At 41.4% G+C, this 112,822-nt stretch overlaps 5 protein-coding genes and 1 non-coding gene across 14 annotated transcripts; 1 reads left to right on the forward strand and 5 right to left on the reverse strand.

Annotated features, from left to right (window-relative positions):
* Positions 1-4,592: 4,592 nt before the first annotated feature.
* LOC106567206 (ras-related protein O-Krev) lies at positions 4,593-14,533 on the reverse strand. 3 transcript variants are annotated; one of them, XM_014136226.3, is made up of 9 exons: positions 14,384-14,530; positions 11,303-11,449; positions 7,642-7,730; positions 6,764-6,832; positions 6,623-6,679; positions 6,384-6,524; positions 5,799-5,942; positions 5,519-5,634; positions 4,593-5,336 (listed from the first exon to the last, which is right to left on the reverse strand). In XM_014136226.3, the coding sequence occupies exons 3-8, from the start codon at positions 7,696-7,698 to the stop codon at positions 5,548-5,550; spliced, it is 555 nt and encodes a 184-aa protein (XP_013991701.1). In that variant the 5' UTR covers positions 7,699-7,730; positions 11,303-11,449; positions 14,384-14,530; the 3' UTR covers positions 4,593-5,336; positions 5,519-5,547. The 3 variants fall into 3 exon arrangements, with proteins under 3 accessions (XP_013991701.1, XP_013991700.1, XP_013991703.1); XM_014136225.3 differs by lacking the exon at positions 11,303-11,449 and having other exon boundaries at positions 14,384-14,533; XM_014136228.3 differs by lacking the exons at positions 7,642-7,730; positions 11,303-11,449 and having other exon boundaries at positions 14,384-14,492.
* Positions 14,534-24,754: 10,221 nt separating this feature from the next.
* Positions 24,755-67,644, reverse strand: kdm5bb (lysine demethylase 5Bb). Of its 4 annotated transcripts, none has more exons than XM_014136224.3 (28): positions 67,293-67,644; positions 61,887-61,964; positions 60,130-60,252; positions 56,588-56,758; positions 55,267-55,323; positions 54,863-55,003; positions 54,459-54,558; positions 54,095-54,195; positions 51,982-52,140; positions 45,950-46,069; positions 45,680-45,838; positions 45,319-45,500; positions 44,941-45,103; positions 44,709-44,828; positions 44,414-44,608; positions 43,879-44,060; positions 42,438-42,562; positions 40,644-40,794; positions 40,328-40,442; positions 38,278-38,633; positions 36,883-37,021; positions 36,560-36,739; positions 36,289-36,438; positions 35,650-36,099; positions 35,434-35,518; positions 35,038-35,246; positions 28,631-28,894; positions 24,755-28,394 (listed from the first exon to the last, which is right to left on the reverse strand). In XM_014136224.3, exons 1-28 carry the CDS (start codon positions 67,443-67,445, stop codon positions 28,266-28,268), a joined length of 4,557 nt encoding a protein of 1,518 aa, XP_013991699.1. In that variant the 5' UTR covers positions 67,446-67,644; the 3' UTR covers positions 24,755-28,265. The 4 variants fall into 4 exon arrangements, with proteins under 4 accessions (XP_013991699.1, XP_013991698.1, XP_013991697.1 ...); XM_014136223.3 differs by having other exon boundaries at positions 54,095-54,210; XM_014136222.3 differs by having other exon boundaries at positions 54,803-55,003.
* A 920-nt stretch (positions 67,645-68,564) lies between these two features.
* tuba5 (tubulin alpha 5) lies at positions 68,565-73,841 on the reverse strand. 2 transcript variants are annotated; one of them, XM_014136219.3, is made up of 5 exons: positions 73,640-73,841; positions 71,260-71,485; positions 70,292-70,440; positions 69,473-70,153; positions 68,565-69,360 (listed from the first exon to the last, which is right to left on the reverse strand). In XM_014136219.3, the coding sequence occupies exons 1-5, from the start codon at positions 73,640-73,642 to the stop codon at positions 69,064-69,066; spliced, it is 1,356 nt and encodes a 451-aa protein (XP_013991694.1). In that variant the 5' UTR covers positions 73,643-73,841; the 3' UTR covers positions 68,565-69,063. The 2 variants fall into 2 exon arrangements, with proteins under 2 accessions (XP_013991694.1, XP_013991695.1); XM_014136220.3 differs by lacking the exon at positions 73,640-73,841 and adding an exon at positions 73,057-73,164 and having other exon boundaries at positions 70,336-70,440.
* A 695-nt stretch (positions 73,842-74,536) lies between these two features.
* klhl12 (kelch-like family member 12) lies at positions 74,537-90,323 on the reverse strand. 3 transcript variants are annotated; one of them, XM_014136217.3, is made up of 12 exons: positions 90,046-90,323; positions 86,511-86,750; positions 85,619-85,772; positions 82,508-82,725; positions 77,915-78,064; positions 77,513-77,627; positions 77,279-77,385; positions 77,005-77,200; positions 76,667-76,825; positions 76,456-76,554; positions 76,146-76,332; positions 74,537-75,657 (listed from the first exon to the last, which is right to left on the reverse strand). In XM_014136217.3, exons 2-12 carry the CDS (start codon positions 86,691-86,693, stop codon positions 75,531-75,533), a joined length of 1,695 nt encoding a protein of 564 aa, XP_013991692.1. In that variant the 5' UTR covers positions 86,694-86,750; positions 90,046-90,323; the 3' UTR covers positions 74,537-75,530. The 3 variants fall into 3 exon arrangements, with proteins under 3 accessions (XP_013991692.1, XP_045549184.1, XP_082816182.1); XM_045693228.2 differs by lacking the exon at positions 90,046-90,323 and adding an exon at positions 87,916-88,008; XM_082960056.1 differs by having other exon boundaries at positions 75,542-76,033.
* Positions 90,324-92,560: 2,237 nt separating this feature from the next.
* trnav-uac (transfer RNA valine (anticodon UAC)) lies at positions 92,561-92,636 on the reverse strand. The gene has a single exon. It is a non-coding gene; the product is annotated as a tRNA-Val (tRNA).
* Positions 92,637-93,770: 1,134 nt separating this feature from the next.
* Positions 93,771-106,073, forward strand: ptpn1 (protein tyrosine phosphatase non-receptor type 1). The gene is made up of 9 exons (XM_014136214.3): positions 93,771-94,052; positions 95,019-95,109; positions 96,386-96,486; positions 97,582-97,680; positions 99,163-99,300; positions 102,572-102,781; positions 102,966-103,127; positions 103,432-103,589; positions 103,728-106,073. Exons 1-9 carry the CDS (start codon positions 93,996-93,998, stop codon positions 104,035-104,037), a joined length of 1,326 nt encoding a protein of 441 aa, XP_013991689.1. The 5' UTR covers positions 93,771-93,995; the 3' UTR covers positions 104,038-106,073.
* Positions 106,074-112,822: the final 6,749 nt, after the last annotated feature.

A 112,822-nucleotide genomic window follows, 5' to 3' on the forward strand; every position in this document is an offset into this window, starting at 1 on the left:
GCAAATTGACCGCAAGAATCCCAAACATATGTAATGTTTAGTTTGACTAAAATATAATAATTTCAAGCATTGCTTACATTTGTATACGATCACCTGTCTCTCTATTGTGAGCGGGAATAATTAAAATCACTTGGAGCTGATTTCCTGGTGTTTTTACTGTCTTTTATGTCCAACAATGGTCATTGAAAAAAATATATATAAATTTGGTAGGGGGGGGGGGTCTCAAAACACTTGGGTGGCGAAATGAAATCACCAGCGCGCCACCAGTTGGGGAAACCTAACATAGCAGATGTTAAAATGTCATTTTACAAGTGCATTCAGTACTTTGCTTCATACGAGTAGGCCTAATTTGTTTCCTCTCTGAAGGCCTACATGATCCATGTTCCACAAAGATACTGTACTGGAAACATGTCTTAATAGACGACCTATTAAATACCAAGAAAGGCATACTATGATGGTGTGACACCCATAGGCCTATCAAACCTGTCTAAAAGCAAGCCCCTATGTAATCATATATATTTTTAAATGTAACCTTTATTTAACTAGACAAGTCTGTTAAGAACAAATTCTTATTTACAATGACGGCCTACCCCGGCCTAACCCGGACGACGCTGGGCCAATTGTGCGCCGCCCTATGGGACTCCCAATCACGTCCGGATGTGATACAGCCTGGATTCAAACCAAGGACTGTAGTGCATTAGACCACTGCACCACTTGGGAGCCCATGCCTCCTGCCTCCTGGCAGGGGCGGACTTAGTGATTTGGAGGCCCCAGGCAGAGGCCAGGCAGAGGTGGCTTTCTCATTCACCCTCTGAATGGCACACATACACAATCCATGTCTCAATTGTTTCAAGGCTTAAAAATCCTTCTTTAACCTGTCTCCCCCAATTAATCTACATTGATTTAAGTGGATTTAACAGGTGACATCAATAAGGGATCTTAGCTTTCACTTGGATTCACCTAGTCAGTCTATGTCAAGGAAAGAGTAAGTGTTCCTAATGTTTTGTGCACTCAGTGTATGTAGCCCAAGTATCTGATGCTGTACATGTCCTCTGCTTCGACAACATGGCAGTATTATCAGCAGCACTTGTTTTTTTATTAAAGAAATGTGTAATTTTTCTGTTCAAATTAAATCTAATTAAAGAGTCTCATTGCTGCAACTTAATTTCAATCAAAGTCACTATTACAATCCTATCGCGTGAAACAATGCACACAAACTCTTCAGGGTGGAATAATCTATTATTATAAACCAGTCTGTGGGTGATTAATAAACTTTGAACTCAGAGCAAGGCTTCAATCGCAGAGGGACATCAGGGAATGCTGTGTCTCTTTTTACTGAGACGTGGCTTACGTACACTCAATTCTGCTATTCTGGTAAATCAGGGTGAGGTATGTTTTCTCAAACAATTCCTGGTGTATCAAAGTTAAAAACATTGCAACTGCTGTTCGCCCAGCCTGGAGTTTCTTGATGCTAAAATGCAGAACCCACTATATGCAGAGGGAATAAATGTGTTATTATCATAACTGTGTACATACCGCTACAGGCAAACATCAAGGTGGCACTCAGTGAACTTTACAAGATCATTAGCCAGCAATAATCCTCTCACCTGGAAGCAGTCTTTATTGTCACGGGTGACTTTAACCAAGCCCGTCTTAAACACATTTTCCCAACATGTATCCTGACCCAGAAGAGGACCCAGTATGCTTGACCGTGTGTACACCAACATCTGTGATGCGTATAAAGCCATCCCCCACCCCACTACGGCCAATCAGATCACATCTCTCTGTTCCTACTTCCCGCCTACAAAAAGCAACACAGAGAATAGTGAAGCGCTAAAGAGGAGACAGACTTAATGCTGCAGGATTGTTTTGAGAATACTGATTGGAAAATGTTTAAAGATTCATCCACCCAGGACTAATCCATCAACATTGAGGAATATACATCGTCAGTCACAGGCTTCATTAGAAAATGTCTTGATGTAACAATCAGGACACACCCCAACCAAAAACCTTGGATAAACGGAGATATCTGTACAACGTTGAAAGCCCGTACTGCAGCATTTAATGTCAGCAGAATCAATCCCGATGATTCTGTGGCGCGCAACGCATACAAGGCAAGCAGCTACAAGCCCCGCAACTCTGTTAGGGAATCAAACTTCAATTGATGTTCGACAACTGAGACTTGCGTCACGTGGCAAGGACTACAGACTATTCCAGACTTCAAAGTCCCGTGTGGCTCAGTTGGTAGAGCATGGAACTTGCAATGCCAGGATTGTGGGTTCGATTCCCACGGGGACCAGTACAAAAATAAATGCACTCCCTACTGTAAATTGCTCAGGATAAGAGCATCTGCTGAATGATGTAAAGGCAAATCCAGCTGTGCCTACTGAAACCTCCCTCCCAGACATGCTTAACACATTCTAAGCTTGCTTTGAGGCAGACAATACTGAGCCATCCAGAAATGCTCTGGATGACCAGGTGCTTTCACTCCCTGAGGCTGACACAAGGAACTCTCTAAAAAAAATGAATACTCACAAAGAGGGATGTTATCTCTGGCTGCTTCCTCAGAGTGTGTGCTGACCAGCTGGTGGGTGTCTTCTTGGACATCTTCAATCTGTCCCAGGCTGTAGTCCCCACCTGCGTTAAGGAGCCCACCATTGTCCCAGTGCCCAAGAAAAACAAGTTGACATGACTATTGCCGCATTGCTCTCACCTTGGTCATCATGAAGTGATTCGAGAGGCTGGTCAAGGCCAGCATGCCAGGCACACTGGACCCACTCCAATTTGCCTACAGCTCCACGGAAGATGTAATTACCATCAGTATTCACACATCTGGACAAGAAGAACACCTATGTGAGAATGCTGTTCATTGACTACAGTTCAGCATTCAACACTATTGTTGCCACCAAGCTCAGAGCCCTGAGTCTGGACACCTCCCTCTGCAACTGGATCCTGAACGGGCAGACCACAGGCTGAGGTTTGTGAACACTCTTAACACAGGGTCCCCCCAGGGGTGTGTCCTCAGTCCTCTACTCCCTATTCACCCACGACTGTGTGGCTTTGCACGACACCAAACCCATCATCAAGTTTGCTGATGACACAACGGTTGTAGGCCTGTTAACCAACGAGTCAGCCTATAGCGAGGGGGTAAGTGAACTGGCATTGTAGAATCATGACAACCTCTCCCTCAACGGCAGAAAACCAAGGAGTTGATAGTTGATTTCAAAAAGCAGAGGAGGGAACATGCCCCATTCCACATCAACGGGACTGCAGCAGAGTCACAAATTCCTCGGAGTCCACATCACCAGAACTTGTCATGGACCAACACCACCACCACTCGCCAAGAGGGGACAGCAGCGTCTCTACTTCCTAAGGTAGCTGAAGAAATTTGGCATGCCGCCCCTGGTCCTCTTCAAATACTACCGCTGCACAATCAAGAGCATCCTGACTGGTTGCATCACAGGCTGGTATGGGAATTGCTCCGTCAATTTTGATGTCCTATTAAAACGTTAAACTTGTTTTTACTATTATGAGAAAATATAATCACAGTTTAATATGAAATATATGTAGAAAAAAAGTGAACTATTCTGAATTATTATTCGGCTGATTGGATTAATTTACTTCTTTGGCGGCCTTTTTTGTCAACATTGTGGCCTCATTAACCTGGGCACAATGGCCAGGTAAAACACCCTTCCTCACCATTTCCTTTGCAGCTTCCCACAGATTTAGCTGCTTTTGAAACGAGAATAAGAGTGCTCAGCTGAGCAACCCACGGCAGCGGGTCGTTTGTTTTGGGGGGGGGGGGGGGTATTTGATTAACGTTTATTGAAAAAGTACGGATTTCTGCTAACAAAGGCATTCAACCACAGAGGACAAACATAGGTACAAGGTAAGAGTTTCATAATTAAACATTTTTTAAGTATTGAGCTTGGGCAAATTGATGTAGTCGGAGCTGAATTCCATAAAGCCTGGTCTCTGCTCAACTCCATTGGTTGAGTTCATCAGTAACTTCCTTCACCATGGAGTTGAGTTGTCAGCTAGGTCTGACATTCACGTGACATGGCCGCGTAAGGCGAACCCTGTTGCCGTTGCGGAACAATAACAGTGACCTGTCTGCCTTTCCGCTCAGCAAGCCTGGCACACACCCTGCGCCTCCTTGGGTGGTTCCGGATAAGCCAAGTAGTTGGCCTTTTGCTGTGGCCACGTCTCATGAAGAGCCACTGCTGTTGCATTTCTCCAATTCCTGCACGTGAACATCTCGAGCTTGGCTGCTGCGTCGGTCATTTTCTAGGATAAGCTTTCGGCTTTTAAATCATTTGAAATTAAATAATTAAAAAAAGGAAACTAAAATCAGGCTTGAAATAATGGGCCTGAATTAGACAGAGGAACTGTGACGATTGGAGGCAGCAGTTGGCGCATCAGTAACGATGCGACATGGCTGTATTTCAGAAAATCGAGCTGTCTCATTCTAATTCTATGCCAACAATTATTTAATGTTCCCGCAAAACACTAGAGATTTGCAACAGGCAAACATTCTTCACAACTATTGATTATCATCATGTATACAGAAAATAAAATCCATTGACAAAAGATAATGAAAATGTACAATTGTTTTATCATTGATAAAAGCTGGAAAATCATTTGCGACAAGGTAACAAGACACAACAGAGTTGGTTTAGTACAACATATTTTCAACCTCAAGACAGAAATCAAGTCTCCTCATTTCCCAAATTCTATAAACACACATTTTCCACAGCTTCATTATTCAAAAAAACAAAACAAGAATTAGAATATATTATGGGAAAGATGAAAGCCTTGCAGCTTCCCATATAAAACAAAGTCACTTAGTAAATATGTTATTTGACAACTTCTTAAAAGTAATAGGAGAAAGAAAACATGGAAGTTGATGCATTACTGTTGACACAATTAGTGCAGATGGGTAAGGTAATGAAAAAGCCCAATAATTACCATGATTTCTTTTGCAAACATTTTGTCATTTGAAATGAGCCAAAGAACGGAAATCAAACAACCTAATTGTCCAAATCCACAATAAATTGCTTGGTAGTCTTTTTTGTTTTAAATTGTAATTTATAAAACAGGGGAAAGGGAAAACTTTTCATCACAAGGCTGTCCCATTGACAAAATGAAAAAGAGAGAAAAAGGTCTGCATTTCTTAACCATTACGAAGCAAAGAGTATCCATGAAGAATCCTCCATTATTAGAGTGGTGAAGTAGAGAATTACTTTTCTGCTATTGTCAAACATCTCCATTCGTTGTTGAAAGGGCTTGAAATGCTGAAACGTTCCAACTGGGCACCAGTATTGTATTGCAGCTTCCTACAGGTAGAGACAGAGGACATGTTAGTCCACAGGTACTTTTTTCATTCCTTTTTTCAGTTTATTCTGATAGAAAACAAATATATCAATGCAAGTACATTAGCTGGTGCCATACTCACGGGATGATGATAAAATTAGACAGATGCCATATCACCCATTGGATCCCATCTTAGCCCACTCACCTGGCTCAGAGCTGCTGTAAGGGGGAGCTTCAGAGCAGTGTGCAATTTGACTTCTTTTCCTTCTTCTTTTCTATCGGTGTTTTCCTATTGATCTGTCTGACCAGGTCATAGAAAATCTAAAGCAGACAAAAGGAGCCAGTAGTTAGAGATGCATCTGTTATAAGCTCCAGATAATCACACTTGTTTACTTGACGAGATGTATATTCTTATTGCAATTCTCATCAACGTAACATACATTCATTCAGTTCAGGTGACTGGAAGTGAAAGCGGTGGGGCTTACCTCATTAACGTTGATCTTTGATTTAGCTGAGGACTCTAGAAAGGCACAGTTGTTCCACTGTCTGGCCAGGTTCTGACCCTGCTCCTTGCCCACCACACGCTCATCCTCCAGGTCACACTTGTTGCCCACCAGGATCATGGGGACCTGATACAAAATAACGAGAAATAGACAGAAGACAATGAGAGACTATAGCCCTTTACCCTGTTACTTTCCAAAGAAAAAATAAAGGCTATATAAGTCTCCATAATGTGACAACAAATCAATAATGTACTAACTCTGCATGTGGTAGAAATAAGAGCTAAACTGAAACCTGCAAACATCTCTCATGACATTTCTATTTCGTTATTGCTATGCTCTTCCAGCACAGAGAATACCCTATTGAGAGAACCTATGGCTCTCAGAGCAGTAGGATTACAAGATAAGAGCCAACAGACTCCTTAATTGAGAACACCATTAAAATTGCATATAAATCATAAACGTATCATAGATTTCACAACAGCTGTAATAAATGCATTGACGACAAGGCCCAAGTGTTGGAAGCACGTCAATGACAGTGACTGAGCCCTGATAAGCTACAATACTCACGTCCTCAGTGTCCTTTACTCTCAGGATCTGTTCCCGAAGGTCCTGTAGATCATTAAACGTGGACTGTGCCGTGATGGAGTATACAAGAGCGAAGCCTTGACCGTTCTTCATGTACAAGTCCCTCATCGCCGTGAACTGCTCCTGTAGAACAGCAGAGGAAAGACTCCATGACACGCTGGTCATATTTACTGTTAACGTACAATCTGTCACCATGGCTAACATGGACACGTTCTACCTACTGTTCCAGCTGTGTCAAGGATTTCAAGCATGCACTGCTGCCCATCCACTTCAACTTGCTGTGGGAGAGAGGGAGTAAAGTTGAGTAACATTTTGACATCAGTGGTAGCACTTGAAAACTTGGTAACTATAGGGCAGCATACCTTTCTGTAGGAGTCTTCTATTGTGGGGTCATATTTTTCCACAAAAATACCCTGTACAAATTGGACAGTCTGGAAGAGAAAAGGCAAAGGGGAGGAGAACATGAATGTAGAGAGTGACACATACATTCTCCAAATCAAAAAACAGCCACTCAATCAGGGCTCTAAACATTTTCATTGGTAGCACAACATGCGTTTCAAAAATATTGACAAGTCATATAGGCCCAATAAAGGCTGTATCTAAATCAATTAAAAAATCATATTTTCTGGTGCTCCAATTGATTTAGATACAGCCTTTATTGGGCCTATATGACTTGTCAATATTTTTGAAGCACATGTTGTACCCTGGAAATTAATCTGTTTATTCTAAAAGTTAAAATGTTGATACAAATACCTGTCATTGAAATGACAAGTTAATTTGTGGAATATTAGGTGAGCTAACATTGTGAAAAACACAGTTTCCTATTGAGCTGCATAATGCGGTAACATGACTGAACAAGTTGTTAACGGCCCGCGACATGGTTGATGAATGGAAAATATGACCCGCCAATGGAGATGCATCCAGCTGCAGCGCCAATAGAAGGGAGAAAAAACGTAGTGCCGGTAATATGGTCACAACTTTAACAGTTTGGGCTACAGACAAGCTGTTTTTTCTCTAGGGCACTCGGAAACAGCGCTACGTGAAGCTTAATCATTACAACAATTATTACCTGGCTGATTTTTTTGTTCTAGGTGCACTGGTGCTCCCAAATGTACATTCCAAGTCACACAGCAAAATATTTTAGGGCATATGCGACCAGAATGGTCGCCCTTTAAAGCCCTGCACTCAACGCACCCAGAATGACTCATAACAGAAACCTAAGCATGGCGGTACTACTAACCAGTGCAGATTTGCCTACACCTCCTGAGCCTAACACCACTAGCTTGTATTCACGCATGGTGGGGTTACTTCACTCGACGGCACAAAAGTCTGCAAGAGATGAGACAAGAGAGAGAACATTGGTTAGGGCTACTTACGTCACCATTTATATAATTTTACACATTGCCGGCCACAGATGAGGAGAACCCAATAATTCCCTTCAGTTTTCATCAGCTCTAGACGCCACACTGTGGGCGGTTCCCTTGGCTCGTCCATTATCTAACTACTTTAGTTATACACAGCCAATCCTAAACATAACTGCCTTGTTGCGGTAACCCCCTTTGACAATACATATACAGAAAGTGAAACTCCACTCTGCCAAAAGAAGGATATATCTCTTTCTGACTCACTATCCAGGGACATCCGTCGACATGACAAGGCCTTCTTTTCAAAAGAAGGAAACAAATAGAGCCAAGATAACCCAGAGATGTATGTCCCCCTTATAAAATGACACCCTATGACACTTGAGTGACAGTGAACTGATGCTAATTGTCAAACTGCTCAGTCTCTATGGAGACTGTAGGCAATAGCCATGGTGCCACAAATAGCTTCATCTAATTAGCATGCACAGGAGAAGGCCATGTGGGGTGAGGCGTCGCCACCTCTATCAGCTTGGCAAGGTGAGAAGTAAGGCTTGTTAAATTAGCACAACATTATAAAAAAGCTCATCAGTCAGTCAGGTTTTTATGACTGTTGATATTACAAAGCCATCCAGTAACTGTTTCCTGTTCTGTCTTGGAGCCAGCCATGGAAACGTGAGGCACCTGCCAAGAGACACTTTTCTCTACAGAATATTATCCCCATGATACCTTTGTTATTGTTTTGTTTTGTCTGTATTCCAACGGGACCACGTTGGAAACAAGTGGGATCACTTTAACGTGTTGTCATTGCATCTTTTCCTCCAATAAACCAATGTCTCTTTATGTCCAATAGGAATTACTACCAGGCATAGGCGAAAACTCCTCCATGAGAAAATACATTTTATCTGCTGTGCAGAGAAACAATCCAAACACACTATCATTATCTAGCTATGCAAACCTAACAAATTCCAAGCGGCAGCAGCATGACAGGCCTACAACGGAGAGCTGGGCAGTATGTGGGATGTTACAAAGGTCCATTCAAATCCTCAGACCATTGCAATACACCCCTTCCTCTGTGAAAATTATATGCATATAGACAACAGAACAGAGATCATAGTAAGAGAATGACCATTGCTCTGCTTAAATAATGACCAGACCAAGAAAGGACACTTCTGTGTTTGTTTCTGATCTTAGCCCATTTTTAGAAAGCAGAAGTTAAACCTACAGATGCAATAAGAATACGAAACAAAATGTGTGTCACAAAGGTTTCAGAAAGACATTACACTAATCTGATGTGGCAATGGCCTTTAGTTGACTGATTACAGGTGACACATCTGGAGTAGCGCTTAAGCAAATACAGTGAGCTCAAAAAGAGTATTGGGACAGTCACACATTTGTTGATGTTTTGGCTCTGTACTCCAGCACTTCGGATTTGAAATGATACAATGGACTATGAGGTTAAAGTGCACACTGTCAGCTTTAATTTGAAGGTATTTTCATCCATATCAGGTGAACTGTTTAGAAATTGTACATAGTCCCCTAAAATGCAGGGACTAAAAGTATTGGGATAAAATCACTTATATGTGTATTAAAGTAGTAAAAAGTTAAGTATTTGGTCCCATATTCATAGAACGGAATGATTACATCAAGCTTGTGACTCTACACATTTGTTGGATGCATTTGCTGTTTGTTTAGGTTGTGTTTCAGATTATTTAGTGCCCAATAGAAACGAATGATAAATAATGTAGTGTCATTTTGGAGTCACTTTTATTTTAAATAAGAATAGAATAGGTTTCTAAACATATCTACATTAATGTGGACGCTACCATGATCACGGATAATCCTGAATGAATCGTGAATAAGGATGAGTGAGAAAGTTAGATGTACAAATATCATACCCCCCAAAAAATGCTAGCCTCCCCTTTTATTGTAATGGTAAGAGGTTTGCATATCTTGGGGATATGATATTTGTGCATCTAACTTTAACCTGTCTCCTCCCCTTCATCTACACTGATTGAAGTGGATTTAACAGGTGACTTCAATAAGGGATTTTGTCATGGAAAGAGCAGGTGTTCCTAATGTTTTGTACACTCAGTGTATGTGAATTTGTCCCAATACTTTCCCCTAAAATGTGGGGACCATGTACAAAAAGTGCTGTAATTTCTCAAACTTTTCACCCGATAGGGATGAAAATACCATCAAATTAAAGGAGAAGTTATTTTTTACAACCAAATCTCTACTTTCTATGTCAATGGCATGTCCAGAAGGGTCCAGACAATTGTATTGTGATTTCACGTTTTTGAACTCACTTCCTCATCCTCGTTGTGTAGTATAGTGGCCCCTAAAATGACATGAACAAAAGCTCCAAAAAACACCCAAATACATCCTTTTAGAAACAGCAAAGCTCTCAGTATAGTGATGCAAGTCTTTAGATGTTGTACACATGAAATTGTGTCAATCCAAACTTTATCCGCAACGTTATATTCCATTTTGTTGCGACTCGAGCAATACCCCTCCGTCCATTTTACAGGTAACTGACAAAATAAAGGAAACACTTGAGTAAATGAGGGATACAAAGTATATTAAAAGCATGGGGTGCTTCCACACAGGAAGTTCCAGACACTTGTAGAATCTATGCCAAGGCACATTGAAGCTGTTCTGGCGGCCCAACGCCCTATTAAGGCACTATATGTTGAGGTTTCCTTTATTTTGGCAGTTACCTGTAGCAGCAGGCTACACAGTAAATGGAACCGCTCGAGACGGCTCGAATCGTGCAAAAGGGAATATAACATTGTGGATAAAGTTCGGAATGACAACTTCATGTGTACAACATCTAAAGACCTGCATCACTATACTAAGAGCTTTGCCGTTTCTAAAAGGACGTTTTTTGCGTATGTTTTTATATTTTGTTCATGTTTCTTCAGGGCCCCCATACTATACAATGAGGATGAGGAAGTGATTTGGTGTTTGGGGTAAGTTTCTCTAAAACATGTAATCACAAAAAAGGTGTCTGGACCCTTCTACAGTATAACATTCCATTTACACCAAAAATAGAGATTTGGTTGTAAAATATTCATCTCCTCCTTTAAAGCGGATAGTCTGCAATTTAACCTCATAGTCATTGTACCATTTCAAATACAAAGTGCTAAAGTGCTGAAGAACAGTGCCAAAATAACAACAAAGTGTCCCTGTCCCCAATACTTTAGCAGATCACTGTAAATGCCTGTAGAACTTCACATGGTCAATCCCAATGTTAGTATCCTGCAAAACACAGCTGATATGGTGAGTGTTTCCATGTTGACAGGAACTTGGCACATCCACCATGCCCACTGCACACCAGCACAGTGAGCACACTAGCCTCTAGATATGTTATAAGTCAGTGACGGTTCAGACCCAGTATTCTCTTAACATAAGCCTACATGTTATTTTATTTTTTACTAATGCTCTGAGTGGTGCGTTCCCAGTCAGCATAGAATAGCCTAGTTTCTGCACTGAAACTCGTTTTATAGAAAAAAAAACACCCACTCTAAGGACATAACCTACTGTGCGCAAGGCTGGAAGCGACAACTCCCCACTACATCTAGTGAGGGAAGGCTAGCAGTTCCCAGGACACACTGACGTCTGTGGGCAGGTGTGGATGCTGTGTTGGGAGCCAAAGGAGCTAGGCTACTCCAAAGAATCCCCACAAAACTAGGGAAAAGACAGAAGAAATATATAAATTGCATTTCACTTTTTGTGAATAATCTCAGGGCTGCACTTTGAGAGTTGGGAGTGTGACACACATTGCCAAACGGTAGGTGTACATTAGCCTAAATCATCTACTCATCGGTGAGTACGTTTACATGCAAACTAATAATTCAATATTAAACTGATTATGACAGAATGCATAATGCATATGGCATTAGTCACGTAAACACCTTACTCTGATTATCTTAATTGGCATAATGTCGTAATCGAGGTAAGCATACGCCGAATTAAAACACCTGGTTTTCTGAGCCATCTTTCAAATGACTAGGACATGTAAACAGCTTCATCATCGCTCCAGCGGGATATTTGATTTGCGCATTTGCCAGTGTGTGGTAGCGCAAGCATCCCTCTTATGCGCGAGTGAAGTGAGTTCTGAAAAACTGAAAGTATGCATGAAATATTTTTCACATACAAACTTTATGTCAGAACTCAGAATCAAAAAGTCTTCGCAAAAATAAGTCAGTGGTAGAACGTTTATTTTCATTGGGTATTTTCTGCATTGATCAAAAGTCCCATCAGTAGCCTGACTTCAGATGTGTCCATGTAAACAGGAATATTACCTAACCGGACTATCCACAATAATCACATTATTGTGTGCATGCTACCGTGCTGTGTTGGGGAAGCTTCTCTGAAAATGGAGTTTACCAAGCTACCAATTACTTCACATTGGAAGAAGTTACGCTAGACTAAAGCTACCCGTAAGAAAAATATAGTTTACATAACTAAAGTTACTTTGATGAAGTAGTTCATCCAAACTAGATTGTGAAAATGTATCATCAGTAAATCTGTATTGTCAGAATACAAATTGCAAGAACAAATCACTTTGGGGTCATATGTTAACAGAATGTTTAACGGATTAACGGAATTTAGCCTATTAATTAAACCCCAAAACAGTTTCAAGTGAGAATTAGACAAGTCCGATGCCGAAAAATAAAATAAAATAAAAAGTTGTGTAGTTCCAGTAGTTAGCCTAGCTACACAGCATAAAAGTAATTAACTACTGAAAACACGACCTAGATTTTAATTTAGTTCAACTACCACCAAGTTACTGGAAAATGTAATGAATTACTAGCTAGTTGAACTACTGTACTTGTACACTGAATGTACAAAACATTAGGAACTCCTGCTCTTTCCATGACAGACTGACCAGGTGAATCCAGGTGAAAGCTATGATCCCTTATTGATGTCACTTGTTAAATCCACTTCAATTGGCGTAGATTAAGGGGAGGAGACAGGTTAAGGAAGGATTTTTAAGCCTTGAGACGGATTGTGTACGTCTGCCATTCAGAGGGTGAATGGGCAAGACAAAAGATGTATGTACTGTCTGAATAAATTGTCAAACGACCTAAAGAAAAGTTGGGAAAAAATATGAGCATACTTTACATTTCAAAGTCATCGAATTTTGAGTGTTTATTTAATGTTCAAAGCATTCTGAATTCATCTAACATGTTCATAGGCCCAAGCCATGTCAAAAGACATAGAATTGCAGGAAATTTGCTTTAAAATAGCACAAGTACCTTCCCCAGACTCCCATCTAGGTCAAATCACCTGTGCATAACAGAAGGGGGCCACCAGAAGTGTTGCCAATTAAAAATACTGTCTGATCCAATCGTAATGAAGCCGGTTAAAACAGTGTACAGTAAGTGTGTATTTTGCATTTGAGAATCGATTCACGTTTAGCTGGAGTAATTTGGCTCTGAAAATAACATGCAAGGACCTTAGTTGGACCGGTACAGTTAGGCTCCTTTAAGAGTACATATTGGGCTACACTCAGTCTTAAACTTGACAGATATGGTGTAAAAATCCTGACTTGAATGCATACAAAAGAAACACCTGATGAGAAATTGCTTTTATTGCACATGGGTGTGCGCTCCTGAATGTCAAATCACGTGTCAAATCTTAATTCTCAAAAGACAACACTAGCCACCCTTGCTTACATAACTAGTTTGCTAAATGCAACCTTTATTTATACTAGGCAAGTCAGTTAAGAACAAATTCTTATTTACAATGACGGCCCACCGGGGAACAGTGGGTTAACTGCCTTATCTGGGGCAGAACGACAGATTTTACCTTGTCAGCTCGGGGATTCGATTCAGCAACCTTTCAGTAACTGGGCCAACGCTCTAACCACCATCTGCCGCCCCTCAATCTATCCATCTAGATCAGCGTTTCCCAAACTCGGCGGTCCTCGGGACCCCACGTTTAGATTTTTGCCCCAACACTACAATGCGGATTCAAATAATCAAAACTTGATGATTCGTTGATTATTTGAATCAGCTGTGTAACGTTACTACTGTACTTAGGTCAGAAACCAGAACGTGCACCGAGTTTGGGAACCCCTGACTAGTTGGCTAACTAACTAGCTAATAGGAAACAGATAACTTGCAACTATGTGTCTGACATCACTTCGACAAAATAACGTTTCAATGTAACGTTAAAACTAAGAGGAAGGGATCAGCTGTACCTAGCCAGTCAAGTTAGCTGGCGAAGTTTGCTAGTTAAGCTAACGTCCCCTCCGGTCCGATTCAAAGTTATAGCTAACAACTAACGTTATGTAGTTAGGTGAGCCAACCGGGTAGTGCCTGGCTAAATTCTTAATAGTTAGTCAATTAATGTCCAACTAGCCAACATGGCTAGCTAGCTAACTAAGGCGTGTGAACCACTGGTGTTAACTAGGTACAGACAACTCCCTTCGGCTTGTTGTGTTAGCTAGCTGCTTCGCTAACGTTAGCCTCCCTTAGACGTTCCATCCGGCCTGGACGTTAGCTGTCCTACTTGGCCATCCGACACGTTTCTAACATTTTCACGACCTATATACATGTTCGAGTATTGATTATCCCCAAACTGTTGCTATGACCAGAGATAATCGTTACTCACCGTGTTTTGTCTCCCCGCCACCTCACTGGAGTAGCTGACTTCAATGAACCTCCGCGAACGTCAATCCCTAGCTAGCTAACCTCTCCCACCATAAATGGCAACGGACGGTGCACACTAGCTACTGTAGTTTCAAGGCGGCCTGATGTTGTAGTCCATAAAACCATAATGGATCATCTGAGTATCATGGCAACCATGCACTCACTGAAAGTGCAAATGTTATTAAATAAGAGATTACAATTTTATTTCCACGGTCTTCGCATTATAAACTGAGGACTGACAAAAGCTATAAAGTAGGCCTACTGCCATACAAAATCTGTTTGGATAATGTGGGCATGCAGAATACTGTAGTCTGGTATGCAATTAGAAAGCATACATTCCACTTGAATTCCCAGAAATAAGTCAGCTCTACTTTTTCAAACATATCAGAGGAAACAGTCAAACAGATGCAAGGAAACAGCAAGGGTCTTCAACTTCAAGTCCCCCACACACACACACACACACACACACACACACACACACACACCACACACACACACACACACACACACACACACACACACACACAATAGCAATATTTATTGCCAACCCAAAGCTTCTAGATACTGTACATATGTACACTAATGCTCTCTATAAACTAAAGAGTGTCAGGAGGGAGTAGAGAGCATTGTCGTCTATTTTCAGTTGGGGTTCTCCTAAATGTGCGGTGCAGTACAAGTCACTGTCTTCCTGGGGAAGAATGTTGGAGCTTTACATAATTATCTCATCATACACATGACAAGTGTCCTCTTCACCCTGAGAGAGAGGAAGAGAACAGAGGATTGGGTAGAGTTTATTTGTTGACCGAGTTGGTGCAGAATGAAGGCTGTCTGATGAGCACATGCAAAATCTTATTCAAACTATGATAAAGCATAAACAAAGATCCAATTCACCTGTGCAATGGCTACAGGATCTGATACTTTAGATGCTGGAAATGCTGAGGGACACAAATTAGAGGCTTCAACATATCATAAACAAATAATATTATCGTAACTGCATTATATGTAGGTACGATATCAAAGAAAGGGAACTTGGTCTTACTCAGTAAGCACGACATTGATCGTTTTCTGAAGAATACACAAAGTGCAACCACAGTGCAACACATCAACAGTCCGACAGCTCCCACAACAACATGGACACTTACAAAACCTAAAGGAAAGAAAGAGAATAATTCAACAAACTCTCAATCAAACCAGTTTTCCAGTGTTTTTAGAACAAAATAGAGTAGCTTAAAGCTAAATTACCTGTGCTGTCAATCAGAATCGATGAGGATGTTGGCGTGACATCCCAATCTGCAACAGGTAACTTTTTGCATGGCACCATTAAAGTGACAAAACAAAAGCATGCAGAAGATAAATGAAAGATTTATTAGAAAATAAAATAATTGTACAATAGGAGCTTATTCTTTAAGCTATTTAAAGTTATATCAACCTGCGTAAATGTGGGGACCTCTGGGTACACATATCTGTTTGTTTCAGTGGTGTCCTTCCTATCAGGTGTAAACAGTGAAGTGACCAATGGAGCTGTGGGTAGAAATAGTAGAGGGTAGACCGAGTATGATTTTTGTGCATTCAAAGACAATCAAAGGGGATCAAAGCAAAACAATATGCATACCTTTACTCACAGAGACATCTACTTTTGTTAAAACATCTCTTCCCCACTGATCAAGTCCACAATAGTAAAGTCCAGAGTCCTGTAATTTCAGGTTTTTGATGGTGGCAATGAAAGTATGTCCATGGACGTTGTCATACATAGAAAATCTTCCTACTGTGACAAATGTGTCCACTTTCACACTTCTGATGAGAATGTCACTGTAGGAACAAGGGTGGCGACACAAATATTTGGCCTTATATTGATATCCATCTGGATATGAACACTTAATGTCTAAAGATCCACCTTCACTTCCATGCTCTCCAATTTTGCTCCTTTTTGCATAACAGCTTAAAACTTGATAAAAGAGAAAACAATGTTATTCTTTATCATAATAACAAATAATAGCTGAAACGTGAAATGAACAAAAACTTTGTGGAATTGTTTGGCAGAAGTTTATTCTATACAATTTGCAGTATGCAGGAGTCTCTTTCACAAAGAAAATCAACAACAAAAATGGTCTGTGTTAAACTCACCTGGCAAGTAAACGAGAATCATCAGATAGATTTTCATGTTTTAATTTTTTTTAAATCTTATTTCACCACAGATCCCTTTTTCTCTCAAATGATCCTACTGTCACCATATCAGTCTCTACCCAGCAGCATCACTTGCAGCGGCTTAGGGCTGTTTTTGCTGTATTACAGGAAGTGAAAAAATAAACTGATTGCAATGTTTCAGGAAGGAAGTGCTACAGACAAGTGCTACTTTTGTTAAATCAAAAGCCTATGAGGCAGACGGAGACATCGAAGACAGACGAAACATCCCATAATTGTTAATCTGGAGGAATTAAATGACCTGGTTATTAGCTATTAGATGCACTCTCGAAACCAGACATATGAATGTGTTTTGTTTGGTTCTGTAAATACATTTCAGAATTTGCACTTGAATACATCAGGTAACACCTGTGGCCTGACATGTCAACCTCAGTGCTGTACTGTCCTCTACTAGTAGTTAAAAATCTTTACTTGTCTTGGTATATTTTCATGTCATAAAACATCTGTGTGATACAGTATGTACCCCTCATGAGTCAATTCTAAACAACACAACATTTTCAAAAGCATTCTCAAAATATATTCCCCTCCCTCTCAGGACACAATCTATCACAGTGAAATGTTTGTAAAGGTCAAGGGGTCTCCTGCCAGCTATAGGGAAGACCCTCATACTTTCATGTTGTAAGCAACTGCCAACCCTATAGACAACTAATAGCGATTGACTGCTATTATATTACACATTGACCAGATTAAGAACCTATGCACACTTTAGATACGAGTTGTGTGTTGCATACTAGTTATGTGTTTGGTTAAATGTTTTATTTAGCTATACTGAACAAAAATATAAACGCAACATGTAAAGTGTTGGTCTAATGTTTCATGAGCTGAAATAAAAGATCCCAGAAATTTTTCCATATGCACAAAAAGCATATTTCTCTCAAACGTTGTCCAGAAATTAGTTTATATCACTGTTAGTGAGCCTTTCTCATTTGCCAAGATAATCCATCCACCTGACAGATGTGGCATATCAAGAAGCTGATTAAACAGCATGATAATTACACAGGTGCACCTTGTGCTGGGGACAATAAAAGGACACTCTAAAATGTGCAGTTTTGTCACACAACTCTCTCAACACCTGTCCTCTCCTGAGACCATAGGGGAGTTGCAGCGATGGGACAAGACTGTAACTTCCAATTGGATATCACGAAATTAAGGAGAAAAAGGGGTAAAAAAAAAATACAATTAAAGTAAATTGTTGCATGTTGCGTTTATAGTTTTGTTCAGTATATAATATCCTTTAATCGTGACACTGGAAAATTGTCTTAAAAAAAACATTAAAAAAATGTCTTTGTTCTTTCCTCTTATGGCTACTTAACTGTCTAAAAATACAAAAAATATGATGACTTGCAATGTGTAAGCCTTTCCTTCCAGTTGTTCTCCCCTTTGAACTTTTCTGTTTCCGCTGTGCAACTCCCCCATTCTCCCCACCTCTTTGCTGGACAAAGCCTCACATGAAAGAGCAGAACATCCAACTGACCATCATCCAGTAATTCAAAAGAACAAAGGAATTATTCTTACATCATACTGTGTCTTCAATGCAATGACCAAATATGAACATCTAAGGAGAAAAGGAGGGAGAGATTCAACTGAGGGAGACGGAAGTCAACAGGCAGTGTAGCCTAAGGTGGTTTCACCAACACCACCTTCTGACTCACAGTACCCACTGCATTAGATATCTCTCCATATCTCAGCAGCAACAACAGAAGCAAGGCTTCGCCCCAGGTACTACTGTAAGACAAATGCAGTTCTGTTTCTGTATCAAGTCCAACCTCTTCTTCCTGTGATCCCCTGCCCGTTCCTGAAGAAGCTTCGGAACATCAACCAGCAAGAGGGTAAAAGATTTAGATTAGATTTATTCACCTATATTCTTCCTGGCTGTAAATTCAAGGGAAATGCTGGCTTTATACACAGCTCAAAAAATTAAAGGGAACACTTAAACAACACAATGTAACTCCAAGTCAATCACACTTCTGTGAAATCAAACTGTCCACTTAGGAAGCAACACTGATTGACAATAAATTTCACATGCTGTTGTGCAAATGGAATAGACAACAGATGGAAATTATAGGCAATTAGCAAGACACCCCCAATAAAGGAGTGGTTCTGCAGGTAGGGACCACAGACCACTTCTCAGTTCCTATGCTTCCTGGCTGATGTTTTGGTCACTTTTGAATGCTGGCGGTGCTTTCACTCTAGTGGTAGCATGAGACGGAGTCTACAACCCACACAAGTGGCTCAGGTAGTGCAGCTCATCCAGGATGGCACATTAATGCGAGCTGTGGAAAGAAGGTTTGCTGTGTCTGTCAGCGTAGTGTCCAGAGCAGGGAGGCGCTACCAGGAGACAGGCCAGTACATCAGGAGACGTGGAGGAGGCCGTAGGAGGGCAACAACCCAGCAGCAGGACCGCTACCTCCGCCTTTGTGCAAGGAGGAGCAGGAGAAGCACTGCCAGAGCCCTGCAAAATGACCTCAAGCAGGCCACAAATGTGCATGTGTCTGCTCAAACGGTCAGAAACAGACTCCATGAGGGTGGTATGAGGGCCCGACGTCCACAGGTGGGGGTTGTGCTTACAGCCCAACACCGTGCAGGACGTTTGGCATTTGCCAGAGAACACCAAGATTGGCAAATTCGCCACTGGCGCCCTGTGCTCTTCACAGATGAAAGCAGGTTCACACTGAGCACGTGACAGACGTGACAGAGTCGGGAGACGCTGTGGAGAACGTTCTGCTGTCTGCAACATCCTCCAGCATGACTGGTTTGGCGGTGGGTCAGTCATGGTGTGGGATGGCATTTCTTTGGGGGGCCGCACAGCCCTCCATGTGCTCGCCAGAGGTAGCCTGACTGCCATTAGGTACCGAGATGAGATCCTCGACCCCTTGTGAGACCATATGCTGGTGCGGTTGGCCCTGGGTTCCTCCTAATGCAAGACAATGCTAGACCTCATGTGGCTGGAGTGTGTCAGCAGTTCCTGCAAGAGGAAGGCATTGATGCTATGGACTGGCCCGCCCGTTCCCCAGACCTGAATCCAATTGAGCACATCTGGGACATCATGTCTCGCTTCATCTACCAACGCCACGTTGCACCACAGACTGTCCAGGAGTTGGCGGATGCTTTAGTCCAGGTCTGGGAGGAGATCCCTCAGGAGACCATCCGCCACTTCATCAGGAGCATGCCCAGGCGTTGTAGGGAGGTCATACAGGCACGTGGAGGTCATACAGGCACATTTCTGTGAGGCAGGCATAAGAGCTTTCCTTAGGCCCTCCAACACTGGGACAGGGGGAGGAGGTGGATGTGCTGCTGGTCCAGATCGGCCAGCCTTAGGAGCCTGAGGTGGAGGTGGTGGAGACCTAGGACGAGATCCAGCATCCCCAGCCTTAGGAGGAGGTGATGTAGACCCTGGTCCAGATCTACCACCCCAAGCCTTAGGGTTCAGCTTACCCACAGCCTTGGGGCTCGCCATCTCCCCAGCTTTGCCGCTCACCTTGTAGAAGGGTTCAGGTGAGGGTTTAGGAGGGGACAAAATAGGAGATGTTTTCAGAAGGTTTCCTGTCCTCTTAGTCTCACCAACAGACTTGGGTTGAGGTTGAGATAACTTCCCCAAAGGCAAGGTGTTCTTTTTTGTGTTGGTCTGTGGTTGCGGTGTCTGGCATGATGACTGGAATGGTTGAGGCTGCTGGGATGAATGGGCTTGCAGCTGCACCTGTTTCTTCTCCTCCAGTCGACGTTGCAAGTCCATGTTCCGACTCAGGATGTCGGTCATGGTCATCCTTGGGCCGGCCAGCTCAAAGCCGTAGCCCAGCTTCATCAACCTGGTGTTGTTTCTCAACGCATTGGCCATCTCCATCTCTGTCTTGCCTCCACAGATGTGCCGCTGGTTGTGGAAGCGCAGTTCAGTGACGGTTATATTTTTCTCTAAGGCGTGTACCATGGCCAAAATTCCCTTGCCAGTGAGGTAGTTGGAGTCAAGGATTACGCTGGTCAGAGACGTGTTGTTCCGCACAGTGCCGGCAATGGCATAAGCCACATGGTCATCAGCCCGGGTGTTGGCTAAAGCAAACGTCTTGACGTGTGTTGTGTTGTTGTGCTTCTGCAAATTGGATGAGAGTGTGGGTCTTGATGACATCTGAGTTGTTGACATTGAGCTCCGTCATTAAAGGGTCATCTTTTCTGACCTGCTCAAGAAGCTCATCAAACATGAGCTCCTTGACTTCACCAGCCAGGCGTTCATCCCTACTGCTGTTCTCTAGGATTACATTGTTGACTTCACTGTATTTATTAGGATTCCTTTCTGTCTCCTTTTCACTGTCTTTCTGTGTCTTATCCTGGACACTACTTCGTTTCCTGTGTGATTGGGTGTTTTCTCTCTCTTTGTCCTTCTCATTATTCCTCTTTTTCTTCATCTCAGTACCTCTGAGTTCTTTTTGCTTTTCCTCTACTTTAGAGAACATTCCTCTTATCTTGCTATCCTTCATTTTTTGAGATTTCTCTTTATCTTTCTCCTTACTATCGTCTTTCTCAGCTTGCCCTCGAAGCTTTGAAATCAGGTCCTTGGTTTTAGAGTCTGTCTTTGTTCTGTTTTTTTTCTCCTTTTCTTTCAAATCCTCTATTTTTGTTTGCAATTTTGAGATAAGGTGAAGTGTTTTGTTACTACACTTATCCTTTTTGTCTTTTACTTCAACCTGTAGTTCACTGCTATTTTCAACAATCCAATCTTCCTTTTTTTCACTGTCTTTATCTCCTCCTAACCTACTATGTGGTCTTTCCTCATTTTCCTCTCTACTCCCTCCCTCACCCTTCAAGTTCTTGCTCTCTGGTTTTTCCTCTTTGTCCTTGGATAGGACTTCTTTGTCCTTGGATATGTCCTCCTTAGTGGTCTCCACAGCAGAGAAGTTTAGGTCCATGACATCCTGGTCATCCGGGTCATCTGACTTGAAGTAGAAGAAACTATCACAGCTCTTCCCCATCTTCTTCAGGCGTTCCCATTTCACTCTGTCAGCTGTTGGCTCCTTAAGTATGAAGTATTTAAGAAAAGATAGTTGCATGAATCATACAAGTATGAAATGCAGTATTAGATTAAATTTAATACACAATGTACTGTATATTCATTTTTATATATTTAAAAAAATATTTTGTGAATGCTTCTGGAATGTCAATAAGTCAGGAAACAGCCTATGTAAAACCTATGGAACATTGCCCCTACGAGCACCCTCTGTAAAACTGTATATCTTGCATATAGCAAACAGGGTTTTTTCATCCCCTACAGGGCGATGCGTCGGTAGGGATCTGCGAGCCACTGTGTAAGTAACTCTGGCAGATGTTTCCTTAAAAGGCAGTATGGGTCAGAGCGTTCTGCTCTGGAATTTCATTTGTCTTAGAATTGGAACCAGCATGCCAGCATTAACCAGACTCTTTATTCCATGAGCCTGTATTTTACCTTGTTCATCAAACCTTCTCCAGATCTCAAGGGGCTTTGTGAAAACAAGATGACATACAAAATATCTACAGCCAACACCCTACAGATGGCCAAGTACAGCTTTGTGGGATGGAAATTAAGTATTGATAACTATACTACTGCTACATAATTGGTTGACATTTGAATACAATGTGAATCATATATCCTGCTATTTATACATGTTCTCTTTATGGCTCAGGGGCTCATTTGTTTACGATTTAAAAAAAAATGGGGCTGCCTAGCAACTCCTCAGACCTATGATGCCCCAGTGTGTAGGTGACATTTTGCCTGTTCACAAGACTTCTCTATAGTCTCTGTACACGCAGCTGTTTCAACATAGCTCATGATTCCTTACTTGCAACCTGTTGGAGCCTTTATCTAAAAGCTGAGTGTCAACATACTCTGGGTCTCTAAAGATAAGCTCACTGTCTAAGCTTCTCTTTATTAATCATTAGGATATTATTGTATCATCTGAAAAAAATCAACTTAATGTACAAAATAGGACACTGGTATTGTCACAGTCAAGATCTGAGACGTGTGTAATATCTCATATTTATATTTTATACCAATACAATTGCTCAGAGAAAGATTCTGTTTAACAAGTCATTTTTTTCTCATAAAAAAAGGTAGGGTTCAAAATGACTGTTTTCAATACCTTTCACCTTGCGAGGATAACGGCACTGAGCCTTTAAAAAATGTTTTATGAGTTGGGAGGGATTTTAGACCATTCCTCCATACAGAATCCTTCCAGATCCTTGATATCATTAGTCTGCACTTATAGACTGCGCTCTTCAATTCAAACCACATATTTTCAATGGTGTTCAAGTTCTGAGACTGATAACTGGCCACAAAATCAACATTTTGCAATGGCTAACAATTTCTGAGGATTTTGATGTGTGCTTGGGTTATTGTCTTGCTGGAGGATCTACTTGCGGACAAATTTCTGTGTCCTGGCAGAGGCAACCAGGTTTTTGGCAAAAATGTCCTGGTACTGGGCAAAGTTCATGATGCTGTTGACCTTAACAAGGACCAGTGGATTCCAAATAGCCCCATGACATCAAAGACCCACCACCATATTTTACATTAGGTATGGGGTTCTTTTCTGCTTATGCACTCTCATTTTGACACCAAACCCACCACTGGTGTGCTTGGCCAATAATCTGGAAGGATTCTGTATGGAGGAATGGCCTAAGATCCCTCCCAATGTGTTCTCAAACTCATTTTAGCAAAAGGCTCAGTGCAGTTACCTTCACAAGGTGAGGTATTGAAAACAGGGATGTCAATAATTTTGACCCCTACCTTTTTGAGAAAAATGAAATATTTCTTGTTAAACAAAATGTTCTTCTCTAAGCAATTTAATTAGTATAAAATATAATTCCCCCATTTTTGGGGGTTGCGTACAATACAGCTCAGTATTTCAATTAAGTATTTTATAGTCATTTTTGCTAATTTTTAGCAAGGGTGTCATTCATTTTGGGACCCCACTGTACGTCTGTATTCCTATTTCTGTCAAACTCCTAACAATTATTGATTTATTTCCAATAGAGACACTAACAGCAGTTATATTTGAAGTTAGTGGGTGAAATATTGCCCACAAAAGTATTCATCATCCCTGGTCTTGAATCCTGCAATCACTACACCATGTCTGGAATCCAGGGTTGACAGCATGAGGGTCCTGATATACTTGGGCACTTGAATAAGGTGTCAAATTGGTAGGCCAACTTAAAGTACTCAATTGACAGCTGTTCATACATCTAGGATACACTATTCCTACTGTAATAACACCATTTCAGAAGTCAACCAGCAAAAACAACTATTGTATTTTTTATTGGTTACAAGCTGTCCTTCACACAAAACTAATGACATTGGCATCATACCTCAAAGGACAGCTCCCTTTGAATGAGTTTCTTGGTTTCGCGCTCACAGTAGCCAAGCATCGCCCCCCTATTGTATTTTATTGACGGCTGCTTGTCTGTCTGGTTCCTCTGCCGGAGCCCGACTGGCACAGCTGGATCCGGGTCAATAACGGTCAGTTCGCACTGCAGCTCTTCCACCTCGGCGGGTGTCAGAGCGGCTAACAGTTTGTCAATATCGGAGTCCTCCTCGCTGTCCACAGAGCGTTGATTCTGCACTTTCCACATTATTTCCCACAAAAATGTCCTGTTACGCAAACCGGTGTGTAATTGGTACGTCCGGTCTCCAAAAGTCCTTTGATAATAATAGTTCTATTGGAACACTAATCTCAGGTTCATTGACCTCTCCAGTCTCTCTTTGAAATGGTCTTTCGGTGCAATTGAAATAGGTCAGTACCCTCTCCTTGTCCAAACTATCTGGAGGACTGCCTGGGCCGCCTCTCGAATAACTGTTTAGCTCAATGCCCAATTTAAGATCAGCGCACTGGAGCTGGACTGGAGCCATTAGACAACACAAGTTGCAAATTGATAGCTATTAAATCATTTATATTCTGTATGGGGCTATTATAAGTTTGTGCATAATGTCATCAAGAGAGAATTATACTTTTGTAGCCTATTGTGGCCATTTAATTCAAGGTTCTTTTGACTAAACACCAATAATCCTTATGCATTCATCACGCAATAAACCTGCTTATAGGATAGTGGGACGACACACTAGTGTTGATATTACGACATCTAGTGGACCAAATTAAAAGATGAAAACCGTTCCTTTGATATTAGGAGAAAATGTTTTTATTCCACAATATAAACTGCAATGTCTCAAACTACCTCTCTCCATTCCTTCCCAAAGTAACCCACCCAAGCACATACACCACATGACCAAAAGTATGGACAACTGCTCGTCAAACATCTCATTCCAAAATCATGGGCATTAACATGGAGTTGGTCCCCCCCTTGCTGCTATAACAGCCTCCACTCTTCTGGGAAGGCTTTCCACTAGGATGTTGGAACATTGCTGTGGGGACTTGCTTCCATTCAGCCACAAGAGCATTAGTGAGATCGGGCACTGATGTCGGCCGATTAAGCCTGGTTCGTAGTTAGTGTACCAATTCATCCAAAAGGTGTTCGATGGGGTTGAGGTCAGGGCTCTGTGCAGGCCAGTCAAGTTCTTCCACACGATCTCGACAAACCATTTCAGTATGGACCTCGCTTTGTGCATGGGTGCATTGTCATGCTGAAACAGGAAATGACCTTCCCCAAACTGTTGCCACAAAGTTGAAAGCACAGAATTGTCCAGAATGTCATTGTATGCTATAGTGTTAAGATTTTCCTTCACTGGAACTAAGGGGCCTAGCACGAACCATGAAAAACAACCCTAGACCATTATTCCTCCTCCACCAAAATTGACAGTTGGCACTATGCATTCGGGATTGGTAGCGTTCTCCTGGCATCCGCCAAACCCAGATTTGTCAGTCAGACTGCCAGATGGTGAAGCGTGATTCATCACTCCAGAGAATGTGTTTCCACTGCTCCAGAGTCCAATGGCAGAGAGCTTCACACCACTCCAGCTGACGCTTAGCATAGTGCATGGTGATCTTAGGTTTGTGTGTGGCTGCTCGGCCATGGAGACCCATTTCATGAAGCTCCCAACCAACAGTTATTGTGTGCTGACGTTGCTTCCAGAGGCAGTTTTGAACCCTGTCGCGAATGTCGCAACCGAGTACCGACAATTTTGACATACTATGCGCTTCAGCGGTACCTTTCTGTGAGCTTGTGTGGTCTACCACTTTGCGGCTGATCCGTTGTTGTTCCTAGATGTTTCCACTTCACAAGAACAGCACTTACAGTTGACCGGGGCAGCTCTAGCAGGGTAGACATTTTACATACTGACTTGTTGGAAAGGTGGCACGTTGAAAGTCACTGAGCTCTTCACTAAGGCCATTCGACTGCCAAAGTTTGTCTATGGAAATTGCATGGCTGTGTGCTCGATTTTATATAGCTGTCAGGAACGGGTGTGGCTGAAATAGCCTAATCCACTAATTTGAAGCCGTCCACATACTTCTGTATATAAAGAGCCTTCGGAAAGTATTCAGACCCCTTGACTTTTTCCATGTTTTGTTAGCCTTATAAAAAAATATATATATATAATAAATAAAAATTCTACACACAATACTTCATCAATGACAAAGAAAAATCTGGATTTTATCAATTTTTGCTAATTTATTAAATAGAAAAACTGAAATATCACATTTATATAAGTATTCAGACCCTTTACTCAGTACTTTGTTGAAGCACCTTTGGCAGCAATTACAGCCTCGAGCCGCCTTGGGTATGACGCTACAAGCCTGACACACCTGTATTTGGGGAGTTTCTCCCATTCTTCTCTGCAGGTCCTATCAAGAGCTGTCAGGTTGGATGGGGAGCGTTTCTGCACAGGTATTTTCAGGTCTCTCCAGAGATGTTAGATCGGGTTCAAGTCCGGGCCACTCAAGGACAATCAGAGACTTGTCCCGAAGCCTCTCCTGCATTGAACCTTAGCCCCAGTCTGAGCTCCTGAGCACTCTGGAGCAGGTTTTCATCAAGGATCTCTGTACTTTGCTCCGTTCATCTTTCCCTCAATCCTGACTAGTCTCCCAGTCCCTGCCGGTGAAAACCATCCCCACAGCATGATGCTGCCACCACCATGCTTCACCGTAGGGATACTGCCAGGTTTCCTCCAGATGTGACGCTTGGCATTCAGGCCAAAGGGTTAAACTTGGTTTCATTAGACCAGAGAATCTTGTTTCTCATGGTCAGAGTTTTTAAGTGCCTTTTAACAAACTCCAAGCGGGCTGTCATGTGCCTTTTACTGAGGAGTGGCTTCCATCTGGTCACTCTACCATAAAAGGTCTGATTTGGTGGAGTGCTTTAAAGATGGTTGTCATTCTGGAAGCTTCTCCCATCACCACAGAGGAGCTCTGTCAGAGTGACCATCAGGTAACAACTGGTCACCTCCCTAACCAAGATCCTTCTCCTCCACTTGCTTAGTTCGGCCGGGCGGCCAGCTCTAGGTAGAGTCTTGGTGGTTCCAAACTTCTTCCATTTAAGAATGATGGAGGCCACTGTGTTCTTGGGGACCTTCAAATGCTGCATACATTCTTTGGTACCCTTCCCCAGATCTGCGCCGCCACAATCCTGTCTCGGAGCTCTACGGACAATTCCTTCGACCTCATGGTTTGGTTTTTGCTCTGACATGCACTGTCAACTGTGGAACCTTAGACAGGTGTGTGCCTTTCCAAATCATGTCCAATCAATTGAATTTACCACAGGTGGACTCCAATCAAGTTGTAGAAAAATCAAGGATGATCAATGGAAACAGGATGCACCTGAGCTCAGTTTCAAGTCTCATAGCAAAGGGTCTGAATACTTGTGCATTTTTAATACATTTGCTAAAATTTCCCAAAACAGGTTTTTGCTTTGTCATTATGGGGTATTGTGTGTAGATTTGAGGATTTGTATTTATTTAACCCATTTTAGAATAAGGCTATATTGTAGCAAAATGTTGAAGTCAAAAGGTCTGAATACTTTCCAAAGGCACGTATGTGGCAGTTGATCCAGTTCCTTCTGTCTGCTAAATTGCTAGTCTACAACTGTAACTTACCCCAGTCGATACGCTTCCTGTTCTGTACATCAAACCATTGCTGAAGCATCAACACGTAGTTCAGAGGAGACCAATCCATTGAATTCAATTGAGACAAACATTATTGCTCAGATAAATAAACTTAGTCTACCAAAAATGATATAAGTCAGAGAAGTTTGATGCAAGTACTAAGCACTGGGTTTCCCAAAAAATACAGTTCTCTCTATCACATGATTTATTATGGGGAAGGAGGGGACCTTAACCAACACCATCTGTCTCTGGTTTTGCATGCAAGGAAGTTCAATATACTGTAATATACCCTTGGATCTTTACAGAGTGCCTTATTGTTTGACTCCTTTGCACCATCCATTATATGGAAACCCATGCAGCACTGACTCCACATCATGTCACAACCACAAACAGTTCAAAGGAGGAAAGAAAAAGATGTAAAAAATACAAAAAAAGTAACAAACAGTATCGTTCTGGACAACAACCCAATAAAGAGGAGGAGATAGCACCGTTGTCACAAAGGGGATGAGGACAAGGAGGGCTAGGTCTGTGACATCCTGACTTGTGTGGCCAAGTTGCTAACGGAGTAGGCCGAAAACCGTCAGACTTCCAGCTTTCCTTCCAAAACGCCATCCATTCTCTCCTCAAATCCTCAGCGGCCATCGCTTATTGTACAGCTGACACACACATAGTCCTCTTTCTCAGCCAACTCGGCTGTCACACCCACACAGACCTGGTGGAACCACTGGTTACAGCTGCCGTCACACTGGACCCAGTCCACCTGAAATAAGTCAAAAACACCAAATAAAGAAAACTCAAGTGACATAAGCCAGACAAGGAACTGAACATTCAGTCAATTTTACAATTTCTACTACAAACAAACTGCTAGGCATTCTGTCCCTCTGTCCTTTATTTGAACTCCAACACTAGCAGTCAGTCAATCAGGTTTTCGCAATTAATAAAATATTGCTTATCTTATTTCATATTTTCTTATTATCAGTGAGTGATTTATTTTACCTCATCTCCTTCTGGCTGCTGGCATCCCTCTGCTGGACACATGGCCATCTCCTCTTCAGAGTCGTCTGACTGGGAGAAGTCGGAACGAGGAGATGAGGAGGTCGAGGCTGCCCTGCGTTCCAGGTTCTTCTCCTTGTTCATTTTCTGTCTCTTGTTTTGGAGCTTCTTAGCCTTGTCCCTGCGCTCTGTCTCCAGAGCCTCCCTCTCCAGGCGTCGCTTGGCCTTCTTCTCTGCTCCGTTAACTACTTCCTTTTTCAGGCCATCCTGAAGAGATAGAAAACGTAACATCTTAAAGTAAACTGGATTTCTTATTTTCATCAGTGATGAAATGGTAACAGTGATAAACCAAATGCTTTTATAGACCAATCATAAAAAAAACATACCATTGAATTGAATGTATTTGTACGAAAGGCTGTGGAGAAATGGTAGTCATCATAGTCGAATAGATAGAAGTTAGTCATATCAGAGCTGTAGCTCCGCCCACCAGTGAAATGGAGAAAAACACGCTGGGCAATTCCAGCTCAGAGAAGTCAAGTGAGAGAAAGTTCCAGCCATCCTGTGGTTTTCCACTAGTTAGCTTTCATTGTGTTAGCCAAGGCCAGTGTGCATCCTTGTTGATATGCAAGTACATATTTAATATCCTTCAGGTGTTTGTCTAAAGACGCACTTGGGGACAATATTGTCATTTTATGGATATGCTAATTAGGCATTTCTATTGCGAGCCATCAAGAGCTAGCAACTGTAACGCAGCTTGCTAGCTCCGTCTCTCCGATCATATTATTTCTGACATTTAGCCTAGAATTTGTATTGTGTAATGTCCCCCAGTTCCTTTTTACATACCCTGTATAGATGTATAGAAGATGGCACCGACAGACATGGAAGCTCTGCTTCTAGCTCCTAAGCAACTTTTCAGTATTTAGTTTTTTTTGTGTTATTTCTTACATTATTAGCCCAGAACGTTTTTTTTTTTATTACATACAGCCGGAAATAACTCTTGGATATCATAGCGGCGGTAACTCACCAGCATTACAACCAGGAACACGACTTTTCCCGAATTTGGATCCTTTGTTCGTACCTCGCAAGGCAGTTTAATTTATTCCTGATGCTGCTCCAAGATGCCACCGGAGGAGGAGAGGTATTCTGAGTGGACTTATTTTCCGACTCAGGAGGCGTGCACACCATCCACCACCACTTCCGAGTATATTACTCGATAATGTTCAGTCCCTGGACAAAAAAGTAGACGAGCACTGGGCAAGGATCTCCTTTCAGAGAGACATCAGGGACGGAATCATGGCTCTCTCTGGATATACTGTCCCCGTCCATTCAGCCAACTGGGTTCTCAGTACACAGTGCAGATATGAATAAAGAACTCTCTGGGAAGAAGAAAGGCGGAGGGCAATTGAACTTATTCCAGAGGCTGCTCCAAGATGCCGCCGGCAGAGAAGAGGTATTCGGAGTGGACTTCGAGTCCATCCACTACTTCAGAGTATTTTACTCGCTAATGTTCAGTCCTTGGACAATAAAGTAGACGAGCTTAGGGCGAGGATCTCCTTCCAGAGAGACATCAGGAACTGTAACATACTCTGTTTCACAGAATCATGGCTCTCTCCAGATATACTATCCCCGTCCATACAGCCAGCTGGGTTCTCAGTACATTGCGCAGGCAGGAATAAAGAACTGTCTGGGAAGAAGGCAGGCGGTGGATGTTTCATGATTAACTACACATGGTGTGATTGTGATAACGTACAGGAACTCAAGTCCTTTTGTTCACCCAATCTAGAATATCTCAAATGTCGACCGTATTAACTCCCGCGATAATTCTCTTTGGTTATAGTAAGAGCTGTGTATATTCCTCTCAAGCCGATACCAGGACAGCCGTCAAGGAACTACACTGGACTTTGTGAAAACTGGAAACCACATATCCTGAGGCCGCACTTATTGTAGGTGGGGATTTAAAACAAACCAAACTTGAGAAAACACCCTACCGAAATTCCATCAACACATTGCCTGTAGTACTCGTGCTACAAAATCTTTCGACCATTGTTACTCCCCCTTCTGGGATGGCTTCAAGGCCCTCCACCACTCTCCCTTCGGCAAATCAGATCGACTCGATTTTGCACCTACCTTCCTATATGCAGAAAGTCAAAATAGGAAGTACCCGTGCTAAGGTCTATTCAACGCTGGTCTGACCAATCGGAATCCATGGTTCAAGATTGTTTTGATCACGGGGACATGTTCCGGGTTGCCTCTGAGAATAACATTGACGTATACACGGACACGGTGACTGAGTTCATCAGGAAGTGTATAGGGGATGTTGTTCCCACTGACTAACACCTACCCAAACCATAAAACGCAGATAGATGGCAGCATTCGCGCAAAACAGAAAGCATGAACCACCACTTAACCACGGCAAGGTGACTGGGAATATGCACAAATATAAACAGTGTAATTATTCCCTCCATAAGGCAATCAAACAGGCAAAACATGGAGCCGCAATTCAACAGCTCAGACCCGAGACGTATGTGGCAGGGTCTACAAACAACCACAGATTACAAAGGGAAAACCAGCCACGTCGCAGAGACGGAAGTCTTGCTCCTGGATTAGCTAAACACAGTCGTCCGCTTTAAGGATAACACAGTGCCACTGACGCGGCCTGCTCCCAAAGACTGTGGGCTCTCGTTCTCTGTGGCCGATGTGAGTAAGACATTTAAGAGTGTTAACCCTCGCAAGGCTGCCGGCCCAGATGGCATACCTAGCCGCGTCCTCTGAGCATGCGCAGACCAGCTGGCTGGAGTGTTTAAAGACATATTCAATCTCTCCTTATCCCAGTCTGCTGTCTCCACTTGCTTCAAGATGTCCACTATGGTTCCTGTACCCAAGAAATGGTAACTGAAGTAAATTACTATCGCACCGTAGCACTCACTTCTGTCATCATGAAGTGCTTTGAGAGGCTAGTTAAGGATCATGTCACCTCCATCTTACCTGATACCCTAGACCCACTCCAGTTTGCATACCGCCCCAATAGATCCACAGATGATGCAATCACCATTGCACTGCACACTGTCCTATCCCATCTGGACAAGAGGAATACCTATGTAAGTACGTTGTTCATTGACCATAGCTCAGCCTTCAACACCATAGTACCCTCCAAGCTCATCATTAAGCTTGGGGCCCTGGGTCTGAATCTGCCCTGTGCAACTGGGTCCTGGACTTCCTGACAGGCTGCCCCAGGTGGTGAAGGTCGGAAACAACATCTCCACTACGCTGATCCTCAACACAGGGGCCCCACAAAGGTGCGTGCTCAGCCCCTTTCTGTACTCCTTGTTCACCTATGGCTGTGTGGCCATGCACACCTCCAACTCTAGGCCAGCATCCCGGAGTCGCCTCTTCACTGTTGACGTTGAGACTGGTGTTTTGCGGGTACTACTTAATGAAGCTGCCAGTTGAGGACTTGAGGCGTCTAGTTTGAGAAACAGACGCTCTAATGTAGTTGTCCTCTTGCTCAGTTGTGCACCGGGGCCTCCCACTCCTCTTTCTATTCTGGTTAGAGCCAGTTTGCTCTGTTCTATGAAGGGAGTAGTACATAGCATTGTATGAGATCTTCAGTTTCTTGGCAATTTCTAGCATGGAATAGCCTTAATTTCTCAGAACAAGAATAGACTGACGAGTTTCAGAAGAAAGTGCTTTGTTTCTGGCCATTTTGAGCCTGTAATCGAACCCTCAAATGCTGATGCTCCAGATACTCAACTAGTCTAAAGAAGGCCAGTTTTATTGCTTCTTTAAATCAGAACAGTTTTCACCGGTGCTAACATAATTGCAAAAGGTTTTTCTAATGATCAATTAGCCTTTTAAAATGATAAACTTGGATTAGCTAACACAATGTGCCATTGGAATAGAGGAGTGATGGTTGCTGATAATGGGCCTCTGTACACCTTTGTAGATATTCCAACACTGAATGGACTTCTTATTTACAACATTAACAAGGTCTACACTGTATTTCTGATCAATTTTATGTTTTTTTAATGGACAAAAAAAAAGTGTTTTTCTTTCAAAAACAAGGACATTTCTAAGTGACCCCAACGTTTTGACGGTAGTGTACACACACACAGTATTCTAGTCAATGCCACTCCGACATTGCTCATCCTAATATTTATACATTTCTTACATTATTTTACTTTTAGATGTGTGTATTGTTGTGAATTGTTAGATACGACTCCACTGTTGGAGATAGGACCACAAGCATTTCACCTGCAATAACATCTGCTAAATATGTGTATGTGACCAATAACATTGGATTTGATTTTAATGTGGGTATCTTTCATTGTGAACCTTGTTGAGGTATTTCAAGTCCATTGTGCAGTTGTAGCCCTGTACTGAAGAGTACGGTGCTATGCTTTGTAGAACAGCGGCACCCCTTTGATCTCTAATTAGTGGGGTCATGTTGCATGGCTCTGTATTGCCTTGTATAGCATTATTACATGCATATTGTTTATATACTGCTCAAAAAAATAAAGGGAACACTTAAACAACACAATGTAACTCCAAGTCAATCACACTTCTGTGAAAACAAACTGTCCACTTAGGAAGCAACACTGATTGACAATACATTTCACATGCTGTTGTGCAAATGGAATAGACAACAGGTGGAAATTATAGGCAATTAGCAAGACACCCCCAATAAAGGAGTGGTTCTGCAGGTGGTAACCACAGACCACTTCTCAGTTCCTATGCTTCCTGGCTGATGTTTTGGTCACTTTTGAATGCTGGCGGTGCTTTCACTCTAGTGGTAGCATGAGACGGAGTCTACAACCCACACAAGTGGCTCAGGTAGTGCAGCTCATCCAGGATGGCACAGCAATGCAAGCTGTGGCAAGAAGGTTTGCTGTGTCTGTCAGCGTAGTGTCCAGAGCATGGAGGCGCTACCAGGAGACAGGCCAGTACATCAGGAGACGTGGAGGAGGCCGTAGGAGGGCAACAACCCGGCAGCAGGACCGCTACCTCCGCCTCTGTGCAAGGAGGAGCACTGCCAGAGCCCTGCAAAATGACCTCCAGCAGGCCACAAATGTGCATGTGTCTGCTCAAACGGTCAGAAACAGACTCCATGAGGGTGGTATGAGGGCCTGACATCCACAGGTGGGGTTGTGCTTACAGCCCAACACCGTGCAGGACGTTTGGCATTTGCCAGAGAACACCAAGATTGGCAAATTCGCCACTGGCGCCCTGTGCTCTTCACAGATGAAAGCAGGTTCACACTAAGCACATGTGACAGACGTGACAGAGTCTGGAGACGCCGTGGAGAACGTTCTGCTGCCTGCAACATCCTCCAGCATGACCGGTTTGGCGGTGGGTCAGTCATGGTGTGGGGTGGCATTTCTTTGGGGGGCCGCACAGCCCTCCATGTGCTCGCCAGAGGTAGCCTGACTGCCATTAGGTACCGAGATGAGATCCTCAGACCCCTTGTGAGACCATATGCTGGTGTGGTTGGCCCTGGGTTCCTCCTAATGCAAGACAATGCTAGACCTCATGTGGCTGGAGTGTGTCAGCAGTTCCTGAAAGAGGAAGGCATTGATGCTATGGACTGGCCCGCCCGTTCCCCAGACCTGAATCCAATTGAGCACATCTGGGACATCATGTCTCGCTCCATCCACCAACGCCACGTTGCACCACAGACTGTCCAGGAGTTGGCGGATGCTTTAGTCCAGGTCTGGGAGGAGATCCCTCAGGAGACCATCCGCCACCTTGTCAGGAGCATGCCCAGGCATTGTAGGGAGGTCATACAGGCACGTGGAGGCCACACACACTTCTGAGCCTCATTTTGACTTGTTTTAAGGACATTACATTAAAGTTGAATCAGCCTGTAGTGTGGTTTTCCACTTTAATTTTGAGTGTGACTCCAAATCCAGACCTCCATGCGTTGATAAATTGGATTTCCATTGATTATTTTTGTGTGATTTTGTTGTCAGCACATTCAACTATGTAAAGAAAAAAGTATTTAATAAGATTATTTCATTCATTCAGATCTAGGATGTGTTATTTTAGTGTTCCCTTTATTTTTTTGAGCAGTGTAGTATAGTGAACTAGAGATTGTATTATGTATACACTCTACATCTGTCATTCAATATCGCATCTTTATTTCTCTCTTTACTTGCAGACCACATACACACTTCCTTAATGCAAGTTGCCATACCACTAAGTGCCTTGGCCCATCCATGCTACATACACTGTGCTGTTCCGTGCCCGTACTGTGAATCTTCAGCGTCATTAAACCACCTAGACCGCACTCCTCCGTCTTGTCATCTGTGCCCTTATCAGCACACGAGAGCAAACAAAGTAAAACCTAAAGAATATACAGTCCACCAAGTCCTCAGTTACAGTACTTGATAGCTAGCGTGCTCACACACACACACCTCTTTTTGTGGAGAGCTTCTTCCCTGAGAGTTGCACTGCTTGCGTTTGTCACAGCCCGAGGGGTCGTCCTCTTGCTGTGACGTGCGTCCGTGAGTGTGATGCGTTCCCAGCCCGTTCAGTAACACATGGTAGAGCTGTGTGATCTCTGGCAGAGACACCTGCAGCAGGAGCCCTTCCACCATCAGCTCCTCCAGCTCCACACTCAGACCTGCAGCAGCACAGCACACATCAGGTTATTGTAAAGGAGAAATGTTCTCAATCACCTACTGTAGCTGGTTAAATAATCAGTAGTCATCAGTAGAGTGCTAATCAATATAATGATGTTATCAAGAAGTCCAGCTGGTGATAAGAATTACAAATGATTCTACAACAATGCTTTATAACACAGAACTGACCCTGCAGAGGAATGCATCGTTGCTCAGTGTAGAAGACCATCTGATCATGACTTGTCCTGTTCCACTCTGGAGTCAAACATGGTGGCTGTTTATATATAAAAAATAAATATCAAATTCATTACTAATCTGGTCATTAACATAACTGTCTCTTAATTCTGAATTATATGACTTTAAAATGGATAGATAACTACATTTCAGAGAAGGGGTGTGACTGACCTTTCCAACCGGAGATGGTGAAGTTGTAAAGTTCTCCTCCAGGTCTGGAAGGCCACAGGAGGCCGAGACCTGTCGCGCACGGTGTTGCCAGCTGACTGTTCTCTCAACCAAATAGTGAAGCGCATCGCCTTCCGGTAGACGCACCTGAATACGCTGCAGCGACGCCAGCAAGGGCAGGACCTTGTCCAGGGGGGGCTTCTCCGAGCGTCGGCAGTCTGGACACAGCCAGGCCTGGGTTGAACGGGAGTCTGAGGGAGCCCTCACACACACGCTGTGGAAGGCGTCCCGGCAGAGCTCACACTGTAACATGGCTCCCATGGGGGGATTCTGACACACACACACCTTCAGGTCCATGCAGTCTGCCGTAGGGAGGAGCTTGGACTCGTTAGCTGCCCGGAGGGAGGAGAGGGCCCACATCTCCCGTAACCGCACTTCCCCGAGAGTTGCCAGCTGGTAAATAAATGTCAAAACATTTCAATTTATAGAATTTGAATGTAAGTTCATGTCCAACATGAATTGAGATACAATACATATCCAGTACTAGAAAGAAGTAGAGAAAGCGAAGGTCCGCACTTTGAATTGAGTTGAAAAATAAAAGATGTCTCAAACTGAATACATGGCCATTGTAGGTGTACTTACAGCTGAGGTAGTGTCCTTGGTCTCTAAGAGAGCTTTTTCCACATCACTGAGACAGTCTAGCTTCACCATCTTCTTCTTACTGCAGTCTTTAGCTTTTTTCGACTTCCTTTTCGGAGACCCTGCTCCAACCTCAAATCTTGGACACAGAACCTGTGGACAAGAACAAAATGATGAATTCTGGTGAATGCATTTCTGGGAATTAAACTGCTTTATACTGTACATCACTCATGGACAATTCATAGGTGGTGCATTACAGCCATTAGACAATTACCTCAAGCAGAGTGAAGTGAGAGTTTTTGATGAGGAAAGTTTTAGCAGCAGACTCCTTCCAGGCCTGCAGCTCTGCTACCAGAAACTCTAGATGTTTTAGAGAGTCCAGCTGGACTGGGATGGCTTGTCCTCGTATAACCATATCAGAGAGCTCGTCAAACAATGGAATGGAATCTCCATCCTATAAAAGCACACAGAATTCAAGTTTTCTAAACATAATGGTTCCACATATTTCCTTTACATGTCAACCTGGGAGCATTGTTTCTATAAAAATCATGTATAAAACCATAAATTGTGAAAACGTGGTGTTTTATTCTTCCGTACCTGAAATGCCTCTGCTTCCTGAAGCCACTCCCTGGCCCTACTGATGGAGTCCTTCAGCATCATACAGTTGGGGAGGTAAGCAGGTATACCCACAACCTTCTCAGCTGCTTCAGAGAGGACTTCTATAGATGGGGGGGGCCTGGTGGAGAAGAAAACAGTTAGGTCAAAAGACTGGTCAGTCACCAGCACAAGGGGGCCCAGTTATCCGACTGACAGGAAGCATACATATCAGATTTATCCATCTGTATGGACTATGGAGAAATGGTCTCAGGTGTGTATCAATCATAAAAATATGAATGTACTATCATGAAAAAAAAACAGACAATTCCTAAGACATTTCATTTCCCTTATTGTTCAATATTTGTTGCTATTCACTCCATGTTTCATAAAGGTCAATTCAAGATCTTTCTGATGTAAGCAGACATCACTGTTGTGATGGTTGTGAACCATGCAACGTTTTCCTCTGACAACTGATGGATTGTTTAGTGTTAGTAGCTTTACATAGGCATCTATACTGACCCCTTGCAACCATGATACACTTTTACACTTTCAAACCATTGGTTACATATACAGTTACCGTGGTATGGGCTATGCACAACTCTATAATAAAGAAAATGTTCAACATACCGATAAAATCATAAAGAAACAAAAACTATCCATCCGTCCTTGAGATAAAAAGAACAGCACTTCTCACTATACTAAGCTCTAAAATGACAGAACATTTGAATGAACTCTAGCTCTAGAAAGATGCAGACAATTAAAACTGGACTGAAAAAGACTGTTAAACCGTGGATATGTGGCGCGCACAGAATAGATGCACATTCCTTGGAGAGCCATGCCATTAAAAAAAAGCTGTTTGAAAAACGCCGGTGACAGTGATTACTAAAAAGCACTGGGTACCAAATGGGATGAAAGCAGAACTAGATATGCATGCTCACTTTTTGTAGATCTTGTTGAATATTCTAGCAGCAGCATTTTGCACTAGCTGGAATTAAAATGAAGCAAAATCAGGGACACTGACATACTGTAGTTCTGCTAATGTACAAATCAGTAATCCAGTATGTTTGTACATTCGTTAAAGAGAAACCTCACTAGCTTTAATATAAGTGCCATAACCACATGGCTCATTTTGGCTAAGAGTCGAGAAAGTTCAAATTCAAGACCCAGAGTTGAATCTCTGAGTGAGGACACAATTATTGTAAATTCAGGTCTAAATGATCCAGAATAACAAAGCCCAGAAGATGACCTTAAACCTATTTTTAAAATCCACTCATCTAAAATTTTGACCTGTCTTCTTTGACATCGGATTCCTAAAAAAAACAACCCTGAAATACCTGGTTTACAGATTAAGATTACAGATGTAAACGAGAAATCCTCGGTGCGCGTGGCCCTCACCTGGCCTTGAGGAGGATGCTGGTCTTTTCCTCCCAATGTTCAGACACCGTGAGCAGCTCCTGCAGATGAGCCATGGCCTTCTCCACGGAGGGGTGAGGGGTCAGGCCCACACCCTGGTCTATCAGCCTCCGCATGGTCTCCAGGGTGAGGGTGGATGGCTGGGCGCTGGTCTGCTGCACACCCTCCAGCCAACGGGCTTGCTCCAGCCTTTCCCGTAGTATCGGAAGTTCAGGCAGCTCCACATCAAAGTCAAAGCTAACGTCTAGAAGACTCTGGATCACCGCTGTGCCGCTGGCCTCATCCATCAGAACTTTCTCACTGTGCTGCTGGAAGTCTTCGATGCAATTCAAGAGATCCTAAGAAAATAAACGTCATTCATATCATTATGAATACGATTCTACAATGATTGAGGATTCAGATGGGTTTATGCTTTTACCTTGAGAGGAATACTTTCTGGTTAGGGATGTTAACATTTGATCGGTCATGCACATCGGTCTATAGGTTAATTTGAATAATGGAATGGAATTAAATTGGCGCATGTATGTTTTTGTTAGTCGTCATGCATTTTATTTATCACACTCGCACAGCATACAGACCCTAGTTTGAGTGGAATATCACCTGTCGAACAGTGCGAGAGCTGCAACTGCTCCTCAAACAGCTAGTTTCTGCTGGAGTGAAAAGCCCAGTCATTGCGGAACAATTCTAAACACAATCACGTGTTAAAAACAGAGTTTTGATAGCCACGATTAAAAAGAGGGTCCCAGCTTTCCCATTCGCCATTCAAGTGCATAGGATTAGGCAACGTTAGGCAGGCTATTAGCGCATCACCAACCACTTTGCTATCCGAGCTGGAGGCTGTATGCAATTTGGAAAAATATACTTAATTTATTGAAACCTGAATGTTTTACTTCCTCTTATGAGGCATGTCTCACCTTGCTTCAAAGGAGCCTAGCCAAAATCCAACCATAGAAATGGGTAATTTATTTTATGAAGACTTCCTCATATGCTACTGAAATCAGCATTTCTCTCCTGTTCCATTGGTTTCCATGTCAATTTTCTTTCGTTGTCCAGAAGCCAAAGGCACCATCCAAAGGCACCACCATCTCCCTCACTAGCTTTAAGCACCAGCTGTCAGAGCAGCTCACAGATCACTGCACCTGTTCATAGCCCATCTGTATACACAGCCCATCTATCTACCGCATCCCCATACTGTATTTATTTATTCTGCTCCTTTTGCACCCCGGTATCTCTACTTGCACATCCATCTTTTGCACATCTACCATTCCAGTGTTTAATTGCCATATTGTAATTACTTTGCCACCATGGCCTATTTATTGCCTTAATTCCGTTATTTTACCTAATTTGCACTCACTGTATATTGACTTTTTGTTTTATTTTTTCTACTGTATTATTGACTGTATGTTTTGTTCATTCCATGTGTAACTCTGTGTTGTATGTGTCTAACTGCTATGCTTTATCTTGGCCAGGTCGCAGTTGCAAATAAGAACTTGTTCTCAACTAGCCTACCTGGTTAAATAAAGGTGAAATAAAATAAATAAATACAAATCCCAGTCATATTAGCAACCCATCATAGTTGTTGCTGTTAGAAACATGGAAGAGGGGGAATCTAACAGAGATGTTCATCTCCGTCACATATGGAACCACTCACATCAGGTCTGCTGTTTAGAACTGTGTTTTACATTCTGGTGAAAGTTTGGAAATTGTGTTTTATTAGCTGCTTCATTACAATAGTTGTGGCTGTGAGCCAAATGTCTGTTCCTTGTATGCATGCATAACATTTTCTGTGTCATGTCATTTTACTGTTCGGATTTATTTTTACAGTTTGTTAACCGGTTAATGAAGGTCGGTTAAAATCGGCAGGAAAATTGACCGAAATTTGCATTCCATCTCTGACCAATCGCGCTAAACACAGTTCCCCAGTCATCTTAGTTAGGTCTAATCAATTTCAATGACATTTTCTAATGGCTGCAACATCATGGCATTTAGATATTGAACTTCCTCATTGCATGGCATGTAGTATCTATTGGACCTTTAATTTGGGGGCTTGAGGAAGGCTGCAAGGGATGTTGTAAAGTTGCCTGACAAATGACCTCAGCTCCTGCACGGTCAGCTGGCTCTGGGTCTTCCCCCCACCACACCGATACCTGAGAGAGAATTATCATAACAATTGAATCAAACTGCATCATGCAAACCCTTTTATCAAACTGGTAATGAAATTGAAATAAACAGTTGGTTGGTTGAGGAATTGAATATTAAGACACAGTTGATCATGTGTGGGCAGGGGAGGGAAATGATCCAGTGATGATACTCCTGTTACATCTGACGGCGGACTGTGTTAGTGGTACCTAGTCTGCCTTTTGCCGTTGAGTAGCTGCTGGGCCACTGAGAAGCACTTCTCTGCATCCTGTGTGACTAAACGGAGCTGACGCAAGAGGTCATTGTCAGGGAACATCTTGGACTCTGATTCGTTAATGAGGGAGCGGAAGACTGACAAGCCTGGGGAGAGAAGGTCAACATTTCAACCAATAGGTTATGAGAGGCCTGATTCACAACTATATGGAACAAAAATATAAACATAACATGTAGAGTGTTGGTCCCATGTTTCATGAGCTGAAATATAAGATCCCAGAAATGTTCCATCCACACAAAAAGCTTCTCTCAAATGTTGTGCACAAATTAATTAGTTTACATCCTTGTTAGTGAGCATTTCTCATCTGCCAAGATAATCCATCCACCTGAAAGGTGTGGCATGTCAATAAGCTGATTAAACAGCATGATCATTAACAGATGCACCTTGTGCTGGGACAATAACATGTCACTCTAAAATGTGCAGTTTTGTCACACAACACAATGCAACAGATGTCTCAAGTTGAGGGAGCGTGCAATTGGCATGCTGACTGCAAGAATGTCCACCAGAGATGTTGCCAGAGAATTGAAGGTTCATTTCTCTACTATAAGGCGCCTCCAACGTAATTTTAGAGAATTTGGCAGTGGGTTTGCAGAACTGAATAATTTCTGCACAAACTCATGTGTGCTCGTCGTCCTCACCAGGGTCTTGACCTGACTGCAGTTCGGCATCGTAAACGACGTCAGTGGGCAAATACTAACTTTCGATGGCCACTGGTACACTGGAGAATTGTGCTCGTCACGGATGAATCCCGGTTTCAACTGTACCGGGCAGATAGCAGAGGTGTGGGACAAACAGTTTGCTGATGTCAACGTTGTGAACAGAGTGCCCCATGGTGGCGGTGGGGTTATGGTATGGGCAGACATAAGCTACGGACAACGAATACATTTGCATTTTATCGATGGCAATTTGAATGCACACAGATAACGTGATGAGATCCTGAGGTCCATTGTCGTGCCATTCATCTGCCGCCATCACCTCTGTATCACATCCAGCTGTCATTGGGAGTCCCATAGGGCGGCGCACAATTGGCCCAGCGTCGTCCGGGTTTGGGCGGGGTAGGCCGTCATTGTAAATAAGAATTTGTTCAATTTAAATAAAGGTTAAATAAAAAATAAAAATGGTTCAGCATGATAATGCACGGCTCCATGTCGCAAGGATCTGTACACAATTCCTGGAAGCTGAAAATGTCCCAGTTCTTCCATGGCCTGCATACTCACCAGACATGTCACCCATTGAACATGTTTGGGATGCTCTGGATCAACGTGTACAACAGAGTGTTCCCGTTCCCACCAATGTCCAGCAACTTCACACAGCCATTGAAGAGGAGTGGGACAACATTCCACAGGCCACAATCAACAGCCTGATTAACTATTTTCAAAGGGGGCGAGTCGCGCTGCATGAGGCAAATGGTGGTCACACCAGATACTGACTGGTCCTAGCTTTTTTTGTAAATGATCTGCGACCAACCGATGCATATCCGTATTCCCAGTCATGTGAAATCCATAGATTAGGGCCTAATGAATTCATGTCAATTGACTGATTTCCTTATATGAACTGTAACTCGGTAAAATCTTAGAAATTGTTGCACGTTGCGTTTATATTTTTGTTCAGTGTGAATACAGTTTAACTCTAAGGGGCGGTTTTCCAAACCCAGATTATGGCTAATTTCTGGATTTCAAAGTACTTTTAATGGAGAGAAGAATATAGACAAGCTGAATTTGTCTCTCACTTTTTTTCTTGTCCAGCTTAGCCTCCAGAGTCTCTGTCACGCGGGATGCCCACTCGTCGTAGGACTCAGCTCGCTGCTTCACCACATTCATCATGGGGTACAGATCATCCAGTGTAAATCTATAACTGCAAGTGGAAAAGGGAATAATATCAGTAGAGGTCAAAGCCAGAGCAGGTGAGCCATCTGAGGACACCAGGACTATAGAAATGTAATTAAAGGAGCCGATGTGACTCCTTATTCTACATGTCAAAGAGGCATGTTTGTTCTACACAACTTACACTACATGAACAAATGTATGTGGACATCTGTTCGTCGAACATCTCATTTGAATTAATATGGAGTTGGTCCCCCCTTTTCTGCTATAACAGCCTCCACTCTTCAGGGAAGGCTTTCCACTAGATTTTGGAACATTGCTGTGGGGACTTGGGCAATTAGGCTCGTAGTCAGCATACCAACTCATCCAAAAGGGGTTCGATGCCGTTGAGGTCAGGACTCTGTGCAGGCCAGTCAAGTTCTTCCACACCGATCTCGACAAACCATTTCTGTATGGACCTCGCTTTGTGCACAGGGGCATTGTCATGCTAAAACAGGAAAGGGCCTTCCCCAAACTGTTACCACAAAGGTGGAAGCACAAAATCTTCTAGAATGTCATTGTATGGTGTAGCGTTAAGATTTCCCTTCACTGGAACTAAGTGGCCTAGCCTGAACCATGAAAAACAGCCCCAGACCATTATCCCTCCACCAAACATTAGTTGGCACTATGCATTCGGGACAGGTAGTGTTCTCCTGGCATCTGCCAAACCCAGATTCGTCCGTCGGACTGCCAGATGTTGAAGTGTGATTCATCACTTCAGAGAACTTGTTTCCACTGCTCCAGAGTCCAATGTGGTGGAGCTTTACACCACTCCTGCAGACGCTTGGCATTGCCCATGGTGATCTTAGGCTTGTGTGCGGCAGCTCCCGATAAACAGTTACTGTGCTGACGTTGCTTCCAGAGGCAGTTTGGAACTCTGTAGTGAGTGTTGCAACAGAGGACAGATGATTTCTACATGCATCAGCACTCTGCAGACAAACTGACTTGTTGGAAAGGTGGCATCCTATGATGGTGCCATGTTGAAAGTCAGTCTTCATTCAGTAAGGCCATTCTACTGTCAATGTTTACTATGGAGATTGCATGGCTGTGTGCTCGATTTTATACACCTGTTAGCAACAGGTGTGGCTGAAATAGCTGAATCCACTAATTTGAAGGTGTGTCCACATATTTTTATTTATATAGAGTATTTTTGTTTGAACGTTCGACAACATTGTGCACTGTTGAATGCACCCCGGGACTCACTTCAGTGTGGAAAAGGGAGAAAAAAATCGGTGGAGATTAAAGCCAAACTGGTGTGCTGTGGATAGACTTGATGCGTCGGAGGACAAGACATGAGACATGACTCACTTCAGTGTGTAGTTGGTGAGGGGGCAGGAGCAGAGGTCCTGGATGTGGTGGAGACAGACCAGCTGGCCGGGGCTGCAGGGGCAGGTGATGGCAGACAGGAAACAGGTGGTCCTACATTTGGCACACTGTCGCTCATCATCCTGCAGGAGATCGTATTCCGCCTGCTCACAATGCAACACCCCCTTGGGTAGAAAGACACAAACACAATCATGTTATAAACGAAGACCCGAGAGACGGGGGAACCAGACAGCTGTTCTCCTTAATTGGAGTGAACAATATCTCATTAGTGTTTGATAAGCCTCTAAAAATGCATACATCAAAATGACCTGTTTAGGTCTCGTTGCTCTGCCTATCAAAATAATATATTGTGATATATTATGACCTGAAAAATACAGAAATATAAAGCAATGATATAATATTACTCTAAGAATTGCTTATTTTTTAGAAGAAAAAAATAATATTTTGATTAATTGATTTGAAAAGTGAAAAATCAATGTATTTTCACATATATCTGTCGGTTGTCGGGGCACTTTACCATCTTGCGGACTTTATCTCGTAGGTCCTGTTCCTCTCTGATCATATCCTTCATATCCTTCTGGACAGCCGACGCCAGGACCACATCCAGACTGTTGGCCTTGGAGGCCATCTTGCAGATCATCTCGTCGTGGGAGAAAACACAGTACCGATGCAGCAGTCTGTAGTGGTCAACGCATTGGCGGCCTAATGCCATCTGAGATTAACCAGAGAGAGACTATATTAGTAAACAGTCGACTTAACATAAACTAACCCCTGCAATATAATATCAATGAGGAAGCCAATGAGTATCTTACCCAGTCCACAGTGCAGAAGTTGACAGCCTCAGCGAAGTTAAAACCTTGGTTGAAACCACTGTGATAGGCTCTGGGGAAAGTAATGACAAACTCACCAGCACACTGATTGGTTCTGTAAATCTGGGGACACAGAAAATATCGCTTTCAGACTGATTTCTCTGTTACTGAAATGACATAGTATTCTATGGAAATACGTGGGTGTAAGTCTAGTTACATTGAGAAAGACACTTACCGGAACCCCGTAGGACATGAGGGTGTTGGGGTTCATGATGGTGACCAGCTGGTGGAGGAGATCTGGCTGAATCTGAAACAGCTCTGGAGCTAGTTTCTTCATCACAGCCTCCAGCTGTTCTGCAGCAAAGCCAGGTGCTCCATACCATGTCTTCGGTTCCCCCCTTTCAAAAACAAACAGAGCTTGAGTCGGGAACATCACGCAAATAAGGTATCCAAGGTGATATTAATAGCTTGAAAATATTGTCCTGACTCCATATAGAAAATGTGGAAAAATAAAAAGAATTACTGATCATAAGCAAAATGGCACTTTGTACCATGTTACTAATTACTTCATTTCAACATCCCTAAATAAAGAGTGGTTGGTCAACATCAGTACCAGTGCAGGTAGTTGATGGAGTAGCTCCAGTGGTCCTCGATGTGCCAGCAGAAGGAGGAGAAGCACATGCCTACATAGAGCCAAGGTAGCGTCATCCCACAGATGTCTGCTGTGACATGAGTCAACACTGACGGGTCCATCATCGCCATGTTGTTCAGGTTCCAGCCACACTTCAGGTACTTCTGTAAGAGATCATGAGAAAGAGTTTAGCCATTTTTTAAATCTATTTTTATTCCGATTCAAAATGGTACATTGGCAAGACATTAAAATTGAAAGACACGTTTTGCCATTATATCGTGAGTCTAGTGTGTGATACACTGAATTGGTTTGGTTACCCATTAATTTGAATACAGCTGCCTACCTCATCCTTTTCTGAAACCTTAAATCTTCCATTCTTGATGGGGAACCCGCTCCCAAACTCCTTGGAGGCTATATCTGCTCCGTACTCCACTGTGACGTCCTCTTCGATGGTGCTCACCAAGCGCCAGAACTCTTTTTCCACCAACTCTGTGGGAACCATCTGAAACAAACAATACACATTTTTTAAATGCCATTACATGACAGTTGTGAATCAATTACAACAGGTCAAAATTGTTAGACCTTCCTTAATGATTAGACACATTCTACTTACATGAACTGGCATGTTGAAGTAATCAGATTTGAAGGAGTCTGCCATTTCTCCAAAAGCCCGCAAAGAGTAGTCCCTGTATGCTTGCTCAAAGCCAAATGCCTCCTGAGGTTTGCTGCACTCCTGTTCAAAAGAAGAAGAAAAAAAGGGTAGAAATCACACCTTAATAACAGTTTTCTTTTCACAGACAAACGCATTCGGTACTCCGCATAGAGCTTTTCAATGGCTTTTTGAGGAGGAGTGGAAGTGAACACTGGAATGCAAATAACTTGCATTTGTAAACAACAGCTGTTACGTTGTGGCTGCATGGATAGTAAGGTTAGCAGCAGGAGGTGGTGACGCTAGGATGATGTATAGCACACGGTTAAGTTGTTTATCATGGCGGTCTATCCTACATAGGGTAGACAGCCATCAAATATATATATATTTTTTAATGACACAAAAGTTAGCTTGATCTGCTAAAAACAACATTAGCTACCTAACTAAGCTAAGCTAGCTAGCTAATGAACAGATTTCCAGTCCCAAAGAGAGAACTATGATAATACAAAAACACAATTGCAACGAAATATCAAATTTTATATCACTTGAGAATAACAAAGAAAGTCGTAGTCTAAATTTCCATGTTTCCTAACCTCAGATACAGAGATCAGAGATACAGAGATTAAACATTCCGTTTGACGGTTTTATTTCGTTGTCACTTAGTCTCTCTCACTTTGTCTGATGATATTGCACAGATTTGCAACTGATGTCCTTGATCACTGGCGTGGGTGTAACAATCCCTGTATGGCTGACATAGGACGCAACCCCTGTCCATAACAGCACTTCATACCCACAAAGCAACATCCATTATCCTACCAAAACCATGATCTTGGTCGGGCTAGAGCAGTGGTTCCCAACCTTTTTTGGTTTCTGTACCACCAAGTACATTTTGCTCTGCCCGGAGTACCCCTGAAGTACCCTCAAAGTACTCCCTCATATAAATTTGTCCAGTAAGCCTATGGTCTCAGGAGTCTTCTCATATACCCCCTGCGGATAGGCCAATCTAGGAAGGATGAACTGAGAAAGAGCCTAGCACTCACCTGTCAACTAGCTGTGCTACACACTCACCCCTCAGCTGCTTCAACCTCAGCAGCCAGCAGAGCTGACTGTGTGAACTGAGTCAACCCACAGAATACATTTGGGGGGTATTTAATTCTGCTACATTGGCCCAGATCACACAGTTGGCGGCTGCGTTGTACTGTCGGTGGTGTAGGAGGTGAAAAGGGTGTGACTGTAGCAGAGGTGAGCTGAAGGTGAGTTCGAGTAGCAACTGTGATGTGATCCCCCTGAGACTCGAAGAGGTGTCTCTTCCTGTCTATCATAAATGTATCTATATTTTAATACCGTAAGCATCTCAGCTGCGGGAGGATCTCCTGCAATTTTGGGCCAATTTGCTCCATTCTGTCCTCCTCCTCCTGTGGTTGGCATACTAGCTTCAAGTATAATTTAATTAGGGTTTACGTCCCGGCACCGGGCAGCCATATGAGGATGAAACTCATACATTACATGGCTAATTTGCAGCTCATATAAAAGTGACCCTTCTCTCTTGCCTCCACTATCCATGCTCTACACTTTTGGTTACAGCAGATGAGATTATTTATTGTATGCATGCCCAATGCAGACATATGATGGGATTAATATTGGCCTCGTGGGTATGTCTAATGTACATGTGACTTCTCATTCCTATACTGAAACAGGATGAGCAAACCCTCACCCATTGTTTACATTTTGTTGAGACGCTTTCTCCATTTTAAATGATACTATTAGAAAAGCACTCACATCTGAGAAATTGTATGTGGGAATAATTTGATAATTTATTCATACTGGCAAGATCAGTGTGTGGGTTTTTATTTTTCATCTAACCATGTTGAAGGTTACCAGATTTGATTTCTACTGCTACTGTATATGCCGTGATGAAATGGATTAGTGCGAGCCCTACCCTTGTAATGAAGGTAGGCCATAAGGATAACATACACAGGAGAGAGACATTACTCGCAAATATCACTATCATGAGGGTGTGCAGAAAGTTACATTTTAAGGTTCATTTGGTTGAATTAAAATACAGCTTGCTTGAAATAAAGTTGCAATTTGTGTGCTTCATGGGGCGACAGGTAGCCTAGTGGTTAGAGCGTTGGACTAGTAACCGAAAGGTTGCAAGTTAAAATCCACGAGCTGACAAGGTAAAAATCTGTCGTTCTGCCCCTGAACAAGGCAGTTAACCCACTGTTCCTAAGCCGTCATCGAAAATAAGAATTTGTTCTTAACTGACTTGCCAGGTTAAATAAAGGTCAAATTAAAAAAATGTAATGCATCATCCTGGTGTAATTAATATGCAGTTCAACATTATCACCACAAGATGTCAGCGCTAGCATTTGTATTATAGTTTAGCTTTACTACACGTAAACAAACCACTAGCAAGGTCGCGTAATGTGAAGTCTGAATACATGCCTAGAACAAACAAGGGGTTCAATAAAATTACAGTATGTATCTTAATTGAAACTAAGTGGGCAATACACCTGGGTAAAATATAGTTGCGTTTTGGAGACGAAGCAAACGAAGAGCTAGGAGACAGATTAGTGAGAGGGGAAAGAGGCTGATAGTGGGGTAATTGCTGCTGCTAGCTAACTTCTGATGTAAACAATGTGTCCATTAATCATTGGACTCGTATGCTAGCTACATTTAGTTATATAGTTGGCTGTTGTGAGAAATTCATATAACTAGCTGGTTAACAAGGTAAGCTGATCTTTCTCTACCTTCACATCACACTAGTTCTGTGGTTATTTGCTGTGCTTGCCAAATGTAGCCAACACCACCACCAGAGCAAATGGATAATAAACATGAAATAAATGCCTGATTATTTTGTTTACTGGATCTGGTAGTAACAAGTCTGTTTGTTCTGTTTTTTGATAGGATCAAGAACAATGATCTTGTCATTTTGTACAATTATGGCATGCTTCAGCGCTGGCTGTTTATATGGGAACCTCTTGGTTGCGTGTGCATATAGAATGTGTTATTGACAGTTGAAAAGGTCTATAGCTAACACATATCGGTAACACTAACAACTCTGGTACTCTGTAGAAGTAACAGCGCTGAGCACATTCATATTATACCCTCACAGGAGCCAGTACAGACTCTGAACTGTGAAAGTGGTTATTTATTTGATCTTCTATACATTTTTTAGGGGGTAGATCAGCTTTATTATTGCAGATAGATTGTGGCTTCCATCAATGTAATAGTCTGCATAATTTCCAATCCCCCATACATGTTTTTTGTAAATATAGAATATATATACAGTGCATTCCGAAAGTTTGTCCCCCCCCCACCTCAATCTACACACAATATCCCATCATGACAAAATCTGTTTTTGCGTTGAAATTTGTGCACATTTATTTGGAAAATTATGAAATATTACATTTACGTAAGTATTCAGGCCCTTTACTCAGTACTTTGTTGAAGCACCTTTGGCAGCGATTACAGCCTTGAGTCTTGAGTATGATGCTACAAGCTTGACACACCTGTATTTGGGGAGTTCTTCCCATTCTTCTCTGCAGATCCTCTCAAGCTCTGTCAGGTTGGATGGGAGCGTCGCTTCACAGCAAGAACATCCAATAGTCAAAGGTATATGAAATACAAATCCTATAGAGAAATAGTCCTATAATTCCTATAATAACTACAACGCAAAACATCTTACTTGGGAATATTGAAGACTCATGTTAAAAGGAACCACCAGCTTTCATATGTTCTCATGTTCTGAGCAAGGAATTTAAACGTTAGCTTTTTTTACATGGCACATATTGCACTTTTACTTTCTTCTCCAACACTTTGTTTTTGCATTATTTACATAAAATTGAACATGTTTCCTTATTTGAGGCTAAATTGATTTTATTGATGTATTATATTAAGTTAAAATAAGTGTTCATTCAGTATTGTTGTAATTGTCATTATTACAAATAAATAAATAAAATCGGCATCGGCTTTTTATGGCCTCCAATAATCGGTATCGGCGTTGAAAAATCAGAATCGGTCGACCTCTAATATGGACAGTACCAAAACAAATTATTTAATGATTCTGTCTCTTCGCAGCAAAATCTGCAGCGCTGGGATGTTTGTATCCCCTATTGTATATAACATTCTATTGGTTGCAAGAATTTTGTATAATAATTTATATTGAAAAACAAAGTTGACACAATCTATATTAGAGATCGACCGATTATGATTTTTCAACGCCGATACCGATTATTGGAGGCCCAAAAAAGCCGATACCGATTATTCGGCCGATTTTATTTATTTATTTATTTGTAATAATGACAATTACAACAATACTGAATAAACACTTATTTTAACTTAATATAATACATCAATAAAATCAATTTAGCCTCAAATAAATAATATTTTGCGTTGTAGTTATTATAGGAATTATAGGACTATTTCTCTCTATACGATTTGTATTTCATATACCTTTGACTATTGGATGTTCTTATAGGCACTTTAGTATTGCCAGTGTAACAGTATAGCTTCCGTCCCTCTCCTCGCTCCTACCTGGGTTCGAACCAGGAACACATCGACAACAGCCACCCTCGAAGCAGCGTTACCCATGTAGAGGAAGGGAAAAAACTACTCCAAGTCTCAGAGCGAGTGACGTTTGAAACGCTATTAGCGTGCACCCGGCTAACTAGCTAGCCATTTCACATCGGTTACACCAGCCTAATCTTGGGAGTTGATAGGCTTGAAGTCAAACAGCACAATGCATTGCGAAGGGCTGCTGGCAAAACGCACGAAAGTGCTATTTTGAATGAATGCTTACGAGCGTGCTGCTGCCTACCATCGCTCAGTCAGACTGCTCTATCAAATCATAGACTTAATTATAACATAATAACACACAGAAACACGAGCTTTAGGTCATTAATATGGTCGAATCCGGAAACTATCATCTCGAAAACATAACGTTATTCCTGTTACATTGCACAATCTTCAGTGTTATGTCATAATTATGTAAAATTCTGACAAATTACCCAAAGTGTTGCATATACCCTGACTGCGTGCAATGAACGCAAAATGACAATTTCACCTGGTTAATATTGCCTGCTAATCTGGATTTCATTTAGCTAAATATGCAGGTTTAAAAATATATACTTCTGTGTATTGATTTTAAGAAAGGCTTATGGTTAGGTACAGTCGTGCAACGATTGTGCTTTTTTCGCAAATGCGCTTTTGTTAAATCATCCCCGTTTGGCGAAGTCGGCTGTCTTTGTTAGGAAGAAATAGTCTTCACAGTTCGCAACGATTTTAAGAAAGGCATTGATGTTTATGGTTGGAGCAACGTGTACCTAAGCGATTATATGCAACGCAGGACAGGCTAGATAAACTAGTAATATCATCAACCATGTGTAGTTAACTAGTGATTATGATTGACTGATTGTTTTTTATAAGATAAGTTTAATGCTAGCTAGCAACTTACCTTAGCTTCTTACTGCATTCGCGTAACCTCGTGGAGTGCAATGTAAAGCAGGTGGTTAGAGCGTTGGACTAGTTAACCGTAAGGTTGCAAGATTGAATCCCTGAGCTGACAAGGTAAAAATCTGTCGTTCTGCCCCTGAACAAGGCAGTTAACCCACCGTTCCTAGGCCGTCATTGAAAATGAGAATGTATTCTTAACTGACTTGCCTAGTTAAATAAAGGTCTAAAAAAAAAAATAAAAAAAATAAATATATATAAATCGGCCAAATCGGCGTCCAAAAATACCAATTTCCGATTGTTATGAAAACTTGAAATCGGCCATTCCGATTAATCGGTCGACCTCTAATCTATATGGCACTATTTTTTGGTTCTTAAATTAAACTGGTTTTCTTTTTTTATTTATCACAATTTTCTTTAACCAATTTTGGTCTTTAATGCAAGGCCAACAGACAAGTTCCTTACCTTCTCCCCCTTCCACTTGCCTCTTCCATTTGAATGTGGTTATTGGTGTGATGAGGTGACTAGACATCACTACTCACTTGAGCCAGGCACTTGGGGCACCTCCAGTCTCCTTTGGGGATGTCGTGTAGAGGGGGTATGAGACAGAAGGTGTGGTAACTAGCGTCACAGCCATCACACAACAGAAGACGATCCTCGTCACTCCCGCTGCCACACACCAGACACATATACAGGTCCACCTACAGAAGAGGGGGGAAGAAAGTTGTTTAATATAAAACTAATGAATAACCAAAGGGAGTACAATTCAACTTTTGTTCACATAATCACATTTTTTCAACTTCCTATACACTACCGGTCAAAAGTTTTAGAACACCTACTCATCCAAGGGTTTTTCTTAATTTTTATATTATTTTCTACATTGTAGAATAATAGTGAAGACAAACTATGAAATAACACATATGGAACCATGTAGTGACCCAAAAAAGTGTTAAACAAATCAAAATCTTTTATATTTGAGATTCTTCAAAATAATCACTGTTTGCCTTGGTAACAGCTTTGCACACTCTTGGCATTCTCTCAACCAGCTTCACCTGGAATGCTTTTCCAACAGTCTTGAAGGATTTCCCACATATGCTAAGGACTTGTTGGCTGCTTTTCCTTCGCTCTGCGGTCCTACTCGTCTCAAACCATCTCAATTTGGTTGAGGTCAGGTGATTGTGGAGGACAGGTCATCTGATGCAGCACTCTATATCTCTCCTTCTTGGTCAAATAGCCCTTACACAGCCTGGAGGTGTGTTGAGTCATTGTCCTGTTGAAAAACAAATGATTGTCCCACTAAGTGCAAACCAGATGGGATGGTATGTCGCTGCAGAATGCTGTGGTAGCCATGCTGGTTAAGTGTGCCTTGAATTCTAAATAAATCACAGACAGTGTCACCAGCAAAGTACTCCCACACCATAACACCTCCTCCTCCATGCTTTACGGTGGAAAATACACATGCAGAGATCATCCATTCACCCACACCACGTCTCAAAGACACAGCGGTTGGAACCAAAAATCTCCAACTTGGACTCCAGACCAAAGGACAAAATTCCACCGGTCTAATGTTCATTGCTCGTGTTTCTTGGCCCAAGCAAGTCTCTTCTTATTGGTGTCCTTTAGTAGTGGTTTCTTTGTAGCAATTCGACCATGAAGGCCTGATTCACAGTCGCCTCTAAACAGTTGATGTTGAGATATGTCTGTTACTTGAACTCTGTGAAGCATTTATTTGGCCTGCAATTTCTGAGGCTGGTAACTCCAATTTATCCTCTGCAGCAGAGGCAACTCTGGGTCTTCCATTCCTGTGGCGGTCCTCTTGAGGGCCAGTTTCATCATAGCGCTTGATGGTTTTTGCGACTGCACTTGAAGAAATGTTCAAAGTTCTTGAAATGTTCCGTATTGACTGACCTTCATGTCTTAAAGTAATGATGGACTGTCATTTCTCTTTGCTTATTTGAGCTGTTCTTACATTTTACATTTGAGTCATTTAGCAGACGCTCTTATCCAGAGCGACTTACAGTAGAGTGCATACATTTTATTACATTTTTAAATACTGGCCCCCCCCGTAGGAATCGAACCCACAACCCTGGCGTTGCAAGCGCCATGCTCTACCAACTGAGCTACAGTGGGACCATAATATGGACTTGGTCTTTCACCAAATAGGGCTATCTTCTGTATACCCCCCTACCTTGTCACAACACAACTGATTGGCTCAAACGCATTAAGGAAAGAAATTCCACAAATTAACTTTTATCAAGGCACACCTGTTAATTGAAATGCATTCCAGGTGACTACCTCATGAAGCTGGTTGAGACAATGTAAAGAGTGTGCAAAGCTGTCATCAAGGCAAAGGGTGGCTACTTTGAAGAATCTAACTTGTAAAATATATTTTGATTTGTTTAACACTTTTTTTGGTTAGTACATGATTCCATATGTGTTATTTCATAGTTTTAATGTCTTCACTACTATTCTACAATGTAGAAAATAGTAAAAATAAAGAAAAACCCTTGAATGAGTAGGTATTCTAAAACTTTTGACCGGTAGTGCATGTTACACAAAAACATGTCAAATGTGTTCTGGTGTAAATACGTTATACTGTTGATAATCAATTTCAGAGTATTCTCTCTCAAAAGAATGGATTAAAGCCACACTTACTACACTCACTGCAGGAGGTGGGGCATCAATACTTGTTTTTTTCTTATATCGAGACTTGTTTTTGTCTGCCTCGCTCACCGGCTCGATGGGTTCTTGTTTCACTAGAATGGGAATGTCTTTTTATGTAAAGAAAAATTACATATGATGAGCATAATGAGGAACATCAGAGGATTTAACTAATGAATTACCCATGGTGTATCTTATACCCTAGCCTGAACATCATACATTAACTTCCAATATTCACTCTTAAAATGCATGGCCCAATACATGGATTGAGTAGTATACAAGTGTATAGATATTGGCACCGATCACACATATTGTGTCAACCCTTCTGTGTTTAAAGTAAAGCCTTGTTAGTACTGACCTGGCTCGGGCTTGGCAACAAAAGAGCCCATCCTCCTCCTCAGATTTGGTCTGTTGTTTTCACAGGGTTCAGTTCCTGGTTCTGTCTTCACACAACCTGACTGTGGGTGGAGAAATAGAGTTCTAGTTAACTACAGTAAATACCACTAATGATCTTACAAAGTTTATATGCAATAGAGAGAAATGTGCCAATGCATTCATGAATAATTGAGAACACCCATAAGGCTTTAGGCAAATTACATTCAAATTGGCTTTCTTATGCAACTCCTCCATTTTGTGACTTAAGGATTTGAAGGGGATAGAGTAAAGTAGATGGTTACAGGGTAGCTGTGCAATCTGAATTACTGGTTTTAAGAGGAGTTCTTCTGACAAGTGTGTGTGGCTCTGTACGACAAGGGCATCCACCTCAGCTCTCATCCGCTTTGCTCTGTGGGCGCTGTTGCAGCAGGACTCAGTTGGCTCAACAAAGTGCTGCCTCTCGGTCAAGTCAGGGGGTTTACACTCCTTGTCACTCGTGTCAACTGGCAGGGTTGGCTCCTGGACAAACTGCAGGCATATACAATGTAATGTTATACAATACATAGTTAATCCATTACAAAATGTAGAATAAACGTACAACCAACAACAAATCAAAAGACATGGCACACATCTATGGCAGCAAGGACACCCAGACTATGGCAGCGGTGCACAGACAAAGCACTATGAGACCATTTTAAACAATGAATGGTTGTATTGCAGTCTAACATTTCTGTGTAACCAAAAATGTGCTATCTGTTAATTCTTAGATAATAACCATGAGGCAGACATACCGTGTCAAGTTCAGGAGCAGACACTAAACGCATCAGCTTGGATGCAAGCTCTGGTGCCTAAAGCAAGAGAGAGCTTCCAAAGTTAACAACAACGACCCAATCTATGTTCACTCTGTACGCTTTCTCTACAGTGTTCAATAAATGTATTCAATATTGAAAACGATCCTCACTAGACATTAGACAAACATACTTCCCGCATAACAGCAGTAAAACTATGGTTGAACAGTGCTCAACTTGCCTACAGATGAGCCAACCAAGCGCTTAATAAAGCATTAGCTGATTCATAAAGCTCTGAGTGCAATGTGAATAGACAGACAGATTAACCATGAGTGTTAGGCAGGGGTTGGAACCTATTCAGGGAACAGAACCGAAAACCAGAAAATAATTACATTTTTTGAGGAACAGAACCAGAACTGAGAACGAAAGTGGTCTATACTGTTCTGGAACAGAAACATTATTTTAAAAGCATGGGAACCAGTTAATAATGTTCTGGTCCTTTCCCCCCCCCCCCCCCCACAGTCCCACAAAAAAACGCAACTCAAACTTTTTTCAGTGTCTGCCTGCCAGCTGAAAATGTTTGGCAGTGTGTGTGTGTGTGTATAGGCTACCTTCCCCTCCCTCTGAAGCATGCATAGTCTACTGCAGCTACTGAAATTTGAGGTGTGATTCAGAAATCAATGCTAGTTAAGGATACTATAGTCTTCCTGTTTCACAATGGATGTATTAACTACAAAAAGGTAAGACGTATTTTGAATTTGTTGCCGCTCTGCACACACAAGCTTGTTAGCTAGCTCTGGTCTAGCTCTTGAAATCTCTAGGCAGCATTATGTGTAATGTATTGAAACCGAGAGTCATGACCAAGGGCTAGCTCTGGTCCAACGTTAGTTAAGCCAACTCTCTGAAGTTCAAAGACATTCAAAGTTCCTTCATAGAAGTCGCTCGTCAGTAGATATAATTCTGTGGGCCTAATTCAGATTGGCCTAATGCAAGCCATAACAACAAGATGGCCAGCATGTCATGTCCAGCACTCTCCTCACCCGCAAAATTTTAGTTGCATGTCGCACACTACACTTGTCTGTCCAATGCATGTACATAGCTTGCCCGCTCCATAGAAAGCTGCTCTATCCATTGGTCAACTAATTTAAAGTTGAGTGAAATGTAAAGAAGAACGATATAAACCGTTACTTTTTGGGGGTTTGAATTGGTTCAGAACTTTATTTTGCTGGTCGGAAACAGTGGAATGGAACGTAAAAATATAATGCTTATGTTCATAACGAAACGATTGGAAAATAATTGGTGTTGGGGCATCTGTCCAACTTACCAGGAGGTTGGCTCCACTCTGGAAGAGGTTGTAGGGGTAGAGAAGTCTCTCATAGTGTGACCGTAAGTGAGAGCCAACAGCCTTGCCAGGAGCAAAGCCCATCTTAAGCGCAATCGCCGTCCAACGTCTATCGCGACACACAATATCAAATCCGCCCTCATCTGCAACATTCTGAAATAAAATGTATAAAAGTTAGGTAGAGTCAGTGGATTCTGTGCAATGCTATCTAAGATGGAATAAATGTATAATAGTTTGAAACAACGCTAAACACTAGTGTCATGACGTTGCCCTCTTTGAGTACAGCGAGCACAGTTGACCCCCCTCACCCTCTACCATCCCCCTACTTCTGCACCATCTCCCTCTGTCTCCTACACCCAGGCTGCTGTGGTCAGAAGGCGGTCGTAAATTCCAAAGGGAATGTCCTGCCTCATGGCCCCAGTTTTGAGACAGAGTGAGGTTTCATACAGAGACAAAGGAATTCTTCCACCTCACAGGACGGGGGAACCGAACGACATTTATGTTCTGGAGAAGGTATAAAAGATCGGTGAAGAATCCAGCTACGAACTGGTCTGTTTGGTACAATGTTGTGAAACTCAGAGACAATATTGCCATATTACCATAATAATGTTTATATAATAGCCTCAGCTATGGGACTTACATCTAAATGGTTGTATCAACTGAATGAATAAGGATAAACCTATTTGGAATATGTTGAGATGCTATGTACTGATGTTAATGTGACAGAATTGTATTTCTGTTCAAAGCTTAACTAAGTCACCGGCACGCCCCCAGGGACACAGACAGGACAGGGCGTCATGTGACAGCCTTTTCTACATTCAGTATATGAACCCCCACCCAGGGTTTCTTTCTTTAGACCAGCTTACCTCGAGAAAAGAGGGCTAAGGTTTGACCATGCATTCCTCTACTGAACTTTAACCATACCACGTGGTTAACCTGTTTGGGCTAGGGGGCAGTATTGAGAATTTTGGAAAAAATATGTGCCCATTTTTAACTGCCTCCTACACCAACTCAGAAGCTAGAATATGCATATTATTGTTCAGGTTTGGATAGAAAACACCCTAAAGTTTCTAAAACTGTTTGAATGGTGTCTGTGAGTATAACAGAACTCCTATGGCAGGCAAAAACCTGACAAGGTTTCATGCAGGAAGTGGCCTGTCTGACAAGGAGTCGTGCGTCTTGCATCTGTTTATTGAAAAGTAAGGATCTTAGCTGTAACGTGACAATTCCCAGGGCTCCAATAGGCTCTCAGGACGCGGGAAAATCATGAAGGTTGACGAGGCAGCCTCAGGCTGAAACAGATTATCATCTTATTCAAGTGTCCCATTAGGTGACAATGGAGTGAGGCGCGTGCGCGATTAGCCCCCGTGGAGTATTTTAATTCGGCTGTTTAGTTTATTGCAGATTCCCGGTCGGAATATTATCGCTTTTCTACGAGATAAATGGCATAAAAATTGGTTTTAAACAGCGGTTGACATGCTTCGAAGTACGGTAATGGAATATTTAGACATTTTTTGTCACGCCATGCGCTATGCTCGTGACCGTGGATTACCATTCTGATAGTGTCTAGAACTCACGAACAAAACGTCGCTGTTTGGATATAATGATGGATTATTTGGGACCAAACCTACATTTGTTATTGAAGAAGAAGTCCTGGGACTGCATTCTGACGAAGAACAAGAAAGGTAAGAACATTTTTCTTATAGGAAATGTGATTTTGGTGAAGGCTGAACTGCGTGGGTGTCTAAATAACTAGCCCTGTGATGCCGGGCTATGTACTTAGAATATTGCAAAATGTGCTTCATCCGAAAAGCTATTTTAAAAATCGGACATATCGAGTGCATAGAGGAGTAATGTATCTATAATTCTTAAAATAATTGTTATGCTTTTTGTGAACGTTTATCGTGAGTAATTTAGCAAACTGTTAGTAAATTCCCCGGAAGTTTGCGGGGGGTATGCTAGTTCTGAAAGTCACATGCTAATGTAAAAAGCTGGTTTTTGATATAAATATGAACTTGATTGAACAAAACATGCATGTATTGTATAACATAATGTCCTAGGGTTGTCATCTGATGAAGATCATCAAAGGTGAGTGCTGCATTTAGCTGTCTTCTGGGTTTTGGTGACATTATATGCTGGCTTGAAAAATGGGTGTCTGATTATTTATGGCTTGGTACTCTGCTGACATAATCTAATGTTTTGCTTTCGTTGTAAAGCCTTTTTGAAATCGGACAGTGTGGTTAGATTAACGAGAGTCTCGTCTTTAAATAGCTGTAAAATAGTCATATGTTTGAGAAATTGAAGTAATAGGATTTTTAAGGTTTTGAAAATCGCGCCACAGGCTGCAAGTGGCTGTTACGTAGGTGGGACGAATTCGTCCCGCCTAGCCCAGAGAGGTTAAACTTTTAGACTATCGATACAGACAGAATAATAACAAGTCTTTGATATTAATTACTAGTCTGCAGCTAGAAATTCGGTATCATTGAACGCGAAGACCGACGAAAGAGCCATTCTATAATGACGTTAATGAATGTCGCTTTGAATGATCCATTCTAACCGAGAGAGAGAGAGAGAGAGGATGAAACTCTCCACCAAAGATCACGACGGCACACTGAGCGTAAATATATATATTGATTGCAATTGTTTCCGAATGAGTGAGCGTTCATGTGCAAAGGATTAGCATATCAATTGTTAATATTTATCAACTCTGTAGTGTCTTCTCAGCTGACCCTTATCACCCTTTAACAAGCCGCCATGCCGGTTTAGCCCACTAGGGCACATTCCTCTACCATTGATTTGTAACGATACCTACTGTTTTGTATGCTTTCTGTGAATTACTTAGTTTAGTAAATAAATGATTTTAAGACAATTGATGTATGGATGACTTAGTGAAGACTGGGTTCGTGCAGATAACAACAATTTACGACGTTTGGAACGAGACTGACGCGAGGTAATAATCGATCAGATATTATATCTGACAGTTATATTAGGAAAATTATAACTGTGTAATCTGAATATTTTCCTTGGTGCCCCGACCTCCTAGTTAATTACAGTTACACGATTAATCAGTTTGTCGCGTAATAATAATTACAGAGAGTTATTTGATAAAAATAAGTCTTCAGTTTTAATGATGCCCAAAGACACGACACTAGTGATGGAGAAACAAAGCTTCTTGAAACATTGAGGCTTTCCAGCCAATTGTGTCAAAAATGGTTTCATTACTCAAGGATCAACACAGCGTACACTAGTGGTACCTGCTGGTCAAAAGAATTTAGAGCAGCCAAATGTTTACACATATAACGTCCCACATGTCATAGCGTGTGGGCAGGGTAACCTTTTTGTCTTCTACCGAAACCGTTGCCAAGCCAATTAGGTAGTTGTTTGATGAAACAAAGCTTCAGACGTCATTGATCACATGATTCTGAAAATGATAATCGGCACACTGCTTTGAAGAAAACTGCTTAGTGATTTTGACCCATGCCTTGGAGCTCTGGTATCAAATCTATCACTACTAAACACCCAACCTTGTTGAGTTGATACAGGTCCAATATCTTCCTTTCCACATGAGGAATCTTCAGGGAACACCCCTGCAACTCCCAGAACTTTGCAATCTGGTCCAAGAAGTTAAGCTTAACTCTGGTCTGTGCCTAGGAAAGGGAAACAAGGGGCGATATATTAGTCACTGTAGGAATTTTTATTTAGAGAATCATGGCGGTGATAAGTGTCCTGGCTCAGCTATGTGATGCAATAAAAAAAAATGGTGTACTGAAAATAAAATGTTTCTGCTGACCGGCCCCTGCGCAAACAACCTCGGACTTTCCTTTCACCAAAGCTTCTGAAGGGGGTGATTAATAAATGGTTGGCAATAGGCACAATAGAAAACCTTCAGTGCTACGTCAACTAGACAACTGCATTGACAGGGACCCTGACCAATCAGTTTAATTCCCCTTTATAGGCCAAGGTGTCAAAGTGGTGCACATCTTCAAGGGTATTGTACATTAAACTAAAATCTAGGCTACACATCATGCAAAGTGACTTTCTTACCAATTTTCCCTCTAACCAGCGCGAGTGTGTGGGCCTGCAGCTCCCTGGGACTGCTGCGCAAGAGAAATATCAGCCCGCACAGAGAAGCCTGGGATTTAACTTTTCCCCCTTAGTTAACACTGATCAAATCAACGCAATATTAGCCACATTCAATGCAACATACCGAAATAAAACAAACTGAGCAAGACTTAGTATGCAAAACTAACTATGCAGGAGATTTTGTTGTAGGCAGAACGCATCGGATTAGGATTCTATTGCATTGACATGCAAGACTCTACACAGCCAGTACTCTACACATAACCAATCAGAGCTGCAGTAGTCCTATATGCAAATAGACCATTGCCATATATGGATCTGTGCAATTCACTTTGATCTGGACTGTGTTTACAGCATGAGGGGTCGTGAGTATTTTTAATTTAACTAGTTAAGAACAAATTCTTATTTATAATGATGGCCTAGGAACAGTGGGTTATGCCTTGTTCAGGGGCAGAACGACAGATTTTTACCTTGTCAGTTCAGGGATTCGATCTAGCAACTTTTTGGTTACTGACCCAACGCTCTAACCACTAGGCTACCTGCCGCCCCAGGTAAATGCGCTTGTTTTGAGATCAAAGTGAGAGCTGCATGTAACCACCTGTGCACATTTGCTCATATCATTTGCTAGTTAGTGAGTTATTAGCCCAGTTATAGATAATTTGTAGTCAGCAATGGGGGAGTGATTGCTTCCTACAAGAGCACAAAACCTGTACATTTCTAGACAACTTTGAAAAACAAAGCAGGTGAAAAGCTTTTTTTTACTTAAAAGGCGCAGTGTTGTATTTCTCTGTAATAATGGTATGGGAATAACACCACAACAACATTTCCAGTCACCTTGTCTGAAGGAAAAGTGGATAAACAGGTTAATGTCAAGCCCTGCATGTTTTTTTTTCAAAAGTCTCATGGAATGTAGGCCTACATTGAACACAAGTTGGCTGCTACTGTAGGCTGAATGATAGAACAGCTATTTCCATGGTAAAATGTTATGGGATGCATTTTGGTAGGCCTACATCATGATCAACTAGCCACAGTAGCCTACTTGACCACTGTCTGAAACTGTAACTTAAAGCTAGTACAGCCTCAGTGTTCATAGTAAATGCACGCTGGAAGTTGCACTGAATTTTCACAATGTTCAAGTTTGCGCTCAGCAGACCTGAAATTTGCTCAGTGTTGAAAACGTTGAGGGAAAATTGCTCCTTACCTCCAGTTCATTTAGCCTCTGTATCCGAGGAGTGAAGTGCAGTCTGTCAACATCACATGCAAATGGAGGCTGCCAGTCCTATGAGGATACAACAAAATATTATTATTAGAACGACTTAAATATGACACATAATAAATAGGTCTATCGCACAGCTGAAAAGATTTTTCAAAGTACCACATAACACCCAGCAGTATGGAGACATCATACAATAAACCAGTCATTGCCATGTATGGGACACCTGTCAGTAACAGATGTTTAGCCTACAACTCTAAGTCTGTCTATTGGTCTACCGTGGTCATGGAGTTACAGTTGGAAGTCGGAAGTTTACATACACCTTAGCCAAATACATTTAAACACAGTTTTTCACAATTGCTGACATTTAATCCTAGTAAAAATTCCCTGTCTTAGGTCAGTTAGGATCACCACTTTATTTTAAGAATGTGAAATGTCAGAATTATAGTAGAGAATGATTTATTTCAGCTTTTATTTCTTTCATCACATTCCCAGTGGGTCAGAAGTTTACATACTCAATTAGTATTTGGTAGCATTGCCTTTAAATTGTTTAACTTGGGTCAAACGTTTCAGGTAGCCTTTCACAAGCTCCCCACAATAAGTTGGGTGAATTTTGGCCCATTCCTCCTGACAGAGCTGGTGTAACTGAGTCAGGTTTGTAGGCCTCCTTGCTCGCACACGCTTTTTCAGTTCTGCCCACAAATGTTCTATAGGATTGAGGTCAGAGCTTTGATGGCCACTCCAATAACTTGAATTTGTTGTCCTTAACCTGTTTGGGATAGGGGGCAGTATTTTCACGGCCGGGTAAAAAAATGTACCCGATTTAATCTGGTTACTACTCCTGCCCAGAAACTAGAATATGCATATAATTAGTAGATTTGGATAGCAAACACTCTAAAGTTTCTAAAACTGTTTGAATGGTGTCTGTGAGTATAACAGAACTCATATGGCAGGCCAAAACCTGAGAAGATTCCATACAGGAAGTGCCCTGTCTAATAATTTGTTGTCCTTCTGGGGTATCTCTATCAAAAATACAGCATCTCTGCTGTAACGTGACATTTCTAAGGCTTCCATTGGCTCTCAGAAGGCGCCAGAAAGTGGAATGACGTCTCTGCAGTCTCTGGGCGAAAAACAGCAGGAGTTTTTGTGAGTGGTCAGGCAGGGAACAATGACACTGGAGATGCGCATCCACGAGACGACTCCATGTTTTTCTTTTAGTCTTTGAATGAATATATACGAGAAAAATAGCATAAAAATTGATTTTAAACAGCGTTTGACATGCTTCGAAGTACGGTAATGGAATATTTAAAAAAAAAAATTGTCACGAAATGCGCCTGCGCGTCACCCTTCGGATAGTGACCTCAACGCACGAACAAAACGGAGCTATTTCAATTTAACTATGGATTATTTCGAACCAAAACAACATTTGTTGTTGAAGTAGAAGTCCTGGGCGTGCATTCTGACGAAGAACAGCAAAGGTAATCTAATTTTTCTTATAGTAATTCTGAGTTTAGTGAGCACAAACTTGGTGGGTGTCAAATTAGCTAGCCTGTGATGGCCGAGCTATCTACTCAGAATATTGCAAAATGTGCTTTCGCCGAAAAGCTATTTTAAAATCGGACACCGCGATTGCATAAAGGAGTTCTGTATCTATAATTCTTAAAATAATTGTTATGTTTTTTGTAAACGTTTATCGTGAGTAATTTAGTAAATTCACCGGAAGTTTGCGGTGGGTGTGCTAGTTCTGAACATCACATGCTAATGTAAAAAGCTGTTTTTTGATATAAATATGAACTTGATTGAACAAAACATGCATGTATTGTATAACATAATGTCCTAGGAGTGTCATCTGATGAAGATCAAAGGTTAGTGCTGCATTTAGCTGTGGTTTGGGTTTATGTGACATATATGCTTGCTTTGAAAATGGCTGTGTGATTATTTTTGGCAGGGTACTCTCCTGACATAATCTAAATGTTTTGCTTTTGCTGTAAAGCCTTTTTGAAATTGGACAATGTAGTTAGATTAACGAGAGTCTTGTCTTTAAAATGGTGTAAAATAGTCATATGTTTGAGAAATTGAAGTTATAGCATTATTAAGGTATTTGTATTTCGCGCCACGCTTTACCATTGGATATTGGTGAGGCATTCCGCTAGCGGAACGTCTGTCCCTAACAGGTTTAAGCCATTTTGCCACAACTTTGGAAGTATGCTTAGGGTCATTGTCCATTTGCAAGACCCATTTGCGAACAAGCTTTAACTTCCTGACTGATGTCTTGAAATGTTGCTTCAATATATCCACATATTTTTACTTCCTCATGATGCCATCTATTTTGTGAAGTTCACCAGTCCCTCCTGCAGCAAAGCACCCCCACAACATGATGCTGTCACCCCTGTGCTTCACGGTTGGGATGGTGTTCTTTGGCTTGCAAGCTTCCCTCTTTTTCCTCCAAACATAACGATGGTCATTATGGCCAAACAGTTCTATTTTTGTTTCATCGGACATCGGACATTTCTCCAAAAAGTACAATCTTTGTCCTCATGTGCAGTTGCAAACCGTAGTCTGGCTTTTTTTATGGCAGTTTTGGAGCAGTGGCTTCTTCCTTGCTGAGCGGCCTTTCAGGTTTATGTAGATAAAGGACTCGTTTTACTGTGGATATAGATACTTTTGTACCGGTTTCCACCAACATCTTCACAGGGTCCTTTGCTGTTGTTCTGGCACTTTTCGCACCAATCTACGATAATCTCTAGGAGACAGAACGCGTCTCCTTCCTGAGCGGTATGACGGCTACGTGGGCCCATAGTGTTTATACTTGCGTACTATTGTTTGTACAGATGAACCTGGTACATTCAGGCGTTTGGAAGTTGCTCCCAAGGATGAACCAGACTTGTGGAGGGCTACAATTTTTTTCTGAGGTCTTGGCTGATTTCTTTTGATTTTCCCATGATGTCAAGCAAAGAGGCACTGAGTTTAAAGGTAGGCCTTGAAATACATCCACAGGTACACCTCCAATTGACTCAAATGATGTCAATTAGCCTATCAGAAGCTTCTAAAACAATTACATAATTTTCTGGAATTTTCCAAGCTGTTTAAAGGCACAGTAAACTTAGTGTATGTAAACTTCCGACCCACTGGAATTGTGATGCAGTGAACTATAAGTGAAATAATGTCTGTAAACAATTGTTGTAAAAATGACTTGTGTCATGCACAAAGTAGATGTCCTAACCGACTTGCCAAAACTATAGTTTGTTAACAAGAAATTTGTGGAGTGGTTGAAAAACGAGTTTTAATGACTCCAACCTAAGTGTATGTAAACTTCTGACTTCAACTGTACATTTTTCTCAATACAATGTGCTAGTTATTTTAGGGTTACAACATGAGCATTGTAGAGCATACAGCACGATTGATTCCTTATCTTAAACCCATTAGCCTAACTAACATCACCTAAAGACCAACAAAATGGCCAGATGGAATTCAACAGCCAAGAAACAGTCAGGCCTACTGAGTGAACATTCCATTGCACCAGGATATTTACATCCATCTATGAAATTACTTATCACTAATTTTAGACTACATCCAATATTGATGGATAGTTATAACCAATACTTGTCTTTTTTCTTTACCTGTACTGTTGGAGCTCGGCGCATAAGAATCAGTGTACCCTAGGATTACATCTGCAATCCTGTGCATGTGACTAATAAACTCCTATCTAATAATATATACATTATATGATTGATGCCTATTATTCATTTATGGATTCCATTTTTTGGGGTTCTGGGGCCCTTTTCATTTCAGTTTCCAAAAAGGTCACAGTTATAAATAAGTTTAGGCTACACCAAACTGGAGACTAATAAATACAGGTGATCCTTAGTTGTGGGAAGTTCGAAGTTTGTCTGAATGACATTAAAAACAACATTCATAGTAACTAATCAACCAACATTACCCGTCTCTGTAAAGTTACAGCTCTTTGGCATTACCAGTGACTAGGGTTGCAAAATTCCAGGAACTTTCAATAAATTCCCTGATTTTCACAAAATCTGGGAATTTATTGAAAAACCTGGAAATGTATTGAAAGTTCACAGAAATGTTGAAACCCTACCAGTGACTACAGTCAGACCATGTCAAAAGGTTGCCTATTATTTTTGATCTACCAAGCTAATCAATTAAAGACAAAAGTTGCCAGAAGATACCGACCCTACTGTTACGCTTGTTTACACCGAGCTGCACTGGGGTTAAATTAAGACACTGTGGAGACAGCGTGAGATATGGGTCAGAAAATGTACCTCAATGCAGGGATGGGATATTCCACTGTACTCCAAATTGTACCTTTATCCACACTGATACATCGACTAGAAGATTGAAATACTGATAGTTTTCTTAGAAAACTGCTATTTTCGTCCTCATCGCATGCTAGCTAGCAGTAGCCATTCTGGAATGGCAATGTCAGCCAATCAACTCCATATGCCATTCCATAATGGCTGCCGTTAACTAGCATGAATACAAAAAGGGCATTTTTCTGGGGGGAGAAAAACAGTATTTCAATCTTCTCAATGGGGCAGTGTGGTTATAGGTACAATTTGGAGTACAGTGGCATATCCCATCCCTGCATTGAGGTAAGTTTTCCGACCCATATTTCATGCTGGCTCCACAGTGTATTAATGTAGCCATGATTGCGTTCAGATCCCAATGCAGCTCAGTGTAAACAAGCATAAGGGTATGGTCGGTATCTTCTGCCAAAGACAAATGGTGTATGCGTGTGTATTGTTTTCTCGCCTGATGACAAAACTACGCTGATCAGTCTTGGTAGCAAGCTGCTAGCTAATGAACCCAGCTGTAAGTCTCCACGTAAATTCAATTGACATAGCTAGCTTTTTTGTTTATTGAATGCTGTTTGTTTTAAGTAACGTTAACTAGCTAACGTTAGCTGTTACTACTAACGTTGGCTAACTTGTCTTTTTACACTGAACTGACAGACTTCACTGTCGGTCATCGCACTAGCTAGTTTGACATCTGTCGTTAACGAAAGGATAATCTCACGATTTGTTAGTCAGCTAACGTTAGCTAGCTAGCACGACGATTTCAGTGATTGAAGAAGCAGTCAACATTGTCTAAGCAGGTTACGTTAGCAAGTTATTTTCAATAACGTTGCCTGCTGCAGTTACACAATGCCACTAACGTTAATTCAGTTGGTCAGGTAGCTAACGTTAGCTATTAAAACTAGCTTGATTATGAAGTTAGCTAGCTATATAAAACATTTTAATGATACAAAAGAATCAGCAGAACCTTCATCCGCCATGTTGAAAAGGTCCCTTTAACCCCCCGTGTTTGTGGTTGTCAGTCTTGTTAAAATGGTTTTAAAGAATCTGTTAAACCATTCAGCAGCTCGACCACACTTACCGGAGGCGGGCGGACCTTACAAATACCCGTTTTTTCTGCAATTGGACGGATCTTATTTATATAAGCAAAAGGATCGGCAAATTCCTCCCAGCTTGGTTCGAAGACTGGGCACTCCTGAGGCGGCTTGAACTCGTCCGGCCGAGGCTGGGTCATGGTCTTAGTCCAATCTTAGAGCTCAGACAACACAGGTAGCCTGATCACAACAGTGTGTCACCTTATCTTATGGTCTGTCCGGAGGTATATCCTTCTAATTTTCTAATGTCAGGGTCTCTCGAAGTCAATCGGGATCAACAATACGAGGCAGCTCAGCCAAACACACATACACACACAGTGAAACGAATGTTCTAAGGCAGTGACTACGTCCGCCTAAAAAAGTAGATACCATATAATTTTTCTAAAACCTCTTATGTTTGCAAACTCATTCTCTGATCTTAGACATCAATCCTACTTGCATCTTAAATATTGTAAATCAATATAGATTATAGGCTTTTATTACATGGATTGTGATTATTGTCGATTGCACCAATATATTTATAAAATGATTCCTAAATATTTTCCTATATTTCAATTGTTAATCACATACATACATGAATATGTAAATATACAACTACCCGTTTGTTTTGACACACCATTGTCGTGTTGAATTTAGTGTAATTTACACAGAATTATGTTGGAAAAGATGGAGTATAAACGACGCATAAATTACTACTTTCTTTAGTCAGACCCTAATACATTTTTTTTAAACTAAATTGTAATGAAACATATATAGGCTATGTAGAGGCCTATTATTAAGTCACAAGATTGAATGCACCCGACTGATGTCCTCCGTGAAGTGCTGTAGCACACAGTGCATTTGAAGCCTATGCTACATCCAAACCAGCATCTTCATTATAGTGTCAAATATTGTTCGTCTGACAAAACATCGTCTTATTGACAAGTTGAATATACGTAATTGTGCACCATGTTGATTGGTAAAATATTAGGATTTCAGTGTATTCATTCTTGAAAATGCTTTTCATTGTATCCTCACTGGCTACTGTTTATTATCGCGGAGGGATATTTTCAGGTGACACCTTCACCGCTGCCGGATCTTGTTCTTTAAATAGCCCCGATGGGAGTATTTTGATTGGATGTATCTGCTTTGCAGGGGACGAGCATTGATGACTTTTGATATGTAACACAGTTTGAGGCTAGTCACAAATTATATCGATGCGCTCCACAATAATGATCCAGAGACCATAGCCCAGTAGCAACAGTCATCAGCTCACGGAATGCAATGGGTTACAACTGTTTATTACATAATTATAAAATATTTATACATCTATAGACTCATAATATACTGTTAGTAAACTAAATATAAATGCTCAATACATTATTACTGAAACAGAACATGACAACAGAACGTGGGTAAGGTTCTCCAATCTACTCCTGGTTGAGTTTGGCCCTAGCTGTAACATTCTAATCATCATCAATTTCAAAGTAATATGCAGAGAGAAAAAATATCTTGTTCAATGTTGTACTCAAGACCGATTTTATTCAGAAGCTGAAAACTATTGCAATTGCAAAACATGGCACTTTGGAACTTACCGATTAACAAGGTGTTAATAAACCACAAAAAAAGTGCATCTGGCTGTACATACGGTTTATACAACTTCAGATGTTTTCGTTCAGGGCAGGCAGATACAACAGTATATTGTTACAAGAAGAAAGAATACAAAGACAGAATATGACATTTTTAATAGACAGATTGGACATCATGGTTATTTGGTTCTTAATATTCCTCACCCGCATCATCATCAGATTCTGTGCTTGTTCTGCCCAGCTCTTCATAATCCTTCTCCAGACAAGCCAGGTCTTCTCTGGCCTCAGAGAACTCTCCCTCCTCCATGCCCTCACCTACATACCAGTGCACAAAGGCACGTTTGGCATACATGAGGTCAAACTTGTGGTCCAAACGGGCCCAGGCTTCAGCAATGGCAGTGGTGTTGCTCAGCATGCACACAGCCCTCTGGACTTTAGCTAGATCACCTCCAGGTACGGCAGTTGGGGGCTGATAGTTGATCCCAACCTGATTAGATAGAAATAAAATAAACAAATGACCCCTTAGGCCGCGAAATAAATATGGTGTTCATCTCAAATCGCAATATAAACCATATACAGGAGGCAATCATGTTACTTACCTTGAAACCGGTGGGGCACCAATCCACAAACTGGATGGAACGTTTGGTCTTGATATTTTGAATGGCAGCATTCACATCTTTGGGCACCACATCTCCACGGTACAGCATACAGCAGGCTATGTACATGCCATGCCGAGGGTCACACTTGACCATCTGATTGGCTGGCTCGAAGCAGGCAGTGGTGATCTCAGAGATGGTCAGCTGCTCATGGTAGGCCTTCTCAGCGGAGATAATGGGCGCGTAGGTGACCAGGGGGAAATGAATGCGGGGGAATGGGACTAAATTGGTCTGGAACTCTGTGAGGTCAACATTCAAGGCACCATCAAAGCGTAGGGAGGCAGTGATGGAGGAAACGATCTGACCGATCAATCTGTTGAGGTTGGTGTAGGATGGACGCTCAACATCAAGGTTGCGGCGACAGATGTCGTAGATGGCCTCATTGTCCACCATGAAGGCACAGTCAGAGTGATCCAGGGTGGTGTGGGTGGTCAGAATGGAATTATATGGCTCTACCACAGCTGTGGACACTTGGGGAGCTGGGTAGATGGCAAATTCCAGCTTGGACTTCTTACCGTAGTCAACAGACAGGCGCTCCATCAGCAGAGAGGTGAAGCCAGAGCCAGTGCCTCCTCCGAAGCTGTGGAAGATGAGGAATCCTTGTAGCCCTGTGCACTGGTCAGTCTAGGGAGAAAACCAATTGACCAACTCAACACCAGTGATGCACATATATATTGGCCTTAGCCTATATTATTACTACATTATGACTCAAATCCTTCCTTTGACTGTATGACCAAGATCTGGTCTTAATGTGATACTTACCATTTTACGGACACGCTCCAGAACCCCGTCAATGATCTCCTTACCCACAGTGTAGTGTCCACGGGCGTAGTTATTGGCTGCATCCTCCTTTCCAGAGATGAGCTGCTCAGGATGGTAGAGCTGCCTGTATATTCCCGTCCTGACCTCATCTGGAGGGAAAACAATCACTCATCAACAAATATAGGACATCAACTGGAAATGCCACCTAAATTACCACACAGTAGTATCAATTAATTGTTGATTTGCTCTTGGTTGGCAGTCCTGTGCATTGATATTATGTAGCCTATAAAGCTGTACTTACATCCACCCACAGTGTAATGCAGATTCACAATTTTAACAATCAGAATTTTTTGTATTTATTCATGTGCAGTAGTAACACTTCTAGAACTGCTACAGTAGTGTAAGTGTTTTGATTAATGCACACTACTTAACAGACATACTGCAGCTCATTAGAAGTAACCTTGCATTTTATTCATTATTACTTGGCAAGGGATACTTGTGTGTACTTTGGAGCAGCATATCCTGTGTGTGGGCTTTCTTTATACATTCATCGTTTTGTTGTTGGCCCAGTTGTTATTGTTGTGAAAGTTTGGGATGTGTATCACTAATAAACCCCTCATTTATTCAACATTTAATTATTTTATCATCTCTTCTTCTTTGTATCAATATTCTACACCACCACTTACCAATTACAGCTGGCTAGGTCCACAAATACCACCCATTGTACAAGCTTTCCTGAGCCACGCTCATTGAAGAAAGTGTAAAAGGCGTCATCACCGCCACCAACAATGGTCTTGTCTCTTGGATACCATGCTCTATCCAGCACTGGTCCCCGCATGCATTCCCAATTAGCGCTCCTGCCTGGCCCATGAGGATGGATATGCATTCACACTACACATGTGCAATCACACACACAAACATGAATGATGGGTGGAGAGAAACAAAATGTTACAAATGACATTGCTTACCAACCACCGTTGGCTCCAGGTCCACAAATATGGCCCTGGGAACATGGCGGCCAGAACTTCCTGTGTTGAAAAAGGTGTTGAAGGGGTCAGTCCGTGAATTAGGCCCCTGGTCCTCTTCATTGAACACCCCGTCAGGCCCCACACCGTGTTCCAAGCAGAAGAGTTCCCAGCATGCATTGCCAGTCTGAACTCCCGCCTGACCCACGTGGATGGAGATACACTCTCTCTGTTGGCAAAAAACAACAGCATGACTACTTCCTGTTCCTCAAACCGTCTGTCTGAAGTGGAAAATACATAAACAGCAAAGCCCATCTGACACACAGATACTGTAAATCGGACTATATTAACACACAAGGAATTTAACTATGATGACATCTAGGATTTACTAATAACAACATTTGTGTATGTTATCTTTTCTGCTTTGGCTGATTGTTTACACCTCAGTAAGCACAGTCAAAACTGAAGAGGCCGAATGAAAAGTTGATAGAAAAGCAAAACTGGATATAGAAAAAGTCAAGATATATCCATTACCACGTGGTTCAAGTATTTCAAGGTAATGCCAAAAGTAGAGAGCAATATGGTAGCTCCAAATTTAAAGTAACTATGTCACTAAATAATTATCCCCAAAGATTCTGAACTTAAATCTGGTCAAATAAAAATGATTTATTCCTTTGATAGTCAGTTTCCCGGACACAGATTGACCCTAGTCCTGGACTTGAAATCAGGGTGCTTTTTTTGTCCAGAACTAGGCCTAATCTGACTCTTGGAAACTGTACCTAAATGTTTAAAGAATATATTTTAGGCAGACTGCCAGACACATGTTTCAGCAGGTCCAGATTCGTAGTCTTGGCACTGGATCTCAGGGGTAGGGAATTCTAGGTTCTCACAAGGTGGTAATAAACTGACATTTGAAAAGGAAATGGCATCTGTAAAAATGTAAAACTAAAATGCTGTGTAATAACACAGTAAGTCACAAAGACAAATATAACTCCTAAATCAGGAATACAACGTAACTTATTGTATGATGATGTGAAAGGGGCTTGGCATGCTTGCTATACTTTTTAATGGCTGATTCTTTAAAAAGTACAAGGTATCATGCATAGGCCCATAGGCTATGTACTAGACTACATGTTTCGTTTATGTACACAACTGATATAAGAAGTTACTGTATCACAGTACATTACTTTCCTAGACTCCTGCCTAAATACAGGTAAAGTAAGCTAATATTTTAACAGATGTATTTGTCATTTGAAAGTTGAAAACCTCATGAAAGTTTGTCAAGCATATGACTCAATCGGCTGTGTCTGCCCCCTACCAGAGACGGAAGACAACTCGCTGTTTTTTGTTGTTGTGGATCAATGAACTAAGTAGACCAGACTCAGCTGCTATTGCATTGGTGTCTTTAGGACACCCAGTAAAGTAGACCGGAACTGACCCTTTTTTTAAATGGTAAAAGGCCTGAGTGAACTATCTTCATTTATCCACCATCTTTGCCCACACCATACCACTTTCCGCTTCCTCACACAGGCTCAACAGATTCATTGGATTCCACTCTTTCAGACACAGACAGTATACATTCCCACGCATACTGTATTACCACAGTTTCTAAACCCAGAGGCGCAACAGCGCAAGACTTCCGGGAACGCATGCGAAACAGACAAAGCAGGCCAAGCCGGGGTTTGAGAAGTCAATGAGAGAGAGAAGTGAAAAATGATTCCTTAGTTATTAATTTTCAAAAAATCTAAAGGCACAACCTAGATTCGAGACAATGTCTTAAGTAGTTGAACATGTTATTACCAGTGGCGGTTCTAGACGATTTCAACTGGGGGGGCCAACATCGTGAAAGTCACACGTTTTCATTTTCCTAAAAAACAACTATATATATCGAAGGAGTGCGGCCCGCACATGCGCAGTTCGGTGCGAGACGACCGTTTGGCAAGATTACGTATTTCTGCGCATGAGTTTAGCTAGCCGAATTCGCCATGACATCGCCTACAAGTGTGATTGGGAATTCTATTAGAGAAGCAGCTTCTGCCTATCTTCATACTGTAGGCTACTTTTTTTTGTATTACATTGTTGTAAGAACGTACTAACAAAGTATCAACTTTCATACTAATGGATACATTCAATTGATAGGGGTAGGGCCCTACGCATGGCGGAGGCTATATGCATAAGTCAATAAAAACTTTTTTCAAATGAAACATCTGAAATCGTCGAGTAAATGATGGTCCACATTTTCAGACCGCATGAACATTACATTTGCCTTTGAGGTTGGCAAATATTAATAATAACACTGAAAATGGGGAAAAATGTACTAACGTATTTAGGATTTCAATGCGAAAAGAGAAAAATGAAATAGTTATGTAAAGTGCGGGCATACCATTTCCTCCTGTCAAGATTCAGATGATTGAAGACGCGTAAACAAGGTTTTGAAAATTAATTGTTAGCATACAGTAAAGGCGCAAAAAGTTTTGCTACAGCTCCGTCGACAAAGGTCTCCGCCAACACAGGAATGTAGACTGGGTCTGCGCTGCACTTTGAACACACCGCCCTGCACACTACTAAAATACCTGAGCACTCTAGTCGAATTGTCATTGGATCCCAGTGGTGACGGTGTAGGTATGATGACATTTCAAAAATGGATTTACATGTAACCTAAAATATGTGATTTGGTTCATACTCCATCTACATGTAGATATTGTTGTGATTTTGGGAGGTAGCCAGGTTGGAACTGAACCAGGCTCTGGCCTTGGGGCAGTCTGCTCTTATCAAGGATCACAAGATGACCCCCTTATTTGATAAACCGACTACAGTATTGATGTTTGAACAACACAAACAAACATTTACATATACAGTATATGTGATTTGGTTCATACTCCATCTACATGTAGATATTGTTGTGAATTTGGGGGGTAGGCCAGTTGGAACTGAACCAGGCTCTCGCATTGGGGCAGTCTGCCATAAAGCTCTTATCAAGGATCACAAGACCACCCTCTCTTATGGGAAACACATCCCTGCCCCCCCAAACATCCATCCACACCCCTGATAGCCCCACAGTAGTGTCATCCCACTTCTGACTGGTCAGTTCAGGGATTAGCCCAACCGGGACTCAAACCCAGGTCCCTGCGAGTGTGACTGTCAGTCCAACACCTTAGCCATGATACCAAGAGGTCCGAACCCCTTGACAAAATCACTAGGCTTGTACTAAAGGTCACCACAGTACACATCAGCATAACATTCTGAATAGCCTTAATAACGAATACAAATATAAAAGCGCTAAATTATCACAATGTTTATTCACTTTTCATGTAACAACAAAAGACTAGTCAGTATTTTGCACTTGCCCTGGAGAATAGCAGTCAAGTTTTTTTCTTGTCGAAACAAATCCACTGTGGACAAATGCATGCACCATACACACATAAAAAAACAAAACATTTTTGCTTTATTAGCAGTGTTCTTCAGTCTGTCGCCGGGGACAAAGTGATTTTTACAAGATGACAGAACAGCAAAAGAGCAAGGAATCATGTGCAATTATGAAACGCTTTCCCTAAAATGTAATTCATTTCAAAATGTCTTTTATACATTGAAAATAATGACTGTGTCAGGTAAATACCAATTATTCAAGAAGTGATTTTGTTTCTAAAAGCACTTTATACATAATTACAAAATCTACAAAGGGTTTTCTAATTGATAACCTGGCAAAAGCTAAATAATCATCATACTTGATGGTATGACAACAATCATCACAGTCCTAATGAGGCATCGTGGTTGTTAGGTTCAATGTGGGCCACAGGGGCATAAGGCATCTAGCAGCAGCAAACTGGATTCTCTTGTGTTTCTTCTGCTCCATGGCCCATAACAGAAGTAGAGAAATATATTGCACTTTAAAAGACGAGTCAAAAATGTACCTCACAGGTAACCACTACAATGGGAACCACTAAAAGAGTGTCATGCAATCGAGTGGGTTGGGATGGATGTCTTCTTGGATGCCACAACTGTTGATGAGGAGACTGAAATAACTCATCTCTGTTATACACCCCCTGTCCCTTATCCATTGAATACCAAGAGTTTTCCCACAGAAGTAACCAAACTCAGATGAGAGAGTCTGATAAACAATCCATCAAGAGACTTCGGGGAGGGCATATAGCACACTGGCCTGCAAGTGAATGATCCCTGTGTCGCTCCATAGTAGTGGCAAGTAAATATCAAATTCAGGTTCAGGACTAGCTGCCTGCCCTCCTCCGCTTCATCTGACTTTTCTGAGGTAAATCTCACTTCTCTCGCAGGACACATACTCCTGCATCGCAGCGCTGTGTGGCCATGGAGGTGACCACCTCCCAGTTGTCAATCACTGGGTCGTAACACTCGATACTGCTCAGAAGGGAGTTTCCATCATACCTGGAGAGAGGACAAAAGAGCACAGGGGAGAATGAACAACATCATATGGCTGTGTTCAGTCACATCCTCATAATCGAAGACTGGACCATAAGGGGAGGTTGCTTTTATGATTCAGATATTACAATGTTATCTAAGTAAGAATAATATAAAGCAATTAAAAGAGTTGTCATACATAATTTATATGAATAATCCCAACCAAAATGCATCTATATCTCTGTCAATACTGAAGTTGGGTACAGAGTCGTGGTCGGATGGTAACACTCCTGGCTCTATGCACATGTACAACTCTCAGCCGGAGACCGGGGTTCAATCCCTGTGTCCTCCCTTGACTCTGTATCTCCTCTTCACCTGTCTCCCCCATTTGTTTCTCATCTGTCTGTCATTAAAAGCAATAAACATACGAAAGGACAGTGAATTTCCACTCCTTTAAAATATTGGATATTTTAAATATATTAAAGCCGGAGAAGGATTGGGATGTTTAGGCTTACCCAGCTATGGCGTAGAGTCGTCCCCGGAGGACGGTAGCTCCTACGTAGCAGCGGGGAGTGGTCATACTGGCTACCGTGGTCCAATAGTCTGTCCTAATGTTGTAAAACTCCACCGAGTCAAGATGCGCTGTTCCATCGAAGCCTCCCACCACATAGATGTGGTCGTTGAGCAAGGCTACACTGGCCCCTACAACAAAGATTATAGGCCCTTCAGACATACTAACCATAGCCATATGTAGAGAGAGCCATACTGTATATAATCTATATACAGCCCTGATACTATTATATTGTCATACTCTGGAGTACTGACCTGAGCGTTTGGTAGCCATGGGGGTAACATTAGTCCAGTGTCCTGTGTGAGGGTCATACCGTTCCACTGAATTGAGGATGTTCAATCCGTCGTACCCACCTGCAACAAATGACATACATCCTTACTAAGGTCAGGGGAAAAACAGGTGGTATTTTAAATATTTATACATCAACACCATTACAAACTTAAATAAAACATCTTGAATACCCACCTAGACAGTATATGAGTCCACTAGCCACCACCAGGCCAGCCCCTTCCCTGGCTGTCTGCATGTCCCCCAGCATACTCCACTGGTCAATATTGGGGTCATATCGTTCCATGCTGGTGTGACGGCGACTACCGTCAAAGCCTCCAGCAACATAGATCATATCTGTGGGCACAAAAGTGAGAAAAGATATGGTAGGAAATGTTCCAACAACTTTTTGGAAGTCTGCTTTAGATAACACTTACAGGGTTTTGTAACATCTGAGGACAGTCATTCTCTTCAGTGCTATTTGCTTTTGTAAACCCCATGACAATGAGGACTGTCAATCAGAGAAGATCCTTTACCTCCGAGTGTTGTCGCCCCGGCAAGGCCACGCCGTACATTCATAGTGGCGACGTTGTACCAGATACCATCCTCGTCGGCCGTGTAGTCCAAGCACTCCACCGAGCTAAGCCGCGATCGACCATCGTAGCCGCCAATCACATACACGCGGTCATTGAGGGACACGGTAGCCACGTAACGCCTTTTCCGAGCAATGTTCTTTAAAAATATGCTTGGGATAAGTTAACCATGATCAGAGAATAGAGCCAAAATGTCTAATAAAAAAATGCTACTTACAGGTAAAAAGCTCCACTCCTGAGTTTTAGGATCATACTTCTCAACAATATCTATAGGGGATTGTTGACTGCCGAATCCTCCAATAACGAGCAGGACCTCCTTGGCACCTTGAAAGAGCAACAGTGAATCACTTTTTCACATCAATAACAAGGTGGCAACTCCCACTAAGCTTGTATTGTATCCCTATTATTAGGACAAGGAAAGCACCTCAAAAAAGGGAGGGCAGTGCTGTACCTAATCTGGCTTGGGTGCGTGGCCCCTGCATCTCACTCCTCAGCTCAGGTCTAAGGTGGAATTTCTTGGCCTCATCAACAAGGTCTCGACAGGGAAGACTGCATCGAATGAGGGGCTGGAACACGTCACAACATATACAGTACTTTATCCAGACATTAATAAGACATAAAACACCACAAAAGTTTCTTCCCTTGTTCAACACTTGAGGCCTGTTTCCCAGACTCACACTATAAATCATGCTCAATGGAGAATCTTCATTGAAAGTGGATTTTAGGCCAGGACTGGGTTTAATTTATGTACGGGAAACTGGCTGTTGATGTATTAACACAAATCCATTATGGGGAGGGCTAAGACAAGAAAACTGCCTACATCACGTGATAGTGTGTGGTCTAGCTGCCTCACCTCTGAGTCGATAACGTCTGTGATATAGCGCGGAGTGAGCAAAGGCATCCGCACATGCTCCAGCATCTCCGATAAATACGTCTCCCTCTCTTTCCTATTGTGTTTAACCCAATTCAACACTGCCTCGAATACAGGCTCCTCTGAGTCCACCTGCAAATAGAGAAAACATGTATTGACAACCACACCCTGACAACAAAACCAAACATGCTTGTTGTAAAAACGGTAATCCCAGAGTATAACCACCCAAGGTCAAACATGCATTCACTCAATCACACTGATTTCTTCACAGCAAATTCTGCAGTTTTAAATCAACACAGTATTACATTTAACACTGTTCCAGTGTCTATAAGGGTCCACACGTTTCAGTTATAATTAACACACTGCCTAGTGTAAAGCCTTATTTGCATATTTCCCAATGTTCCTTGCCTTTCTAGTGAATTGTATTTCAAGACCGTATTTGTTAGTGACAGACACATGGTTGTTGCATTCATTCATTTTCAGTCCTGTGGCCTTCACCCAATGAGTTCCTAAGCGAAAATGCTTTCATAATAAAAAAATGTGACAATACAATAGGTATTTCATAAGGCCTTATACTGAGGGCCTGGTTTTACCCTAATACAGTGGCCTGAAATTCACAGTTTACAGGCCATATCATGATTTCAAGTCCACTTGCGCTGGCTTGCAAAGTGATATGTAATTCCAATTGGAATCCAGCCAGAGTGGGGATATCCAACATTTGGAATTCTTATTCACCCGCAACCTGTATTCAGAATGACTGCCAGGATTGGGAAGACTCAGATTTGAGACTACCTAAAGCATATAAACTTTAACAACCATTTCAGTAACGTGTGCAATGAGTCCAAGTAACAGATTGGATTAGTTTAGAAACATTTGTTATTTATATTTAAGTGGCATAAGATGAATTAATCAATAAAACAACGTACATGCAAAACATAGATATTGAAACAAACAACTCTAAAAATCTTCCTGAAATAGAGCATTCTGGGAAATATGATAATGATGGGCGTGGTTTTGGTTCAACTCTGATTATTAACAGTGAAGGGAAACTGAGGCTTTCTGAAATTGTTAATTACTCTGCGCTTCGTTATCTGTTCACAATGCTCATTAGTAACATCTGCTCGTCAGCAATAAATAGCAGCATGTGATGATCAGATATACATTTTTTTCTCTGTGGTGCAGCGGTAAGTTGTTAGCTTTAGTAGCCTATAATCAGTTGGAATACCAGGTTTGCACCTTATATCATACTTCCCATTTTTGCCTTCAAGTTGACTTTTTTTCAAAAACTGAATCTATGGCATTAGTTAGGATGCTTAAGACAGAAGCTTTTAGTAAGTAAAATAAAAATTTGAACAACAATGCAGAAAGTGTGGTTTCACACAAAACAATTTTCAAAACAGTAGGTCTTCAATGGGATTCGACCTCATACCCTAACATCCCTGAATGTTCCATACTCTACTTGCTAAGCTACTGGTCAGGTGAAAGTTTTTGTACAAAAAACTATATATGTAAGTATGGTGTCCAGTAGAGGTCGGTGTTTGAAAGCCGCTTAGAATCTAAGAAAGCACCGAAACCACAGCCAAATCAGTGGGATCTCGCAACACACGTTTTGAAAAAGCACATGATCAAATGAAGCTTCGGACGTCATTGATGATTTGATTTGACTTCTGATAAAGTGATGCACGCATCGGCACACTGCTTGGAAGTTAGCTGCTTAGCGATTTTGACGCACTCCTCTGAGCTCCTGTATCAAATGTAACATCACTAGTTATTAACACCAACACTGGGGTTATTTTACACCAATGACTGTTAATTTAACACAGAGTTCATTTAACTCCTGAATCAACACTATACATTTTAGACCGAAAAATCAACACTAGGTAACACTGGCCAATTTGCTGTGTCCAAATAACTGAGATCAACTTCAAGAGGAAAGTCAAAGTCAGATTTTCATTTATGATGTAGATACTGTCAACTACGGCACAGTTACAAAAATAACAGGAAATTGTGCCTTTGATTTAACTAAGTGTACAGTGCATTCAGAAAATGTTCAGACCCCTTCCCTTTTTCCACATTTTCTTACGTTACAGCCTTATTCTAAAATGGATGAAATAAAAAAATGCCCTCTTCAATCTACACACAATACCCCATAATGACAGTGAAAAAGGTTTTAGACATTTTTGCAAATGTATTACAAATAAAAAACGAATACCTTATTTACATAAGTATTCAGACCCTTTGCTATGAGACTCGAAATTGAGCTCAGGTGCATCCTGTTTCCATTGATCATCCTTGATGTTTATACAACTTGATTGGAGTCCACCTGTGGTAAATTCAATTGATTGGACATGATTTGAAAGGCACACACAGCTGTCTGCAGTATATAAGGTCCCACAATTGACAGTGCATGTCAGAGCAAAAACCAAGTCATGAGGTCAAAGGAATTGTCCGTAGAGCTCCGAGACAGTATTGTGTCGAGGCAGAGATCTGGAGAAGGGTACCAAAACATTTATTCAGCATTGAAGGTCCCCAAGAACACAGTAGCCTCCATTATTCTTAAATGGAAAAAGTTTGGAACCACCAAGCCTCTTCCTAGAGCTGGCCGCCCGGCCAAACTGAGCAATCGAGGGAGAATGGCCTTGTTCAGGGAGGTGACCAAGAACCCAATGATCACTGTGACAGAGCTCCAGAGTTCCTCTGTGGAGATGGGATAACAACCATCTATGCAGCACCTTTATAGTAGAGTGGCCAGACGGAAGCCACTCCTCAGTAAAAGGCACATGACAGCCCTCTTGGAGTTTGCCAAAAGGCATCTAAAGAACTCTCAGACCATGAGAAACAAGATTCTGTTCTGACAAAACCAAGATTGAACTCTGGCCTGAATGCCAAGCATCACGTCTGGAGGAAACCAGGCACCATCCCTACAGTGAAGCATGGTGGTGGCAGCATCATGCTGTGGGGATGTTTTTCAGCGGCCGGGACTAGGAGATTAGGCAGGATTGAGGGAAAGATGAACGGAGCAAAGTACAGAGAGATCCTTGATGTAAACCTGCTCCAGAGCACTCAGGACCTCAGACTGGGGCTAAGGTTCAACTTCCAACAGGATAACAAACCTAAGCACACAGCCAAGACAACCCAGGAGTGGCTTCGGGACAAGTCTCTAAATGTCGTTGAGTGGCCCAACCAGAGCCCGGACTTGCACCCGATCGAACATCTCTGGAGAGACCTGAAAATAGCTGTGCAGCAAGGCTCCCCATCCAACCTGACAGAGCTTGAGAGGATCTGCAGAGAAGAATGGGAGAAACTCCCAAAATACAGGTGTTTCAAGCTTCTAGCGCCATACCCAAGAAGACTTGAGGCTGTAATCGCTGCCAAAGGTGCGTCAACAAAGTACTGAGGAAAGGGTCTGAATACTTGTGTTAATGTAATATTTATGTTTTTTTATACATTTGCAAACATTTCTAAAAACCTGTTTTTGTCTTTGTTATTCTGGGGTATTGTGTGTAGATTGATGAGGGGGGAAAATTATTTAATCCATTTTAGAATAAGGCTGTAACGTAACAAAATGTGGAAAAGGTCAAGGGGTCTGAATACTTTCTAAATGCACTGTATATTACACACATTTTGATCTCGAAAATCATGACAAACCAAAATACTTTGAATTAATAGGTAAACTATAAATCAAGTCCCATAGTTATAATTATTTTTTTATAAAGAAAGATATGCGCTGTGTGGTTAAAGACAGGAATTTTCAGAGCACAAAAGCATACTTAAATCAAATTGTCTTCCCCATAATTTCAGAGCCAGGCAAATCTGCACAGGGGGCCCCATTAATGGAGATTATTGCAGGTCTACACTTGCACCGTTCCTTTCCAATTTGAGACTTGTGAAAAGTGTCCCCCACGCTTTCAAAGATGACCCTGAATGGAGATCAGAAATGCACCTGAGGCAGCATGACTGTGTGCTCTCTGAATTCACAAACAAATTCAGTAAACTATTCCAACTTTGGTAGCACTTTACATCAAGTTTCTCTTATTTTACATTTACATTTTAGTCATTTAGCAGACGCTCTTATCCAGAGCGACTTACAAATTGGTGCATTCACCTTATAATATCCAGTGGAACAACCACTTTACAATAGTGCATCTAAATCTTTTAAGGGGGGGGTTAGAAGGATTACTTTATCCTATCCCAGGTATTCCTTGAAGAGGTGGGGTTTCAGGTGTCAGGTGTCATCCTAATTACACTAGTAACAACATTGTATTAACACGTTGTTACTTAGTTCTTCAGTAATTGTAGTTTCAGGTGTTTCAGGTGTTCAGGTGTCATCCTAATTACACTAGTAACAACATTGTATTAACACGTTGTTACTTAGTTCTTCAGTAATTGTAGTTTAATTGCATAGAAATTGAGTTGTAATTACAAAAGAGGAACAGTGACTTTTCCTATTACACAAACCATTCAACTCCATTAATATGCATTTACAAAGGCTACAATGTAACAACAACAATATTACTATCCAATTAGAGCGTTAAAACACAGGTATAATACCTCACCAAATCCACCTTTGTTTACCTGGATTTCATCGCATTTAACTAGTTTTTCAACCTCGTTCTGGCAGAGCAGCATAAACTCCTCATGTTGAACAACCTCAGGGAAGTGCTTCTGAGAGAAGAGCTCAGCGGCCTGCATCAGGTCAACGCAATTGTGGGTCTCAGCAAAGTCCCGAATGCCCAGGCAGTTTGTGGGATCAAGCTGACTATCCAGAAAGTCACAACATGCTCTTTTCACTCCTGAGGAATACAAAGAAGTGCTGTACGTTAATTTGTGAAATAATGTTGAAGTATTTAAAACTGCAATATGTAACTTTTTGGGCAACCTGCCAAAATTCACATAGAAATGTGTGTTATATTTCTGTCATTCTCATCAAAAGCAAGTCTAAGAAGCGGTAGATATGTTCTATGTGTGTCATTTATTTTCTTACGATTGTTTTTGCGTCTTTCACTTTTGGTTTTGTACACCAGCTTCAAACAGCTGAAAATACAATATTTTTCGTTATAGAAAATATATTTCACAGCGGTTTAGATGGTACAATGATTCTCTACACTGTACCTGCTTGTTTTCTTCACAAACTGAAATGTGTATTTTAGCAACCTGGAAATGGCAGAGCGATTTCTGCCTAGTACATCTTTATTTTGCTAAAAACTTGTTGAGAAAAATTAACAATGTTTCAACGATATTATCAAATTAGCAACACATTAGCCAATCATATTGCACAAACCTGATAAGGGGTGCTGATGGGTATGCATTTCCTTTTACAAAGGAGCAGATTTAGATTTAACTGTCATACAACTGTTTTGAAAGCCAAGAAGAAAAAATAAAAATTGAGTACAATACAATGATATATTTTACTTTATGGGGACTGAACGCTTAGTTAAGGCTGCCAAGCTAGCTAGGACAGAACAGATACAAAAGTCAAAGCCTTTGAGCCCAACAATGACAGGAGTCTCTCACAGCCTACCCCACCCAAATCGAGAGGCCTTTGAAGCCCCCTCCCACTGTTCAGAGTCCATCCACTGGAATTTTATACCAGAAATCTGCCTCCAGAAAAAAGCTTCTCCCAAGTGGGTGTGACACCTACTACCTGTCTCCCCGTCTGGTACAGGTACCCTCGCTACACTCCCCCCTCTCTCCCGAGCTATCGCTCACCTCCAGCACACATGCACTGTTGTGGCGAGTGACTCTGAACTTACAATGGCTTGCCCCAAGTCGTTATCCTCTACGGGATCGGTGTCCCTTCACCGGGATGATTGAGCTAACATGCGCTAATGTGATTAGCATGACGTTGTAAGTAACAAGAACATTTCCCAGGACATAGACTTGTCTTATATGGGCAGAAAGCTTAAATTGTTGTTAATCTCACTGCACTGTCCAATTTACAGTAGCTATTACAGTGAAAAAATGCCACGCTATTGTTTGAGGAGAGTGCACAACAACAACAAACTTATCACGGCAACTGGTTTGTACATTCACCTCTGAAGGTAAATAATGTACTTACATTCAGTAATATTGCTCTGATTTGTCATCCTGAGGGTCCCAGAGATAAAATGTAGCATAGTTTTGTTTGCTAAAATCAAATTTTATATTCAAATGTAGGAACTGGGTTCTAAAGTTTGAACCCCTGCTGTTTCTGGATTTGGGTATGTCATTTTAGGCAAAAATGGAAAAAAAAAAAGGGGCCGTTCCTTAACCTTGTTCTGAACACCTCCAAAACTAAGGTCATGTGGTTTGGTAAGAAGAATGCCCTTCTCCCCACCGGTGTGATTACTACCTCCTGAGAGTATGGCTAGATGGTACACTGTCCTTCTCTCAGCACATATCAAAGCTACAGACTAAAGTTAAATCTAGACTTGGTTTCCTCTATCGTAATCGCTCCTTTCACCCCAGCTGCCAAACTAACCCTTACTCAGATGACCATCCCATGTTCAATTACGGAGATGTAATTTATAGATCGGCAGGTAAGGGTGCTCTCGGGTGGCTAGATGTTCTTTACCATTCGGCCATCAGATTTGCCACCACTGCTCCTTATAGGACACATCACTGCACTCTATACTCCTCTGTAAACTGGTCATCTCTGTATACCCGTCGCAAGACCCACTGGTTGATGCTTATTTATAAAACCCTCTCAGGCCTCACTCCCCCCTATCTGAGATATCTACTGCAGCCCTCATTCTCCACATACAACACCTGTTCCACCAGTCACATTCTGTTAAAGGTGTCACATGTGCTCCCTCTCCGGCCTCTAGGTCACCAGGCTGCTCGTTATGGAGCACACCTGTCACCATCATTACGCGCACCTGCGCGTCATCAGACTCACCTGGACTCCATCACCTCCCAGATTACCTTCCCCATATATGTCAGTCCCTTTGGTTCCTTCCCCAGGCGTTATTGTTTCTGTTTCATGTCTGTGCGTTGTTCGTGTTTCTTGTTTTGTATTATGTTGCGTTTATTTATTAAAACACTCACTCCCTGAACTTGCTTCCCGACTCTCAGCGCACATCGTCACAAAAGGTCCCCAAAGCATGCACATCCCTGGATCGCTCATCTTTTTTCATTTTAATGGCAGCTAGCGACTGAAATGAGCTGCAACAAACACTCAAACTGGACAGTTTTATCTCAATCTCTTCATTCAAAGACTCAATCATGGACACTTACTGACAGTTGTGGCTGCTTTGCGTGATGTATTGTTGTCTCTACCTTCTTGCCCTTTGTGCTGTTGTCTGTGCCCAATAATGTTTGCACAATGTTTTATGCTGCTGCCATGTTGTTGTCATGTTGTGTTGCTATCATGCTGTGTTGTCATGTGTTGCTGCCATGGTATGTTGTTGTCTTAGGTCTCTCTTTATCTAGTGTTGAGGTGTCTCTCTTGTTGTGATGTGTGTTTTGTCCTATTATAGATATATTTTTTTAAACATTTTTAATCCCAGCTCCCGTCCCCGCAGGAGGCCTTTTGGTAGGCCGTCATCGTAAGTAAGAATTTGTTCTGACTTTCCTAGTTAATATTTTATTAAAGTAAAACAAAATGCTACTTTATTCCACAGAGTATATACAGTGGATGTAAAGTATAGTGCATATAGCACACCCTGTCCAGGGGTTGTCATATTCTTTTTTGACTTCTCAACTTACCTTTGAGCTGCAGCAGACAGGCAGCAGGAAGCAGTTCCTGGACATTCTCCACTGTGACCAGGACTGTCTCTGTGTAAACAAAGTCCAGCAGGATCTCCATGGTGGACGCAGTCAACCCCTGAATGTCTACGAAGGATTTCCCTTTCTCTGACAGCTGCAAAAGAACAACAGCAAAGACAGACAGGTCAACTTAAATGACTAGTTACTAGTATTACTAGTAGTACTAGTCTCTCTCGCTAGACCCTGGATGCTCCGCACGATCCATCTGGCTGTGAGAAGAGACTAAAGGGGAATACATCACACAAAAAAATATAAATTGTTTACTATTTGTCATACATGTGTAGGCAGCTGTGAATTATAGTCAGCTTTGATAGTAAAAGAGCAATGCTCACCTGATGATTCCTAGAGAGCTAAAAATGTTAAAGGAAAGAAACTAGGTCAACTGAGCTGCAGAGAAATAATTAGCATTGGACTATTTCTGCTATGCACTTTCATGGCTTTTTCATGGTTGAGAATATGATCCATGCAATTTAGTTCAAGTTTTTAGTAAATTAATAACCAGATGGCAGTCCGATAGACACCGAAAGACATATTTCTCAAGAAATGAATATCAGTTTAATTTCAGCCTACACAAATCTTAGCTGGGTTCTAAGCACAAGGCATATGTAGAAACTATTTTGGTAATGTCAACCTCAGAATCAGTTAATCAATTATTCCCTGTCTCGTTCTGCATATAAAGAGAACCACCAGCAAAAGTATTTAGAAAGTTATTATTGCTGATGACACTGGTGATCAGAGTCTTGTTAGGATTAGATTTCCTGGCAACCTTTTTTTGTCCTGGTTTTGTGAGGAGTCACCTCTACATTATCGCCAGTCTTGTGCTTACAGTTACCTCGCTGGTGAACATGGCGCAGAAGTAGTCACTGCAGGCTGCCAGGACAATGCGGTGCACAGGAAAGTCAGTATTCTCCACTCTCAAAGTGATGTCACAGAGTGTGTTGCTCTTACGAAGTGCGTTCATGGCATTGAGGATGGATTTGGCATGGGAGTTGGTCATGATGTCTTTGGGAGCCATGGTACTGTACTTGACAAGGGTGCCTCAAGTTTCAAGAATCTCAACGTGCTGCAATATCTGGCAAAAACAGAAAAGCGCGATTGAACACAGTTTGTAGGCAAAGTGCAAAGATGACAAATTATGATACATTACATGAGACCTCGACCACTGAGGTTAACAGCTGTTTAATGTGCAGGCAAAATGCATTTTTTAATTTCATCTTTATTTAACCAGGTAAGCCAGTTGAGAACAAGTTCTCATTTGCAATTGCGACCTGGCCAAGATAAAGCAAAGCAGTTCGACACATACAACACAGAGTTACACATGGAATAAACAAACACAATCAATAATACAGCAGAAATAGTCTATATACAGCATGTGCAAATGAGGTAGGATAAGGGAGGTAAGGCAATAAATAGGCCATGGTGGCAAAGTAATTACAATATAGCAATTAATAAACACTGGAATGGTAGAATGTGCAGAAGATGAATGTGCAAGTAGAGATACTGGGGTGCAAAAAAGAAAGATAAATAAATACAGTATGGGGATGAGGTAGTTGGATGGGCTATTTACAGATGGGCTATGTACAAGTGCAGTGATCTGTGAACTGCTCTGACAGCTGGTGCTTAAAGCTTGTGAGGGAGATAAGAGTCTCCAGCTTTAGTGATTTTTGCAGTACTGTAATATATTACAGTGAACAACAATTGAATAACTAGCTAGACCTATAAGAAATCTAGAAATAACTGCCTTGTCCGCACAGATGATCAGGGATCAAATCCAGTCCTTCACATTGGTGCCATGACCTGAGCTGTGTTTGAATACCCATACTGTAAAAGAACGGTATCCTTTTAGTTGAGTGTACTTGTGCTTCGCCTGTCTACCGGAATTTGATGCTGTTGTATTGCAACTTCTTGCTAGCTTGTCAGCATAACAAATTACTAGCTAGACATTTTACGATTTCATGAACAATGTCCATTGAGAATGCACAATGGACTATACCAATTGACTAAGCTAAGAATGACGAATAGTCAAGTCAATAAACGTTGGGTAGTTAGTTAGATTGCAGTTAATATACTGGCAAGTTCGATGTATTAGTAGCCAACTAACGTTAGATAGCTAGCTAACATACCGGTGCATACAAGCAACTGCTGTAATAATATGCTATGTGGTTCGTAAGGCTAGCGTAGCTAACAAATTGTCTGCCAACATAATGTGTAACGTAACTTATATGAAAAGTAATTACTTATATTTTGCACGATTTTCTTCAAACCTGAAAATGCTGTGAAGGCACGCCCATTTTCTGAAGAATTGCATTATGGGCCCTCAAAGCACGGCAATTGTATCCACTGCTTATTTAGGATTTTGTTTGTATTTATTTTTTAGAGAAATTGTTTTTATTTTTGTATTATTATTATTTTACATAGGGGAACACAAGTACATATTAAGAATATGCAAAGGACAATTGGGCTAGGGGGTACAATATCACATTACACAAGGACCTTAAGGGACATACATACATTTATAATTCTAAATGCTTTTTTGTTGGTAGAGTATTTAATGGTCTTTAAAATATAGTTCCATTTATTTTGTAAGGTAAGAAAATGTGTTTTATTTGTAAATTTACATTTATAAATAAGAATTTTGGCCAAAAGAATAATTACGTAAATTAAAATTACGTAAAATTGTTTCAACTTATTTCTATCATAGGTGTAAATCTTCATAAATGTGTTAAATTATAAATCTACTGATGTCTTGCCACAGATTTCTTACATGAATACAATGCCAAAAAATTGTAACTCGCTCTGGATAAGAGCGTCTGCTAAATTATGTAAATGTAAATGTAAAAAAGGGTGGTTTACTAAATCATATAGTGGTTGGCAGGATAATATTTATAAATAATTTTAAAAGAAACTTCCTTCATTTTGTTAATAAGTATGTATGTGTGGCAACATCCAAATGTTTTTCCCAACCGATATTATCAATAAAACCATTCCAATAAAGCATGACATAAAGTATAGATACAACAACCTGTTGAAAAAAGGCTTGTATAGCTCTATTGTTGTTGAATGGACCAAAAGAAAAACAAATCTTTCCTACTGATGAGTCAACAGGGTTAATCATAGGTATGTTTTTATTTAACCTTCATTTAACTAGGCAAGTAAGTTAATAACACATTCTTATTTCCAATGACGGCCTGCCAAAAGGCAAAAGCCCTCCTGCGGGGACGGGGGGTTAAGGTCATGTTCTGAGGATCAGGTCTTGACACGTTCCTGAATAATAAAGCAACACCTGAGGGAATGGCATCTTAAACAATTGTAAAATCTTTAGGCGTGACAGGGATCTTGTAAAGTGATAAGTATACTTTTATAAACTGGGTGGTTTGAGCCCTGAATTCTGATTGGCTGAAAGCCATGGTATATCAGACAGTATACCACGGGTATGACAAAACATTTAGTTGTACTGCTCTAATTACATTGGTAACCAGTTTACAATAGTAATAAGGCTCCTCGGGGGTTTGTGGTATATGGCCATGGTCAATATACCACGGCTAAGGGCTGTTCTTATGCATGATGCAACGCGGAGTGCCTGGACACAGCCCTTAGCCGTGGTATATTGACCATGGCCATATACCACAAACCCCTAAAGGAGCCTTATTACTATTATTACTATTGTAAATGTGTCCAGGCACTCCGCAACAGCCCTTAGCCGTCATATATTAGCCATATACCACACCTCCTCGGACCGTATTGCTTAAGAATACTTGAATTTTGGGGAATGTAGTTTGACATCCGGGAACTCTTGGTATACTAACTATATCCATATTATGACCAATAAGCATACTACATACTGAGTATGAGTATTCGAACACAGCTGGATTCAGACAGCTAGCTAACGTTCCAATTCTTTGGCTAAGCTGGTGTAGCACATGGGGATGTGTGGAATTTACTCCTCAGTCTGAAGTGTCCCCACATGCGCCAATAATTTGCTAGATTTTCGCGTGGCCCCGACTGGCTCGCTTTTTTTGTGGGGGGGGGGGTCACGTGTGCCAGCAAGGCATCGGTTCCGAGTTAGTGCCAGGTATGGGCTGAATTGGAAGGAAGTTGTACTCGTTAAATAAGCGACGTTACACTGGCATCTGTCCAATTTGAGTTGAATTAGATTTGCTCAATGCAAGGATTTTAAATAAGATGTCACCTTATGACATTTTCCAACTCCAAATAGCTAACTAACTAGCAGGTGGTTATGCCAAGGCCAACTAGTCGCAGATAACCGTAGCTAACTACGAGTTAATGGTTTGAATGAATATGACAGACAAACTACCAAATAAGGAACACGAATGGCACACACAGTATCAAGCAATACAACTACCCACCACCTAGCTAGATAGCATTAGCAAGCTAACTAGCTAACTCCAATGCAATGATGGCAGACGTCCAAGTCACAGTTGAGGATGCCAAATGTGATCCATGGTAGCGTGTGCTTTCCTGCAATAGTGTGGGCTATTGCGAAAGAGTTTTTCTAAGTAATTACTAACAAAATATGAATTTCAAGGATGCCGCAACAAATCTAGCTGGAGAGCTATCCGCAGTCAGTGTAGCCTTTGACAAAAACACGATGACTGTACGTCACGACTCACATACGTGCAAGCAGACCTCGAATGCGAATGTGCATGTTTTTACTATTGAAAGTAAACACTAAACCAATGTAAATAAACCCGCAAAAACTCAGAATCAAAACAATACATTTTTTCTCTCCCTTTTTAACAAATTTAGCAAGGGGATTTCTGTTTGTTTATTGTTGTGACCGCCTGCGAAGGGTCGCTAGAGTTCGATTTTTATGAAAGGTGCCAAAAGTGCAACATCGTCAACCTGGCGCACACCGGTGCTCATCCACAAGAGTATATTTAGTCCCTGGGACATCATACCTACTATATATACAGTACCAGTCAAAAGTTTGGACACACGTACTCATTCAAGTGTTTTTCTTTATTTTTACTATTTTCTACATTGAAGAATAATGGTGAAGACATCAAAACTATGAAATAACAGCTTCTATCTCAAGGCCATCAGACTGTTAAACTGCCATCACTAACATTGAGTGGCTGCTGCCAACATACTGACTCAAATCTCTAGCCACTTTAATAATTACAAATTGGATGTAATAAATGTATCACTAGTCACTTTAAACAATGCCACTTTATATAATGTTTACATACCCTACATCACTCATCTCATATGTATATACTGTACTCTATACCATCTACTGCATCTTTCCAATGCCGTTCGGCCATCGCTCATCCATATATTTATATGTACATATTCTTATTCATTCCTTTACACTTGTGTGTATAAGGTAGTTGTTGTGAAATTGTTAGATTACTTCTTAGATATTACTGCATGGTCGGAACTAGAAGCACAAGCCTTTCGCTACTCTCACATTAACATCTGCTAACCATGTGTATGTGACCAATAAAATTTGATTTGATAACACATATGGAATCATGTAGTAATCAAAAAAGTGTTAGTAGCCACCCTTTGTCTTGATGACAGCTTTGCACACTCTTGGCATTCTCTCAACCAGCTTCACGAGGTAGTCACCTGAAATGCATTTAAATTAACAGTTGTGCCTCGTTAAAAGTTATTTTGTGGAATTTCTTTCCTTCTTAATGCATTTCAGCCAATCAGTTGTGTTGTGACAAGGTAGGGCTGGTATACAAAAGATAGCCCTATTTGGTAAAAGACCAAGTCCAAATTATTGCAATAACAGCTTAAATAAGCAAAGAGAAACGACAGTCCATCATTACTTTAAGATGTGAAGGTTCAATGAAGGTCCAATCCAGAAAATGTCAGGAAATTTGAAAAGTTTATTTAAGTGCAGTTGCAAAAACCATCAAGCTCTTTGATGAAAGTGGCTTTTTGATGAAACTGAGGACAGCCACATGAAAGGAAGCCCCAGAGGGGCTGCAGAGGATAAGTTCATTAGAGTTACCAGCCTCAGAAATTGCAGGCAAAATAAATGCTTCACAGTTCAAATAACAGACACATCTCAACATCAACTGTTCAGAGGAGACTGTGTGAATCAAGCCTTCATGGTCGAATTGCTGGCAAGAAACTACTACGAAAGGACACCAATAAGAGGAATAGACTTGCTTGGGCCAAGAAACACTTACAATGGACATTAGACCGGTGGAAATTTGGTCTGATGAGTCCAAATTTGAGATTTTTGGTTCCAACCGCCGTGTCTTTATGAAACGCAGAGTAGGTGAACAGATGATCTCCGCATGTGTGGTTCCCACTGTGAAGTGTGGAGTAGGTGGTGTGATGGTGCTTTGCTGGTGACACTGTCTGTGATTTTATTTAGAATTCTAGGCACACTTAACCAGCATGGCTACCACAGCATTCTGAAATGATACGCCATCCCATCTTGTTTGCACTTAGTGGGACTATAATTTGTTTTTCAACAGGACAATGACCCAACACACCTCCAGGCTGTGTAAGGGCTATTTGACCAAGAAGGAGAGTGATGGAGTGCTGCATCAGATGACTTGGCCACCACAATCACCCGACCTCAACTCAATTGAGATGGTTTGGGATGAGTTGGACTGCAGAATGAAGGAAAAGCAGGCAACAAGTGCTCAGCATATGTAGTAACTCCTTCAAGACTGTTGGAAAAGCATTCCAGGTGAAGCTGGTTGAGAGAATGGCAAGAGTGTGCAAAGATGTCATCAGGGCAAAGGGTGGCTACTTTGAAGAATCTCAAATATAAAATATATTTTGATTTGTTTAAAACTTTTTGGGTTACTACATTTACATTTTAGTCAGACGCGCTTATCCAGAGCGACTTACAGTAGTGAATGCATATATTTCACACCTTTTTTGTTGTTGTACTGGTCCCCCGTGGGAATCGAACCCACAACCCTGGCGTTGTAAACACCATGCTCTACCAACTGAGCCACACAGGACCATACATGATTGCATATTAGTTATTTCATCGTTTTCATGTCTTCACTATTATTCTACAATAGTAAAATAGTCAAATTAAAGAAAAACCCTTGAATGAGTAGGTATGTCCTTTTGACTGGTACTGTATGTGAATGTAATATTTCAGTGTTTTATATTTTATGAACTTGCAAACATTTCTAAAAACCTGTTTTTGCTTTGTCATTATGGGGTATTGTGTGTAGATTTTTTAGGGGGGGAAAAACAATTTCATCCATTTTAGAATACGGCTGTAACATAACAAAATGTGGAAAAAGTCAAGGGGTCTGAACACTTTCCGAATGCACTGTATTTTACAAGATTTTATTAGGATTTCTATAGTCAGAATAAGGACCAGATACTGTTCTTTTCCTTTATCACCTAAAGCTCAATAAGTTAATCTCAAAACAATGAATGACATTTACACATGTAATGATTTCTTAAGACAGAGATTTAACTTTGACTTTAATCATTGTGTTATTTGTAACTCTATTGAAATGGCAGAACATATTTTTTCACGTCAACTTACTAAAACCTTTTGGAATGCATTTCAATACTGAATTACATTATAATGATTATAATGATCGTATTATACCCACTTTAACTTATAATAATGTCAGATTTAGTTTCCTAATGGAGGACATACACGAATAATGTATGTACAACAATTTGATTATTATGCAAAATATAGTCGTTTCTTAAAAACTACCCCTTTGTTTGTAATCTTTTTTAATGAGGTTAGGCTACATTGTCCAAGATATCTTTGAAATTAGTTCAATCTAAACAAGCCCTACGTCTTTATAATAACTTTTGTACTCTGATCCCTGATGAGGCCACTTTGAGTCTTAGTTTTGTTTATTTAAGAAAACGAATATTTTCTATTATGTATTATGCTTTTTCTAGTTGCTGGGTCTGTTTATTAGAACAAGTGTTTTTTTCTTGTACGCAAAATGTTACTATTTGTTTGTGAAAATTCCTGAAAAAATAAAACAAGTAAGATTAACCCATAGGTTTTTGGGGCCTCACCCCCGTTATTTGGACTGGACTGGTTGGCCTCGTTCCTGACAGTTCCGTAAAATACGTTACTCGATTGGCCAATATCAAGAAATGAGGGCGGGGATTAGAGCCACCCAAGGACAGTCTTGATAAGGAGGAGCGTAATGGCGTGTTTCCGGTAAAACCAGGCCGAGAGAGAAAATAGTAACAGTAATCTATGTAGCTACTTAAAATAAAGAACAGTATAGAAAGAGTTGTCCACTTTGTTGGACAACGTCTGTCCAATTTGCCAAACCTTTACAAATAGATATCAATTGGTCGTCGGGAAATAGTCGGCTGTAGCAAGGCAATGGAAGCTGAGTTTCGGAAAATCGATGAACCCGGGAGTTGGAACGCCATTTACCAGGTAACGTTAGGTTCGTCTTGGCAAATCAAGGTGGCTTTGAAGTTTCAAGTTCTGTGTGGCTAGTAGGCTAGATGGTAACATTATTGGTTTACAACGACTTTATTACACGTGTGTCGTGGTTATAAAGTATTATTTCAGATTTATTGTGTACCAATTTTGATACCCTAGCCAGCTAACTAGATTACCTTGTTCCGATTTTTTTTAATGACCAAATCTCCTCTGCTGTCCTAGCAAACCCCACTGTTTCGAATGATACAGTTGTAAAAATCGAGTAGGCCATGTAGCGCAGGTTGTCACATTTGTAACGTTTACCTGCACCTTGTTGATACATTGTAACAGATTAATGTTGTTACATTGATAGTCATTGACTGAGTCATTGATAGTTAAATGTAGACAGATTCCCCTACTTACTCCATTCTACAGTTCAGCCATCATGAATGTTACTACAAAAAGGGGCACACCACAATTGCAATCACATTTATCTAACTAACACATCTAGTAACTATTAGAATACTCTGCATTACAGACATTGCCTAAACGTGACTGTGTCCAAGATGTGTCATATTTGAGAATAATGTGGTGGATGACAATTATCTATTATAGTGTCAGCATCATTTGTGAAACTGCAGGCTACAATTTGGTTCAGGAAAATATCCTTTAGATGGCATATTAAGAGTAGATACCCAAAGTATCCTGTTGTTGTGTTGTAAAGAACGACCGTAGTTTTAGGAAATGGTATTTGAACATCAAGAAACACAGAAACATCCAGACACACCATAAATCTGCACAGTAATACATGCTCATTAAGACCCAGCTAGAGTTGAAACTAGTTGTAATAAACAGAGCACCTTTTGGGAGAATACCAGTGAGAGCGCAACCATAGGAAAAACCATTTGTCTCCCAAAACAAAGATCTCTCCCAAGTTAAGAAATTAAGTTTGAATGTATTGTTGTTTTTTGCTCTCAGGAAATCCGTCAGCAATCAAGTGAGCTGCCCTGCAAACTTGCCAAATTACCTGAAAACAAAACTCGGAATCGCTACAGAGATGTCAGCCCATGTAAGTTTTGTACTCTTGACTCCATATAGAGGAATGAGGATTGAGCTGCTGAGATTCCTCGTTCTAGATACAAATAAAATAAAATGTTATTAGTCACATGCGCCGAATAAAACAGATGTAGGCCTTATATAGTGAAATGCTTACTTACGAGCCCCTAACCAACAATGCAGTAATAAAAAATAAAAAAATAAGAAATAAAATTAACAAGTAATTAAAGGGCAGCAGTAAAATATATAGAGAGGTCCTGGATGGCAGGAAGCTTGTCCCCAGTGATGTACTGGGCCGTACGCACTACCCTCTGTAGAGCCTTGCAGTCGGAGGGTGAGCAGTTGCCATAACAGGCAGTGATGCAACCAGTCAGGATGCTCTCGATGGTGCAGCTGTAGAACCTTTTGAGGATCTGAGGACCCACGCCAAATCTTTTCAGTCTCCTGAGGGGGAATAGGTTTTGTCATGCGCTCTTCGCGACTGTCTTGTTGTGCTTGGACCATGTTAGTTTGTTGGTGATGTGGACACCAAGGAACTTGAATCTCTACAGAAGCATAACATAAGATAAAAACATGCCAATAACACAATAATAACAGGCATTTGATAATAATACAGTTTCTAATAAAGTTGATGCATTATGCAGGACAGCTTTTGATACCTGCACAATTTTCTCTTCAAAATCAACACTGTTCTTGTATTTAGGTGATATATACTGTGACTGAACCGTGTTAAGCTGTAGTCTTTGAAACATCTCATGTATGGCAAAAGATGGATCTTTCAAGGTCAGATTCCTCAGAAGCAGTTCAACAGAACAAGCTTTTAAAGTATATATTTTTAATCTTCCTTCATGGTAACTCGACACAGCAAAGCTGTTGTCGTTTCCTCTTTTCACAAAGATGCAAAAACCAAACCTAAACCCTATGGGACGGACCAGTCACATGTCAACCAGGGTGTCCATATGTTCTTGTTTCCTGGTTTGAGGTAAAGTGAAACAGCCATACACTAGACTCGAAGTATTTTAAATCTTGGCAATTTACTTTAGTCCCATTCCAACTCTATCTTTTGATTTAGATTAGAAGAAAGAGATAGTATTTCCTGTTTAGTTGAATGGATTAGAACATGGGAGAGGAAATAAACACTGCTGTGTTTCAGTCACAGATAGACCTGTTGGATGTACTGTACAAATGTCTCTTGAGAACTGACTCTCTAAACAGAAGTCCCTTAGGATATTACAAATTGCAAAGTCAAAAGGGTTTTCTTTTCATCAAAGTTCTTTCATTCTCTGCAGTTGACCACAGCCGAATCCGCCTGCAACTGGGTGCGAATGACTACATTAACGCCAGCCTAATTTCTGTAGACGAGGCACAGAGAAGCTACATTCTTACTCAGGTTTGTACTCTCTGGCTTTTGTACTCTGGGCTAGAAGGTTGTGAGAGTAAATTGTTGTCTATATGTCAAGAGATCACAGCAATTTTACTTGGTTCAGAATGTCCGACTTCTAATTTAGAAAGACAGCAACAGCACAGTGACAACAAACATCCAAACATGACAATAAACAACATCTAGCAAACCCTTCAAAAGTAAGCCGGGCATCCTGTGTGACCTGGCTTGGGGGGGTACAGTTTATAAACATGTATACAATTGATATAGGGCGCGTTCGTAAATTCACTCTGGCTATCTATTCCGATTTTAGAGCACTCTTGTCTGAGTGTGCCAGAGCGCAGAATAACTGATGAATTTACGAACGCTCAATACCCGTTGAATATGGCCGGTGTCAGTAAGCATTGTCAAAAAAAGCTTACTTCAATTGTTGCCAGCAGCACAGTTACAGTCACCAACTCTATGGATAACATGACAACAGCCTAACCAGCTCTGCTAGGCAATTAAAATGGTTATAGTGAGGTGTTCTCTCATTTATGTCTGGAAGTAGCTAACAAGCTAGCTAACTTTAGGATCAACCCTACTCCTCGGTCAGAGCATCCAGTGTGCGCTCTAAACGCTCCGAGATCGAAACGCTCTGAATTTACCAACGGACAATCTGACAAAGCTCTCTGGCACTCAGAGTCAATTTACGAACGCACCCACAGTAGACTATGCTCTCTGGTTTATATATGTTCTTATAATGTCCCAAAGACCCTCTAGTCCATTGTCATAGTCCTGGAGGTCTGATTCCGCTCATTCCATAGTCATGAAGTCCTTTAACCAAATGTCCATGCTGAAGCACTGAGGTTTACATATTTTCTAAGATGTACACTCACTGAGGTTTCATTTTAGGATTGTGTAAAAGTGCCACTGTCTTGAATGCCATGATATCTATATCAAAAGTGGGTAACACGTCATTTGAATCTTCACCAACATGCTCCTTCTACGGGTAGCCGGTCACATTTATTACTGATTGACGTAAAAAGAACGGATGAGAGATGCTTGCAGCATAACTTTGGGTTGTTTCTAACAATACCTCCTCCCCCTCTTCTTATTCCAAAGGGACCCCTTCCAAACACATGTGGTCACTTCTGGGAGATGGTTTGGGAGCAGGGGACCATGGGAGTGGTGATGCTGAACCGTGTCATTGAGAAAGGATCTGTGAGTATATCAATGATTATTATTAGTATTTCATTCATATGATCTGCCTTGAATATTGAACCTCATTAGCCACTATGGGCCTCCAGTTAGAGAGCGCTACTCTGTTTAAGTAAGACAGAGGGGCAATGGAAAGTGGGTCACATAAGGGCCTTTCCTCTTCCTATCTCAAAATATCAATATTATACAGTACCAGTCAATAGTTTGGACACACCCACTCATTCCAGGGTTTTTCTTTATTTTTACTATTTTCTACATTGTAGAATACTAGTAAAGACAACAAAACTATGAAATAACACCTATGGAATCATGTAACCAAAAAAGTGTTAAACAAATCAAAATATATTTTATATTTGAGATTCTTCGAAGTAGCCACCCTTTGCCTTGATGACAGCTTTGCACACTCTTGGCATTCTGTTAACCAGCTTCATGAGGTAGTCACCTGGAATGCATTTCAAGGACTTTGAAAGTTACTTCAAGTGCAGTCGCAAAAACCATCATGCGATACGATGAAACTAGCTCTCATGAGGACCACCAGAGTTACCTCTGCTGCAGAGGATAAGTTCATTAGAGTTACCAGCCTCAGGAAATGCAGCCCTCAGACAAATCAACATCAACTGTTCAGAGGAGACTGCGTGAATCAGGCCTTCATGGTCCAATTGCTGCAAAGAATCCACTACTAAAGGTCACCAATAAGATGGACATTTAGACCGGTGGAAATCTGTCCTTTGGTCTGATGAGTCCAAATTTGATATTTTTGGTTCCAACTGCCGTGTCTTTGTGAAACACAGAGTAGGTGAACGGATTATCTCTGCATGTTTGGAGGTGTGATGGTGTCGGGGTGCTTTGCTGGTGACACGGTCAGTGATTTATTTAGAATTCAAGGCACACTTAACCAGCATGGCTAACACAGCATTCTGCAGCGATACGCCATCCCATCTAGTTTGCGGTTAGCAGGACTTTAATTTGTTGATCAACAGGACAATGACCCAACACACCTCCAGGGTGTGTAAGGGCTATTTGAAAAAGAAGGAGCGTGATGGAGTGCTGCATCAGATGACCTGGCCTCCACAATCACCGCACCTCAACCCAATTGAGATGGTTTGGGATGAGTTGGACCACAGACTGAAGGAAAAGCAGGCAACAAGTGCTCAGCATATGTAGGAACTCTCAAGATTGTTGGAAATGTATTCTAGGTGAAGCTGGTTGAGAGAATGCCAAGAGTGTGTAAAGCTGTCACCAAGGCAAAGGGTGGCTACTTTGAAGAATCTCAAATATATTTAGATGTAACACTTTTTTGGTTACTTCATGATTCCATATGTGTTATTTCATAGTTTTGACATCTTCACTATTATTCTACAATGTAGAAAATAGGAAAAAAATTAAGAAAAACCATTGAATGAGTAGGTGTGTCCAAACTTTTGACTGGTACTGTACATATTCAATGTAAACATCCCTATCAGATGTATGCACTTCTTTTTTCAGGTGAAGTGTGCACAGTACTGGCCACCTAGAGAGGAGAGGGAGGCGATCTTTGAAGACACAAATTTCAAGCTTACACTTGTTTCAGAAGACATTAAGTCTTACTACACTGTCCGTCAGCTGGAGCTGGAAAATCTGTCGGTAAGATTCCTCTTCCTCTTTGTGCCCTCTTCTGTTCTCCTCAGATTTATCCACCCATAGAACCAGTGGACCCCAACACAGCATCCTGTTATGATTTTTAATGAAATACTTATACATAAAAACAAACATTGAACAAATGGTTACACTTTGTGTTACAGTGCTATTTTCACTGATCTGCAGTGCCCTCCATAATTGTTGGGACAGTGAATCATTTTTTTCTTCTTTTGGCTGTATACTTCAAACGTTTGAATTTGAAACCAAACAATGACTATGAGGTTAAAGTGCACACTCTCAGTTTTAATTTGAGGGTATTTTCATCCATATCTGGTTAACCGTTTAGACATTACAGCACTTTTTGTGCATGATCTCCCCCCATTTTAGGGGAGCAAAGGTATTAGGACAAATTCACTTACAGTACCAGTCAAAAGTTTAGACACACCTACAGTACTCATTCCAGGGTTTTTCTTTATTTTTACTATATTCTACATTGTAGGATAATAGTGAAGACATCAAAACTATGAAATAACACATATGGAATCATGTAGTAACCAAAAAAGTGTTAAACAAATCTTATTTTTTTTATTCTTCAAAGTAGCCACCATTTGCCTTGACGACAGCTTTGCACATTCTTGGCATTCTCTCAACCAGCTGCTTAAGGTAGTCACCTGGAATACATTTAAATTAACAGTTGTGCCTTGTTAAAAGTTCATTTGTGCAATTTCTTTCCTTCTTAATGTGTTTGAGCCATTAAGTTGTGTTTTGACAAGGTAGGGGTGGTATACAGAAGATAGCCCTATTTGGTAAAAGACCAAGTCCATATTATGGCAAGAACAGCTCAAATAAGCAAACAGAAACGACAGTCCATCATTACTTTAAGACATGAAGGTCAGTCAATCTGGAAAACTTCAAAAAATGTGAACGTTTCTTCAAGTGCAGTCGCTAAAACCAAGCGCTATGATGAACCTGCCTCTCATGAGGACTGCCACAGGAAAGGAAGACCCAAAGTTACCTATGCTGCAAAGAATAAATTGATTAGAAGTAACTGCACCTCAGATTGCAGCCCAAATAAATACTTCAGAGTTCAAGTAACACACATCTCAACATCAACTTTTCAGAGGAGACTGCGTGAATCAGGCCTTCATGGTCGAATTGCTGCAAAGAAACCACTACTGAAGGACACCAATAATAAGAAGAGACTTGCGTGGGCCAAGAAACACGATCAATGGACATTAGACCGGTGTCCTTTGGTCTGATGAGTCCAAATTTTAGATTTTTGGTTCCAACCTTCGTGTTTTTGTGAGACACAGAGTAGGTGAACGGATGATTTCAGCATGTGTAGTTCCCACAGTGAAGCATGGAGGAGGAGGTTTGATGATGTGGGGTTGCTTTGCTGGTGATACTGTCTGTGATTTATTTAGAATTCAAGGCACACTTAACCAGCATGGCTACCACAGCATTCTGCAGCGAAATGCCATCCCATCTGGTTTGCGCTTAGTGGGACTATCATTTTTTTCCAACAGGACAATGACCCAAAACACACATCCAGGCTGTGTAAGGGCTATTTGACAAAGAAGGAGAGCGATGGAGTGCTACATCAGTCACCATCAATCACCTGACCTCAACACAATTTGGGATGAGTTGGACCGCAGAGTGAAGAAAAAGCAGCCAACAAGCGCTCAGTATATGTGGGAACTCCTTCAAGACTGTTGGAAAAGCCTTCCTCATGAAGCTGGTTGAGAGAATGCCAAGAGTGTGCAAAGCTGTCATCAAGGCAAAGGGTGGCAACTTTGACAAATCTAAAATATATTTTGATTTCTTGAACACTATTTTTGGTTACTACATGATTCCATATGTGTTATTTCATAGTGTTGATGTCTTTGTTATTATTCTTCAATGTAGAAAATTGTAAAAATGAAGAAAACCCTTGAATGAGTAGGTGTGTCCAAACTTTTGACTGGTACTGTATATGTGTGTGGAAGTAGTAAAAAGTTAAGTATTTGTTCCCATATTCATAGCACGCAATGACTAGATCAAGCTTGTGACAAATTTGTTGGATGCATTTGCTGTTTGTTTTGGTTGTGTTTCAGATGTTCCCAACATAAATTAATTGCAAATAACGTACTGTGTCATTTGAGTGACTTTTATTGTAAAAAGGAATAGAATATGTTTCTAAACACTATCATGATGACGGATAATCCTGAATAAATTAGAAAGTTAGACGCAGAAATATCCTAACCCCAAAAATATACCCTGTTATTGTAATGGTGAGAGGTTAGCATGTCTTGGGGGTATGGTATTTGTGTATATACACTCAGTGGACATTATTTGGTACACCCATCCCCCAAGGCACCTAATGTGTGCCAGGACAACATTCCCCACACCATTACACCACCGCCACCAGCCTGTACCGTTGACACAGGCAGGATGGGGCCATGGACTCATGCTGCTTATGCCAAATACTGACCCTGTCATCAGCATGACACAACGGGAACTGGGATTCGTCGGACCAGGCCCCGCCCAAAATTGTCCAGTGTTGGTGATCGCGTTCTCACTGGAGCCGCTTCTTCTTGTTTTTAGCTGATAGGAGTTGAACCCGGTGTGTTAGTCTGCTGCAATAGCCCATCTGTGACAAGAATCGATGTGTTGTACGTTCCAAGATGCTGTTCTACACACTATTGTCGTACTGCATCATTATTTGCCTGTTTTGAGGCCCGCCTGTTAGCTTGCACGATTCTTGCCATTCTCTTTCGACCTCTCATCAACGAGCTGTTTTCGCCCACAGGACTGCCGCTGACTTGCTGTTTTTTTGTTTGTCGCACCATTCTCTGTAAACCCTAGATACTCGTGCGTGAAAAGCCCAGGAAGCCGGACATTTCTGAGATACTGGGACCTGACGATCATACTATGCTCAAAGTCACTTAGGTCACTTGTTTTGCTCATTCTAATGTTCAAGTGAACAGTAACTGAATGCCCCGACGCCGATGCCTCCTGCTTTATATAGGCCACGGCCACGTGGACCATTTTTGTGAATGGGGGTGGTGTACCTAATAAAGTGTTTCGAAGCAGCTTCGATGGGTTTATGACATCCGTATACAAGCAACGGGTTTATGACTTCCTTCTACAAGCAACTCCGGACTATCACGTTCCAAAGTCATTTCTAACATTACCTTCTTTTTTTTTTACTTGTTCATACTTGTTATGATGGGGCAATACAGCAATCGATATCTCTGTTCTATTTTATGCTTATTCTGTTTATTTGTCCTTCTTACAGACTCTGGAAACTAGAGAGATCCTACATTTTCACTACACCACCTGGCCTGACTTTGGGGTGCCTGAATCTCCAGCCTCCTTCCTCAACTTCCTGTTTAAGGTGCGGGAGTCTGGGTGCCTCAACTCTGACAAGGGGCCTGTGGTGGTGCACTGCAGCGCAGGCATCGGCCGCTCTGGAACCTTCTGTCTCGTCGACACCTGCCTCTTACTGGTCAGTACTGGACTGGGAATTCCATTAGAAATGTCCAACTTTATTCCTCCTACAAGGGGAAATTGTGAAAATGTGGTATTGAGAATGAGTTGTGCATTCTCTGGCTTTATGAAGAGTCATAACTTCATGCCAGGTTATTATTTATTGTTTTGTAACTAACTGTCTGTGACATTTCTGATTGCAGATGTCCATGCGCAAAGACCCATCAACTGTGCGCATTCGTGACGTGCTGCTGGAGATGCGACGCTATCGGATGGGCCTGATTCAGACCGCTGACCAACTCAGATTTTCCTACCTCGCTGTTATTGAAGGTGCCAAGTGCATCATGGGAGACACATCGTTGCAGGTAAATTCAATTTCTCTTTTAGTTGCTGCCATGAACCAAAGTGTTATAGTAGATCATGCAAGCACATCCAAATTTGGTCTCCTTGTTGGCCACAGAATGCTGTTATACTTGTCCTCTAATGAAAAATTGAATAAGGCTAATTAGGTTAAGTGTTTATTTGAATAGTTTGGATTTGGGCAGCCCTAACTAGATGTAGAGGTCTCTCCTCATAATGTACGGTAAAAGGTCATAGCTATTCTCTTCTCTGTAAAGCCTTTGAATGTTTAAATAATACCGATATCAATTCTTAAATGTTTACGTTAAGGAGTCGTGGAAAGAGCTCTCCAACGAAGAGGATGTTCCTCCAGAGTTCACCCCTCCCCCGCCCCACTCCCGACCCCAAGGTCCAATCAACGGCACGGTTGAACCTTCCTTCTTTCCTGAAGAGATTGTTGTTGCGCAGAATAATTTCCACACTCGCAGGTAAATAAGATCAGCTCAATAGACATTTTTAGCAATCTAGACTTCATATATGCAATATTTAATATCCCCTATCTCTCTGTCGTCGTCGTCCACCCCCCCCCCCCCCCCCCCCCTGAATATCTCTCTCTCCTATGGTAGTGCCCCACCAGAAACTGAACTGCGATGGAGGGGCGGTGGTGATGGTGCTACCTCCCAGTCTCCCACTGTCCCCGCTGATCAACCTGGCGGCCAGGTGGGAAGCAAAGAACCAGATCCCAAAGCTCTGATGGAACCACACCAGCTGCATGAGACTGAAACACAACAGGGGCTGAACCAGGACCAGGCAGCAGCAGCAGGAGATGACAGCCTTGAGGCTCAGGGTGCCTGGACCCCCCTGCTGGCCAACATGTGCCTCTGCACTGCCCTGGCCCTGGGTGCTTACATCTGTTACCGGGCCTGTTTCCACTGATCTCCTCTACCCTCCTCCCTCTCTTGCTCCTCCCTTTCTCTTGTCAGTTTTTTTGCAGGGTGAACTGGGCGAGTGGATTGTTTGGATTTCAGCAAATTGATTGATTCAGACTCACTCACTTGTTTTCTTAACAGAGCGTGAGTGTGGGAGGAAGGGACTGCCCCTTTTCCCTTGTCACCCACCGTAGCTCCCATATGAACTGTCAGTTTGGACTCTCAGGACCTCCATTTTCAGGTGTCACATCCCAAATACAGGTGTTGATTTAAAAACAAATGAGTGAACAACAATTTTTCATTATAGTCGTCAGTAAAGGAAGGTGTGTGTTTGTTCGTGTGTTCTGTGAGCTGAATGGTTTACTAGTTGACCCTACCAACATACATGCACCCTCTATTCAGTTACCAAATGGCACACTCATAAGTGTTCTTCCATTTCAGCCTTTGCAAATAATGTCCATTGGCTATTCACCTTTCTCTACCAAATAGTTATTTCAATCCAGCTCTTCAAATAAAAAATTGGTCAAGAGGAGTTATTCAGTGCTTGATTTGTGGCAACCCTGCAGTGCCAACGTAATGATTTGCTGCAGAGACGTTAGTAAAAAGAAAACAGCCAAATGTAATTTTTCTCCTTTAGATGATTGGGCAGTATTATACCCAGGAGTAAGCTGAGACTAGGGGGTGGCCACTGAGAAAGAGACTGCCCTCCCTGCCTTCCACTGGTTGAGTGGTGCATACAGTGGGTCATTTACAGGCCACAAGAGAGCTCCCTACCACTGCCCCGTTTAGGGCCTTTTGGCTAGAGCTACGTGAGTGAGTGAGTGAGTGAGTGAGTGAGTGAGTGAGTGAGTGAGTGAGTGAGTGAGTGAGTGAGTGAGTTTAGTGAGAGTGTTCAGCTTTCTACTGATGCTTGATTTCTATCTGCTGTCTTAGTGGAAAACATCACATGTTAATAATATAAGTCATATTTGAAATGTATTCTCGATTGATTCCTGGCCCTTTTCTCTCCCACCACGTATTCGTTCCTAACTTGACATTTAAGCAAGAGTGTCTTGTTGATAATGTGCTTTGAATGGAAATGCCACACACATGTATTGAGCTGTTCTGGCTGGCCTAGTTTGAGACGCTGTATTCACATTTAGCCTGTTTCAAAAAGTGGTTCCAGCTAACGCTGATGTACAAATTCCAAAATGAGTCTCCAATGATTTCGCAACAATTTGTTATTGTTGTCAAACCTATTAAATATATCATTCAGGGATAGTGACTTCTTGCTGTCACCACATTGGATGAATAATGCAGAAGCAATTCATGCTAAAGAAACAAAGTGAATGTGTAAGGAGGAGGGGAATGCATCAGGTGAGCGTTGCATAGTAATTAAAGAGCAGGCATCTGAACACAGGAGGCTGCATTAACGCACAAAAATGCCAGCTCAGCCTACTATATGGAGACACAGACAGCAGCTAACCCTACGCTCCCTTCGCTAGCAATACAAATACTTTATATTGACCTTTATTTTCCCATCCTCTGACAGCTAAACCCATCCTGCCTGTATGGACAGGGAGCCTGGGGTCTCAAACCAACCAACAAACACCAGCACATGGAATAAAACACTGTAGTGGTGATCAGTTATATTATGTTATGGCATGGGACTGTGCTGTTAAGTTTGTTCTTATTACTTTTTTCCCACATAAACATCCTGCAGTTTTGAATAAACAGGTTTTTAATGAGATTAGTTCAACTGCTCGTTTAATTTACTTTAGTGACTCAAAAAGAACTATTTACTTCCTGAGTCCAACAGCTGTACTTTTTCTCTAGAATGTATGAAATCCTACCCAAGGACACACCCTCTGGATACATTTTCCAGATCAGGTTTCATTGAGCTGGCTTTTTTTTTTTTTTTTTATCCATCATTGTATTCCTTTTTTAATAAAAAAAAATGTACTGCTGATTTGTTCTAGTTTTTGGATCTGAGTCAATTGTAAGATTTTATTTTATCAGACTGAATTCTGAATAAAGGCTGTGGTAATAAAATCAGTCTCTGTACTTTCCTTGTAATCTCGTTTTTCTGTATGATATTGAATTATGATCATATTGACATCACCAATATGAAAAGGGCATTAGAAGAGAATGTCTCACCTAAGAATGGTTATTGAAGCTAGGCTCAGCCTTGCCAGCCATACAAAGGGGGCAGATTGATCAGACATCTCTTTGAGTTACTGCTTCTCCCTAGAAGACCATAATGTACCAATAATCTTGATAGGTGAGATAAGCCTTTCTGTTCCTCAGACATTAAGCAGCTAAATCAGTAGGCTATAAAGAAGTGTCCAGCATACAGCGGTATCACAGATAGAACAATGAGACCGATATTTCAGCGGATGTATAAATGTGAAGCATCGGCTTGACGTTTCCACTCACTACCAAATAGTGGCCGGCAGTGGGAGATGATGATGGAACGAGATGGATTTTGGCCGCCATTCTGCTAATTATCTCATCGATGAAACATTTGATCTCAATACAGTTTTCTGTTCCCAAAACTAGAATCTGTTACGAACAGAGTGGACTAAGTTTTGTAGACTTTAACTTTTAAGTCTACAAAACGAGTCGAGTTATTGCACACGCGCACCTCAGAGAGTAGGAGTTCCCTAACGGAAATAAGAAAATGTTGCTAGAACGCGACAATAGGATCTCGCTAGCTCGTTCTTGGCTCTGCCCACCTCGTTGCTTGTTCTGCCCACTGTGATTGATTTAGTCTCGTTTGAAACGACAGACAGTGAGTGGTCTATCTTGGTTTAATCATAAAACTCTTTGGCAGTATGACACTGGTGGACTAATTCTGATTTAAAATCTGACCATTGACAGATAACGCTGACCTGGCAAAAATATCGACATTTAATAATGTCTTATTAAATCTCTGTGTTATTTACTGTGACAAACTTTGTAGGCGATGCAAGACCAGGGTTTTGAAGTTGCCACAAGGGGGCTCTTTAGTACACGCAAACAGCCCAAGTTTCAACATAAACAGACAAGTCAAGTTTCCTTGTGTCATCATACAAACGTATGACTCACATACCTGGGTACATTGTGTACAGTGTAGCCCACACGTTTCCTGTTTTCCATAACTGTACTCATCAATAATAATCTTACTGTATGCATAAATACATGTGAAAATAAATACAAATAGTTTCCTGATCTTTTTATATCTCTCAGATATAGGACAGACATTTCAGATCAAACTTCCTTTTTTTTTATACTTTCTGTTGTTATTCCTTGAGTTTCTATTGGCTAATAGCAGCAATGCCAAATTCAACGTTTCATCAAATCACGATTAAAAAATAAATGATATACTTTAAGGCAGGGTTCCCCAACTGGTAGCCCCGAACGCGCTGAATTTGGCCCGAGGTTGGTTTCATTTGGCACCCCCAAGTTTTATTTTCATGCACTTTACTAATTTTGCCATGGGGCAGAAAGAAAGAAGTTTTCTGCTATTCCACCAATTTTGATATGGGGTGGAGAGACATGTTTGTAATTTTAGAGCTGATTTCCGGCAACTCTATACATTTTGTAATGACTTATGCCATGTTAATATGATATCTGAGTGAGAATGACTAACAAAATCAATGGGGGTCCCCTGGAGGTCAGGGCCCCCTGGGCACGTGCCCTGGGTGCCCGGTCGGTATTTGGACATTATTAATACAAGTTTAGATAGCTGGCTAGACTAACTACCATTCTACAAATTGTTAGTTGACATGGCTAATTAAGTAACTGTCAGTGACTGACATAACAAGAGACAAAATGCTGATGCACAACCAAATTTCAAAATTGCATCTTTTTTATTCTACTATTCTTATTCTAAATAATAAGTTGAGACCCCGACTGAGTTCCTAAAAAAAAGTCACCAGGGCACTAAGCGACTGCTTATGTTGCTTATGCCTGGAACTGGCCCTGAATGTGGGTAACAACACTGTTGTTGCCCAGGACTAATAGATTAACCAACAGTGCTAGGAAAAACTAGGGGGTAAGTGTGTGTGTGTGTTACATGCATCAGAGGAATGCAACTAAAGAGTGAGTAATAGCACTCCCAAACCTCAAGGCTCTGCTGACGTCAAGAGACAGGATGGAACAGGCAGCACCAGTCGGCATTGGGACAAGTACTGCCAAGGCATTTCCAGAGATACGAAGTGGTCTTAAAGGCATAGCTGCTCTATTCAGTACAAACGGTATTATGCAAAAAGTTTACATTAGCAGGATTGTTTAAATGTTTATGGTGCTCCTGATGATGCTGCTAATAATGATGATGATCACGCTGAAATATGATGATGATGATGATGATGATGATACAATAAGCACAGTTTATATGATAGTGTATTGTTTTGATCCTATGATTGACTACCTGATAATAAATGAATTAAGAAGAAGATTATTAAAGAATAAACTTTTGTATTTATTTTGTATTGCAGATTGTATATATTCATGGTCTGCTGTGAACAATGTTCATGAATGTTGATTCGGATTTATTTGCCTTTTACTAGGTCACTTAATTGATCAATGTAGGCATAATCCTCATAATAAAAACATTCAGTGACAAAATGGGCAAGAGATTATATTTGACATTGAATTGACATTCATAGACCTAGCTATTGGTTCTTTGCTTAGCCTCCTCTGCTGAACCTGTGACTTTAGTACAGTACTAATCAGAAAGGGAGTCACTCCTGCCCTACAGGCTCTTCCAATGTACGTCCTGAGTTTAGTCATTAACCTGGAACTTCCCGATGGCCAGCCAGCCCTGAGAGGCCCTTAGGGTATAAAAGCTAAGTCTTTCTCTTATACACTGAATTACTTCATGGGGCCATGTGGGGTTCTGGAAATTCCAGAAAACGAAACCATCTGAGAAATGCTTAATGACTTGTGGGAGCTGGAGTCCTCAGAACCTAATAGACGAATGCAGACACATTTGTCTTGTTATGTACTTACACAGTACTTGGTGGTCATGCATGCAAGTCATGCAGCGTGTGATGTCTCATAATACCTCCACCAGAAGTTTTTCACTGAATGAAAGATCAATTCACTTTCATTATTAATTTTTCCGAGAACATTATTTCCTTGGATTTTTTTCATTACTGAACGTCGAACTGTGACAAATCCTCTGTAAGTTTTCAGAGAATTTTGACTCACCCAAAACCAGCCTCCAAAAACTGAGTGTGCATTCTTCACTTTAATGGAAAAACACTGTGTTATTGGCTTATTGCTATCCCGACCACCACAACATAGTTTCTGAAGTTGATCTCTTTGGTGACGGTTGCTATGACACTAACCCATGAGCATTAGTACTGGTTCCTGTTCCTGTCCCTGGTTGCTGATGGCGTCGACACCCTGTCACTGTCAGGCCTGCTACGGCTGAGATGTCACATGCGGTCTTGCTTGGTGTTAAGAGGTTCGGTTAAGGCATGTAGGTCACAGCAGCTTGCTCTTTGTCTAAACAGACGTATTTCTGAGTTGTATAGCTGGTGTTTTACCCCTGCAACATGCTCTGCATCTCCCACTTCCTTCCTCTGGCCCAGCGCTCATCGAACACGGCAACGACTGATGACGTTAACAAGAGGGTGATAATGAAAACAAACTTATTTGAGCTGACCTCCCTGGGCCTCCTCCACCACAACAGTTGACACTGCTGTATTGCTTTTCATATTGGTGACTGTTATCATTATATGCAAAGTTGTACATACTTTGGTAGTGGCAGCGGAAATTGTGAAATATATCATTTTCTGTAGGTATCCAGATACCCAATGCATTACATACTATATATACTGATACAAATGTACTGTTATTTGTTATCATTTTTTACATTTATCATCATCAGCTACACCCAATTATGGAAATAAGGGGAAAGGTTCAAATGAATGTGAGGTTTGTCACATTTTGCTTGATGTGGGTGGTGTGTTCATCTATTCAAACAATGTGTGCCAACACACCCCATTTCCTGTTGAGTAGCCTGTGTGGGCCGGCTCACCTGTACGTGGATGAGCGTGAGACATTGTGTAGCTAGACGACATGAATAGGATCTTATTGCGCAACTATCCACAACTAATCTGGTGCAGTAGGCAACAATGATGCAAAATAGTTAGAAACCTGTTGATCACTGCCAATTGCAAAAAACATACCTCCCTTTCTTCAATACTAGAGTTTTTTTTCTTGACTGCAAAGTAAAATTGTCTTGTAAAAAATTACAAGACAAAAAGACTTGTAATTCTTAGATATTTATATTCTGTTATGAGGAGAATACATTTTTATTCTGTTATATTTAACCTCTACAGGATTGGTGGGTCGCCTCGGGACGGTTGAGCTAACATAGGCTAATATGATTAGCATGAGGTTGTAAGTAACAAAAAAAATGTCCCAGGACATAGACATATCTGATATTGGCAGAAAGCTTAAATTCTTGTTAATCTAACTGTAAAGGCTGTGGGTAATTGGTGAAAGGAGTCAGGCGCAGGAGAGCTGAGATGCGTGGACGAGGTGTTTAATACAAGACAAGTCCAGTATAAACACAATACTATGGTGCGGGAAAAATACCGGTACCACAAAATAAACGGGCATAATAACAAAACCCGGCAACAATATACCAGCTGTCAGATACAGCCTTCACAATAAAACAAACACGCACAAAAATATGGAGGAAACAGAGGGTTAAATAATGAACATGTAATTGGGGAATAGAAGCCAGGTGTGTAGAAAACAAAGACAAAACAAATGGAAACTGAAAAGTGGATCGGCGATGGCTAGAAAGCCGGTGACGTCGACCGCCAAATGCCGCCCGACTTCGGCGGACGTCGTGACACTAACTGCACTGTCCAATTTACAGTAGCTATTACAGAGAAAGAATACCATGCTATTGTTTGAGGAGAGTGCACTGTTATGAACTTTGCACATACACTGCTGCCATCTAGTGGCCAAAATCTAAATTGTGCCTGGGTTGGAATAATACATTATGGCCTTTCTCTTGCATTTCAAAGATGATGGTACAAATAAAATACAAATAAATGCATGTTTTGTCTTTGTATTATCCATTATCAGATCTAATGTGTTATATTCTCCTACATTAATTTCACATTTTCACAAACTTCAAAGTGTTTCCTTTCAAATGGTATCAAGAATACACATATCCTTGCTTCAGGTCCTGAGCTACAGGCAGTTAGATTTGGGTCCTGAGCTACAGGCAGTTAGATTTGGGTCCTGAGCTACATGCAGATTTGGATATGTCATTTTAGGTGAAAATGTGAAAAATGGGGGGACTCTTAATTACAATTCAGAGCATGAAATCAAGACGGAAGAGGTTAGTTAGAGGAGGGGAACATATCACACCAGCTCCGCCCATTCTTTCACAGTCTACAGTCATGGCCAAAAGTTTTGAGAATGACACAAATATCAGATGTTACTATGGAATACTGAAGTATAATTACAAGCATTTCATAAGTGTCAAAGGCTTTTATTGACAATTACATGAAGTTGATACAAAGAGTCAATATTTGCAGTGTTGACCCTTCTATTTCAAGACCTCTGCAATCCGCCCTGGCATGCTGTCAATTTACTGCTGGGCCACATCCTGACTGATGGCAGCACATTCTTGCATAATCAATGCTTGGAGTTTGTCAGAATTTGTGGGTTTTTGTTTGTCCACCTGCCTCTTGAGGATTGACCACAAGTTCTCAATGGGATTAAGGTCTGGGGAGTTTCCTGGCCATGGACCCAAAATATCGATGTTTTGTTCCCCGAGCAACTTAGTTATCACTTTTGCCTTATGGCAAGGTGCTCCATCATGCTGGAAAAGCCATTGTTCATCATCAAACTGTTCCTGCATGGTTGGGAGAAGTTGCTCTCGGAGGATGTGTTGGTACCATTCTTTATTCATGGCTGTGTTCTTAGGCAAAATTGTGAGTCAGCCCACTCCCTTGACTGAGAAGCAACCCCACACATGAATGGTCTCAGGATGCTTTACTGTTGGCATGACACAGGACTGATGGTAGCGCTCACCTTGTCTTCTCCGGACAAGCTTTTTTCTGGATGCCCCAAACAATCGGAAAGGGGATTCATCAGAAAAAATGACTTTACCCCAGTCCTCAGCAGTCCAATCCCTGTACCTTTAGCAGAATATCAGTCTGTCCCTGATGTTTTTTCTGAAGAGAAGTGGCTTCTTTGCTGCCCTTCTTGACACCAGGCCATCCTCCAGAAGTCTACGCCTTACTGTGCATGCAGATGCACTCACACCTGCCTGCTGCCATTCCTGAGCAAGCTCTGTACTGGTGGTGCCCCGATCCCGCAGCTGAATCAACTTTAGGAGATGGTCCTGGCGCTTGCTGGTGTCACGTCCTGACCAGTAAAAGAGGTTGTTTATTATTATAGTTTGGTCAGAGTGTGGCAGGGGGTGTTTGTTTAGAGTGTTTCGGGGTTTGTTGGGCTATGTTCTTTGTTAGTCTATTTCTTTGTTAGTTCTAGTATGTCTATTTCTATGTGCTGTTTATTGGGTTGACCTTCAATTGGAAGCAGCTGCTCCTCGTTGCTTCTAATTGAAGGTCCTATTTAAGAGGGGTGTTTTTTCTATGGGATTTGTGGGTAGTTATTTCCTGTTTTGTGTTTGTGCACCTGACGGGACTGTTTAGTGTCGTTTGTTGTTTTTTGTATACGTGTTTCTTTTGTTTTCCTTCTTTAATAAAATAAGAAGATGAGTTTACACGTTCCCACTGTGTTTTGGTCCAATCCTTACGACAATCATGACAGCTGGACTTTCTTGGGCGCCC

This window comes from Salmo salar, chromosome 13 (assembly GCF_965601325.2).
Source record: "Salmo salar chromosome 13, fSalSal1, whole genome shotgun sequence".
Lineage (NCBI taxonomy): Eukaryota > Metazoa > Chordata > Actinopteri > Salmoniformes > Salmonidae > Salmo > Salmo salar.

What these genes read in the sequence shown, in the direction of transcription:
- tuba5 (XM_014136219.3), bottom strand. An exon ending in TGGAGCGTGTCCGTAAAATG is followed by an intron (nt 70,154 to 70,291) that starts GTAAGTATCACA and finishes TTTTCTCCCTAG; the next exon opens with ACTGACCAGTGCACAGGGCT. An exon ending in GGTGCCCCACCGGTTTCAAG is followed by an intron (nt 69,361 to 69,472) that starts GTAAGTAACATG and finishes CTATCTAATCAG; the next exon opens with GTTGGGATCAACTATCAGCC.
- LOC106567206 (XM_014136225.3), bottom strand. Translation starts at nt 7,698, where the DNA reads ATGCGTGAATACAAGCTAGTGGTGTTAGGCTCAGGAGGTGTAGGCAAA. An exon ending in GTGTAGGCAAATCTGCACTG is followed by an intron (nt 6,833 to 7,641) that starts GTTAGTAGTACC and finishes TTTCTCTTCCAG; the next exon opens with ACTGTCCAATTTGTACAGGG. An exon ending in CAAAGATCAACGTTAATGAG is followed by an intron (nt 5,635 to 5,798) that starts GTAAGCCCCACC and finishes TGTCTGCTTTAG; the next exon opens with ATTTTCTATGACCTGGTCAG.
- klhl12 (XM_014136217.3), bottom strand. Translation starts at nt 86,693, where the DNA reads ATGGCTCCCAAAGACATCATGACCAACTCCCATGCCAAATCCATCCTC. An exon ending in CGGGGCGACAACACTCGGAG is followed by an intron (nt 76,826 to 77,004) that starts GTAAAGGATCTT and finishes TTGTGCCCACAG; the next exon opens with ATATGATCTATGTTGCTGGA. An exon ending in CGACTCTACGCCATAGCTGG is followed by an intron (nt 75,658 to 76,145) that starts GTAAGCCTAAAC and finishes TCCTCTCTCCAG; the next exon opens with GTATGATGGAAACTCCCTTC.
- ptpn1 (XM_014136214.3), top strand. Translation starts at nt 93,996, where the DNA reads ATGGAAGCTGAGTTTCGGAAAATCGATGAACCCGGGAGTTGGAACGCC. An exon ending in GAAGCTACATTCTTACTCAG is followed by an intron (nt 96,487 to 97,581) that starts GTTTGTACTCTC and finishes CTTATTCCAAAG; the next exon opens with GGACCCCTTCCAAACACATG. An exon ending in AATAATTTCCACACTCGCAG is followed by an intron (nt 103,590 to 103,727) that starts GTAAATAAGATC and finishes CTCCTATGGTAG; the next exon opens with TGCCCCACCAGAAACTGAAC.
- kdm5bb (XM_014136221.3), bottom strand. Translation starts at nt 67,445, where the DNA reads ATGACCCAGCCTCGGCCGGACGAGTTCAAGCCGCCTCAGGAGTGCCCA. An exon ending in ACCTGTATCAACTCAACAAG is followed by an intron (nt 56,759 to 60,129) that starts GTTGGGTGTTTA and finishes ATTTTATTTCAG; the next exon opens with AATGTTGCAGATGAGGGCGG. An exon ending in AGGAAGCAGAGGCATTTCAG is followed by an intron (nt 36,740 to 36,882) that starts GTACGGAAGAAT and finishes GTGCTTTTATAG; the next exon opens with GATGGAGATTCCATTCCATT.